The 133,126-nt window shown below is 46.3% G+C and overlaps 1 protein-coding gene across 7 annotated transcripts; it reads right to left on the bottom strand.

Moving 5' to 3' along the window:
* Positions 1-8,347: 8,347 nt before the first annotated feature.
* APLP2 (amyloid beta precursor like protein 2) lies at positions 8,348-74,380 on the bottom strand. Of its 7 annotated transcripts, XM_056543714.1 has the most exons (18): positions 74,224-74,380; positions 41,936-42,109; positions 41,723-41,852; positions 37,839-37,951; positions 35,868-36,064; positions 35,574-35,782; positions 33,932-34,099; positions 28,681-28,811; positions 28,178-28,252; positions 27,847-28,005; positions 27,130-27,258; positions 21,274-21,373; positions 21,019-21,192; positions 17,602-17,637; positions 15,952-16,028; positions 15,686-15,760; positions 13,544-13,699; positions 8,348-9,908 (listed from the first exon to the last, which is right to left on the bottom strand). In XM_056543714.1, the coding sequence occupies exons 1-18, from the start codon at positions 74,293-74,295 to the stop codon at positions 9,807-9,809; spliced, it is 2,277 nt and encodes a 758-aa protein (XP_056399689.1). In that variant the 5' UTR covers positions 74,296-74,380; the 3' UTR covers positions 8,348-9,806. The 7 variants fall into 7 exon arrangements, with proteins under 7 accessions (XP_056399689.1, XP_056399693.1, XP_056399690.1 ...); XM_056543718.1 differs by lacking the exon at positions 33,932-34,099; XM_056543715.1 differs by lacking the exon at positions 17,602-17,637.
* Positions 74,381-133,126: the final 58,746 nt, after the last annotated feature.

Genomic DNA, 133,126 nt, shown 5'->3' on the forward strand with positions numbered 1-133,126 from the left:
GGGAGCGCTGCACTGTCATGGCCGTCGGGGATGCGATTCGCACAGCGGGACGCGCCCGCTCGCGAATCGCATCCCAGGTCACTTACCCGTTCCCGTCCCCTGCTGTCATATGCTGGCGCGCGCGGCTCCGCTCTCTAGGGCGCGCGCCAGCTCCCTGAGACTTAAAGGGCCAGTGCACCAATGATTGGTGCCTGGCCCAATTAGCTTAATTGGCTTCCATCTGCTCCCTGCCTTTATCTGACCTCCTCCCATGCACTCCCTGGCCGGATCTTGTTGCCTTGTGCCAGTGAAAGCGTTTTGTGTGTCCTAAGCCTGTGTACCAGTACTTCTGCTATCCACCCTGACTACGAACCTTGCCGCCTGCCCCCGACCTTCTGCTACGTCCGACCTTGCTTCTGTCTACTCCCTTGTACCGCGCCTATCTTCAGCAGCCAGAGAGGTTGAGCCGTTGCTAGTGGATACGACCTGGTCACTACCGCCGCAGCAAGTCCATCCCGCTTTGCGGCGGGCTCTGGTGAAAACCAGTAGTGACTTAGAACCGGTCCACTAGCACGGTCCACGCCAATCCCTCTCTGGCACAGAGGATCCACCTCCTGCCAGCCGGCATCGTGACACACCTCTGGACAGTTCCTGACATGGACAGAGGTGTCAGCAAATAGCACTGTGGTCAGACTGGAAAGAACTACACAACTTCCTGTGGAGCATACACCAGCTTATAAGTACTGTAAGTATTAAGATTTTAAATAGAAGTAATTTAAAAATCTGTTTAACTTTCTGGCACCAGTTGATATAAAAGTAAATGTTTTCCAGTGGAGTACCCCTTTAAGTAATTCTGGGAGCTGTATATTTCAATGGTGAAAACTTCTTTAACACTTTCCCATTCTGTGGCAACTGGTATATCTGATTATTATACTGGAATTTCTCACAATGCGCTACAACAGTGGTGTCTGTCACAACAGGCTAAAAACTTACTGGGGGGAGGGGGTACGTATGGGGGTGACACCATTTTCTACCGCACCGGGTGACACCAACTCTAGCAACGCCACTGTTTACATAGTTGAATGTGCTGACAACAAAATCACACAAAAATTATCAATGGAAATCAAATTTATGAACCCATGGAGGTCTGGATATGGAGTCACACTCAAAATCACAGTGGAAAACCCCACTACAGGCTGATCCACCTTTATGTAATGTCCTTAAAACAAGTCACAATGAGGCTCAGTAGTGTGTGTGGCCTCCACGTGCCGTATGACCTCCCTACAACGCCTGGGCATGTTCCTGATGAGGTGGCGGATGGTCTCCTGAGGGATGTCCTCCCAGACCTGGACTAAAGCATCCGCCAACTCCTGGACAGTCTGTGGTGCAATGGGGCGTTGGTGGATGGAGTGAGACATGATGTCCCAGATGTGCTCAATCGGATTCAGGTCTGGGGAACGGGCGGCCAGTCCATAGCATCAATGCCTTCCTCTTACAGGAACTGCTGACACACTCCAGCCACATGAGGTCTAGCATTGTCTTGCATTAGGAGGAACCCAGGGCCAACCGCACCAGCATATGGTCTCACAAGGGGTCTGATGATCTCATCTCAGTACCTAATGGCAGTCAGACTACCTCTGGCAAGCACATGGAGGGCTGTGCGGCCCCCCCAAAGAAATGCCACCCCACACCATTACTGACCCACCGCCAAACTGGTCATGCCGGAGGATGTTGCAGGCAGCAGAATGTTCTCCACAGCGTCTCCAGACTTTGTCACGTCTGTCACATGTGCTCAGTGTAAACCTGCTTTTATCTGTGAAGAGCACAGGGTGCCAGTGGCGAATTTGCCAATCTAGGTGTTCTCTGGCAAATGCCAAACGTCCTGCATGGTGTTGGGCTGTAATCACAACCCCCACCTGTGGACATCGGGCCCTCATACCACCCTCAAGGAGTCTGTTTCTGACCGTTTGAGTGGACACATGCACACTGGAGGTCATTTTGCAGTCCTCTTCCTGCTCCTCCTTGCACAAAGGCGGAGGTAGCGGTCCTGCTGCCGGGTTGTTTCCCTCCTACGACCTCCTCTTCATCTCCTGATGTACTGACCTGTCTCCTGGTGGTGCCTCCATGCTCTGGACACTACGTTGACAGACACCGCAAACCTTCTTGCCACAGCTCGCATTGATGTGCCATCCTGGATGAGCTGCACTACCTGAGCCACTTGTGTGGGTTGTAGACTCCGTCTCATGCTACCACTAGAGTGAAAGCACCGCCAGCATTCAAAAGTGACCAAAACATCAGCCAGGAAGCATAAATAATGAGAAGTGGTCTGTGGTCACCATCTGCAGAACCGCTCCTTTATTGGGGGTGTCTTGCTAATCTCCTATAATTTCTACCTGTTGTCTGTTCCATTTGCACAACAGCATGTGAAATTGATTGCCAGTCAGTGTTGCTTCCTGAGTGGACAGTGTGATTTCACAGAAGTGTCATTGACTTGGAGTTACATTGTGTTGTTTATGTGTTCCCTTTATGTTTTTTTGAGCAGTGTAGAAAGGCAACAGTAACTCAAATAACCACTCACTACAACCAAGGTCTGCACACACAACCAGTTCAACCTTGAAGCAGATGGGCTACAGCAGCAGAAGACAACTCCGGGTGCCACAACAGGAAATTGAGGCTGAAATTCACTCAGGTCACCAAAGTGGAAGACTGGAAGAACATTGCTTGGTCTGATTGGTCTTGATTCCAGCTTTGACATTCGTCTCCCCATGGAATCCAATGATCAGTACTTTATATGCAGATCGGGTAGTCGGATATGGCCCTTATTATTTTGTCTGCTGGGTTTGTTTTATTGAGGGGGTGGACACAGCAGATCCAAGCAGCATGGATGTAAAAATGCTGGCGTTGTGAAGTTCTGCCCATCCATTCCGACTCCACTGTTTATATGTAGTGATGTCGCCATCTGCTGGTGAAAGTCAGTATCTCTCATGTAATGTTCTACTTTCACCAGCAGATGGCAGGCAGTAAATGTGGATGAGTAGCAGGCAGAGAGCAGTCCTTTTTAATACCCCCTCTCCCTCTGCCCTGTTCACTGATCGGCCAGTACTGCCATAAATGCTTAGGGTTGGGGTACACCTTTATGTCAAGCATTTATAAATGAGGAAATATCATTGGGCAGGATGAGGAATGTGCCATCTCCCCTCTGTGACCTCCCAGACTATAAAACAGTGTTTCTCAACCAGGGTGCCTCAGGCAGTTGCAAAACTACAATTTCCAGCATGCCCGGACAGCCTCTGGCTGTCCGGGCATGCTGAAAGTTGTGGTTTTGCAACAGCTGGAGGCACCCTGATTTGGAAGCACTGCTATAAAGGGAGCTAAGAGGGGTCACATGACTCACTTCTTTGTGATCCCCATATTAGTACCTTGCGGGTATTTACTGGGTATAATTGTGCCCTCTTGGAGAGATGCCATGATATGAAGGGTTAGATCCTGGTGTGTGTAGCCTCCCTGACCATGTATAATGTTCTCCCGGTTCCTGGAGATGTTGGGAGTTGTAGTCTCGCACCATCTGGAGGCTTTGTGTAGCGAGTGCTTTACGTAATCAATAATACCATGTTGCACAGATGCTGCACACATGTCAGACAGAGACGGCGCTCTGATCTCCAGTCCAGAACGCTGCGTAACTTCGTATCAACAACTGGAAAAAATGTGAAGTCAACGCCAAGAACAGATCTGTAGAGCGAGGGCGACGTGCATCACTAACACACGGGATCCGAGAGGGGGGGGGGGGGGGGGAACGATTGTAAAGATATCATACTGAATTGTTACACCTGTGCCACCCTATATGATGCTTTTGGAATATAATTGGAACAGTTTTATACAGAGGGGGGTGAAAATAGCACATGCAAGCTCCATGTAGATGTGGCCCCTGAGGAATGTCTACTTTAGGAGCCCACAGCTGCATAGTGAAGCAGGGACATAACTAGAGGGAATGCAGAGGTAGCAACAGGGGCCTGTGACTGAGAGGGCCCTAAGGTACCTTTGCCCCTGTGGTGTCCCGGTACTGGACTTGGTCCCGTACCTTTGTTGTAAGTCCCCACAGTCAGAGTTCCTCCATGCTGGTAGGGCTTTCCTGGTGGGTTAACCCCCTAGTCGCCTCCTAATGTCATTAGAAATGTATTTAATAAATCTTAGTATAGTGTAAATACATGTACAGGACCTTAGGTCATGTGATTGTTAATAATTGTGTTATGCTAAGGTTCAAGGACCTTTAGGTCATGTGATGTAACCATAATGCCTTGGTTTAGGACTGACAGGTTTGGGGACCAAGAAGCTTTGATCCTGCCCCTTCTGTATATAAGGGCTCTTCATCCAATAATCTCGCTCTTAGTTCCGGACCACCAAACTGAGCAGATCTGTGATCACAGCCACAAGACAAGCTAGGCCTGAAGCCTTACACTTCTAAATCGTGAGTTAATCTAACTCCATCCTACGTGACCACTGAACCTAACCATACCCATAAATTCTGTGGAACAGCGTACAGCAAAAATCAAAGCTTATTTTACCACAAAGTCCCAGCCAACCTGTGAGGAGCCTAAGTCCCGGTCCTCTGTAAAGACTGGTTGTTATTCATCCTGCATAAAATCTGCAGTAAAGTTATTTCAAGTTTATTACAATTCCGGCTGTGGACAATCCTTTATTCCTCCCTATGGTTCTTGGGACTGGTGGCGGTAGGATATATCTAGAGGAAGCCCGCACCCTGGCATCACAACAATCAGGGGTTAACGCTATACCCTGCAACACCCCTGTTCACCCTACAACCCCCACACACCACAGCCCCATAAGACACCACCAGTAGTATAAATGACACAAGGTAGACATGGGGCCCTGTTACAGATTCTGCATTGGGGTCCATAAGCTACAAGTTACACCTCTGTAGTGAAGTGTTGATCATTGAGCCGCATGTCCTGTGATTGGCGTCTACAATGGCGGCACTGCGATCATATTGCAGATGTGGTGGGATCTGTCTGATTTCTCAACTCTGATAAGAGGTTCTGGATATAAGAATTAGCACTATGTGGATTTTCCTGCAGAAAACAAATGAAAAAAATATATAACATTTTCAAATCAACTGGTGCCAGAAAGTTATACAGATTTGTAAATTACATCTATTTAAAAATCTTAATCCTTTCAGTACTTATCAGCTGCTGTATGCTCCAGTTGTGTAGTTATTTTCTGTCGCGTGGCGTGACGACACAAGCACCGCCTTCCGTACTCAGCGTTCTGAAAATCATATTCAGAATGGCGGAACCCTTGCGATGAGACATCTTATCCCCTATTCTTTATCTAGGGGATAAGAGGTCTAGCAACGTAGTACCCCTTTAAGGCCAAAATGGGCTGTCTTTTTAAAGGGGTACTCCAGTGGAAAACATTATTTTATTTTTTTTAATCAACTGGTGCCAGAAAGTCAAACATATTTGTAAATTACTTCAATAAAACAAAATCTTAATCCTTCCAGTACTTAGCTGCTGTAGGCTCCACAGGAAGTTATTTTCTTTTTGAATTTCCTTTCTGTCTGACCACAGTGCTCTCTGCTGACACCTCTGTCCATTTTAGGAACTGTCCAGAGTAGGAGAAAATCCCAATAGCAAACCTATGCTGCTCTGGACAGTTCCTAAAATGGACAAAGGTGTCAGCAGAGAGCACTGTGGTCAGACTGAAGAGAAATTCAAAAAGAAAAAAGTACTTCCAGTGAAGAATACAGCAGCTGATAAGTACTGGAAGGATTAAGATCTTTAAATAGAAGTAATTTACAAATATGTTTAACTTTCTGGCACCAGCTTACTTTTAAAAAATTATTTTCCTTCGGAGTACCCCTTTAAGGGGTTAAAAAAAGTAAACCCTTCACGAGTTCACAAATGAGCAGGAGTAGACAGTTTGCTTGTCTCTAAATCGATGTTAAGCTTAAGAGACCTGATGCCCCCTTTATCTCAGCACCAGATTCCTTAGATAAATAAATAAATCCCATATTCATCCCAAGGACCATAAATCTTTGGAATAGGCTCAGTCATGTTTTTAGTGTCAAAGATTGTCATACATTTGCATTCCCAGACCCTTCTGTCTTTCTGCGGTTACAAAATTGCCTTTTAACGTAACTTTCATGTGTCTCTTATTCCTGTGCTACAAAAATAACAATTATTCACATGTGATGGGATCTCATCTAGGCTTCCAGTCTCCAACATAAAGACCCCTGATGGGACATTTAATGTATAAAACCTGATGCACAACATAAGATGTAGCGCAAGTGACTTTCCGCGGTTCCTTATAGTCCAGTTGTGTCCAGTCTGAATTCTGTAATTTGCTAAAACTTTATGTAATTATCATTATGTGTATTATATGTATATCTGTAATATACATTTGTTAAAAAATCGGTATATTTCTGGGCATAAAATGTTGTCTTTTTCCTGCAGCTATTGCCTTAGTGTCTTCACGGAGACAAAATACAGGAAGTGAGGGCGGAACAAACAGGGCTCTCTGCAGACTCCCGGCTTTTCAATCAGCCTACTATGGGAGCCGGGAGAGTGCCGCAGAGCCCTGCCTGTCCTCGGTGCCCAGAGCCCCGCCTGTCCTCGGTGCCCAGAGCCCCGCCTGTCCTCGGCGCCCAGAGCCCCGCCTGTCCTCGGCGCCCAGAGCCCCGCCTGTCCTCGGCGCCCAGAGCCCCGCCTGTCCTCCCACACTAACTGTATTTTGTCCCTAATACAAAGATATAGAAAGATGGAGCGCTCAACCGGTCTTTGATAGAGAAAATCTTGGCGTTCTCATGAAGTGCGGGAGAGCGTACAAGAGCAGGGAGGGTGCGGGAGCGAGTTGGGCGACGGTCCGTATCGCGCAAACTGAGCTTCGTCAGGCCCCTCGGGCCTGACGAAGCACAGTTTGCGCGATACGGACCGTCGCCCAACCCACTCGCCCCGCTCTCCCGCACTTCATGAGAGCGCCAAGATTTTCTTGATGCAATAAAGAAGCTTTTCTCTATCAAAGACCGGCTGAGTGCTCCATCTTTCTATATCTTTGTATTGGATCTATATCTTGTTTCATATGTGAGCACTGAGACGGTCTGACGGCTGTAGGAGTTACATGAATATTCCCATATGTGATGTAACAGGATAAGTAATGTAATGTATGTACACAGTGACCCCACCAGCAGAATAGTGAGTACAGCTCTGGAGTATAATAGAGGATATAACTCAGGACCAGTACAGGATAAGTAATGTAATGTATGTACACAGTGACCTCACCAGCAGAATAGTGAGTACAGGTCTGGGGTATAATATAGGATATAACTCAGGATCAGTACAGGATAAGTAACGTAATATATGTACACAGTGACCTCACCAGCAGAATAGTGAGTACAGCTCTGGAGTATAATACAGGATATAACTCAGGATCAGTACAGGATAAGTAATGTAATGTATGTACACAGTGACCTCACCAGCAGAATAGTGAGTACAGCTCTGGAGTATAATACAGGATATAACTCAGGATCAGTACAGGATAAGTAATGTAATGTATGTACACAGTGACCTCACCAGCAGAATAGTGAGTACAGCTCTGGAGTATAATACAGGATATAACTCAGGATCAGTACAGGATAAGTAATGTAATGTATGTACACAGTGACCTCACCAGCAGAATAGTGAGTACAGCTCTGGAGTATAATACAGGATATAACTCAGGATCAGTACAGGATAAGTAATGTAATGTATGTACACAGTGACCTCACCAGCAGAATAGTGAGTACAGCTCTGGAGTATAATACAGGATATAACTCAGGATCAGTACAGGATAAGTAATGTATGTACACAGTGACCTCACCAGCAGAATAGTGAGTGCAGCTCTGGAGTATAATACAGGCTGTAATTCAGGATTGGTACATAAGAATTGTAATGTATGTACACAGTGGCACAAAAGCGTGCTCGCCTATTCAGACCCCCCCCCCACCCCGCTATACCTTTGTCCTACTGTCCCCGCTGTAGTTTCTTCACAATAATAAAGAAGTTGAACACATCTACTGGTGAGTGCAGCATTTCATTTTTTGCTATGGATATGTACACTGACTCCACCAGCAGAACAGTAAGTGCAACTCTAGGGCAGTGTTTCCCAACCAGGGTGCCTCCAGCTGTTGCAAAACTACAACTCCCAGCATCCCTGGACAGCCTTCGGCTGTCCAGGCATGCTGGGAGTTGTAGTTTTGCAACAGCTAGAGGCACCCTGGTTGGGAAACACTGCTGTAGAGTATGATATAGGAAAATAAGTAATGTATGCACATGGTATCGCAGATGCAGCATTCATACAGACCACTCAGAGGCGCTCGCTTTATGGAAGTTAGTGTTTATTGACGTGTTTTCTCCAATTTTTACATTCCCCACAGAACACACAAGGGATCTTGCAGGTTAAAGTTGAATCTGTGCATAGTGCGATTTAAATGAAGAATTTAGGGAGGTGGGGGAATAAAAAAAAAAAAAATAGATAAAAAAAAAATAAAATAAAAAAAAACACGGTAAAACAAGAGCGCGGGGTAAAAAGACACAACCACAGGTTACCAGAACCTTAGACTCTGAGATGATGCGCTGAATACAAGCCAAACAGACATGGGGTGGAGGAGGAGCTACGGCGCAGGGCAAGAGGCGAGGAGGAGCTGCCGGTCGCCCCGCTCGGACACACAGTGAATTATCGACTCTGGACCCAAAACCACAAGGCGGGATCTAATGTTCACCGCCATCTTGTTCTCATTACCAGTAAAGTTTATTTTTTATTTTTACATAGGAAAGGGGGTGGAGTCAGTAAAGTGCAGCAATTCCAATGTGGTTAGCGATCTCAAACAGAACCCCCCAGGGAATGAATCAATCAACTTTATTAGTAATGGGAACAAGAAGCAAAATTGTGCGGTCACCGCGGGCGCGACACAGCAGCCCAGAACATACATCAGTAGTACAAAGTCTGCAGGATCTCATCATCCTCCAGACTGGAACATTAAGAGCGGGAAGCGGGGGCCACAATGCTCAGAAAGAACTGACCCCCCCCCCATTCCCCACCGCCTCGCTTATTTTCGCCTCCACAAAACATGGGGTTTCGTACTTTGGCGTCACGTAAGCGGTTTTAATACAAGAATCAGCATGGATTTCCAGCACAGGCTGGGAGTTGTAGTCCCACTTCTGCCATAACAGCACAGATTACCACTGCCTGCCATCACGTAATAAAATGCCATCCGTCCAGGAATAAAATTTACAGCGACATCCACCGTTACCATTCTAATAACGATTCTTCGCATCTTAAATGATTTTTTTTTTTTTTTTTTACACTTTGAAGATATTTTTTTTATTTATTTATTTCTTAAATATGCGAATAGAAAGAGGCGACAAGCGTCCTACCGAGACTCGCGGAAACAACCAGTCCCGTCCATATATATATATATATTTATATCTATGTATATTGTATGCAAGAGACTCACACAGTGATGGCATCTGATTCGTAAAAAACAAAATACGACAAAAAGATAAAATATTCAGTGAAGACTCTGTATTAACCCTATCCTGTCACCCGTTTAAAAAGAATGGAAAAAAAAAAAAATCTCTGAAGTGATCAAAGAGTCCACAAGCGCCCGGGGTAATGGACAATCTCTATTCAAAACCATTGGACATAAGTGAAACCCCGATCAATGCCCACCTGATGCCCAATCTTTGGCCCCATTTCCAACCACAGACCCCACGTAGGCTTATGTAGAATCCCTCCCCCCTCCCCCCCCCCCCATAACCCCCTTTTTCCCACAGCATTTAGATCTGCATCTGCTCCAGGTATTTGTAGGTGGGGTTCTCATAGCCATGATTCTGCATCTTGTTCAGGTGACGCTCCTCGGGGGTTAACATGGGATCCACCTATAACAAAGAAAGAGAAAGGTGTGAGCACAGAACCCAGGAATCCGTCTGGAGTAGTGTTCTCCAACCTGTGACCCTACTAACTGTTGCAAAAACTACAATTCCCATCATGCCCTGATAGCTGGAGAATATAGGAGCAAAGCATGGAGCAGTGAAGGCGTACACCATTGTGGTTATTATAGCTAACAAGCGTGAAGTTCAAACTGAGCATTAGAATGAGGAAGAAAGGAGATTTAAGTGACTTTGAATGTTTTGTTGTTGGTACCAGAAGGACCGGTCTGACAACCATCTCTAGGGTTTACAGAGAATAGCCTGAATAAGAGAAAATATCCATTGAGCGGCAGTTGTGTGGATCAAAATGCCTTGTTGATGTCAGAAGAGAATGGGCAGACTGGTTCATGATAATAGAAAGGCAACAGTAACACAAATAACCAAGTTATAACATCTCTGAGCGCACAACACATCCAATCTTGAAGCAGATAGGCTACAGCTTTAGAAGACCACCCTGGGCGCCACTTCTTTCAGCTAAGAAGAGGAAACTGAGGCTACAATTCACATAGGTCACAAATATTGGACAATGAAAAACCAGTTCAGGCTGGTGTTATGTTGTGGGGTACATTTTCTTGGCACACTTTGGCCCCTTAGTACCAATTTAAACAATGCTCAACACTACAGCCTACCCAAGTATTGTTGGTGACCATGTCCATCCCTTTATGATCGCAGTGGACCCCTCTTCTCTATCTGCAGCAGGATAATGCCCCATGTCACATGATCACATCATCTCATACATGACAATAAGGTCACTGGACCCCAATGGCCTCCAGTGTCACCAGAACTCCATCCAAAAGATCACCTTTGTGCGCAGTCACGTCCCCTCCCATAGACTTGAATGGAGGGGGAGTGACATCACGAGGGGATATGGTGTTACGTCAAGGCCATGGCCACCCGAACCCAGCGTTCTGAACATAATGTGTACTGAGATTGTGGAGAGTATTCGTGGCGGGACCCCCACAATCAGACATCTTATCCCCTATCTTTTAGATAGGGAATAAGATGTCTAGAGGTGGAGTACCCCTTTAATGTGCAGCTGACAAATCTGCAGCAACTGTGTGATGTCATCATGTCTATATAGAGGAACTGTGTGATGTCATCATGTCCATATGGAGGAACTGTGTGATGTCATCATGTCCATATGGAGGAACTGTGTGATGTCATCATGTCCATATGGAGGAACTGTGTGATGTCATGTCCATATGGAGGAACTGTGTGATGTCATCATGTCCATATGGGGGAACTGTGTGATGTCATCATGTCCATATGGAGGAACTGTGTGATGTCATGTCCATATGGAGGAACTGTGTGATGTCATCATGTCCATATGGTGGAACTGTGTGATGTCATCATGTCCATATGGAGGAACTGTGTGATGTCATCATGTCCATATGGAGGAACTGTGTGATGTCATCATGTCCATATGGAGGAAATGTGTGATGTCATCATGTCCATATGGAGGAACTGTGTGATGTCATCATGTCCATATGGAGGAACTGTGTGATGTCATCATGTCTATATGGAGGAACTGTGTGATGTCATCATGTCCATATGGAGGAACTGTGTGATGTCATCATGTCTATATGGAGGAACTGTGTGATGTCATGTCCATATGGAGGAACTGTGTGATGTCATCATGTCCATATGGAGGAACTGTGATGTCATCATGTCCATATGGGGGAACTGTGTGATGTCATCATGTCCATATGGAGGAACTGTGTGATGTAATGTCCATATGGTGGAACTGTGTGATGTCATGTCCATATGGAGGAACTGTGTGATGTCATGTCCATATGGAGGAACTGTGTGATGTCATCATGTCAATATGGAGGAACTGTGTGATGTCATGTCTATATGGAGGAACTGTGTGATGTCATCATGTCCATATGGAGGAACTGTGTGATGTCATCATGTCCATATGGAGGAACTGTGTGATGTCATCATGTCCATATGGAGGAACTGTGTGATGTCATCATGTCCATATGGAGGAACTGTGTGATGTCATCATGTCCATATGGAGGAACTGTGTGATGTCATCATGTCCATATGGAGGAACTGTGTGATGTCATCATGTCCATATGGAGGAACTGTGTGATGTCATCATGTCCATATGGAGGAACTGTGTGATGTCATCATGTCCATATGGAGGAACTGTGTGATGTCATCATGTCAATATGGAGGAACTGTGTGATGTCATGTCCATATGGAGGAACTGTGTGATGTCATCATGTCAATATGGAGGAACTGTGTGATGTCATGTCCATATGGAGGAACTGTGTGATGTCATCATGTCCATATGGAGGAACTGTGATGTCATCATGTCCATATGGGGGAACTGTGTGATGTCATCATGTCCATATGGAGGAACTGTGTGATGTAATGTCCATATGGTGGAACTGTGTGATGTCATGTCCATATGGAGGAACTGTGTGATGTCATGTCCATATGGAGGAACTGTGTGATGTCATCATGTCAATATGGAGGAACTGTGTGATGTCATCATGTCTATATGGAGGAACTGTGTGATGTCATCATGTCCATATGGAGGAACTGTGTGATGTCATCATGTCCATATGGAGGAACTGTGTGATGTCATCATGTCCATATGGAGGAACTGTGTGATGTCATCATGTCCATATGGAGGAACTGTGTGATGTCATCATGTCCATATGGAGGAACTGTGTGATGTCATCATGTCCATATGGAGGAACTGTGTGATGTCATCATGTCCATATGGAGGAACTGTGTGATGTCATCATGTCCATATGGAGGAACTGTGTGATGTCATCATGTCCATATGGAGGAACTGTGTGATGTCATCATGTCAATATGGAGGAACTGTGTGATGTCATCATGTCAATATGGAGGAACTGTGTGATGTCATCATGTCTATATGGAGGAACTGTGTGATGTCATCATGTCCATATGGAGGAACTATGTGATGTCATCATGTCCATATGGAGGAACTGTGTGATGTCATCATGTCCATATGGAGGAACTGTGTGATGTCATCATGTCCATATGGAGGAACTGTGTGATGTCATCATGTCAATATGGAGGAACTGTGTGATGTCATCATGTCTATATGGAGGAACTGTGTGATGTCATCATGTCCATATGGAGGAACTGTGTGATGTCATCATGTCCATATGGAGGAACTGTGTGATGTCATGTCTATAAGGAGCAAAATCTCTGAAGAATGTTTCCAGCACCTTGTAGAAAGTACGCCACAAAGAATGAAGGCAGTTTTGGAGGCAAAAGGGAGTCCAACCCGTTACTAGCAGTTTGTACCTAATGAAAAGTGCCCAGTAAGTCTATAGACAAGTCCAAAGGACAAGATGTCTGATCGCGGGGGTCCTGCAGCTTGGACCCCCACGATCTCTGTGCAGCACCCGGTGTTCATCTAGAACGCTGGGTGTGGCCGCCACACCCCCTCCCATAGACTTGCATTGAGGGGTCGTGGCGGCGTGAGGAGAGTGGCCGTGACGTCACGACCCCCGTCGCCCGCTCCAAGCATTTGGAACAAAATGTTCCGAACACTGGGGCAGCGGAGTACCCCTTTAAATGTAGCTCCCTCCTCTTACCTCCACAATCCCATGACTGATTGTGCCGTATTGCCTCTTCCTCAGCAGGACCAGGCTGATGACAATGATGGTGGCGATGGCTACAGCGATGACCAGGAGGCCGATTAATGTGCCGCTGCTGAAGCTGAAATCACTGCGGAGAGATCCATCTGTGTCCTGGAGGAGAACAGTAAAGCAAGAAGATTAAGACCCTGGCGGAATATGGAGACAACTTCTGCTGTGAGGTACAAGAGCCGCCACCTGGGCACCAATAAGAGGAGCGGGCGGCTGGCACCACAACTTAAAGGGACCGTGTCCTACCTAAACCTGCACTGCCCAACAACCCCAATCATTCCTATAAAGTAACTGGGGTAACAGCCTTATCCTTGGGAATCTATAGTAAAGAAAAAACTAAAGTATATTACAATATCTTGTACAGATCCACAGAAACATCATGTCACACACACAGTCACCTCAGGAGCTGCAATCACTATTCTACTCTTACATCATATCTTATTCTCCAGAGCTGCACTCACTATTCTGCTGTTACATCGTGTCTTTTACTCCCTTCACCTCCAGAGCTGCAATCACTATTCTACTCTTACATCATATCTTATTCTACAGAGCTGCACTCACTATTCTGCTGTTACATTGTGTCTTATTCTCCAAAGCTGCAGTCACTATTCTGCTGTTACATCGTGTCTTTTACTCCCTTCACCTCCAGAGCTACACTCACTATTCTGCTGTTACATTGTGTCTTTCTTCAAAGCTGCAGTCACTATTCTGCTGTTACATCGTGTCTTTTACTCCCTTCACCTCCAGAGCTACACTCACTATTCTGCTGTTACATCGCGTCTTATTCTCCAAAGCTGCAGTCACTATTCTGCTGTTACATCGTGTCTTTTACTCCCCTCACCTCCAGAGCTGCACCCACTATTCTGCTGTCATGTAACTTCCAGAGCTGCAATAACTATTTGGTTACATCATATCTTATTCTCCAGAGCTGCACTCACTATTCTGCTGTTACATCGTGTCTTTTACTCCCTTCACCTCCAGAGCTGCAATCACTATTCTACTCTTACATCATATCTTATTCTACAGAGCTGCACTCACTATTCTGCTGTTACATTGTGTCTTATTCTCCAAAGCTGCAGTCACTATTCTGCTGTTACATCGTGTCTTTTACTCCCTTCACCTCCAGAGCTACACTCACTATTCTGCTGTTACATTGTGTCTTTCTTCAAAGCTGCAGTCACTATTCTGCTGTTACATCGTGTCTTTTACTCCCTTCACCTCCAGAGCTACACTCACTATTCTGCTGTTACATCGCGTCTTATTCTCCAAAGCTGCAGTCACTATTCTGCTGTTACATCGTGTCTTTTACTCCCCTCACCTCCAGAGCTGCACCCACTATTCTGCTGTCATGTAACTTCCAGAGCTGCAATAACTATTTGGTTACATCATATCTTCTTCTCCAGAGCTGCAGTCACTATTCTGCTGTTACATTGTGTCTTTTACTCCAGTAACTACCAGAGCTGCACTCACTACTTGGTTACATCACGTCTTATACTCCAGTCACCTCCAAAGCTGCAGTCACTATTCTACTTTACATATCTTATCCATACAAATCCGTATTCCAGTCACATCCAGAGCTGCATTTACAATCCAGGATCAGTACAAGATATTTAAAGCAAAGTATTTAGAGCATTTTTATATGACAGGGTGGGAGGTTGAGCTGTAAAAGGATGAAGTACTCCATAAGGCAGTGTTTCCCAACCAGGGTGCCTCCAGCTGTTGCAAAACTACAACTCCCAGCATGCCCGGACAGCCTTTGGCTGTCCGGGCATGCTGGGAGTTTTAGTTTTGTAACAGCTGGAGGCACCCTGGTTGGGAAACACTGCCATAAGGTGATCATCGTTACATCACAATCCCACACACATCAGGCAGGACGAGAAGAGACAGATCCGTTACAATGTATCAACGCAGATAACCTGCACGTCACACACCAGACAGCCGGGGGGGTTGGGTGCAATACTTTATTAGGGAGCTGTGGTGCTGCTCTAGGGTAAATCATGGACAATGGAGGGAAGGGGACAACACGGGAAAGACGCACAACATACATGAAGCCTCCGGCGGCCGTGGTGACATCTCGCACATACATACCGGCTCATCCACAAGTCCACTGACTCTTTCTGCATTGAAAATCATTTCCTTCACATCCAGGGTCTCATCAATGACCTGGAAACAGTCATGAGATTAACAAAAAAAAATATAAAACGAAAAAAACACAAAAGTATGGAGAAATGATGGAACAGGCGCAAAGTGGGAGGAGTCCGGGGCAGGACCTGTATACCAGTATATAGGAACCATCCCCACTGGAGCTACATGGGGGACCCCGCAGGCACTAAGAATGCACAAGACGTTCTCACCACTTTCTTATCGGCTTTGCCGTTCAGGATCTTCTCCTCTGCCCCGATGAGTGGTTTGTTGTCAGCCATGCCTGAGCCTGGACAGAGAAGAGACAGCGTTACCTGGGCAGGCGAGAGTCATTGACATGAAGCTGCCGCCATGTGAAGGTCGAGAACACAGCGCTTCCACCAGGAACTATGAGCTATGGCGGTGTTCCCCAAATCTGGGGCCCTCTAATGGCCGCAAAATTACAACAACTATCATGCCCGGAGAGCCTTAGGCTGGTTGGAGTTGTAGTTATGCAACAGATAGAAAGCCACAGGTTGGGGGAACAATGAGATATGGGCTAGGGCCCAGTGTTTCCCAACCAGGGTGCCTCCAGCTGTTGCAAAACTACAACTCCCAGCATGCTGGAAGTTGTAGTTTTGCAACAGCTGGAGGCACACTGGTTGGGAAACACCGGGCTAGGCTCTCTGACTTTGCGTCACAGCAGCACGTGATGCGACAAGAGGAGAGGCTTAGATACGCCTTGTATCCACCAATGCCAGCAGATACATGACTATCATTACGTACCCGTCCCCACGGCAGCACAGCATCCGATGTGAGGTCGGTAAACGCCACATTGTGACGCAGTGCGGCTGCGATAAAGACGCGTTGGGACTGAACAGGAACATTACTGCTTCATGTAACATTAAGCCTTATCACCGTACAATGAGAACTACTACAAAGTTCAAGAAGACTTATTTATTATATTTAATTTTTTGCCAATTTCAAGATCTCTTCCTGCTGTCAGTGAGTGGAAACAGAATGGGAAAGCAGAAAATCTGTATAATAAAAAAAAAAATATATATATATAAATAAAATATATATTGAAAAAAAATAAAAAAAAAATAAAAAAAAATTATATATATATCGATATAAAATATAATTAAATTTTTTTTTGGGGGGGGGGGGTGAAGAATTGTCAGGTGGATACAAAAAAAAATATATAATTAAAATATCTTTCTCCAGTTGTGAGGGTTCGTTACAATGTATCACACAATGTAAACAAGTGCATCAGCAAGACTGGTTCAGGATTATGGTCACAAGACCATGACAGCAAGCAGAGATCTTGACAATAATAGGGAATTTAAGCATGTTGTAGGACTTCTGATTATACGGCTGTAAGGCTTCATCTACACTAGTGGTCTCCAAACTGTGGCTCTTCAGCTGTTGCAAAACTACAACTCCCAGCATGCCCGGACAGCCGTTGGCTGTCCGGGCATGCTGGGAGTTGTAGTTTTGCAACAGCTGTAGGGTCAACAGTTTGGAGACCACTGGTATAATGTATCAGACCAGCTCAGCAGTCAGTGACTTGCAGAAGCCCCAGGGTTTTAGCTCGTTCTCGCCCCGCCACAAGGCGGCAGCAGTGAGTACACACCGACAACCGCCACCTTTCATTCCTACCCCTCACCAATTACGTTAAAAGTGCATGAACACCGACAGAATAGGAGTTGTAGTGATGCCCGTTCACCAGGAGGAAGGCAGCAAGTCACCCAAGAGGCACAGAGAAAATAAGCGTTTTACGATTCTAGCACCGGATGGGATTTGCTGTCTTCAGCAGGCGAGGAATTAAATGTAAAGAGACAGAAACAGAGATGGGATGGGAGCGGTGCGAGTGCACAACCAACCTTTTCTCACTGGAAAGAAGGAGTCCCGTGACGATTCTACGCAGGAGGGGAGGTGCGGGGAGGGAGGGAGGGGAGGAGAAGGAAAAACAAAAAGATAGAAAAAGCAGAAGATATTAAAAATAACTGAAAGGTTCCGTGAAGCTTCAGGACTGACAAATGACATCACAACAGAGCGCTGGTCACAAAACCCGTCTAGAGGCGCGTGCAGGGGGGTGGTTAACAGGCAATAAGGAGTTGTGACCTCTCGGGTGCATTCTGGGAACGTGGACACGTGCGACATGCTGAGGAGCGTGAAGGCTGCACCAAGCCGATGACAGATACAACCACATCATGTATTACATCCTTACTGATCCGCAATCACAGTCTGGATCAGCGTCCCCCAACTACATCGACCATGATGTTGTAGGGCATGAGAGTCACACTGGTCCGGATTTATACTCCTGAGCTGCACTTACTAGGAGGGAACTGAAGTACGTTGTAGGACTTCTGATTATACGACTGTAAGGCTTCATTTACACTAGTGATCTCCAAACTGTGGCCCTTCAGCTGTTGCAAAACTACAACTCCCAGCATGCCCGGACAGCCGAAGGCTGTCCGGGCATGCTGGGAGTTGTAGTTTTGCAACAGCTGTAGGGTCAACAGTTTGGACACCACTGGTATAATGCATCAGACCAGCTCGGCAGTCAGTAACTTGCAGAAGTCCCAAGGTTTCAGCTCGTTCTCTCCCCGCCAAAAGGTGGCAGCAGTGAGTACACACCGACAACCGCCAGTACTAGAGATGAGCGAACTTACAGTAAATTTGATTCGTCACGAGCTTCTCGGCTCGGCAGTTGATGACTTTTCCTGCATAAATTAGTTCAGCTTTCAGGTGCTCCCGTGGGCTGGAAAAGGTGGATACAGTCCTAGGAGACTCTTTCCTAGGAATGTATCCAACTTTTCCAGCCCACCGGAGCACCTGAAGGCTGAACTAATTTACGCAGGCAAAGTCATCAACTGCCGAGCCGAGAAGTTCGTGACGAATCGAATTTACTGTAAGTTCGCTCATCTCTAGCCAGTACCTACCCCTCTGGATTATAGGAGCTCAGCTAAGCCGGGGATATGGCTGTAAGCTTGTTGTTTCCCAGTAAGATGTAGTGCAGCGCTGGAGTCTAATACATGTTACTCAGGATCAGCGAACATAATACAAATGTAACATAATAATATATATATAACCTGTAATATCAGCAGAAAGTTAAAACCATTACATTTAAAATAATTAAGTGAAGAAAAGCTGGGGAGTTGAAGTTTTGCAACATCTGGAGGGCCACAGTTTGAGACCACTGATTTAAGTGATTTTGCTCAACTGAGCAGTTGGGATGGGGGGGGGGGGGCAATTACTTTTTCCATATAGGGCCAACTGTATCTAATAATAATAGTATCTGGCAAATAAGTATAATATAGGAAAAAAAAATTGGAAAGGGGGCGAATAGTTTTCTCTAGTGGTCTTCCATGACAGCACCATAGAAAGGGGTCTTAGGTGAGCTACGATGGATTATCAACAATAAGAAATGGGATCTCCTTCCGTCTCAGGAAAAAAGATTTTTAGGGTTCCTCCTGAATTCCAGAACACTGATGTCTTTTCTCCCAGAGGAAAAAAAAATGAAGTTCTCTTTGGAAAAACATTTGCTGCTTGTTCTGGAATTGAGAGGAACCCCAAGAAATCTTATTTCTGTTGGTTGATAATCCATTCTAGATCCCTCAAGTCGCCCTCTTATTGTGCAGTCAGGGAAAGACTATGAGAATCCAAATTACCCATAAGAATTTAAATCTGTTTTTCGCAGCACTGTAGGCCATGAATGGATCACCCAGGAGGTGCCGTTTTCCGCCTGTACACTGGAACATCTACATGAAGATACCTGGACAACGCTAGGTGAATACCTGCAGACTGGTGTAGTGCCCTGAAGATAAGGACCAAAAACAAAAAAGAAATCGAAAAAATCTGCCCCAACATAATACCAGGAGCCTCCAGGTGATGTTCTATAGGTGGTGAAACCAGATCATCTGTGGACGATGCTGCCGCTCAAAGAAAACCTGAGGGAACAATGTTCTAACCCATCAGCGTCATCCCAAATACCAGGCTGGCACACGAATCACTGGGAGGTGCAGGTTCACTGGACTTGGGGAACATGGTGATCTGGTGACACATTCTGTGCCTATAAAGCGGAAAGCGGGGCAAATAGGGGTCTATAGTGATGGTTACCTAAGGACTATGGGGGAGATTTATCAAAACCTGTGCAGCGGAAGAGTGGAGCAGTTGCCCATAGCAACTAATCAGATTGCTTCATAAAAAAAAATAAAAAATAAAAAATTTAAGTAGTAACTCTACCCCTAAATATGCAGATACCGCTCGGCTGTACACAATGCATTTGGAAAGTCTTCAGACTCTTCACTTTGTTTTGTTGTGGTCTAGAGCTAAAATAAGGGTCCCCCCCTCTAAATCAATCATTTTGCACTCAATACCCCATAACTGGTTCTCAGTAAAAAGACATTAAAGCCCACAGGAGTTTGCAATAAAGAATCTAATGTACCCTCCGACTGTGGGAGACAATTTCTGGTCTGATAAAACCAAGATTGAACTTTTTGGCCTCCAGTCAGTGTCATGTCTGAAGGAAACCGGGCACTGCCCATCACCTGTCCAATACCATCCTTACAGTGAAGCATGTTGGGGGCAGCATCATGTCTGAAGGAAACCGGGCACTGTCCGATGCCATCCTTACAGTGAAGCATGGTGGGGGCAGCATCATGCTGTCGGGACAGGGAGATTGGTCAGGGCAAGTTGAAAGGAGCAAAGTACCGAGATATTATCAGTGAAAACCTGATCCAACAAAACAACCACCCAAAGCACACAGCCAAGACAACACAGGAGGGGTTTAGGGAATGTCTGAATGGTCTGAATGTCCTAGAGTGACAGTCGGAGCCCCAACTTAATTTCAACCTAAAATCTCTAAAATCCTGAAAAGTTCTTTCTCCAATTGCACCCATATGTACGGTACAGAGGATCTACAAAGAATGGCAGTAAACCCCCAAATCCAGGTGTGTAAACCTTGTGACCTCATCCCCAAGAAGACTGGAGGCTGGAATCACTGCCAAAGGGGCTTTCACTAAGTTAGGGGAGCTGAATACTTTAGTTTAAGCCCCTTTAGTTTGTCTTTTTCAATAAATGAGCAAAGATATAAAACATTCTGTTTTCACTTTATCATTGAGTGCAGAATGAAGGTATTATTATTATTATTATTATTTCAGCACAAGTCCGCAACATAAAATGACAAAATGTGACTAAAGGGAAAGGGTCTTAAGACTTTGCGAATGCATTGCACATATGATGGCTACTTGCAGTGAATGCTCCTCAGGCCAATGCACAGGACAGGAATAAATTACCTTCAGACTCTGTGATTGCTGGGAAAGTCTTGACCTGCACAGGCCGGAAGGGTTTGCCCTCTCTTATGGGAGTCTCCTCGCTTTCCTCTGAGCTCACCCGCACATCTCCCTGGGACTCAGAGAAGGACGAAGTGAACTGGTCCATGTCCCAGCGCTGTTCCTGGAATAATTCGTCTGTACAGAAGGAAGAATAGGAGTGAGATCCCCGACTATACCGGACAGCCTTCCCAAGACCGGCTGCTCACATATCCTTACCTATCTCATCCTGGATCTGGTCAGCCACATAGGGGACTTTGTACAGGAGGGACAGGCTCTGGTTCATGCGTTCCTCGATCACACGGAGATGGGTCATCACCTGCAGAGACAATAACCAAGGGTACACGGGGTTTATATACAAGAGATCAGAGGATACTAGTGGTACTAAAAGGAATACTCTACAACCTGTGGCTCTCCAGTGGTGGCAAAACTACAACTTCCATTATGCCCCGACAGCCTTTGATTGAGGAGCCACAGGTAGGAACCCCTGCACTAGAGTATGAATCATTAAAGGGGTACTCCACTGGCCAGCGTTTGGAACATTTAGTTCTGAACACTGTGCGCGTTGTGTGTTTCGGCCACGCCCCTTCAATGCAAGTCTATGGGAGGGGGCGTGGCGGCCGCCACGCCCCCTCCCATAGACTTGCATTGAAGGGGCAGGGTGTGACGTCACGAAGGATGTGACCGACCCCCGCAGCGTGCACACAGCGTTCGGAACTAATTGCTCTGAATGCTGGCCAGTGGAAAACCCCCTTTAACATCTGATTCGATGCTGCGCCCAGTAATTTTTGGAGGTCTTTAAAAGGGGTACTCCGGTGAAAAACTTTTTTTTATTTATTTATTTATTTTTAGATCAACTGGTGCCAGAAAGTTAAACAGATTTGTAAATTACTTTTATTTTATTTAAAAATCTTTACCCTTCCAGTACTTTTTAGCAGCTGTATGCTACAGAGAAAATTGAATTCGAGTAGAATACAGACATAGCGCACATCTACAATCTTGTATAATGATCTGATTGCTTCTCAGCATAATATCAAAAACTAACAGGTTGTTAGTATACATTTTTGATCAAAAAGTACAAGCCCACTCGCCACGTCAAGGCCACCTATTCAGAGTGGGTCCCTAACGTCCCTAGCATAAAATGGCGCAGCACCAGGCGGCGACCACCACCGCCGCGACACAGGTGCCCACGGGGGGGGGGGGGAGCGACCCACTGGCAGAGCGGCCCCAATGCCTCTCAAACCAGTCTATAGGCCGCACCCGCCCGCAGACACAGCACCACGGCAGCAACAGACGCCGCCCCGCACCACACCAGTGTGAACAAGGTGTAATGGCTCACTTACCTTGCTCTCCCAGTCAGACTGGGAGGCTGCTAGGAGTGAAATGGCCCTGTTGTGGTTAATTACCACCTATATAGGTTTAGGCTGTGGGGGGTGGGGAAGAGTGCAGCACATGTTCAAAAAAACAAAAAAAAGGGGGAAGAAAGAAATCACAATATGAATTCGAGTAGAATACAGACATAGCGCACATCTACAATCTTGTATAATGATCTGATTGCTTCTCAGCATTGGTGAAAGCAGTAGTTAGCTGCACATGGGCCATTTCTTTCCTAGCTGCCTCCCAGTCTGACTGGGAGAGTATGGTAAGTGAGCTATTACATCCCTGTTCACACTGGTGTGGTGCTGTGCGGTGTCCGTTGCTGCCGTGGCGCCGTGTCTGCGGGGGGTGCGGCTCATAGACTGGTTTGAGTGGCATTGGGGCTGCTCTGCCAGTGGGTCGTTCCCCCCTGTGGGCATTGGCGTCGCGGCGGTGGTGGTCGCCGCTCGGTGCTGCGCCATTTTATGCTAGGGACGTTAGGGACCCACTCTGGATAGGTGGCCTTGACGTGGCGAGTGGGCTTGTACTTTTTGATCAAAAATGTATAATAACAACCTGTTAGTTTTTGATATTATGCTGAGAAGCAATCAGATCATTATACAAGATTGTAGATGTGCACCATGTCTGCTTTTCTACCCGAATTCCTACAGAGAAAATTATTTTCTTTTCTTTTTGAATTTCTTTTTTGTCTTGTCCACAGTGCTCTCTGCTGACACCTGATGCCCGTATCAGATATTGTCCAGAGTAGCATAGGTTTTCTATGGGGATTTTCTCCTGCTCTGGACAGTTCCTGATACGGGCATCAGGTGTCGGCAGAGAGCACTGTGGACAAGACAAAAAAGAAATTCAAAAAGAAAAGAATTTCCTCTGCAGCATACAGCTGCTAAAAAGTACTGGAAGGGTAAAGATTTTTTTAATAGAAGTCATTTACAAATCTGTTTAACTTTCTGGCACCAGTTCATTAAAAAATAAATAAATAAATAAATAAATAAAAAAATTGTTTTCCACGAGTTCTCCTTTAAGGTCTACTCTGGTACACTGTGGCCTGCATTACACTTTGTGATTTTTAATTTTCTTTTTTTTTTATTATTTTTTGGGGGGTGTCATAAAATACTGCACACATTTTATGGTGCAGATGATGGAAAAATAACATCCAGAGGATCAGTCATGCAGCCACTTCTGACCACCAGGGGGTGCCGCTGATCTACAGAGTCAGAGCACAAAGCCAATATGGACGATAAAACAGTGGCTCAGTCCTTTCATTCTGTTTTCACAGAATCAAAAGATCTTTCCACCAGAGAAGCCGACACCTTCTTTGCATCTATGAGAGACAGAGGATGCAGATGCAGGGAAGCATTCACTGACAGGTGGGGGATTTACATAATGAAGTAACACCAGTCTTCCGTACAGACAACAAGCCTCCTGTAGGATGACCTTGGATGACAGCGCTGCAGATGAGAGCGGCCCCTGGGGTGGACACGGGGGGCTGTCAAATCAGAGCACAGCAAATTCGTGATGAAGGGGACGATGCTACATGACAACAGAGGCGACCACGGGGCACACGAGCCCCCGGACCGAGGAGGAGACTGCACATTATTTAGTGCATTACAGGAAAAAAACTGTGCAATAGTCTGCAGGAATGTGGACGACTCCCCTCCACCGCAGTACTGCGTAACCCATCATTATCTCCATTGTAATTATCGGACATTTCCCACCCATCTCCTGTGCGCAGCAAAAGAACCCAGGAAACTCTATCCGTATCCTACACAAAGCTCCAGACAGAGCCATTATACTGACACAAAGGAACGCTCCATAAAGATTGGGTGCAGTAAACATGTGACTAAGGTTGTAATTTTATATCCACTGCAAAACACAGTATACAGGTCATATATAGAGCGAACTTACAGTAAATTCGATTTGTCACGAACTTCTCGGCTCGGCAGTTGATGACTTGGGCTGGGTTCACACTACGATTTGAACTACGGTTCCCGTATGCGGCTGGGAGGAGGGGGCGGGGCTTAATCGCAGCGCCCGCACTCAGCCATATTCGGGAAGTGTAGTTAATGTATGTCTATGAGCCGACCGGAGTGAACCGCAGCCTCCGGCCGGCTGCTTTTTCGTCCGTATGCTGTTTCCCGACCGCAGGCAAAAACTTAGTCGACCACGTTTTTGCCTGCGGTTGGGAAACCGCATACGGACGAAAAAGCAGACGAGTATATGCAATGATAAATACCCCCCCCCCCCCCATGTGTGGAGCGCTTCTAAAAAGACCTGCAATCAGCAAGTGCTGATGTCTCAAAGAAAACAGTAAGTAATGCGCTCCGCCACCATGGTGTATACACACTGAACACGCAAGACTCCATTGTGAATATAAAACATGAAGCGCGGTTAAAGTTTGCTGCACAACATTTGGTAAAGCCAGTAAAATACTGGGAGAATATAGGGGGGAGATGTATCAAAACCTGAGCACAGGTAAAGTTGCCCAGAACAACCAATCAGATCGCTTCTTTCATTTTTCACCGGCCTTATTAAGAATGGAAGAAGCGAGCTGATTGGTTGCTATGGGCAACTTGGAATCTACACAGGTTTTGATAAATCTCGCCCATAGTGCGGTCAAATGAGAGCAAAATGGAACCATAATGGATGCCATAATATGCACCATGTTTGGAGGAGAAATAGCGCTGCACATCACCCTAAAAACACCAGAACAACAATGAAGTCCGGAGGTGGGAACATCATGGTGTGAGGCGGCTTTACACCAAATGGTACCGACAAACGTCATAACTGAAGGAAGGATGAATGGGCAAATATACCGACACATTGTGACAAAAAATCTGCTGCCATCTACCAGGATGATGAAGATGAACAGAGGGCGGACATATTGTCAAGACAACTTTCCTCTGCACAGGTTTTGATAAATCTCCCTCAATGATCCCAAACACACAGCCAAGGAAACTCTCAAATGGTTTCATTGAAATAAAATAAAGCTTCTAGAATGGCCCAGACAATCCCCTGACTAATATCCCATTAAAAAGGTTTATGTGGAAGACTGAACCAATGTCCCCCCAGAGCAATGCACGTGACTAGTTTCTCCATTCAGGGGGTGTTTTGAAGCTGTCATTACCAACAAAGGCTTTTGTACCAAGTATAAAATAAATATCAGTAATCGTGTTCAATACTTATGTCATTTCACATTGTTACATATAACTTCATTCCTGAGCTAGTTTTGGTTTCTTCGTATGTATGTTTTAGGCCGGGTTCACACCCCGTTTTTGCAATACAGTTCCCGTAGGCGTTTTTTTTTTATGAAAAAAAACCTGATTCCTCAAAACCTGACTAATCTGTGTACAAAACGTGCGTACCAATTTAAATCCTTATACGGTTTGAAAAATTATGTCTGGTTGAATCCGTTTTTTTAAGAAAAAAAAAAATATACCGTATTTATCGGGGTATACCACGCACCAGCCTACAACACGCACCCTCATTTTACCAAGGATATTTGGGTAAAAAAAGTTTTTTACCCAAATATCCTTGGTAAAATGAGGGTGCGTGTGTGTGCATGCGTATACCCCGATACACCACCAGGAAAGGCAGGGGGAGAGAGGCCGTCGCTGCCCGCTTCTCTCCCCCTGCCTTTCCTGGGGTCTAGAGCCCTGCTGCTGCCGCCGCTTCTCTCCCGCTGGCTATCGGCGCCGCTGCCCGTTCTCTCCCCCTGACTATCGGCGCCGGCAATGGGGCGCCGACCCCCATAGTCAAGGGGAGAGAACGGCCAGCGGCGCCGATAGCCAGGGGGAGAGAAGGGCCGGCAGCAGGGCTCTAGACCCCAGGAAAGGCAGGGGGAGAGAAACCGGCAGCGCTGGCGGTCGCTGCAGTTCATCGATTTAAAGCACCTGCTTTAAATCATTGAACTGCAGTGGCTTATCGGCGTATAACACGCAGGTGAAAAAAATTTTAGTCTAAAAAGTGCGTGTTATACGCCGATAAATACGGTATACGTTTTTAACTTTTCATTCCATTATGAATAAAGTTTCACTTGTTTGATTGAAATTCCAAGAAAACAAACTGCAAACTCAAAAAACGTACGGCAAAAACCGGATGGAACCGTACGCACATACGGTTCCCATCGACTCCCATGTTAAAAAAAATAAGTATACCTTTTAATACGGTTTTTCACCCGGACCAAAAACCGTGGTAGGCTACGGTTTTGGGTATGGAAAAAAAAACGACAAAACCTTACAGGATGCAAAACTGACACAACCTGATGCATCTTTGGGCATACAGTTTTCAATGGAGAGTCAATGCATACGGTTTTCAACATGGTTCCATACGGTTTTCAAATTGAAAACGTATAAAGGAACTGTATTGCAAAAACGTGGTGTTAACCCAGCCTTACTTGGGTTGTTACCAAAATCTGGTGAACATTTAATGTCAATAAGGACCTTTGGAAATATATTCAGTGAGAAATATGGTGGCGTGTTCAATACTTATTTCACATGTGTGACTTGTATACTGGTGTGGACATTACAGATGTGGATAAATAACCTATCAATACCGTCCCCAGAGCACATACACTCCTCTTCTATGTCCCCTTTAGAGTAATTGAGAGTTTCTCAAATTTCCCAGTGAACACTGCGCTCACTTTGGGTCACACAAAACATATGTAGCAGAGCCCTTATAGCGGGTGACAGTCACTCTCACCTGGGATTTCATCTGTGCTGCTTTTTCAGGGTCCACGGTCAGGACGTGCTGATAATGGCGGATGGTGTGCAGCCTGTCCTTGTTTTCTGCCCGCACATATCTCTTCAGTGCTTGAAGAATACGATGAGGCTGGAAGTGAACAAAAAGACAAATCACCTGATCAAAAACCATAAAATGCAGCAGCCATTAAAGGGGTACTCTGCCCCTAGACATCTTATCCCCTATCCAAAAGATAGGGGATAAGATGTCTGATCGCGGGGGGTCCTGCTGCTGGGGACCCCGGTGATCTGCCTGCTGCACCCCGGCATTTGTTTACAGCATTCTGTGCACGCCGGAGGCTCGTGATGCCATGGCCACGCCCCCTCAATGCAAGTCTATGGGTGAAATCACGCCCCCTCCCATAGACTTGCATTGAGGGGGAAGGGCCATGACGTCACGAGCAAAGTTCGGACGTCTAGGGTGCCACAGCCAAGAGAGGGTCTCCAGCGGCAGGACCCCTGCAATCACATCTTATCCTCTATTTTCTGGATAGGGGACAAGATGTCTAGGGGTGGAGTACCTCTAAAAATAATGGTGGGACCAAAAGTCAAACCCCATCCATGGCAGGTTAAATCCATTAAGACATATAGATGAAGCAGGCCCTCGAAATAGACAGTGCGAAGGTCTGTGTGCACAATAATTGGGAGATTGACTATTCAGACAGATCTGTTCACTCACGCGAGGGGAGTCGGCCTGCAGGGCTGACAGGTAGTTCTCCAGAGCAACGCGGCGCTTGTCATTCAGCATGGCCTCCACGCGCTCCAGGTGAGTCTCCACCAGCTGCTGCTTCTCATGGGCGGCCTCCTTCTCCAGAGCCTTGACTGTGGCCTGATAATGCTGCAAGACAAGGAGGAAATTATCCTCATACTACAAGATCAGGGTGCCCCCCCCCCCCCTCTTATTACGTCCCATTTATAAAGTTAGCAGTTCTTTTAGGACTGGCCTGTAAGCGATTCTCTTCTACATACACAATCTATAGATAACATACATAGAGTCTGTATTGCGTTACCTGCATCAGTGTCTGCTTCTCAGCCTTGGGCAGGTTCTTTGCCTGGCGCTCCGCATCCTCCCATTCCTTTTTGGCCTGAATAGAACAAAGCACAACAAAGCCATAAATCATAAAAGGCCCTGATGTACTAAGAGTGGAGTTTCTTTTCCTTACCCCTATGTTTTGCTTTATTTTTAATTTTTTTACTTTTAAACCGCTCTGAGCTGTAGGGTTTCCAGAGCTCAAATCCACCACATTTAATGTGGGAACATTAGTAAATATGTTGGGATTTTTTTTTTTTTTTATGTCGGGGACAAGACCCCTTTTCAAGGTTTTCTGAGTAAAATGGAGAGTTGGTCGGATTTTTATGGCCGCAAATTCTGGCGCACAAAGCATATAACACAATTTGGGCGCAGAACCTTAGAAAAACGTGTCAGGATTACATTAGTTAATGACCCCCAAAGTGTCTGCTCCTCCAGCAGTCACAACTTGTAAGAACCTCGCCACAACCACTGCTTACTCACCCGGTCCATGCGGTTGCGGTGTCGGACCTCCAGTTGCTCTTTAGCTTTCTGGAAGCGTGCGTGCTCATTGTCATCTGCTGGGGTCTCCAGATAGATGTCCACATCGTCCACCGGGGCGGGGGTGCTGGGAACTGAAGGAGGAACAAGACTCCCTATTATTGTCAACTAGGAGGCCTCAACATCTGGACATAGGGAGAGGAGTGCGATGGAGAAAACAGCAAAGCAGCTGTGAACGAGTATACAGCACAGTGTAACCGCCATGATACAGACCGCCATTAATGGTGCAACTCTATGTACTAACTATAAAACAAAAATAGAGAAAAAGAAACATGGCCGCACATCCACAATTTGTGTTTTGATCTAATTGCTTCTCAGCATAAATTAAAAAACGAACAGGTTGTTAGTATAGATTTTGATCAAAAAGTACAAGCCCACTCGCCACGTCAAGGCCACCTATTAAGAGTGGGTCACCAACCGCCAGGCTGCGGCCACCACCACCGCAACACCATACCCTCAGGGGGAGCTACCCAGTGGCCAGGCAGCCCAACTGCTGCCTGACCAATCCCCTGGCTCCGGGTCACACCACTCCACAGACAAAGGATCACAGAAACAATGGCCGCCACAGTGCAACCACACTTATGTGAATACCTACCAAGTGCTCCCTGCCAGACAGCTGGGAGAATGCTAGGAAGAAACCCTTATGGAGTCTAGTGCCCGGCGCTACGCCAGTGTTAAGTTAGGGACCCACTGACTAGGTGGCCTTGACGTGGCGAGTGGGCTTGTACCTTTTTGATCAAAATGTATAACAACAACCTGTTAGTTTTTGAAATTATGCCGAGAAGCAATCAGATCATTATACAAATGGTGGATGTGCGGCTGAGTTTCTCTATTTTTGTTATGTATGTACTAACGATCTTCTGCTTAATTGTGTTCTGGTCCAGAGATCCATTATGTCTCACAGAGCTACAATCCCTATTCTGCTGCTATACACAATGTTTTGTAACAGCAGAATAGTGACTGCAGCCCTGGAGGTGAGACACGATGTAACTCTGGATCAGTCCGTGTTAAGATGTTTTCTTTGAGACATTCTCTATCTAGAACCTGCGCTCTGTGCAGACTGTGGGGGCGGCTGCACACCTAGTAACCGTAGATATTGTTTTCCCAGCGTCTGGTACAGACCGAGCTGTCTGCTCCGCCGCCCACTAAGACAGGAGGAGATCGCCTGGTATCGACCATGTTCATCATAAACATACGGGGGGAGATTTATCAAAACCTGTGCAGAGGAAGAGTGGTGCAGTTGCCCATAGCAACCAATCAGATTGCTTCTTTCATTTTCCACAGGCCTCTTTAGAGGCCTGTGGAAAATGAAAGCAGCAATCTGATTGGTTGCTATGGGCAACTGCACCACTCTTCCTCTGCACAGGTTTTGATAAATCTCCCCCACGGTGCCCATCAAATTAACAGAATGCGGCAGACAAAAGCTCAAATCCTCTCAGCCAGTCAGCAGAACTAACAGTGGTCACATGACACACAACTTGAAGTGTGCCTCTGATGTGTCTAGGCGGCAGGATAACGGTTTACATTTTGAGGCAACCGCATAGCTTAAAGGGGTGCTCCGATGGAATTTTATTATTATTTTTTTTTTAAATCAACTGGTGCCAGAAAGTTAAAAACAGATTTGTAAATGACTTCTATAAAAAAATCTTAATCCTTCCAGTACTTATTAGCTGCTGAATACTACAGAGGAAATTCTTTTCTTTTTGGAACACAGAACTCTCTGCTGACATCATGACCACAGTGCTCTCTGCTGACATCTCTGTCCATTTTAGGTACTGTCCAGAGTAGGAGAAAATCCCCATAGAAAACGTGTGCTGCTCTGGACAGTTCCTAAAATGGACAGTAGATGTCAGCAGAGAGCACTGTGGTCATGATGTCAGCAGAGAGCTCTTTGGTCCAAAAAGAAAAGAATTTCCTCTGTAGTATTCAGCAGCTAATAAGTACTGGAAGGATTAAAAAATTTTAATAGAAGTAATTTACAAATCTGTTTAACTTTCTGGCACCAGTTGAGTGAGATAGATAGAGAGAGATAATAAATATATATATATATATATATATATATATATATATATATATATATATATATATATATATATATATATATATATATATATAAAAATTATATATATTATATATAAAAAAAATATATATATATATATATATATATATATATATATATATATATATACATATATATATAAAAATATATATAAAAAATAAATTATATAATATATATATATATATAAAAAAAATATATAAAAATATATATATGAAAATATATATATATATAAAAAAAAATAATACATTACCCCTTTAAGCCAGTGCTTCCGAAACAGTGTGCCTCTAGCTGTTGCAAAACTACAACTCCCAGCATGCCTGGACAGCCGAAGGCTGTCCAGGCATGCTGGGAGTTGTAGTTTTGCAACAGCTGGAGGTACCCTGGTTGGGAAGCACTGGCTTAAGACTTGCCCCGAGACAAATGCGATCAGTAGACTTCAGAAGTTCCTTGTAAGTCTATAGGACTTCTGGCAAAACAGTCTCCTGATCATGTTAGTCATGGACTATATGCAGTTGCCACAGAAATTAAACAGATATCCTGCTACTGGGACTATTTTTGTAGGTACTCTAACACAAAAGGGCAGGGCTCAGCCCTCATGAGGTCATGGGTTAACTGCTAAGATCACCGACACATCACAATATGGCTGCCTTACTGCAGGGGCGCTGTCAGTGTACTGTATACTCATCCCTTTATACACAGGTTAGAGCCGCACAGTCATGGAGGTTACAGGGAATAACTGATCATTCCCACACACTGGGGGTAGTAGTCCTTTTTAGACAATGCAGGCAATAGATAAAAAGCTTTAAAAAAGGAAGGAAAATAGCAAACATTGTGAACATGAAGTAGCGTCAGACACACAAATAACCAGAAATAGTATCATCCATCCAGGCTACATAATTACCTGATACTGAGGAGAAACTGGACGTCCTGAGAATGGTCACAGCACAGCGCCCCCCACCATAAGCTGGCCATATACATGAGCCAATAGGTATACACGAGCCAATAGGTAAACACTCATCCAAGACCCCCCCCCCCCCCATTCATATACACTCTGGGCTCCAGTGTATTATGTTCTAATTGGGGAACGGGGAATAACCTGCAGCCAGACCCCCCCCCCCCCCCCCCCAATCCACTCTCCAAACTACCTGAGCCAATAGAAACACAAATTCGTCTTCCCCCATCATCTGCCATCAGGGGAGAGCTCAGGCTCCCCCATAAACATTAGATGGTGGGATGGGTCCATCATCAGGTTTGGCCGACATTCATCTGTGTATAACCAGCCCTGACTAGAGAGGAACACGGTCGGCAGGGGAGGAAAACTCAACATGGAGACCAGAGGCTCCTCTACAGCGTACAAAGGGGATCGGGCAACAAGAGCAGCATAGTCGAATCTCCAGTGATCAGCGCTGCCCCTGCCCCCTCTATTATGTATAAATATCTATTCTCTGCACCTCAGAGCATCAGTGCACTAAACCCAGACACATCGGACCTGTAATAATGCTACGTTCCTCCTCAGTTTTATCATGTGAAAGCCGGACAGTCTAATGTGCATCTCCATCTCTGAGCAGCAATGTAATGTCTCTTCTCTACATGTTCTGACTAAAAGCTTTTATTCTACGCCAAAGCCATACTATTCTGCTGGTGGGGTTACTGTGTACATACATTACATTACTTATCCTGTACTGATCCCGAGTTATATCCTGTATTATACTCCAGAGCTGTACTCACTATTCTGCTGGTGGGGTTACTGTGTACATACATTACATTACTTATCCTGTACTGATCCTGAGTTATATCCTGTATTATACTCCAGAGCTCCACTCACTATTCTGCTGGTGGGGTCACTGTGTACATACATTACATTACTTATCCTGTACTGATCCTGAGTTATATCCTGTATTATACTCCAGAGCTCCACTCACTATTCTGCTGGTGAGGTCACTGTGTATATACATTACACTACTTATCCTGTACTGATCCTGAGTTATATCCTGTATTATACTCCAGAGCTGTACTCACTATTCTGCTGGTGAGGTCACTGTGTACATACATTACATTACTTATCCTGTACTGATCCTGAGTTATATCCTGTATTATACTCCAGAGCTGTACTCACTATTCTGCTGGTGAGTCCACTGTGTACATACATTACATTACTTATCCTGTACTGATCCTGAGTTATATCCTGTATTATACTCCAGAGCTGTACTCACTATTCTGCTGGTGGGGTTACTGTGTACATACATTACATTACTTATCCTGTACTGATCCTGAGTTATATCCTGTATTATACTCCAGAGTTGTACTCACTATTCTGCTGGTGAGGTCACTGTGTACATACATTACATTACTTATCCTGTACTGATCCTGAGTTATATCCTGTATTATACTCCAGAGCTGCACTCACTATTCTGCTGGTGGAGTCACTGTGTACATACATTACATTACTTATCCTGTACTGATCCTGAGTTATATCCTGTATTATACTCCAGAGCTGCACTCACTATTCTGCTGGTGAGGTCACTGTGTACATACATTACATTACTTATCCTGTACTGATCCTGAGTTATATCCTGTATTAAACTCCAGAGCTGTACTCACTATTCTGCTGGTGAGATCACTGTGTACATACATTACATTACTTATCCTGTACTGATCCCATGTTATATCCTGTATTATACTCCAGAGCTGCACTCACTATTCTGCTGGTGAGGTCACTGTGTACATACATTACATTACTTATCCTGTACTGATCCCATGTTATATCCTGTATTATACTCCAGAGCTGCGCACTCTATTCTGCTGGTTCACCTGCACGTAGACCTTTAACCACAGACCCTTATACTTGTAATTCAGAATACAACAGATACTGGATTATGCGGAGGTTGAGGCATGGACAGATGCGGCGCAACAAGCAGACGGGGAAGAGCAGCAACCTCCACAAAACTGCAGACATGGGGCTACACATTAACCCTTTGATTTAAGGGTGAAGCGCTAGTTACGTTATTTGCTATGCAAGCTCAAAAGGTGCTTAGTGCATTGATTAGTGATTGCAATCATCTCTGCCATATAAAGGGTGAACAGACTGGCAGTGGCTGCACCACAATCGCCCTGGTGAGCACCGGCCCCACTTACTGATCACTTTACACACGGCCATGCAATACGTCTCAGACTGAAAATTGTTCCTGTTGCCGCCACAGCCGCCATAAACAAACCGGACACACTTTTTCTGCTTGATGTCGAAGTACCAGCGAGGGAACATGGCACGGCACGGACCAGTGACGGCCTCTTGGGAGCAGACAGCTGTGAGAAGATGGGTGACAAAGAGCTGAGCGAGGGAGGAGGGGAGACTGATCTCATTGGTCACAAGTCTCCCCCTCCTCCCACATGTTCACATGTTCTGCACTGGCACATCACCGCTGTCCTCTCCAGGTCACATACCTGCACTGCGTTTGTATGGGGAAGGGGAAAACACATTCAAATGATCAAGCACTAAAGGGGTACTCCGGCCCTAAGACATCTTATCCCCTATCCAAAGGATAGGGGATAAAATGTCTGACCGCTGGGGACGCCCGCAATCTTGCATTCGGCACCCGCCTCTTTGAGCTGCACGCCACGGTGCCAGCTCACAAACTGACGGGTGCCGACCACGGGGCCGGAGTATTGTGAATTCACGACTCCACCCATGTACGACGTCACCCCTGCCCCCGTTATGCAAGTCTATGGGAGGGGGCGTGACGGTCGTCACGCCCCCTCCCATAGACTTGCATAACAGGGGCAGGGGTGACATCATACAGGGGCGGCGGCACGTCACGATACTCTGGCCCCACGGTCGGCATCCGGCAGTTTGTGAGCTGGCAGCCCGGCCTGCAGCTCAAAGAGGCGGGTGCCGAATGCAAGATTGCGGGGGTCCCCAGCGGTCAGACATCTTATCCACTATCCTTTGGATAGGGGATAAGATGCCTTAGGGCCGGAGTACCCCTTTAAAAACTACAACCACCATTAGTTTTGTGATGGGTTCTGAATGTCAGATCACTATGGGAGTTGTAGTTTGGAAACAGCTGGAGAGCCACAGGATGGGGAAACTGTTCTGCAACAGGTCCATGTTTCAGCCCCTGTCTATATATGATAATTTCCATTCATAGACCTTGTCTAGTTCACACAGCTTAATAGTTGTTATAATACATGAGGGAAAAAGCCATCAGCCTTGTGTTAAGGACAATAGAGATTAACTTTAAAAGGGGTTATCCAGGAAAAAAAACTTTTTTATAAATATATATCTATCAACAGGCTCCAGAAAGTTAAACAGATTTATAAATTACTTCTATTAAAAAAATCTTAATCATTTCAGTACTTATGAGCTGCTGAAGTTGAGTTCTTTTGTAAGTGCTCTCTGATGACACCTGTTTCGGGAACTGTCCAGAGTAGAAGCAAATCCCCATAGCAAACCTCTTCTACTCTCTGCTGTTCCCCAGACAAGCAGAAATGTCAGCAGAGAGCATTGTTGCTAGACGGAAAAGAACAACTCAACTTCAGCAGCTGATAATTATTGGAAGGATTAAGATTTTTTAAATAGAAGTACTTTACAAATCTGTTTAACTTTCTGGGGCCAGTTGATCATGGTAGAAAAAAAATAAAAAATACAAATGTTTTCCATGAATACCCCTTTAAACCTAGCAGCAGCACAAGTACGGATATACAACCTCTCAGCTATGTGAACAGGACCAGGTCATGAGTATTTGGAGTTGGCACCGGTGGACACTTCTCTGGGCCTTACCTTTCACATCCGTGATGATCTCCTTGTCGGAGAGAGTCTTGCCCTTGGTGGGCTGTGCAGACGGCTCTGTGGTTGTCTCATCGTTGTAGTCCTCATAGTTATCGTAATAATTGTGGGCTCCCACCACATAGTCTTCATCTTCCACCTCCTCTTCCTCATCCTCCGCTGCAGCTGTGAAGTCCTCCACGTCGGCCTCGGTTGGGAACTCGCTGTAGAGCAAAGGGAAAAAGCTTGAATTGGAACAAGAACAAAAGACGGGGGAAAAAAGCGCGAACGCAGCTGCGAAGTACCCACCTCTTATAAGAATCGTAATCATCTTCCTCTTCTTCCTCCTCCTCCTCATCATCGTCCTCTTCATCCTCCTTGGACAGTGGTTCTTCTATCCTCTTAGCCTGCGGGCAGCAGACGTATTCTGTGCCACGGAACTGGTCGACGGCACATGGGAGCAGCATCCCATAACTGTGGAGGACCATGACCTCCGTCATACAAGCCTGTAAGGGTAAAATCCCAGACGTCAACGGATGTCCGATCAACAATGCAGGATAGGCTGTTACCATCAGTGCAACATTCTCATACACTATCTGTTTTCAAGATCTCTGCTTGCTGTCTAAATGTTAAGTGTCTTTAGTGCTTTCAACGGATTAAAAGTGTTCCTGCTACTGTGATCCCTACAATAATCATGAGATCGCACTGATACACTGCTACCAGCTGTGAGACAGGATCAGGGGTTCTAAAGCATTACTGTCACTTGAAAAAAACTAACATACGAAATGTCTTTTAAAGTGGTACTCCGGCTCCATGACATCTTATACCCTATCCAAAGGAAAGGGGAGAACATGTCTGATCGTGGGGGGTCCCGCTGCTGGGGACCCCCGCAATCTAGCATGCCGCACCCACCTGTAAGTACTGCCGGAAGCGCTAGAGGTTCGCTGTCTTTTTCCTCCCGACCACAGGGACAGATTATTGTGACATCATGACTCCGCCCCCTCGTGACGTCACACCCTGCCCCCTCAATGCAAGTCTATGGGAGGGGGCGTGACGGCCGTCAGACATCTTATCCCCTATCCTTTGGATAGGGGATAAGAGGTCTTGGGGCCGGTGTACCCCTTTAAGGACATTTTATTTCTGTGGTAAGTTATTGATTATGAGGGTCTGGATGTCCTTGAGGGTCCCTAGCCTTAGGCATTGGTATAATTTGGTAGACAAAATTATGAAATATTAAAATATTATCCTGTAGAGGTAATAAGAAACAAGAATTAAGGCTAAATAAGATCTGGGATGGGTGGAAGAGAGAGTAGAGAGAACTAAATACATAAAACATCCTGAAAAATGTAAGTATTAAAAAAAAATATATATATATATAAATTTTATTATATATATATATATATATATATATATATATATATATATATATATATATATATATATATATATATATTTATTTATTATTTTTTATTTTAGTTTTTTGTACCCCCCCCCCCACCTCCCGCCCGGGTGTCGGACGTTGTGTGGGGTAGGAAAGTGGGATGAATATTGTGATCTATAAGAATATTCTGTGGCTTTTTTTCATATACATGAACAATGGAAAATAATAAAGATTTATAAAAAAAAAAATGAGAAAAAAAATAATTTAAAAATTACGACGTTGTCCAGACATGTCAAAAGTTTAGATGGTACCAGGTCTCCGAGTCCTCAGATCCGCTGTGATCGCAAGTAACCTGACTCTTTCAATGCATTGGCAGTGTTACTATGGCAGTGTTTTCCAACCAGTGTGCCTCCAGCTATTGCAAAACTACAACTCCCAGCATGCCCGGAGGGCCAAAGCTGGGAGTTGTAGTTTTGCAATAACTGGTTGCACCCTGGTTGGGAAACACTGATCTATGGAGTGAAGAGGCAGGCCGGAGATTGAAGCACACTTCAAAGGGTTATAACTCATGATCTAAACTTTTGGGATGTCTGGACACAATAGCAAAAAAGTTTATTCTGTTGACAGAAAGCAGAGATCTCAGAATTACAAAGGTCCACATTTACCAATCTGCCAAGGAAAAAAAAAAAGGCTAAATTGGCCATAGCAACCAATCACTGATCAGCTTTCATTTCTCAGCTTTCTCTGGTGAAATGAAAGCCGAGCTGGGATTGGATGTTATGGGCAAATCAAACTGGCAAAAGGTAATGCTGCAGAACTGGTTATCGTGCAGCGAGTAAGTTGTAACCCTTTCAGCACTGTATCTGGTGACTTCACAGGTAAATCTGGTAAGAGTTTACCTCACGGGCAACATTCTGCCAGTGCTGGTGGCTCTCGCACATGTCCATCCGCTCCTTATGGAAGAACTTGCATTTCTCAGGAACCAGGAGAACATCGCTGACAAAATCCCCCACTGAAAATACAAAAAAATAATTCAAAATTAAAATAAAGTGAAGGTGAATAAAGATAGGGGAATACAAACTCCAGCTCCGGGGGGGGGTCTTACACCCCACCCCCTCACCACATCTGCACATGGAAAAATCACAACAATGTGACTATTTGAAGAAAACATACGAAGTCATACAGCGGTGCCTCGTGTAGCCCCAAATTCACTGTTCAGGAGATCAGAAAAGCTGGATACTTTCGGAGATGTGACACACTATTACTTTCCCTTCCTTGTACCTGCACCACCAGAGCTACGATCCCCTGTCCGGCACTTTCGGGTTTGAGGACATAAATCACATGCCAGCTCAACCAAAACAGCAGCCGTAAGGGTGTCATGCCTAAGCCAGTGATTTCCTGAGCGGATTTGTGAGGATCAGTCACCAAACCCGGTAGCGCCAGACGGAGGAGCGGAGCGCAGTTACACTGGTGTCATCATGAGAGTGAGGAAGGTAAATTTTGTTGTTGTTGGTAAAATTTATTTTTATAAAATTTTTTTTTTTTTACTTAAAGTAAAACTGTCAGCTTTCTCCCCCCACACTAACCAGCGGTACTGGCTGGTAGTGCGGGGGACGCTGACCAGTTTGATGCTTACCATGCCCAAATCCACCGTGCCGTTCGGCCATGATCTTCTATTTTCAGTATATGCTAATTAAGTGCTAACTGGCACCAGCCGGGCTAACTGGCACTCTGAGATCAGCGCCGCCCAGCTCATCAATATTCCTCCCCTCTCTCTTCATTACAGAGTGGGGAGAAGAGGGAGAGGCGGAGGGAGGGGAGGAATATTGATGCACTGGGCAGAGCTGCGGCCTGGCGGCACCGACGTCACAGGGCCAGTTAGCACTTCATTAGCATATCTGGAAAATAGAAGATTAGGGCCGAACGGTGGGGTGGATCCAGGCACGGGTAAGCATCAAGTTGATCAGCGTCCCCCGCACTACCAGCCAGTAACACTGGTTAGTGCGGGGGAGAAAGATGACAGTTTTCCTTTAACCCATCCCTGACCAGTTTTTGGGTGCGTTCACACGTTATTTGTTCTCGCGGGTTTTCCGCTGCGTATTTGAAAGTGGGTGGGCTCTTCTCGGCTGTCCGTAGCAGATTTTCCGCGGCGGAATTTACGCTGCAGAAAATCCGCCGCAGTCCCTACTGACTTTAATGGGGCTAGCGGCGGATTTTCAGCAGCATAAATTCCTACGTGGAAAATCTGCTGCGGCCAGCCAAGAAGCCCCCGCCCACTTTCAAATACACAGCGGAAAACCCGCAAAGACAAATAGCGTGTAAACTCACCCTTTAAAAAGAAAACTTGTTGGCTGGACAAACGCCTTTAGGGTGTATTCACACGTACAGTATTCTGCACAGATTTGATGCGCTTTGTTCAGTCATTCCGTTTGCAATGAAATCTGCAGCAGAATACTGTACGTGTGAATAAACCATTAATAGAATAATTGCATCCATATCCAATTGCTCCTCAGCCGGAAGAGGTGTCCGCAGGTGACGTGAAACTAGTCGCCTCTCATTGGCGTGCCCCGTGTCTGAGAGCTTGCCAACTCTTGCTCCCCGCTACGGAACTTTGTTTTATCCGTTTCACTGCTAAGGAATTAAAGTCTCTGAGACGCTGCAGAAACATTGGGGCGAGTGCGACTTCATTCATTTCCTCTTATGGTTACTAATTATACAGATTATAGCGTCCTATCGGAACCGCATGGTTCTACAGTTATACTTTATATTCTAACTCATTATTCTATTACATTATCACTGCGATGATCTTACACGTCATGTTAGTGGTTGTGGTCAGTGGTTCCCATTACCGCTAATTGAGGAATTGTACCTTAAAACAATAGCAAGTCCAATCGGCGCTAACTCGTGAGAGCGCGCCACAACCACTAATGTAAGAGCCGTCTCATATAGTTATTATATAATTATTATAATGTTACATAGTTATGTCATTACGTTATTATTTTACATCATCGGTATTATATGGTTACATCCTTCTATTACATCAGTATATCATCATTACATTTATCTACATCAGTGTTTCCCATCCAGGGTGCCTCCAGCTGTTGCAAAACTACAACTCCCAGCATGCCCGGACAGCCTTTGGCTGTCCGGGCATGCTGGGAGTAGTAGTTATGCAACAGCTGGAGGCACCCTGGATGGGAACACTGATGTACATAGTTAGAATACTACACCCTTTTCTGCTTGTGCTGTTATATCATATGGTTCTATCGTTCTATTGTTACATCGGCCCCTGAACAGCCGCGTCATGAATAATCAATTCTTTCCTATTCTCCATCCTGTTTTCACCGGACACACCGATCCAGCAGAAGAGGTTGTCTGTAAATGACTACAGGCATAAGAAGATACCTGTGGACTATTAAACAGCTCTCCCCTCCACCTTCCGACCTTGGCAGAGGCTCTGACCACATAAATTGTGGTGCGGCTCCTGGCAGTACAACGTATGTAAATCCTACAGAGGGGGTTCTGCAACCTCCAGACGTGATTGACAGGCGCACTGCAATATGTGCGCTAAGCGAGAGTTTACAAAAAAAAAAAAAAACAGACCGCTCATTTCTCTAGGTGAGGGAGGGCATGATCTAGAGGATTCGCTGAATATAACCTATCTGAAGACCTCCAGATGTTGCAAAACTACAACTCCCAGCATGCCCGGACAGCCTTTGGCTGTCCGGGCATGCTGGGAGTTGTAGTTTTGCAACATCTGGAGGTCCGCAGGTTGAAGACCACTGCTCCGTTGCTGCCGTGGCGCAGTGTCTGCGGGGAGGTGCGACCCATAGACTGGTTTGAGTGGCATTGGGGCTGCTCTGCCAGTGGGTCGTTCCCCCAGTGGGCACTTGTGTCGCGGCGGTGGTGGTCGCCGCCCAGTGCTACGCCATTTTATGCTAGGGACATTAGGGACCCACTCTAAATAGGTGGCCTTGACGTGGCGAGTGGGCTTGTACTTTTTGATCAAAAATGTGTACTAACAACCTGTTAGTTTTTGATATTATGCTGAGAAGCAATTAGATCATTATACAAGATTGTAGATGTGCGACCATGTCTGTTTTCTACCTGAATTCCCACTGCTCTATATCGTGCCTAGATGTTATTATAGAGGAGGATCCTTGGGCTGTGTACTATAAGGCAATTCAAGTGTGACTTACCCACCAATCACAGCAGAATCCCCCCCATCTCTACCTGTTGCAGAACCCCTGCTTGTCCAAACTATAAAAAATAAACAAACACACTTCAAGTGCCATGAACCTATTCCTGTCTTCAACCAGTCATGTGATCCTTTTAAAGCAGATAATTGGCTGTGCAGGGGCCTTAAAATCCTGAACTATAAGGCTAGGTTCACACTGCGGAATCTCCGGGCAGAAAGTTTCCGCCCGGAGATTTCGAGAGCGGCCAGCACCGACTGAATCAGTCGGTGCTAGGACCGTGCGGACACTGCAGTCTCCAATAGACTGCAATGTGTTCCGCGAGGATTTCTGCCTGAAGAATGAGCAACGCCATTCTTCAGGTGGAAATTTCCAAGCGGATTTTCCGTTCACAAGTTCCAAAGTGTGAATTTGTGAACGGAAACCCATTCATTACACTATACATTTTAGCAAGCGGAATTTCTGCCTGCAATTTCAAAGTGGAATTGCAGGCGAAAATTCCATAGTCTGAACCTAGCCTAAGAGTAAATCACAGGAAGAGTCTGAGAGCAAATGACTACTGTCCTGGCAGTACGGGAGAAACTAACCCAGACACTTGTAGGGCAGGACGATGTGGCTGTGTCCCTTGCAGTTCTTCTTGCCCTTCTTGCACCAGTTGTCGATGCTCACTGGCTGGTTGGCCTCCACCACATTTGTGATCTGAAATTCGGGGTACACCTGGATTTGGGAGCAGAAGAGAAAGCCATGAATTGTGCTCTCCAGACCGAGTCCCTCCCCGACCCATAACAGACCCCACTCACCTCCTGGCAGTACTGCAGGATCTCCTCCTTTGTCTGAAAGCAGCTCTTGCTTCCTGAAGGATCTGGCTCCCATTTTCCGGTCTGAGCATTGACATGCATGTTTAGTTTACCGCAGAACATTGCGACTTGTGGCTCGGACACTGCGAACCCAGCAGCGGCATTGGCAGCCAGGGCCTGTAGGGAGAAAAACCATGAGATATTTAGGATGAGTGCTAAATAATAATGGATGATTGATGGGCAGTGCAATACAGCCCGTTTTATATACCAAAGCTGCATTCTCAATTCTGCATCTAAAATCTCCCAGCACTCCCTGCTCGCTTATTGGTATGGAGCTTCGTCTAATTATTTGCATTTTAGGAAATGTCGTATTTAAAACAGAGAGAGGAAAAAAAAAAAAAAAAAAAAAACACCAACAAGCACCAACCAAACACCACCAACAACCAAACACCACCAACCACCAAACACAACCACCACCACACTAAAAAAAAAGGGGACATTCGCACTACAGAATCTCCACCTGGAGATATGTCTGCCGAAGCGCACGAAAATGAATGCACTGTCTTCATAAACGGCAATGCATTTCTAAGGGGATTACGACGAAAGAATGAACATGTCCATTCTTTCGCCAGAGTTAAAGGAGAACTCCGGTATGGGTGGGAAAAAACAACTTATCCCCTATCCTAAGCATAGGGGATAAGTGTTAGATCGCGGGGGTCCGACAACTGGGGCCCCCCACGATCTCCTGTACGGGGACCCGGCTCGCTCCTGCTCAATGCAGGAGCCAAGCGTTTTCGACCACAGCCGAAGCTGCGGCCGACACGCCCCCTCCATTCACTCCTATTGCAGGGCCGGAGATTGCCGAAGGCAGAACTCAAGCCCTGCCATAGAAGTGTCTGGAGGGGGCGTGTCGGCCGCAGCTTCGACTGTGGTCGAAAACACTCGGCTCTTGCATTGAGCAGGAGCGAGCCGGGTCCCCGGACAAGAGATCGCGGGGGTCCGACAACTGGGGCTAACACTTATCTCCTATGCTTAGGATAGGGGATAAGTTGTTTTTTCCCACCCATACTGGAGTTCTATTTTAAGCAGTCCAGAATTAGTTTCACCGCGGAAATTCCGTAGTGTAAAAACAATGGGAGGCTGCTGCACAGTATCTTCCAAACCTCAGTCCACTGCTCAGAAAATACGTAGTGTGACCTGACTGACCCAGCTTCAAATATCAACTAGCAGAATTGTGAGTGCAGCTCTGGAGTTTGACCACTCACTAAACTCAATATACATTAAATAAGCACTGTCAGATCCATAAAACTTTTCATACGTTGTTACTAATAAAACTAAAGACATTTTGTAATATGATTGTTGAAATGATTTTGAATATTTAATAAAGAAAATGGCTCCTGAAAATCCCACGACTAGGGGATCCCATACCTACTGGGACACTAACCAGTCCTGCAGCAGCCTCAGGCTTGTCCATGAGTCATAGACTAGAGATGACTCATGGACAAGGCTGCATGAGCAGAGGCACCAATCACCGCCCACCACCACAAGGGCCCCCTTCCCCCAAGAGGATTTCTAACACTGTAAGCTAATGAGGTATTTTTTTATCATAAATAAAAGGGGCTATAGGCATAAAAAAATATAGATGGTACATGGTCAGGATTCGGTACATTCGGTACAAGTTAAAAAAAAAAAATTGTGGGATCTGACAGGTACGCTTTGCAGCCTCCGCCATCAGCAAATCCACTACTCATCCTGAATTACATTACGTCATCTACTCTAATCAGATCCAAAGCTGCATTCACGGCTTTCATGGCAGTCCCTGGAGACGTATGGCATATTATCTATCACAACTCTGCTCCCACAATGCAATGCTCTATATTGGAAAGCAGCAGAATTATGACCATAGCTCTGAAGGGACTGCAGTACAATACTTGGTTTGGTGGTGCTCTTTGTGCCTCAGTAACCTATAAACCTTTAATGTTCGAATAAGCCGCGTGCAGTTTCTCCATCCGGCCCCCTGAGTTGCAGAGAATTCTGGGAAATGGTGGTGATCGGTTCTGATGTTCTTCACACCTCTACACATGCAAAGTGATGAATAGGACTGGGGCACCACAGCGGCTGTCATGGTGGCAGTATTGGACCGCAGAGAAGACGCTAGAACCATTAGATTTTCATTTTCTGCCTTTTGAGGCAGGATCGGATTTGTTGCTTTAACTCTCTGCCAGAACGAAAATCTTTTTCGGCTCATGACCTAAATTGTAATCGTCCCCTTCATGTTGGCAAATGCTTTGTAAGCTGATCACATGGGACGCCACGGCCGCGGGGACGGCCTAACACCCTAATCCCTGGCTCACAAGACTAAGTGCTCTGCGCTGATCAGAACACAACAGCTTGTGGAAAACCAGGGACCCCGTGGTGGTGGGGGGCCGGCAAACAAGGGGTCATTGTGTCCATTAGGTGACATGTAGCGGAGGCACCAGAGGTGAAAAGATCATCCTAAAATGCTGTCACCTCACCAGGTGTCACAAAGGGGCAACTGTACACGGCCCGGGAAAATCTGCTCCATATACAGTGGGCCCCAGCATTCTGCACAACTGGTGCCAAAATTGAGGCCAGGGGCTAGTCATGTGACAGTTTGCTAATTACAAAGGCGAATATTCAGACATTTTTCCATTCCCGCTGCATCATAATTCATGCTCTATAGACCAAGCACTCAAAGAAGTACTCCACTGGCCAGCGTTCCGAACGCTGTTTTTGCGCTGTGGGGTGATTTTTGCGCTCGTGATGTCATGGTCACGCCCTCTCAATGCAAGTCTATGGGAGGGCGCCATCCCATAGACTTGCATTGAGGGGGCGTGACCATGATGTCATGGGGGCGTGGTCAACCCCTGCAGCGCAAAAAACAGCGTTCGGAACGCTGGCCAGTGGTACCCTTTAAAAGAGCACTCCTATAAAAATATTCTCTGACCAAAGGGACCCGCACATCCTTTAGAATGGGCCCCATCTCTCCCTGTGCATGGAGTAGCGTGTCAGGAGCGCTGTACTCTGGTATCTCCAGTGACCGTACATGTAGCACGTGCAGACATGCCGCTCAATACACGGAGAGACGGGGCCAGTTCTGGTAATCGTGGAGGGCCCCAGAGGTTGGATAGGGGATAAGTTTTAAGATAGTGGAGGACCCCTTTAATTGCTTGACCTGGTGAGTTGGGGAGAGTTTCATGGCAGCCGCTCTATATAAAAGAAGAAGCGTGTGTTATGTAAATCCCTGGGGACCCCTCAGGTGCTGCTGCGCCCCACCTATAGATGCAGCAGCCAAAGCCCACTCTCCTTCCCATTCACACAATGCATTACAATAACCTTGTCACAGATCCGGGATGTGCGGATCAATAGTTGATTATGCAGCAGAGGCAAGGAAGGGGGATGGGCAGCTGGGCTCGCAGTCTATCCCTGCACACAATATATCAGGGCCCACTAATCGCCCCAAGTCTGGACCCCAAAGCAGCGGTCACCCAGCTCTACAGTAATCCCGAATGGCATTTATCTGTATTATGTGGCCACACCCCCTGCAGCAGAGCAACATCCAGAGTAGAAAACACCAAAAAGAACCGCCAAATAAATGTGTGCCCCAGCTAGGAGGGAGCAGTGTGTTCATTCCATCTCCCACAATTCCATTCACCCAACCTATACCACAGACATGGAGCCAGGGTCAAGAGGCCAACAATAAATGTAATGTAGAAAAGTCTGTATCCCCAATATCTGCCTAGACTGCTGCCCAATCATTCCAAGGATCAATAGTCTATATGTAAGGCTATGATGTATGTGATGCACCAGCAGAATTGTGATCAAAGCTCTGGAGGTGACTGGAGCATAAGACCTCATGTAACCGCTCTGGAGGTGACTGGAGCATAAGACCTGATATAACAGCTCTGGAGGTGACTGGAGCATAAGACCTGATGTAACAGCTCTGGAGGTGACTGGAGCATAAGACCTCATGTAACAGCTCTGGAGGTGACTGGAGTAGATTTCCTGCATCTTGATATCTCCGTGCCGTTACATAAGACTCTTGTGAGCACTTGAGAGTCTGACACAAACAATCCGCAGATCTCTATACACAAACCACAAGATCCCACTTGAGCTGCAGCCGCACGTTACGACACAACCCAGTAAATCTTATTATAGATGCCAGACGTCCAGTCACATACAGAATGGCCCACCATAGGCCGGACATCACCCAACATCCCGCAACTAAGGGGGAGGGTGGTAAACCAAAACTTCATGGAAGAACGAGGACTGAAAAACACCTTATAGGGACCTTTAAAGGGGTACTCCGGTTAAAAGCTTTTTTTTTTTTTTTTTTTTTTTTTTAAATCAACTGGTGCCAGAAAGTTAAAACAGATTTGTAAATGACTTCTATTAAAAAATCTTAATCCTTCCTGTACTTATTAGCTGCTGAATACTACAGTGGAAATTCTTTTCCGTTTGAAACACAGAGCTCTCTGCTGACATCATGAGCACAGTGCTCTCTGCTGACATCTCTGTCCATTTTAGGTACTGTCCAGAGTAAAAGGAAATCCCCATAGCAAACATATGCTGTTCTGGACAGTTCCAAAATGGACAGAGGTGTCAGCAGAGAGCACTGTGGTCATGATGTCAGCAGAGAGCTCTGTGTTTCAAAAAGAAAAGGATTTCCGCTGTAGTATTCAGCAGCTAATAAGTACAGGAAGGATTAAGATTTTTTAATAGAAGTAATTTACAAATCTAAAGAAATCTGATGTGTGCAGCTCACAACCCACGTCCGAGGTATATGTGGTTAAAAAGATCAGTCCCCACTGATCGACAAGGATATGAAATAGTAATAATGTATTAACCACACCTCAAGGACGATGCACAGTGAACAAAAATTATAGACAGTTATACAATGTTGTTCACAAAATAAAATCAGTTTAAAAATTAAATTCATAAAACATCACTAGACTGATGAGCAATAGTGTATATGATATTTTACCATTGGGCCCTAATGGTGTATATATAGGTAAGAATAGCACTGCTGTTAGGTTATCGGCCGATTATCCGGCATAAACTGTTAGTCCGGCAATAATGTGAAACAGTCTTTGGTTAACAGACTAAGCTGTTCAAGAATATTAAGGGATTAGTTGTCCCTCACCCTGTCCGCTGGTCTCCGTACTGCGATGGGCCAAAGATGGTAAAGTTGATGTGGTAGACGTTGATTGAAATGAGTCTATTGGCGGGGCTCTGGCATGGAGCTCCCATGACGGAGGTCCGTAGCGGCGGCGTGCGGCTGTGTTGGTATCGGACCTCAAACAAAGGTCCGATACCAACGCACGCCGCCGCTTCGGACCTCCGTCATGGGAGCTCCATGCCAGAGCCCCGCCAATAGACTCATTTCAATCAACGTCGACCACATCAACTTTACCATCTTTGGCCCATCGCAGTACGGAGACCAGCGGACAGGGTGAGGGACAACTAATCCCTTAATATTCTTGAACAGCTTAGTCTGTTAACCAAAGACTGTTTCACATTATTGCCGGACTAACAGTTTATGCCGGATAACCGGACGATAACCTATCAACAGCTTAACAGCAGTGCTATTCTTACCTATATATACCATTAGGGCCCAATGGTAAAATATCATATACACTATTGCTATATCAGTCTAGTGATGTTTTATTAATTTAATTTTTAAACTGATTTTATATTGTGAACAACATTGTATAATAAAGTTTTGCATTTCTATCAATCAAATTGTCTATAATTTTTGTTCACTGTGTATCGTCCTTGAGGTGTGGTTAATACATTATTACTAATTTACAAATCTGTTTAACTTTCTGGCACCAGTAGATTTATTCCGGCCTTAGACATCTTTTCCACTATCCAAAAGGATAAGGGGGTAAAAGATTCTTATCGCAGGGGTCCCACCGCTGGGATCCCCAAGATCTCGGTGCAGCCCCCGGCTTTCTGTGCCAGACGCTGCCTCCAAGACGTGACGTCACGCCCCCTCCATTCATGTCTATGGGAGGGGGCTTCACGCCCCCTCCCATAGACATGAATGGAGGGGGCGTGGCGTGACATCACGAATCTGAGGCAGCGCCCGGCACAGGATGCCGGAGGCTGCACCAAGATCGTAGGGGGACCCCTGCGATCAGACATCTTACGTAAGATGTATAAGGACGGAATACCCCTTTAATGCTGATAATCTAGCCAAACAGGTGGCAACATGGGGAGGAAAGGAGCAGGAATATTAGGAGAAGGAGGCACGATTGCCAAATGACTGTATTTGCAAAAATATTTTACTTGACATGCCCTGCATGTTTTCCTGCATGAATTGAGATGAAAATACCCCTTTAAATTAATATAAGCAGCTCCACTAAACTGATAAAGAGACAGATCAGCCTCCATCCGCTGCACATGTTCCTTTAACATATCAGCATGACACAGCAAGGGTTAAATCATCCACACAAGGGAGAATGTCAATCCTGCAGGATTACAGTGGAACCAGTCGGACAGGTTCATGGGCCAACACGCACCCATCTCCCGCCAAAATGGATGACACATTAATGAGAATTCACACAAAAGTATGTAAGGTCATTGTGAGAGTCTCTCAATGTTCTCAAAAGGTGGTATCACCCAGCTTTCCACACCCCCTGAATGGTACAGAAGTAATTATGCACACCCTTCTCATTCCCATTGCAGCGCTTGTGTCAGTATTTAATGAAGTTCTGTGATTCTATTCATGAACCAGGAAGCTCAGGATAAACAGAACTAAGAGCTAATGTACTAAAATAGAGAAGAGAATTGTGGGAGGACAAACGAGAAAGAAAAAAAATATGTCACCCCCATCCACCAGAGATGAGGGGCTGCCCGAGCCGATAAGCGTCCAGTCCACATCTCCACCAAGGGAAGGGGGGCCACAATGACAGAGCTTCTGGAGGATCCAGGCCTCAGAGGGAAGATATTTAGAGCGGACAGATCCAGATCACCAGGAGAGAGCTTCCGGGGCCAAGATGACATTAACCTAATAACCCAGAAATGAGAACCTAAGGTACAAGGAGATTCTTCTTGTAGAAACCTCCCATTGATGTTATTAGAATTCTGCTGCTTAGTTCAGGCGTCGAAAGTTCTGTAGCAAAACTTCCAAAGTGGAATTGGACAAGGCATGAATCCGCACGGAAAAGCCCAATATCAATATATTGAATTTTGGCGCTTTACCACCGCCCCCCCCCCCTCCCCCTCCACGGCCCCCTTTTTAAAGTGTACCTGTCGTCAACAAAAACTTTATATAATGTACCGTAGATAACATTATATGTATATTTGTAAGATACATAGGTTAAAATATGGGTATATTTATGGGTGGAAAAAATGCTGTCCCTGCAGCTATTGCCTGTGTGTCTCTATGAGGAGTCCAAATACAGGAAGTGAGGGCAGGACAAGCAGGGCTCTGTGCAGGCTCCTGGATTGTCAATCATTCTGATGTGCTAGTCCGTAACATGTCACAGAGCCCCGGCTTGTCCTCAGTGCACAGAGCCCCGGCTTGTCCTCAGTGCACAGAGCCCCGGCTTGTCCCCCCTCACTTCCTGTATTTGGACTCCTCATAGAGACACACAGACAATAGCTGCAGGGACAAAAATATACACATTTTTTAACCATTGTATATTACAAATATACATATAATGGTATTATCTACATTATATAAAGTTTTTGCTGACAGGTCCACTTTAATTCTACGGGAAATAAGAACAGAAAACTGAGCAATTGGTGAATGGATGAGGACACAGAAAAGTGTAAACAATGAATGGGACGGAAGAATTCACTGGAGGCGACAATTCTCATATGATGGAAATACTGCGATCAGCTCCGCACCCAGGTAACCGCTCCATGGAAACAGGAGAATATCACAGCCACAATCCTGACTGGTCACATGACATCACAGATCCTGCCATTGAGCAGGTAAGCTGTCACCACAAGCTGCGGCAGGTGAGGGCGCAGACAGAGGTATTGTTTACATAGACTGACACCCAGTAATAGGAGCGCCAGGTGCGGGGAGGGGCCAGAGGTGGCAGGAAACCAGGAGCCGCACCTGAACCAACACTGCAGTCACACAAAGACACACAACAAAGCAACGCAGCGTATATACACATCATATACAGCACATACATACTAAAAAAATACATTTTATTTTTCATTAAATATACACACATATATATATATATACACACATATATATATATATATATATATATATACACATATATATTAGAGATCAGCAAACTTTCAGTAAATTCGATTCGTCACAAACTTCTCGGCTCGGCAGTTGATGACTTTTCCTGCATAAATTAGTTCAGCTTTCAGGTGCTCCGGTGGGCTGGAAAAGGTGGATACAGTCCTAGGAGTGAGTCTCCTAGGAATGTATCCACCTTTTCCAGCCCACCGGAGCACCTGAAAGCTGAACTAATTTATGCAGGATAAAGTCAGCAACTGCCGAGCTGAGAAGTTTGTGACGAATCAAATTTACTGTAACTTCGCTCATCTCTAATATAAATATATATATATATATATATATATATATATATATATATTTTTTTTTTTAAATATATTTATTTATTTTTTTAACACACATTTATATTATACAAACACATACTAGAGGAGTATGTTGTTACTGGTGTTCTTTAATGGTGTGAATAGACCATTAAAGAACTGCACAGAATACTGTACGTGTGACTAGACCCTAAAGGGATGACCACCACTATATGCACAAACTCTGGTCAGCCATAATATTAAAATATTAAACAGTCTCCCTTGTGTTGTGACCCCGCAGCCATGACTCTATAGACCTGTGATGTGTCCTGTGGTACGAGCAGATCCAGTAAGGCAGTGTTTCCCAACCAGGGTGCCTCCAGCTGTTGCAAAACTACAACTCCCAGCATGCCCGGACAGCCAAAGGCTGTCCGGGCATGCTGGGAGTTGTAGTTTTGCAACAGCTGGAGGCACTCCGGTTGGGAAACACTGCTGTAAGGCTAGGTTGACACGCCCGTTTGCATCCGACCTGTTTTGGGTCCAATCGGCTCTGTGAACGAGGCCTAAGTTGTGAGGTGCGGCCTCCATGGATCATCCTGGTCTCTCCAGCACATCCTACAGATAACTGATCAGATTGAGATCTGGGAAACCAAGAAGCCGGATCACTACCTTGATATCTGTCATGCATCTCATCATTCCTAAACAATGTCTGCAGTGTGACCTGGGTCAGTACCCTGTTAAAGAAGGCCTCTGTCATTAGGGGATTCTGCTAACTTGGACAGACAACTTGGTTAGAGAGCGCCCGGTACCAGAAGAGCTTCGGTCACATGGATGACCATAAGTAAGCGCTAACGCGTAAAATGCGTCAGTGTTTCTATGTCCTATCGCACGCATGTAGTTTTATGAAGATTTTCCAAAAAAAGCTGATCTATTTGCTGTATTCTTCTGGTGCCGGATGCTTTCTCTTCTTGTGTTCATTATGTGCAGCCAGAGACATTGGTGGTCCGCTGCACAGAGGGTCAACAGAAGAGATGATCTGTGATCTCCTACAACATGGTTAGGTAGGTGGTACGTGTAACATCCAAAGGTTCACCCCCACAATCATCAACGATCTGTAGATCTATAGGTACTAACCTCAACTACACTGCTCAAAAAATAAAGGGAACACTAAGATAACACATCCTAGATCCTAGATCTTATGAAATACTTTTGTCTTTATATAGTTGAATGCGCTGACAACAGAATCACACAAAAATTATCAATGGAAATCAAATGTATCAACCCATGGAGGTCTGGATATGGAGTCACACTCAAAATCAAAGTGGAAAACCCCACTACAGGCTGATCCAACTTTATGTAATGTCCTTAAAACAAGTCATAATGAGGCTCAGTAGTGTGTGTGGCCTCCATGTGCCCGTATGACCTCCCTACAATGCCTGGGCATGATCCTGATGAGGTGGTGGATGGTCTCCTGAGGGATGTCCTCCCAGACCTGGACTAAAGCATCCGCCAACTCCTGGACAGTCTGTGGTGCAATGTGGCGTTGGTGGATGGAGCAAGACATGATGTCCAAGATGTGCTCAATCGGATTCAGGTCTGGGGAATGGGCGGGCCAGTCCATAGCATCAATGCCTTCCTCTTGCAGGAACTGCTGACACACTCCAGCCACATGAGGTCTAGCATTGTCTTGCATTAGGAGGAACCCAGGGCCAACCACACCAGCATATGGTCTCACAAGGGGTCTGAGGATCTCATCTCAGTACCTAATGGCAGTCTGGCTACCTCTGGCAAACACTGAGGGCTGTGCGGCCCCCAAAGAAATGACACCCCACACCATTACTGACCCACCGCCAAACCGATCATGCTGGAGGATGTTGCAGGCAGCAGAACGTTCTCAACGGCATCTCCAGATTCTGTCCCATCTGCCACATGTGCTCAGTGTGATCCTGCTTTCATCTGTGAAGAGCACAGGGCACCAGTGGCAAATTTGCCAATCTTGGTGTTCTCTGGCAAATGCCAAACGTCCTGCACGGTGTTGGGCTGTAAGCACAACCCTCACCTGTGGACATCGGGCCCTCATACTACCCTCATGGAGTCTGTTTCTGACCATTTGAGTGGACACATGCACATTTGCGGCCTGCTGGAGGTCATTGTGTTGGGCTCTGGCGATGCTCCTCCTTTTCCTCCTTGCACAAAGGTGGATGTAGCGGTCCTCCTGCTGGGTTCTTGCCCTCCTACGGCCTCCTCCACATCTCCTGATGTACTGACCTGTCTCCTGGTAGCGCCTCCATGCTCTGGACACTACGCTGACAGACACAGCAAACCTTCTTGCCACAGCTCGCACTACCTGAGCCACTTGTGTGGGTTGTAGACTCCATCTCATGCTACCACTAGAGTGAAAGCACCGGCAGCATTCAAAAGTGACCAAATCATCAGCCAGGAAGCATAGGAACTGAGAAGTGGTCTGTGGTCAACACCTGCAGAACCACTCCTTTATTGGGGGTGTCTTATTGCCTTATAGGCTAATTGCCTATAATTTCCACCTGTTGTCTGTTCCATTTGCACAACAGCATGTGAAATTGATTGTCAATCAGTGTTGCTTCCTGAGTGGACAGTGGGATTTCACAGAAGTGTCATTGACTTGGAGTTACATTGTGTTGTTTAAGTGTTCCCTTTATGTTTTTGAGCAGTGTATATACTGGGTCCTCTCTCAAATTCTTTGATGGCGTCTCAGACATTACTATTCGGCCGTATTTACTGTCATTCTGGTCCTTACACTTGATGTTTTTCAAGCAGGAAAAATGGTCAACTTCTAGAACCAGACCTTCAAGCCATCATAGGCCAGAACACTACAGACCGTACCCTACCAACAGCCAGAAATGTCTGACAACAGGGATTATATTGGCCTACACATTAAAGGGGTACTCCAGTGGAAACAAGTAGAACACAAATGTTTTCAAATCAACTGGTGCCTGAAAGTTTAAAACATTTAAATTTGTAAATCACTTCTATAAAAAAAAATCTTAATCCAGTACTTATTAGCTGCTGTATAAAACAGAGAAATTTGAGAATTGTTCTGTTTGACCACAGTGCTCTCTGCTGACACCTCTTTCCATGTCAGGAACTGTCCAGATTAGAAGCATATCTCCATAGGAAACCTCTCCTGCTCTGGACAGTTCCTGACATGGACAGAGGTGTCAGTAGAGAGCACTGTTGTCAGACAGAAAAGAACTTACCACATTTCTCTGTAGTATACAGCAGCTGATAAGTACTAGACGGGTTAAGATTTTTAAATAGAAGTGATTTACACATCTGTTTAACTTTTGTGCACCAGTTGATTTAAAAAAAAATATTTTTCCACCGGAGTTCCCCTTTAAGCCTCTAACCACTGATGATGTGGCTGATGCCACAAAACACGTAGGGGAGGGTACCAATGCTTGGTATTTTAAATCAGGTTTTTTTAAGCCACATATAGAGAACACACAAAAGGTAGAATTTTTAGAGCATACCAATAGAATTTAATAATTAAAGGGGTATTCCAGGAATTTTTTTTATTTGACTATGCTACAGGGGCTGTAAAGTTAGTGTAGTTCATAATATAGTGTCTGTACCTGTGTGTGATGGTTTTCTCACAATTCTTCTGTGATTTTCACCCCAATATTTATTTTTATCAGCATTCAAAATGACTGCTGTCTCAGATTTTTCCCAGGTTGCAATGCTGCCGAGACCTGACTCACTAGTCAGCTGATGACAGGGAGCCTGTCTGCTTCAATGGGTGGAGGGATCGCTTGGTGGGAGAGAGATCAATCTGCAACTAATGCAACAGCTGTAGGCACCCTGATTGAAAACCACAGGCCTTTTGAATGGATGCGGCTCATTTATATTTCAATGGGTGGGGTGGCTGATGTGTGGGAGAGAGGAACATAGATTTATGGGATTTGTAGGCAAAAAGAAAACTCAAACAGTGTTATGGTAATCTCACAACATAGCCATTTAGTCCGTAGACAAGCGAAGATCCTTCCTAAGCATGTCCATTACTGTCTGCCAGGTACGTACTAAAAATCAACTATGGTGGATAACCCCTTTAAAACAAAAGAAAACCCCTTTTTATAAAAGGGGGTGGGGTATAGTAAAAGGGGTTTTAAGTTGACCTACACAGTAAAAAGACTGGAGGGTGCCGTGTTGCCCAACCAAGCTGCCTCCAGCTGTTGCAAAACTACAACTCCCAGCATGCCCGGACAGCCTTCGGCTGTCCGGGCGTGCTGGGAGTTGTAGTTTTGCAACAGCTGGAGGCACCCTGGTTGGGAAACACTGCTTTAACATTTGGATGAGGACGCTATGTAGAAGAGGAACCACAACCCAGCGGTAGCGCCCTGTCCATCGCCCGCACTGTGGCGCACACACACAGGATCAGAACTGACCACTTTCCTATGACAACCTCCCAAGCTCTTAGTCACCCGATGACAGAGAGACAACTTTCCCCCCGGAGACTGCACCTCCTGTCTCCACAGCAACGAGAAACCTGAACGTCACATTATAAGTTATTACCGTTCCACTGTACATCAGGAAAACCGTGCAATAGAAGCGTGGCGGCATCACCCACGGCAACAGCCCCAATCACATCATCCATTACCAGCCCTTGTCCTCGTTATACAGGACAAGGGCCCACAGCGCCTCCCAGCTGTATGTGGGGATTTTCAGCATTTGTAAAGACGTATGACTGGTCGGTGGGAAAACTTAATTAGTTCAGTAATTTGTCCTCAATAAAAGGCAGTAGCGTAGCGCAGAGGGGGGGTGGGGAGAGCTCTAATCTCCTATAATCTTCAGGAACTGGCCGCCGACCGCCTGTGCAAAATAGGGAGAATGGGGGCGAGAGGCGAGGGCACTTCCACCCTGACAAGGAGGCGATGATAATATTGAGGTGCATGGTGTTATCTGCCGTTTCAGCACCTCTCTCGTTATGTTCCCACGCTTAATTAAAGACTCCATACTGCGGCGTTACTGTCCCTTTAAGACCTTGTTGAATGCGAGTCCCCTATGACAGGGCAAGAGAGGAGTCGGGCTCTCAGAGTCTTCCCATTTAGGGGGCCACTCTGCTGCTGTGGTCGTGAACCCCAGGAATCGACTCCCGCTCCAGAGAGAATGGCGCGGTGCCCGCTCTGAACATCTGGGTGATTAGACTTCCTGGCAGCGACATTAGCGCAGGAGCGAGAACGCAGACAATGATTAATTCTACACTGCGCAAACATAGGAACAGGTTGAAGTATTTGGCCCAAATTCCCTCGTCCTAGAATTTCTCTGTCTCCATGGAAACCAGTTATGTGAGCAATGCAAATAGGGCCGGATAATGGCTGATCGGTGCGAAGCCCCGGGCCCCCGAGCAATCTACCTCCTCCTGATTCCACCTCGGGATACGGTGTAATGATCTTACAAGATCTCCGCTTGTCATCAATGAATAGGAACATCCATTCTACATCCTATAAACATCAGTGGTGTAGATCAGTGTAGATCTTGTAGAACCATGGAGCTCCTGCTGTTGTAAAACTACAACTCCCAGCATGCCCCGACAGCCAACGGCTGTCGGGGCATGCTGGGAGTTGTAGTTTTGCAACATCTGGAGGTCCATTGCATCAATCTGTCTGAGACAAAAACTGGATGATTTCCCCATAGCAACCAACCAATCTCTGCTCCGCTTTCATATCTTAAAGAGAATCTGTCACCCAGGAATTAGCTAGCAAACTGCCGAGATGTGCATTACTTGCATTTAAAGCAACAGTACCTGTATGTAGCATCTCTGTGGGTGCTATGATGTGGTAAACATCATTTATTTACAGCCAGGAGTCAAGGAGGCGTGGCCAGGGCACTGTGGTGCCACTCTTCATCCGCCATCTGGATGTGCAGCGCATGCGCAGAATTTTGTTAGGGCTAAGGGAACAGAGAGGGTCAGGAACAGAGAGGGTCAGGAACAGAGAGGGTCAGGAACAGAGAGGGTCAGGAACAGAGAGGGTCAGGAACAGAGAGGGTCAGGAACAGAGAGGGTCAGGAACAGAGAGGGTCAGGAACAGAGAGGGTCAGGAACAGAGAGGGTCAGGAACAGAGAGGGTCAGGAACAGAGAGGGTCAGGAACAGAGAGGGTCAGGAACAGAGAGGGTCAGGAACAGAGAGGGTCAGGAACAGAGAGGGTCAGGAACAGAGAGGGTCAGGAACAGAGAGGGTCAGGAACAGAGAGGGTCAGGAACAGAGAGGGTCAGGAACAGAGAGGGTCAGGGGCAACAATATGCTTTATTACCTCATAGGGGTCAGTAATAGACATTACGACGGAATCACATTATGATGCAGAACTATGCTGCTGATCGTCGGCTGTGCGACCCGTGTTGCTACCAAGTCGCCATGTAGTCCTATGGCCATATAGTTTCAGAAGTCTATCCTGGAATCTATTGTTACACTGCAGAACTTCCCATACACAGCTGTATTTACACGAGATTGCGCCACTTCTTCCATTCACTCCGATGCAGACATTTCTAAAGTTGATGAGATTTTCTGTGTATTACATATCACAGTGAATTTTAATTTAAATAAATAATTAGACAGCTGAAATTTTCTAGTGACGCTGCTGAGCGGTCACCTCGCTGTACAGACAACAACGGCAACACATCACCCCGCCATTTATATAGAAACACAAGAAAAAAATAGCAGCCATCTTCACATCCAGGACAAGACGGGGTGTGAATCCGAAAGCTCAGAACTTTATCAGCTCGATCTCAGGTGAGTGTATAACGCAGGAGCGAGATCTAGGAGCGGGGCGCGGCGCTGAATGTAGGTCACTCAGTGAGGGATTACAGAGGCTCCGAGCCACAATCACTGCAGCTTCGGGAAACTGACAAGATCTGCTGAACGCCAACATCTCCGGCAACGCAACACAGCGGAGGGCATCCCCTCCAATCACGTTTTAGGACGGATCTGTGATGTATCTTGTATCGTTAGATTCACTCGATTATCGCGATTTTTCATTTGGCGATACAACATAGATTCTAAATATTTTTGAATCAATCTTTTTAGGGATGTGGAATTCGTATCTCAACAGGCAGGTGAATTTTTCCGGCTCGTGCAAGCAGGGTCGGACCTGACAAGTGCGGCGGCGCTCTGGGTGTATGGAGCGGGCTCACGACTGGTGACCGCTCCGTACTCTGCGACCCCCCCGCTGATTTCAATAGCCAAGGGCCGCCGCTAATAGCCAGCATGCGGCGAGTGCCACAGCTGGCTATTAACCCTTTAGATTGCCGCTGTCAAAGCTTCAAAGCTGACAGCGGCATCTAAAGAGACCTGTGAATACTCCCTGGTGGGCTAGTGGGGTGGATCGTCGCCCCCACCCCCGCAGAGCGATCGAAAGGCGGCCGATCCACTATGGAGGTAGCCGGAGGGCTTACCTCTGCTTCCTGATGTCCCGTGGCTCTGTCATTGATAGATCCTGGCTGGACCAGGCTCTATCAATGGATCACAGAGCAATGGAGTTCAATAGAACTCTATTCATCTGTCTGAGGAATATAATGATTCATCCTAAAAGTCTAACAGAGTGTATAAAAAAAAAATAATTCTTATAAAAAAGTTTAAAAGACACATTAACCCCTTCCATATTAGAAGTTCAAATCACCCCCTATTCCTATATAAAAACATGTAAACATAATAAAAATAAACATATTTGGTATCACTGCGTGAGTGAAAGTCGCGAAACATGTTTTTTTGAGACAGAATCGGGATATATCGTGATATATCGTATTGTCATATGTGTATCGCGATACGTATCGTCAGATTCTTGCCAATTCACACCCCTAGTATATACTGTGGTATGGTTAGGAGCTGTAGGGTATATACTGAGGTATGGTTAGGAGATGTAGGGTATATACTTTTTTGATGTCTTAAAGTAAAACAAGCTAACATAATCCACCCCAGGAGATAACATAGCATTACAGCTGAAATATAAGGGAGGGGTCTGTCCGCAGAGTGCAGGTGAATGGAGTATAAAACATGAGGAAATAGGAATCCTCCAGTCACTTCTCATCCTAACCTCCCATACCTGTATGACCAGCAAGCCTTAAATCAGTGTTGCAGCCTTTGGCTGTCTGGGCATGCTGGGAGTTGTAGTTCTGCAACAGCTGGAGGTACACTTGTTTGAAAACACTGACTTAAAGGGGTACCCCACTCCTAGGCATCTTATCCCCTATCCAAAAGATGTCTGATTGCGGGGGGTCCCGCTGCTGGGAACCCCCACAATCTCTCCTGCAGCACCCTGTGTCAGCTTGTGCATGGAGCGAAGTTTGCTCCATGCCTGATGACGGGGGATACAGGGGCGGAGTATCGTGATGTCACGGCGCCCCCCCCCCTCAATGCAAGTCTATGGGAGGAGGCGTGGCATCCATCACACCCCCTCCCATATACTTGAAAGGGTGCGGCATGACATCACGATCCTCCGGCCCCTGCATCGCCAGTCATCAGGCAGGGAGCGAAGCTGCTCCGTGCACCAGATGACAGGGGGTGTTGCAGGAGAGATCACGGGAGTTCCCAGCAGCGGGGTCCCCCCCCCCGCGATCAGACCTCTTATCCCTTATCCTTTGTATAGGGGATAAGATGCCTAGGGGCCGAGTACCCCTTTAAATGGACAGCGCACTCCCATACAGAGCAAGGAAAGGAAAGATCTCTGGTGCCGATGATCAGGCCTGAGAACCGCCACTGATCTTTATAGAAACAACCTCCACTTCCAGCACGTCAGAGCCTGCGCATCACCAGCTGGAGCCCGATATATACCCACACAGAGGCAGGGGATATGGGGCAGAGATCCAGGGATGACACAGCCTCAATATGCTGTTAGGGTGCATTCACACGTACGTATTTTCTGCTGCAGATTTGCTTCAGCAGATTTTGCCATCCATTGAAGTCAATGGGCAGAAAAATCTGCAGCAACAAATCTGCAGCAAAAATACGCACATGTGAACGTACCCTTAAGAAGCCAAAATCCTTAGCAAGACGCAGCAGGGCCTACAGTTGACCTGGGAGCTACATACCAGAGCAGATCGCATGTCTGACTGCATCTGCAGCTACACCCAGCTTTCCCAGAATCCACAATACAATAGAGCAGCGAGTTACATAGCAGGATGCCAGGAGCAGGTAACGGTGACCATATTAGTTGTCACCCAGCTTTCACAGGAACAGATTAAATTAGGGCCCTCTATTACAGCTTATTGACCCCCAGATTTGTGGTGAAAAATCCCCCCAACCCCCCCTTAGTGTGCCGGATTCTGATTTGTTACTATAAAGAGCAGGTGACCTATGACTTGTGTCATTCTGTGTTGCTAACTGGATGACGGATTTTATGGCTCCATCAGAGACCTTTAACCTATTGACCTAACGTGAATGGAAGGAATGGGAGGCGGCCATTACCAGGACAATGGAGCTGGCCCTTTTAAAGAGCCTCAGAACAATGAGCTGCCAACAGTGAAGATGACTATTAACCCCCTGTGGATGGGCACTACACCTCCCTTGCCATCATCATCGGGGGTTATTTCCTGTCACGTCTTCAGCCCCTTCCCTCCATATTGGTGGAAACCCAGCTTTTCCAGGAACAGATCCAGCTGAGGTCCAGAGTAGATATTTACAGAGAGTGACAGTGTAGAGCAGTGGTCTTCAACCTATGGACCTCCAGATGTTGCAAAACTACAACTCCCAGCATGCCCGGACAGCCGTTGGCTGTCCGGGCATGCTGGGAGTTGTAGTTTTGCAACATCTGGAGGTCTGCAGGTTGAAGACCACTGGTGTAGAGGATGCAGGACAGCAGAACGTAGTGCAGCACAGGAAGAGACCTTCAGTATTTATATAAAGTCTGGGTCAGAATACGCTCCAGGACTTACATAAGCTTATCTGGGCCCCACAGCACCCGTCACAGAAGGGCAACCGAAAACGTCCGCAGCACGAGGCCATCAACAATGGCAGCCATTACAGTGACAAGAAGGGCAGTCACCCAGCTTTCTTTAGACACTGACATATCTGCATTGTAGTTATGTAGCATTATTCTCTCTTCTGGGGCTCTGTGTTAGTCTTTATTGTAATCCTGGAATTATATTCATGAACCAGGAATGAACAAAGCGACAATTCCTCCGGTTGCAGAGAGGTTGTCGTCTTCTGCTTACGGCGACTGACCGGGTCCTCCGTGAGTCAGTGCAATATGAAGTTACCGAATCATCACATGGACCGCGACATGGAACGGCACATGTTACTTCTAGTCACTGCGGTACCTACGGAAGTTCTAAAATGAAAGGTGTTGATTCTAAGCGTCCCGTGAGAGGAAGATGAGGCGTCGGCGGCAGCAAGCGCTCTGTAATTTCATGCTTATTAGCGCTCAACACATTCTGTGCAGCGGAAAAGTGCGATGCATAAAATACCAACTCTACAATTATACCACAAAGAAACCTGGCAGAGGGGGGCGCATTACCAATGCTGCAAGGTGCCCATCGCCCCCACAGCCACAGGTGAAGGAGAATATGGGACAGGTCTCCAGCAGCTTTATAAACAGCCTTTACATGCTTCAACCTCTGGGGCGACACGAACGATGGCTGGATCATTTGTGCCGCACGTTGTGCCCATCAGCTCTTGCTCCTCTCTCGCCTGATCACTGCTCTTGTTACACAGGGCCCCATCTGACTGTTTGGTCGATAACCACCCTATGTAATAGGGCCCCAAGTCTGAGATGTGGCCTCCATGGATCAGACATCCCACAGAGTGAAGTTTGCCCATTATACTGTCCCCATCAGCTTTTCTTCCCATAGTGTATCCTGGTGCCTTCTCTTCTCCTGGTAAGTACCGGGCACACACCCCAGCTTTCCACAGGATGGAAAAGGTGACCAGACCTCCAGTTCTGATGCTCATGTGCCCATTATAGACATTTCAGGAGTCGCCATGGGTGCTTTAAAGGGGTACTCCACCCCTAGACATCTTATCCCCAATCGAAAGGATAGGGGATAAGATGTCAGATCGTAGGGGTCCCCCCGGGATCTCGGCTGCAGGACCCACCTGTTGCGGCTTCCAGCAGCGATGGAGGCTCTCATCCTAACGCCTCACGACCACGGTGACGTGAGATCGTGACGTCATGACCAGCCCCCCTGAATGCAAGTCTATGGGAGGGGGCGTGGCAGCCATCATGCCCCCTCCCATAGACTTGCATTGAGGGGCGGGGCGTGACGTCACCGTGGTCGGGAGCCGAAGCCTCCAGCGTTTACGGAAACTGCAACAGGTGGGTCCTGCAACCAAGATCCCGGGGGTCCCCAGCGGCGGGACCCCTGCGATCTGACCTCATATCCCCTATCCTTTGGATAGGGGATATGATGTCTAGCGGCAGAGTACCCCTTTAGTTGGTCTGTGGGCCCCATACAGAGCAAGCTGCAATACCCTGTATGATCTGATACCTATCACAGCCAGCAGGAACTTTTTCAGTAGTTTGCGCTACAGTAGCTCTTCTGTGGGATCGGACAAGACCCTCATGCACATTAATGAGTCTTGAGCGCCCATGACACTGTCCCGGTTGCTGACTAACGACACCCCAAAAGACCGGCTCTTCCTTGAGATGCTCAGGCCCAGTCAAGACATCACCATTTGGGGCTGGTTGCTAGATAATACATGATATTCATTTGTCAATGGCTTGCTGATGGCAGCGGGTCAGAAATCTACCATTACTGCGCCAATCTATCTAATGCCCATTATGACCCACACCGAGAGCACCTACTAATTGTACCACGTTTACCATTAACACTGCATCGCCCACAATGTACTACAGTGGAGCATGTTTTTGTACAGACACAGATTCTTCAAGACGTCCTGCAGCCTGGGCCCCGAGGTCGACGGTGATGCCCCGTCTCCTCCTCATCCCCATACAGTTCTATGGGGGACGCGGGGAGGCACGAATGCTGCCTCCCTGCCTCTCCCATAGAGATGTATGGAGGAGGCGTGCCGGCCGCAACGTCATGCTACGGCTGGCACGCCCCCTGCACGGGAGAGCTGCGGCCCCGTAAAGGAGATCGCCGGGGGCCCCAGCGTTCTGAACCCTGGCAATCAAATACTTATCCCCTATCTTGAGCATAGGGGATAAGTGTTTGTACCGCTGCAGATGTCCTTTAAAAGGAGGGAATATACACTGCTCAAAAAAAATAATGGGAAAACTAAGATAACACATCCTAGATCTGAATGAATGAACTAATCATATGAAATACTTTCGTCTTTACATAGTTGAATGCGCTGACAACAAAATCACACGAAAATTATAAATGGAAATCAAATTTATCAACCCATGGAGGTCTGGATATGGAGTCACACTCAAAATCACAGTGGAAAACCACACTACAGGCTGATCCAACTTTATCTAATGTCCTTAAAACAAGTCACAATGAGGCTCAGTAGTGTGTGTGGCCTCCACGTGCCCATATGACCTCCCTACAACCCCTGGGCATGCTCCTGATGAGGTGGAGGATGGTCTCCTGAGGGATGTCTTCCCAGACCTGGACTAAAGCATCCGCCAACTCCTGGACAGTCTGTGGTGCAATGTCCCAGGCGTGCTCAATCGGATTCAGGTCTGGGGAACGGGTGGGCCAGTCCATAGCATCAATGCCTTCCTCTTGCAGGAACTGCTGACACACTCCAGCCACATGAGGTCTAGCATTGTCTTGCATTAGGAGGAACCCAGGGACAACCACACCAGCATATGGTCTCACAAGGGGTTTGAGGATCTCATCTCGGTACCTAATGGCAGTCAGGCTACCTCTGGCAAGCACATGGAGGGCTGTGCGGCCCCCAAAGAAATGCCACCCCACACCATTACTGACCCACAGCCAAACCAGTCATGCTGGAGGATGTTGCAGGCCGCAGAGCATTCTCCATGGCGTCTCCAGACTGTCACATGTGCCTAGTGTGAACCTGCTTTCATCTGTGAAGAGCACAGGGTGCCAGTGGCGAATTTGCAAGTCTTGATGTTCTCTGGCAAATGCCAAACGCCCTGCACGGTGTTGGGCTGTAAGCACAACCCCCACCTGTGGACGTTGGGCCCTCATACCCCCCTCATGGAGTCTGTTTCTGACCGTTTGAGTGGACACATGCACATTTGTGGCCTGCTGGAGGTCATTTGGCAGGGCTCTAGCAGTGTTCCTCCTGCTCCTCCTTGCACAAAGGCGGACGTAGCGGTCCTGCTGCTGGGTTGTTGCCCTCCTACGGCCTCCTCCACGTCTCCTGATGTACAGGCCTGTCTCCTGGTAGCGCCTCCATGCTCTGCACACTACGCTGACAGACACAGCAAACCTTCTTGCCACAACTCGCATTAATGTGCCATCCTGGATGAGCTGCACTACCTGAGCCACTTGTGTGGGTTGTAGACTCAGTCTCATGCTCCCACTAGAGTGAAAGCACCGCCAGCATTAAATAAATGACCAAAACATCAGTCAGGAAGCATAGGGACTGAGAAGTGGTCTGTGGTCACCACCTGCAGAACCACTCCTTTATGGGTGGTGTGTTGCTAATTGCCTATAATTTCCACCTGTTGTCTGTTCCATTTACACAACAGCATGATTGACTTGGAGTTACACTGTGTTGTGTTCCCTTTATTTTTTTGAATAGTCTATTTAAGAAGTGCAATAGGCCACTCACTGCCCCTTCCCTTGTGGTCAGAGCCTGGCACAGGGCGTGTAATCTTCTTATAATCATGGCCCGAGGCGCACAGGTGATCGCCACAGATTACACCCAGTCTCCAAGGTGACTCCTCGGCCGCTGCAATAACCGGCGACGAATCACCAGGACCAGAAATAATTGAATCAATCTGAGTGTTATCAGAACCTCCCTGTATCTATGACGACTGCGAAAACGAGATAGCGACACATAATCCCGCTCGTCTCCATTACACACTCACACGACGCTTAATAACACTAATACAGATTCATTAGCAGCACAATCCGAGAAGAGCAAGAAAGACGAGGAGAAGAGTTTTTACAAAGGGACCTGGGCTACAAGTATGACGTTTCGGAACCATTAATGGCTGCAGAGGCTGTAAACACACACTGGCCCAGCTGGGTGAGGAGGCTACTCGGGCCTGGTATACGATGAGCATTGTCGCTGTCTGCAGCCTCCGGGGGGGCGGGTTGGACTATGTGTTCCCTCCTGTGAAAAGAAACGCTGAGCCGGCTTATTCTGTGAAAAACAGAGCGAGGATATGACAAGTAAATAGGCACCGTGAATGACCGGTGCAAAAACCACCGGCTACAAACTTGTGTAACCACAAAATGGACGGCCGAGGTCAGAACAACCACAGGAAATGTCAGTGGACAGCGCAGACACCGACCTGCCGGTAACTTCTATACTTTCATTAGTTATGTCACCCAACTTTCCCAGACCCCTCATATCCAACACTGCTTTGTGTACCGTGATGCTTTCCCACCCCACACTTCGACACAGCAGCGGTGTCACGCTTATGGTCCCCCAGCTTTCCCAGATCTTCTTTGAGATACTTTACGCACTTTGCCGAATCTGCCACAGGTAGTGTCTCCTTGCTCAAGCCCCCCAGAAAACTATAAGGGAAGGTGAGGAAAAGTTGACCAGTTGCTCATAGCAACAAATCAGACTGCTTCTTTAATTTTTCAGAAGACTTAAAAAGGTCTTATTGGTTGCTATGGGCAACTGATCAACTTTTCCTCTCCCTTTATGTTCCAGGTTATTTCGGAAAAAAAAAAAAAGGATCAGGATAAGCCCCATTTATTAGGCAGCGATATCATCATAAGGAATGGAGGATGAAATAGTCAACGAGCCGGGTTATCGCTGCAACACAATAGTCATCGATGACAACAGCAACAAGAGGCAGGACAAAGATCACATTCCTGCGAGTAATACGTTTACGCCGGACTCTGACCGCAGGACAATTCGCTACAGAACACTGAACATAAACCATTACAGAGAGAAATGCTTTTTTTTTTATTATATTTTTTTTTAAACCCTGATGTCTCAGTTCTTCACCATTTTCAAGATCTCTGCTTGCTGTTAGTGAATGGGATGAAAAACCTTTACACAGATAAGGGTCTGATACAAATCTATGCCCTGATAATGGATATGTCCCACTTATACAGGGGGAGTTTTGTTGCAATGTATCAGCATTGATAAGATCAGGACAGACTTTCCGTCCTTGTTACTAGTATAACCTGGAGGATAAGGGTGGCTGGCCCATAAATAACCGCGTCATGCTGTCATCGGGCCACACGTGGTTTTTCCCCACATGTAATTCTGGTTCCCTTTTTATAAAAATAACTGGGGGAAGTTTCGGTAGAGAAGTTGCCAGTTAGTCACCAACTCAATTTTGTAGCTGCTAACCAGACAGTCTGTCACATACTTATGGTCCATGTTCGTTATAATGGGCAGCCATTTTGGTTGTCACCCAGCTTTCCCAGAAAACACATAATTAAGAGTAAACAGACCATCCAATCCCCTATACAATGTAAAGTCACAAAGGTGTAAATGTGGAGGAGGTGACATCAATACAACCCTCACCCCAGGGCACAGGAAATGGCACCCAATACATTCATTCACCTGAGGATCAGCGGTGCTTACATCTTTAACAATGCGACCAGAGGAAAATCCCCAGAATGTAAATCAACAGGTCACCTGAGACCTACACATCCGCCTGACATAATCCCAGCTAGTCCTATAACCAGCAGACAGATAAACACAAAAAACCCTCTGTGCTGCTGTGAGAGCAGGGGCCAAACGATTCCTGGTACAACGCAACAACAATTCCACCATCTTAAAGCAGTGTCCCTCCATCTTGGGCTTTGTTCACCTCACGATTTGTACCTCAGGCCCAATTCATTTCAATGGCCTGAATGTAGTCAGCAAGTCACGATATAGGGGGGAGATTTATCAAAACCTGTGCAGAGAAAATTGGCCCAGTTGCCCATAGCAACCAATCAGCGCCTTTTCTCATTTTTAACAAGGCCTCTGCAAAAATGAAAGTAGTGATCTGATTGGTTGCTATGGGCAACTGGATACATTTTCCTTTGCACAGGTTTTGATAAATCTCCCCCTAAATACGGGTGATTTTCAGAGCGTATTCAAGTTTTGGTTCGGACAGGGAATTGTAGCTTCCGGCACTTATCAATCTGAGACAAATCTTGTAAACGTTTGGAAAATGACCAGAACGTAGTCACTAGCTGACTACACTCAGGCCATTGAAATGAATGGGGCCTGTGCCTGTCCAAGCGCCGATATGTCAACATGTCATTTTGATGCATCCGTGCCTCAGAGCAGGGCTCAAGTCCTGCAGGAACGCATGGGAACTGAGTTCCTGCAACTTTTTTCACAGCAGGAACACCATTCCCATTATCAGAAGTCCCATGCCCTTGGCTGAGTTCCCTCACTTATTTTTTTTTTCAGGACTTGACCCCTGCCTCAGAGGCACAATTTGTGGTGTATGCCTAGCTTTCAAGCATGGGCCTTTTCAGCTGTTGTAAAACTACAAATGCCAGCATGCCCTGACAGCTGAAGGCTACAACCGCTGGAAAGCCAAAGGCTGTCGGGGCATGCTGAAAAAAGGGGGAAAAAAAAAAAACACAACCACCACTAAGGAGTCAAATGGGCGGTGCTAATCATTGATAATCCAGTGGTCTCTATATTGCTATATCTGCCAGTCACAGATTAACCCCGCCTACATGACTCCTTAGCCCAGAATGAGCAGATATTTAGATAAATACATGACCAATCATGATGGAACTTTTCCCACAAACTATATATTTATCTGCTCAGCTCACCCTGCTCTGTAACATGGAGTCTACTGACTGGACTACATCTTCAAGGTGACCGGTTCCCTTTAACATGCCCCTTTGCCCATTAGACGGCGACGCTCCCCCTTTGTCCAGAGACACAACATGATTGAGCCGCTTCCTTTCTAGGATGTTCCTAAATGATAAAGAAAACTATGACGTATTTATCTCGGATGATTCTAACGTGGGAGACAAAGCGCTGAAGTCAACATGGCAGACGCTCCAACGTTCACGTTATTTGGAACCGAAGTGCAACAGGCAAGTCATGGGGAGGAGGGGGGGGGGGGGGTGACAAGAATTGCTCACAGCACGACACTGGCAGCTCAGTTAGAGTTTTGGATACAAAAGTGTATCTAAGACAGTTTCTCAAAAAGTGAGTCTCCGTATGTCACAAAACTACAACTCCCAGCATGCCCGAACAGCCTTTGGCTGTTCGGGCATGCTGGGAGATGTAGTTTTGCCACAGTTGGAGGTGCACTGGTTGGGAAACACCCCGCTCCAGTATCCCCAGTCACACATCTTCCCCTACAGATTATCGCACCTAGTAGCCCAGGATACGGAGCGCGGCAGCAGAGTATCATAATGTCAGGACGCAGGTGGAGGATTATAAGGTGTCACTGACACTTCAGAGGATGAGCTTTACCCAGAGCGTGTGATCTAACTACAGACAACACCGCTCCTGTGAGCTGAGATACACATCCGAGGGCCGCGCTGCTTACCACCTGGCTGTCCCAGGATCCTGAGCGACGAAGCGGTGTGACGCCATTTGCATAAATAGCAATTCATAGTCTAGAACAGTTTTTCCCAATCAGTATACCTCCAGCATGCTGGGAGTTGTGGTTTTCCAACAGCTAGAGGCCCACTGATTGGGAAACGCTGTCCTGGAAAAAGCAAAGTAATAGTCGGTATGGCTGGCAAAACAAACACTAGGGTTACCACCCAGCTTTAGGCTGCATTCACATCTCGTTTTTGCAATACGGATCCTGTATCAGTTTTTTTGTAAAACAAAAACGTATGTCTCCAAACCGAACCGTATAGACCGCTGTACAGTTATAAACCGTATACGGTTTGAAGACGGATGTCTGGTTGCATACGGTTTAATACGTTTTTGGAAAAGAAAAAAAAACTGATACAGTTTTATGTTTGTCCTTAAAGGGGTACTACGCCCCTAGCATCTTATCCCCTATCCAAAAGGATAGGGGATAAGATGTCGGATTGCCGGGGTCCCACTGCTGGGGACCCCCGGGATCTCCGCTGCAGCACCCCGCTATCATTACTGCACTGAGCAAACTCACTCTGTGCGTAATGACGGGCAATACAGGGGCCGGAGCATCGTTACGTCACGAGGGGGTGGAGCCGTGACGTAACTGCCCGCCCCCCTCAATACAAGTCTATGGGAGGTGGCATGCGGCCATCACGCCCCCTCCCATAGACTGGCATTAAGGGGGCGGGCCGTGACGTAACGGTGCTCCGGCCCCTGTATCGCTGGTCATTACGCACGGAGCGAGTCTGCTCTGTGCAGTAATGATAGCGGGGTGCCGCAACGGAGATCCAGGGGGTCCGCAGCGATCTAACATCTTATCCCCTATCCTTTGGATAGGGGATAAGATGTCTAGGGGCGGAGTACCCCTTTAATTAAATAAAGTTCTTCTTGTTGTATTTGTGGGAAGAACTTTCGGCGTGCACTGCGAATGTGCAAACTGCAAAACCGTACGCACATACGGTTCTGTACGGTTCCCATTGACCACCATTTAAAAAAAAATAATGTATACGGGTTGTATCCGGTTTTTCACCCGGACATAAAACTGTAGTAGACTACGGTTTTGAGTACAGGAAAAAATAAAATAAAAACGGATAAAACCATAAATTATGCAAAATGTACACAACCGGATGCTACGTTTGGTATACGGTTTTCTATGACATGTCTATACATACGGTTTTCTATGAAATGTCTATACATACGGTTTTCTATGAAATGTCTATACATACGGTTTTCTATGACATGTCTATACATACGGTTTTCTATGACATGTCTATACATACGGTTTTCTATGACATGTCTATGCATACGGTTTTCTATGACATGTCTATGCATACGGTTTTCTATGACATGTCTATACATACGGTTTTCTATGAAATGTCTATACATACGGTTTTCTATGAAATGTCTATACATACGGTTTTCTATGACATGTCTATACATACGGTTTTCTATGAAATGTCTATACATACGGTTTTCTATGAAATGTCTATACATACGGTTTTCTATGACATGTCTATACATACGGTTTTCTATGACATGTCTATACATACGGTTTTCTATGACATGTCTATGCATACGGTTTTCTATGACATGTCTATGCATACGGTTTTCTATGACATGTCTATACATACGGTTTTCTATGAAATGTCTATACATACGGTTTTCTATGAAATGTCTATACATACGGTTTTCTATGACATGTCTATACATACGGTTTTCTATGAAATGTCTATACATATGGTTTGCAATATGGTTCCATACGGTTTTTATACTGAAACTGGATACAGGAACCATATTGCAAAACGAGATGTGAATGCAGCCTTACTAAGATCGGATATCACTAGGACGGCAGAATATGAACCTTTTTAGCTTAGGTTTGTTCCAAAAAAGATGGATTATTGCACGTGTGATGTATTTTGCCATGAACGCAGAGTGACTGCAATGTGTGCGCCTAATACATGTGCCGTCCTGCCACCCCTGTGCAAATAGCAGCAGCTCCCACCCAGCTTTCTCAGAGTTTGCAACATTACATAACATGTTCCCCACCTTGGCAAAAAAAGCACCGAGCATTACCACCCAACTTTCCCAGAGTTCTTAAAGGCACAAGTCACATTTCCCCTACTGGACTGACAGACAGACATACAGAACAGCAGACCGGGATTTGCAGGCAGAGAAGGATTGACATTCCTGGGGAGTTTTTCAAGGTTTTTCCCTATAATTTTTAGGGGAATGTGTTTTTTTCCCACCTCCTGTGGTTTCCCCCGATCCTGGACACCTTCAAAGCGAAGGCGCAGAAGACACAAGGGCCCATTCCAGGTGCAGGCAGCACCCCGGGGCTGATCTCCCAAACACACCTGGAACATACAGCAACACGAGCAGGAATTCCAGCAATGCACATCCCCCACCAGCCCAAAGTGTGCAGCTCCAGCCCTGTGCCCACTCTGTGCCCAGGCACTCGCAGGCCCTCCAGGCTGGGTGTTAGCTGGGGCTGCATCAAATATGCAAAGGAAAAACAAACATCCAAGAGCGAGACCCCCACCTAAGCAAACAACTGGGGTCGAGCAGGTGGAGGGGACACCGTGCCAGACCACACGCAGGACAGGAATGCCCAGCCAGGCTCTGAGGGGGCCCCAGGCGGACATGAGGGCATGCAGGGCAGCCTCTGATGTGTCGCTTACTGCAGACAGGTGACCTTGGGCGAATATCCACAGGAGAATATCAATTATTAAAACAGATTCAATAGAATCAGAGGGGGGAGGGGATATCCTGCAGAATGACATAGGCCAACGGTGAGGAGATGTCAAACACTGAGGGGTTAATGAACCCATCCCCCCCACCGGCATCACTTAGCACCCTGCAGGCTGAGACTTGTGGTTCCACATAGCGTCCGTGTCTATGAGTCATCTGGTGCTATAAATAAAAGCAGGAGGATGAGAGTGGCAGTGCCAGGCCTACAGCAGCATCCCAGCACAAGGGCACACTGAGGGGGCCCCACCAGCCATCCCAGCACAAGGGCACACTGAGGGGGCCCCACCAGCCATCCCAGCACAAGGGCACACTGAGGGGGCCCCACCAGCCATCCCAGCACAAGGGCACACTGAGGGGGCCCCGCCAGCCATCCCAGCACAAGGGCACACTGAGGGGGCCCCGCCAGCCATCCCAGCACAAGGGCACACTGAGGGGGCCCCACCAGCCATCCCAGCACAAGGGCACACTGAGGGGGCCCCACCAGCCATCCCAGCACAAGGGCACACTGAGGGGGCCCCACCAGCCATCCCAGCACAAGGGCACACTGAGGGGGCCCCACCAGATATCCCAGCACAAGGGCACACTGAGGGGGCCCCACCAGCCATCCCAGCACAAGGGCACACTGAGGGGGCCCCACCAGATCACAGATAATCCTGCACAGGCCCCATCCATCTCCCAGAAGCCGGGTGGAGCACACCAGTATCCTAAGGATATCCTGACACAGGAGGGTGGGGAGCCAATGGATTAACCCCTTCACTTCTCACCAACACCGGATGACAAAGGGTTACAGCAGCCACAACAGGGCCCAAAACAGCGTCCACTACATGTGTGCGTTCAAAAGAGGAAAAGGTTAACGTCCCAGTATAACAACTGGACCCATCATCTGTAATGCTGAAGAGCACCTGCCCAATACATCTCAGTATAACATCTGTAATACTGGAGAGCACCGGCCCCATACATCTCAGTATAACATCTGTAATGCTGGAGAGCACCTGCCCCATACATCTCAGTATAACATCTGTACTGCTGGAGAGCACCGGCCCCATACATCTCAGTATAACATCTGTAATGCTGGAGAGCACCGGCCCCATACATCTCAGTATAACATCTCTAATGCTGGAGAGCACCTGCACTACACACCCCAAGACCACATCTGTAATACTGGATAGCACCTGCCCAATAGTACATCTCAGTATAACATCTGTAATGCTGGAGAGCACCTGCACTACACACACACACACACCAAGACCACATCTGTAATACTGGAGAGCACCTGCCCAATACATCTCAGTATAACATCTTTAATGCTGGAGAGCACCTGCCCAATACATCTCAGTATAACATCTGTAATGCTGGAGAGCACCTGCCCAATACATCGCAGTATAACATCTGTAATGCTGGAGAGCACCGGCCGAATACATCTCAGTATAACATCTGTAATGCTGGAAAGCACCTGCCGAATACATCTCAGTATAACATCTGTAATGCTGGAGAGCACCTGCACTACACACACCAAGACCACATCTGTAATACTGGAGAGCACCTGCCCCATACATCTCAGTATAACATCTGTAATGCTGGAGAGCACCTGCACTACACACACCAAGACCACATCTGTAATACTGGAGAGCACCTGCCCCATACATCTCAGTATAACATCTGTAATGCTGGAGAGCACCTGCCCAATACATCTCAGTATAACATCTGTAATGCTGGAGAGCACCTGCCCAATACATCTCAGTATAACATCTGTAATAATGGAGAGCACCTGCACTACACACCCCAAGACCACATCTGTAATACTGGAGAGCACCTGCCCCATACATCTCAGTATAACATCTGTAATGCTGGAGAGCACCTGCACTACACACACCAAGACCACATCTCTAATACTGGAGAGCACCTGCCCCATACATCTCAGTATAACATGTGTAATGCTGGAGAGCACCTGCCCCATACATCTCAGTATAACATCTGTAATGCTGGAGAGCACCTGCCCAATACATCTCAGTATAACATCTGTAATGCTGGAGAGCACCTGCCCAATACATCTCAGTATAACATCTGTAATACTGGAGAGCACCTGGCCAATACATCCCAGTATAACATCTAATGCAGGAGAGCACCTGCCCCATACATCTCAGTATAACATCTGTAATGCTGGAGAGCACCTGCCCCTTTACACACCAGTATACAGCACCTACACCACATATTACTTGTAATACTAAGAGCACCTGCCCCCTAAACAACATCTAATGCTGGAGAGAACTCACTCTATATACAGAAGTATACGACCTGTAATGCTGGGGATCACCTGCTCTATATACACCAGTATACGACCTGTAATGCTGGGGATCACCTGCCCTATATACACCAGTATATGACCTGTAATGCTGAGGATCACCTGCCCTATATACACCAGTATATGACCTGTAATGCTGGGGATCACCTGCCCTATATACACCAGTATACGACCTGTAATGCTGAGGATCACCTGCCCTATATACACCAGTATATGCCCTGTAATGCTGGGGATCACCTGCCCTATATACACCAGTATATGCCCTGTAATGCTGGGGATCACCTGCCCTATATACACCAGTATATGCCCTGTAATGCTGAGGATCACCTGCCCTATATACATCAGTATACGACCTGTAATGCTGGGGATCACCTGCCCTATATACACCAGTATATGCCCTGTAATGCTGGGGATCACCTGCCCTATATACACCAGTATATGACCTGTAATGCTGGGGATCACCTGCCCTATATACACCAGTATATGACCTGTAATGCTGGGGATCACCTGCCCTATATACACCAGTATATGCCCTGTAATGCTGGGGATCACCTGCCCTATATACACCAGTATACTACCTGTAATACTGGGGATCACCTGCCCTATATACACCAGTATATGACCTGTAATGCTGGGGATCACCTGCCCTATATACACCAGTATACTACCTGTAATGCTGGGGATCACCTGCCCTATATACACCAGTATATGCCCTGTAATGCTGGGGATCACCTGCCCTATATACACCAGTATATGCCCTGTAATGCTGGGGATCACCTGCCCTATATACACCAGTATATGACATGCCCCTTTACCAGTGTTTCCCAACCAGCGTGCCTCCAGCTGTTGCAAAACACTGCCCTATACACAGATCACCCGTTCGCAGAACTAATACTCCCAACATCTGCTCCACATCCAGGAGTCTCCCCCACCTGCATACACAGCCCTGTACACCGCATTACATAACCGCACAGGAGCCGCGGAAATAACGCATCAGCACAGCGCAGGGAGGGGGCAGATCCTTAGCTACAATGTATCAGTAGCCCCGCGGGGAGGGGCAGTCCGGGCTCTGGCGGGGCCCCAGGACCTCCCTCGCCTCCCGTCAGGGGGTTCGTACCTCGATATATCCAGCAAAATTGGGGACGATGACCGCGGCCAATATAGCGCAGAGCGCGGACAGCGGAGCCATGGTGTAAGCTCCTCTCTTCTCAACCTCAAGCTCCGGACTAACGAAATGTTCAGCCCGCAACCGCTGAGCCAGCCCAACCGGATCTGACGACACGATGCCCCGCCCACATCGTGCCCGCCTACCGACCGCAGATCCAATCAAAGCGCTTCAAACGGGTCAGCCCCGCCCAGCACAGGTAAAAGCGCTCCGTAACCCATCCCCTTCAGCTGCGGATCTCCAGTAGACCTGATGAAACCACGCCCCTCCCAGAGCAGTGAACACGCCCACCAAGGATGCGCTGCAGAAGATGCTGCGTTCAGTGTGCGTTATATTCTGTAATAATCTCCGCCATAGACTAATGCCCTGTAATATATCATCCAGTGCTGACTGAGATAATGGCCGTCATCCAGTGCTGTCCTGTAATCATCTCCATCATCCAGTGCTGTCCTGTAATCATCTCCATCATCCAGTGCTGTCCTGTAATCATCTCCATCATCCAGTGCTGTCCTGTAATCATCTCCATCATCCAGTGCTGTCCTGTAATCATCTCCATCATCCAGTGCTGTCCTGTAATCATCTCCATCATCCAGTGCTGTCCTGTAATCATCTCCATCTTCCAGTGCTGTCCTGTAATCATCTCCATCATCCAGTGCTGTCCTGTAATCATCTCCATCATCCAGTGCTGTCCTGTAATCATCTCCATCATCCAGTGCTGTCCTGTAATCATCTCCATCATCCAGTGCTGTCCTGTAATCATCTCCATCATCCAGTGCTGTCCTGTAATCATCTCCATCATCCAGTGCTGTCCTGTAATCATCTCCATCATCCAGTGCTGTCCTGTATTCATCTCCATCATCCAGTGCTGTCCTGTAATCATCTCCATCATCCAGTGCTGTCCTGTAATCATCTCCATCATCCAGTGCTGTCCTATAATCATCTCCATCATCCAGTGCTGTCCTGTAATCATCTCCACCATCCAGTGCTGTCCTGTAATCATCTCCATCATCCAGTGCTGTCCTGTAATCATCTCCATCATCCAGTGCTGTCCTGTAATCATCTCCATCATCCAGTGCTGTCCTGTAATCATCTCCATCATCCAGTGCTGTCCTGTAATCATCTCCATCATCCAGTGCTGTCCTGTATTCATCTCCATCATCCAGTGCTGTCCTGTAATCATCTCCATCATCCAGTGCTGTCCTGTAATCATCTCCACCATCCAGTGCTGTCCTGTAATCATCTCCATCATCCAGTGCTGTCCTCTAATCATCTCCATCATCCAGTGCTGTCCTGTAATCATCTCCATCATCCAGTGCTGTCCTGTAATCATCTCCATCATCCAGTGCTGTCCTGTAATCATCTCCATCATCCAGTGCTGTCCTGTATTCATCTCCATCATCCAGTGCTGTCCTGTAATCATCTCCATCATCCAGTGCTGTCCTGTAATCATCTCCATCATCCAGTGCTGTCCTCTAATCATCTCCATCATCTAGTGCTGTCCTCTAATCATCTCCATCATCCAGTGCTTCCTGTAATCATCTCCATCATCCAGTGCTTCCTGTAATCATCTCCATCATACAGTGCTGTCCTGTAATCATCTCCATCATCCAGTGCTGTCCTGTATTCATCTCCATCATCCAGTGCTGTCCTGTAATCATCTCCATCATCCAGTGCTGTCCTGTAATCATCTCCATCATCCAGTGCTGTCCTGTAATCATCTCCATCATCCAGTGCTTCCTGTAATCATCTCCATCATCCAGTGCTGTCCTGTAATCATCTCCATCATCCAGTGCTGTCCTATAATCATCTCCATCATCCAGTGCTGTCCTGTAATCATCTCCATCATCCAGTGCTGTCCTGTATTCATCTCCATCATCCAGTGCTGTCCTGTAATCATCTCCATCTTCCAGTGCTGTCCTGTAATCATCTCCATCATCCAGTGCTGTCCTGTAATCATCTCCATCATCCAGTGCTGTCCTGTAATCATCTCCATCATCCAGTGCTGTCCTGTAATCATCTCCATCATCCAGTGCTGTCCTGTAATCATCTCCATCTTCCAGTGCTGTCCTGTAATCATCTCCATCATCCAGTGCTGTCCTGTAATCATCTCCATCATCCAGTGCTGTCCTGTATTCATCTCCATCATCCAGTGCTGTCCTGTAATCATCTCCATCTTCCAGTGCTGTCCTGTAATCATCTCCACCATCCAGTGCTGTCCTGTAATCATCTCTATCATCCAGTGCTGTCCTGTAATCATCTCCATCATCCAGTGCTGTCCTGTAATTATCTCCATCATCCAGTGCTGTCCTGTAATTATCTCCATCATCCAGTGCTGTCCTGTAATTATCTCCACCATTCAGTGCTGTCCTGTAATCATCTCCATCATCCAGTGCTGTCCTGTAATCATCTCCATCATCCAGTGCTGTCCTGTATTCATCTCCATCATCCAGTGCTGTCCTGTATTCATCTCCATCATCCAGTGCTGTCCTGTATTCATTTCCATCATCCAGTGCTGTCCTGTAATCATCTCCATCATCCAGTGCTGTCCTGTATTCATCTCCATCATCCAGTGCTGTCCTGTAATCATCTCCATCATCCAGTGCTGTCCTGTAATCATCTCCATCATCCAGTGCTGTCCTGTAATCATCTCCATCATCCAGTGCTGTCCTGTAATCATCTCCATCATCCAGTGCTGTCCTGTAATCATCTCCATCATCCAGTGCTGTCCTGTATTCATCTCCATCATCCAGTGCTGTCCTGTAATCATCTCCATCATCCAGTGCTGTCCTGTAATCATCTCCATCATCCAGTGCTGTCCTCTAATCATCTCCATCATCCAGTGCTGTCCTCTAATCATCTCCATCATCCAGTGCTTCCTGTAATCATCTCCATCATCCAGTGCTTCCTGTAATCATCTCCATCATACAGTGCTGTCCTGTAATCATCTCCATCATACAGTGCTGTCCTGTATTCATCTCCATCATCCAGTGCTGTCCTGTAATCATCTCCATCATCCAGTGCTGTCCTGTAATCATCTCCATCATCCAGTGCTGTCCTGTAATCATCTCCATCATCCAGTGCTTCCTGTAATCATCTCCATCATCCAGTGCTGTCCTGTAATCATCTCCATCATCCAGTGCTGTCCTATAATCATCTCCATCATCCAGTGCTGTCCTGTAATCATCTCCATCATCCAGTGCTGTCCTGTATTCATCTCCATCATCCAGTGCTGTCCTGTAATCATCTCCATCTTCCAGTGCTGTCCTGTAATCATCTCCATCATCCAGTGCTGTCCTGTAATCATCTCCATCATCCAGTGCTGTCCTGTAATCATCTCCATCATCCAGTGCTGTCCTGTAATCATCTCCATCATCCAGTGCTGTCCTGTAATCATCTCCATCTTCCAGTGCTGTCCTGTAATCATCTCCATCATCCAGTGCTGTCCTGTAATCATCTCCATCATCCAGTGCTGTCCTGTATTCATCTCCATCATCCAGTGCTGTCCTGTAATCATCTCCATCTTCCAGTGCTGTCCTGTAATCATCTCCACCATCCAGTGCTGTCCTGTAATCATCTCTATCATCCAGTGCTGTCCTGTAATCATCTCCATCATCCAGTGCTGTCCTGTAATTATCTCCATCATCCAGTGCTGTCCTGTAATTATCTCCATCATCCAGTGCTGTCCTGTAATTATCTCCACCATTCAGTGCTGTCCTGTAATCATCTCCATCATCCAGTGCTGTCCTGTAATCATCTCCATCATCCAGTGCTGTCCTGTATTCATCTCCATCATCCAGTGCTGTCCTGTATTCATCTCCATCATCCAGTGCTGTCCTGTATTCATTTCCATCATCCAGTGCTGTCCTGTAATCATCTCCATCATCCAGTGCTGTCCTGTATTCATCTCCATCATCCAGTGCTGTCCTGTAATCATCTCCATCATCCAGTGCTGTCCTGTAATCATCTCCATCATCCAGTGCTGTCCTGTAATCATCTCCATCATCCAGTGCTGTCCTGTAATCATCTCCATCATCCAGTGCTGTCCTGTATTCATCTCCATCATCCAGTGCTGTCCTGTAATCATCTCCATCATCCAGTGCTGTCCTGTAATCATCTCCATCATCCAGTGCTGTCCTCTAATCATCTCCATCATCCAGTGCTGTCCTCTAATCATCTCCATCATCCAGTGCTTCCTGTAATCATCTCCATCATCCAGTGCTTCCTGTAATCATCTCCATCATACAGTGCTGTCCTGTAATCATCTCCATCATACAGTGCTGTCCTGTATTCATCTCCATCATCCAGTGCTGTCCTGTAATCATCTCCATCATCCAGTGCTGTCCTGTAATCATCTCCATCATCCAGTGCTGTCCTGTAATCATCTCCATCATCCAGTGCTTCCTGTAATCATCTCCATCATCCAGTGCTGTCCTGTAATCATCTCCATCATCCAGTGCTGTCCTATAATCATCTCCATCATCCAGTGCTGTCCTGTAATCATCTCCATCATCCAGTGCTGTCCTGTATTCATCTCCATCATCCAGTGCTGTCCTGTAATCATCTCCATCTTCCAGTGCTGTCCTGTAATCATCTCCATCATCCAGTGCTGTCCTGTAATCATCTCCATCATCCAGTGCTGTCCTGTAATCATCTCCATCATCCAGTGCTGTCCTGTAATCATCTCCATCATCCAGTGCTGTCCTGTAATCATCTCCATCTTCCAGTGCTGTCCTGTAATCATCTCCATCATCCAGTGCTGTCCTGTAATCATCTCCATCATCCAGTGCTGTCCTGTATTCATCTCCATCATCCAGTGCTGTCCTGTAATCATCTCCATCTTCCAGTGCTGTCCTGTAATCATCTCCACCATCCAGTGCTGTCCTGTAATCATCTCTATCATCCAGTGCTGTCCTGTAATCATCTCCATCATCCAGTGCTGTCCTGTAATTATCTCCATCATCCAGTGCTGTCCTGTAATTATCTCCATCATCCAGTGCTGTCCTGTAATTATCTCCACCATTCAGTGCTGTCCTGTAATCATCTCCATCATCCAGTGCTGTCCTGTAATCATCTCCATCATCCAGTGCTGTCCTGTATTCATCTCCATCATCCAGTGCTGTCCTGTATTCATCTCCATCATCCAGTGCTGTCCTGTATTCATTTCCATCATCCAGTGCTGTCCTGTAATCATCTCCATCATCCAGTGCTGTCCTGTATTCATCTCCATCATCCAGTGCTGTCCTGTAATCATCTCCATCATCCAGTGCTGTCCTGTAATCATCTCCATCATCCAGTGCTGTCCTGTAATCATCTCCATCATCCAGTGCTTCCTGTAATCATCTCCATCATACAGTGCTGTCCTGTATTCATCTCCATCATCCAGTGCTGTCCTGTAATCATCTCCATCATCCAGTGCTGTCCTGTAATCATCTCCATCTTTCAGTGCTGTCCTGTAATCATCTCCATCATCCAGTGCTGTCCTGTAATAATGTCCATTATCCTGCGATCTCCTGTGATCATCTCCATCATCCAGTGCTGTCCTGTAATCATCTCCATCATCCAGTGCTGTCTTATATCTATCTTCCAGTACTAAACCTGTAATAATATCCATCATCCAATACTAAACTGTAATAATCTCCATCATCCAATACTAAACTGTAATAATCTCCATCACCCAGTACTAAACTGTAATATTCTCCATCATCCAATACTAAACTGTAATAATCTCCATCATCCAATACTAAACTGTAATAATCTCCATCATCCAATACTAAACTGTAATAATCTCCATCATCCAATACTAAACTGTAATATTCTCCATCATCCAATACTAAACTGTAATAATATCCATCATCCAATACTAAACTGTAATACTCTCCATCACCCAGTACTAAACTGTAATACTCTCCATCACCCAGTACTAAACTGTAATAATCTCCATTATCCAGTACTAAACTGTAATAATCTCCATCACCCAGTACTAAACTGTAATAATCTCCATCACCCAATACTAAACTGTAATAATCTCCATCACCCAATACTAAACTGTAATAATCTCCATCATCCAATACTAAACTGTAATAATCTCCATCATCCAGTACTAAACTGTAATACTCTCCATCACCCAGTACTAAACTGTAATAATCTCCATCATCCAATACTAAACTGTAATAATCTCCATCATCCAGTACTAAACTGTAATATTCTCCATCACCCAGTACTAAACTGTAATAATCTCCATCATCCAATACTAAACTGTAATAATCTCCATCATCCAATACTAAACTGTAATAATCTCCATCATCCAGTACTAAACTGTAATATTCTCCATCACCCAGTACTAAACTGTAATAATCTCCATCATCCAGTACTAAACTGTAATAATCTCCATCATCCAGTACTAAACTGTAATAATCTCCATCACCCAATACTAAACTGTAATAATCTCCATCATCCAATACTAAACCTGTAATATTCTCCATCATCCAATACTAAACTGTAATAATCTCCATCATCCAATACTAAACCTGTAATATTCTCCATCATCCAATACTAAACCTGTAATATTCTCCATCATCCAGTACTAAACTGTAATAATCTCCATCACCCAGTACTAAACTGTAATAATCTCCATCACCCAATACTAAACTGTAATAATCTCCATCACCCAATACTAAACTGTAATAATCTCCATCATCCAATACTAAACTGTAATAATCTCCATCATCCAGTACTAAACTGTAATACTCTCCATCACCCAGTACTAAACTGTAATAATCTCCATCATCCAATACTAAACTGTAATAATCTCCATCATCCAGTACTAAACTGTAATATTCTCCATCACCCAGTACTAAACTGTAATAATCTCCATCATCCAATACTAAACTGTAATAATCTCCATCATCCAATACTAAACTGTAATAATCTCCATCATCCAGTACTAAACTGTAATATTCTCCATCACCCAGTACTAAACTGTAATAATCTCCATCATCCAGTACTAAACTGTAATAATCTCCATCATCCAGTACTAAACTGTAATAATCTCCATCACCCAATACTAAACTGTAATAATCTCCATCATCCAATACTAAACCTGTAATATTCTCCATCATCCAATACTAAACTGTAATAATCTCCATCATCCAATACTAAACCTGTAATATTCTCCATCATCCAATACTAAACCTGTAATATTCTCCATCATCCAATACTAAACCTGTAATATTCTCCATCATCCAGTACTAAACTAAACATTTTACCCCACAAAAAGTGTAAAAAAAAATAAAAGAAAATAAACATATATGCGTAAATGTCCGATCTATTAAAATATAATGTTAATTATACCATATGGTGAACGGCGAAAACGTAAAAAAAAAGGCAAAAATTAAATTTTTTTTGTCACATTTTTCCAATTTTTTTTTTATTAATTGTTATTAAAAAGTAAAATATAAGCAAACGTGGTACCGATGAAAAGTACAGATCACAGCACAAAAAATGAGCCCTCATACCGCCCCGTATACGGGAAATTGAGAAAGTTATAGGTGGTCAAATTTGGGCAATTTCAAACATACTAATTTTGTTAAAATAATCTGAGATTTTTTTTTTTTTTTTTTAAAGCGGTACAATTATAGAAAAGCATATAATCATGGGTATCATTTTAATGGTATTGACCCACAGAATACAGAAATCATGTCATTTTTACCGTGTGTGTACAGCGTGAAAACAAAACCTTCCAAAATTCGCTAAATTGCGGTTTTCATTTTAATTTCCCCACATAAAGAATATTTTTTTTTTTTGTTGCGCCCTACATTTTATGATATAATGAGTTATGTCATTACAAAGTAAAATTGGTCACGCAAAAAACAAGCCCTCATAGGGGTCTGTGGATGAAAAATTAAAGAGTTGTGATTTTTAGAAGGTGAGGAGGAAAAAACAAAAAATGCAAAAATAAAATTGGACTGAACATATGAACGCACCCTACAGATGCTCATTGAGATTTCAGCACTTTTTTGAGGGGCATCACATCTCATGTATGCAGTGTGAGGATGTGCTACACTGTATCCAACCCAAACAATCCTCTGTGACAGTGTTTTCCAACCAGGGTGCCTCCAGCTGTTGCAAAACTACAACTCGGCTGTCTGGGCATGCTGGGAGTTGTTGTTTTGCAACAGCTGGAGGCACCCTGCTTGAGAAACACTGCTCTGTGAGACCAATACCTGCTGAAAAGTGCACATTTGCCTTTTGCGCAAACTTGGGGCATTTTTCAAAGCACTTTTTTTCTGCCTCGTGAATTTCTTTGCCACCCATAGTGTGGAGTCATATTAAGTAATGAAGTGATTTAAAAAAATAAATAAATAAACGCATTTCAAAATATGAAGACACTCCGGAAATGTCCGCCGCTGAAATTCCGCAGTGCGAACGGGTCTTGCGGAAACCCATTCACACTGATGTTTATGTTCACAGCACTTAAAGGGGTACTCCACCCCTAGACATCTTATCCCCTATTCAAAGGATAGGGCAGTGGTTTTCAAACTGTGGCCCTCCAGATGTTGCAAAACTACAATTCCCAGCATGCCCGGACAGCCAACGGCTGTCCGGGCATGCTGGGAGTTGTAGTTTTGCAACATCTGGAGGGCCACAGTTTGAAGACCACTGGGATAGGGGATAAGATGTCTGATCACGGGGGTCCCGCCGTTTCTTGTCCGGAAGCGCTGGAGGGTCGTCACGCCCCCTCCCATAGACTTGCATTGAGGGGACGGGGCGTGACGTCACACGGGGGGGCGGAGTCGTGACATCACTGACTTCCATTCCGGTGGTCGGTACCCAGACCCTCAAGCGCTTCTGGACAAGAAACAGGTGGGTGCCGCATGCTATATTGCGGGGGTCCCCAGCGGCGGGACCCCCGCGATCAGACATCTTATCCCCTATCCTTTGGATAGGTGATAAGATGTCGAGGGGTGGAGTACCCCTTTAATTCCGTTGGCAGAATTCCGCTACGTAGTGTGAACATACCCTAAAACTCGTAATTAATGTGGTGCAAGACAATTATGGCAGTTTTCTTTATAAGTTCTTATAAATATTTTCCTCATATTTGGCTTAAAAACTGCACTGGCATTTATCCCGAAAAACTGCGGAGTGAAAACGCAGCCTAAATAGGTGTTGTTGTTTCTTCCATTACTGTGTCCTGTATCACCCTCCCGGACCACCTGTGCCCACTGACCAGAAGGAAGCGGATTATCACTATTGCTGTATCTCTCCGTCTCGCTGCCATCACTACTCCTCTTCCTCAGTAATCATCCGGTGCCCCAGGGCTCGCCACAGTCTCTGGGGGGCTCCAACACCTGTGACAATCCATCCCCTGCTGAGCACTGGGATATTTATAACCTATTGTTGGGAGCTTCTGGTGGTGACTACACTGAGCACAATGCGGTGGTGGAGGGGCACTGGGCACTTACCATTAAAGGGGTACACCAGTGGAAACCTTTTTTTAATTTATTTTTTTAAATCAACTGGTGCCAGAAAGTTAAAGGACATCTGCAGCGTTACAAACACTTATCCCCTATCCTCAAGATAGGGGATAAGTGTTTGATCGTGGGGGGGGGGGGGTCCGAACGCTGGGGCCCCCGGGGATCTCCTGTACGGGGCCACGGCTCTCCCGTGCAGGGGGCGTGCCAGCCGCAGCATGACGTTGCAGCCGGCATGCCTCCTCCATACATCTCTATGGGAGAGGCGGGGAGGCAGCATTCGTGCCTCCCCGCATCCCCATAGAACTGTATGGGGACGGGGAGGAGACGGGGCATCACCGTCGACCTCTAGGTCAACGCTACGCGCCTTAGCTCACCATGAGCGCTTATGGCGGCGCCCCGTTAGGGAGATCGGGGGGGGGGGGTCCCAGCGGTCGGACCCCCCCGCGATCAAACACTTATCCCCTATCCTGTGGATAGGGGATAAGTGTAATGCCGCTGCAGTTGTCCTTTAAACAGATTTGTAAATTACCTCTATTAAAAAAATCTTAATCCTTCCAGTACTTATTAGCTGCTGAATACTACATAGGAAATTCTTTTCTTTTTGGAACACAGTGCTCTCTGCTGACATCATGACCACAGTTGTCACGATGCCGGCTGGCAGGTAGTGGATCCTCTGTGTCAGAGAGGGATAGCGAGGACCGTGCTAGTGGACCGGTTCTAAGTCACTACTGGTTTTCACCAGAGCCCGCCGCAAAGCGGGATGGTCTTGCTGCGGCGGTAGTGACCAGGTCGTATCCACTAGCAACGGCTCACCTCTCTGACTGCTGAAGATAGGCGAGGTACAAGGGAGTAGGCAGAAGCAAAGTCGGACGTAGCAGAAGGTCGGGGGCAGGCGGCAAGGTTCGTAGTCAGGGGAGATAGCAGAAGTTCTGGTACACAGGCTTTAAACTCACAAAACGCTTTCACTAGGCACAAGGGCAACAAGATCCGGCAAGGGAGTGCAAGGGAGGAGACTAGATATAGCCAGGGAACAGGTGGGGGCCAATTAAGCTAATTGGGCCAGGCACCAATCATTGGTGCACTGGCCCTTTAAGTCTCAGGGAGCTGGCGCGCGCGCGCCCTAGAGAGCGGAGCCGCGCGCGCCAGCACATGACAGCAGGGGACGGGAACGGGTAAGTGACCTGGGATGCGATTCGCGAGCGGGCGCGTCCCGCTGTGCGAATCGCATCCCCAACGGCCATGACAGAGCAGCGCTCCCGGTCAGCGGGACTGACCGGGGAGCTGCAGGGAGAAAGACGCCGTGAGCGCTCCGGGGAGGAGCGGGGGTCCGAAGCGCTAGGCGTAACAACAGTGCTCTCTGCTGACATCTCTGTCCAACAGTTGTGTGTCGTAACGTCATCACCTCATAGGTCACTTAGGTGCGGTGGAGGGATCACACCGAGTCGATATACGCTACAAGGGAGCGCCCCTTGTCTCTCTCTCTTTTTTTTATCTCTCCCATCCTCGTCAAAATAGGAATAAGTCATCTACTGTCCATGGGCACTGTAAAGAGCATTGTGCCCTAGTATTAAAGTTTCTTTTCCCATTGGGTGCTATAGTAGCAGCCATTCTGGTTGTCACCCAGTTTTACCAGGAACAGATATAACAGCTGAATAGAATTCTTTTTCAGTTTGGTTGTGGGGGGGTCAATATTTAGGAGGGGACTGATGTTTTTTGGGGGGTACAGAGGCTGGATGCTCAGTTGCTGGGGCTCCGCTGTCTGTGCTCCTGTGTATGTGTGGCGTCTCCTGGATGTGATGAGGCGTACTGCGGCTCGTGACTCGGGATAAAATGCTTTTGTTTTCCTGCATTCCTGGCAGCGACAACTCTTCATACTGTGCTCAGCGATGGGGAAAATGGGAAATCATTGTAGAACATCGCAGAGCGGTAGAGGCGCATCCTCTGCTGCCGGCAGAATCCAACATGATCAGAGTGGGGCCCAGGATAACCCTGCATACACAGCGCACAGTATCACCCTACCTACACAGTATCATCCTGCATATACAGTACCCAGTGTCACCCTGCATACACAGCGCACAGTATCACCCTGCATACACAGCGCACAGTATCACCCTACCTACACAGTATCATCCTGCATATACAGTACCCAGTGTCACCCTGCATACACAGCGCACAGTGTCACCCTGCATACACAGCGCACAGTATCACCCTACCTACACAGTATCATCCTGCATATACAGTGCCCAGTGTCACCCTGCATACACAGCGCACAGTATCAACCTACCTACACAGTATCACCCTGCATATACAGTGCCCAGTGTCACCCTGCATACACAGCGCACAGTATCACCCTGCATATACAGTGCCCAGTGTCACCCTGCATACACAGCGCACAGTATCACCCTGCATATACAGTGCCCAGTGTCACCCTGCATACACAGCGCACAGTATCACCCTACCTACACAGTATCACCCTGCATATACAGTGCCCAGTGTCACCCTGCATACACAGCGCACAGTATCACCCTACCTACACAGTATCACCCTGCATATACAGTGCCCAGTGTCACCCTGCATACACAGCGCACAGTATCACCCTGCATACACAGTATCACTCTGCATATGCAGTGCCCAGTGTCACCCTGCATACACAGTGCACAATATCACCCTGCATACACAGCGCACAGTATCACCCTACCTACACAGTATCACTCTGCATATACAATGCACAGTATCACCCTACCTACACAGTATCACCCTGCATATACAGTGCCCAGTGTCACCCTGCATACACAGCACATAGTATCACCCTACCTACACAGTATCACCCTTCATACACAGCGCACAGTATCACCCTGCATACACAGCGCACAGTATCACCCTACCTACACAGTATCACCCTTCATACACAGCGCACAGTATCACCGTGCATACACAGCGCACAGTATCACCCTACCTACACAGTATCACTCTGCATATACAATGCACAGTATCACCCTACCTACACAGTATCACCCTGCATATACAGTGCCCAGTGTCACCCTGCATACACAGCACACAGTATCACCCTACCTACACAGTATCACCCTTCATACACAGCGCACAGTATCACCCTGCATACACAGCGCACATTATCACCCTACCTACACAGTATCACTCTGCATATGCAGTGCCCAGTGTCACCCTGCATACACAGCGCACAGTATCACCCTGCATACACAGCGCACAGTATCACCCTGCATACACAGCGCACAGTATCACCCTACCTACACAGTATCACTCTGCATATACAGTGCACAGTATCACCCTACCTACATAGTATCACTCTGCATACACAATGCACAGTATCACCCTACCTACACAGTATAACTCTGCATATACAGTGCACAGTGTCACCCTGCGTACACAGTACATTGTATCATACACTGGATACACAGTGCACAGTATGACCCTGCGTACACAGTGCACAGTATGACCCTGCGTACACAGTGCACAGTATCACCCTGCATATACAGTGCACAGCGTCACCCTGCATACACAGTGCACAGTATCATCCTTAATACAAAGTGCACAGTATCATCCTTAATACAAAGTGCACAGTATCACGCTCCATAAACAGCACACAGTATCATGTCCCACACATAGCACACAGTATCACACAGCAGGGGTGTAGCTATAGAGGTAGCAGTCGCACTGGGGTCCTGGTGCCTAAGGGGGCCCCAAAGCACATCTGCCCCATAAGAGAGCAGTACAATAATGGCATATGGGGCCCTGTTGCAGATTTTGCATTGGGGCCCCGAAGCTACAAGCCACGCCTCCGTCACACTACATACACAGCACACAGTATCACACTGCATACGCAGCACACAGTATCACACTGCATACACAGCACATAGTATCACCCTGCATACACAGCACACAGTATCACCCTGCATACACAGCACACAGTATCACCCTGCATACACAGCACACAGTATCACCCTGCATACACAGCACACAGTATCACCCTGCATACACAGCACACAGTATCACACTGCATACACAACACACAGTATCACACTGCATACACAGCACACAGTATCACACTGCATACACAACACACAGTATCACACTACATACACAGCACACAGTATCACACTACATACACAGCACACAGTATCACACTGCATACACAACACACAGTATCACACTACATACACAGCACACAGTATCACACTGCATACACAACACACAGTATCACACTGCATACACAGCACACAGTATCACCCTGCATACACAACACACAGTATCACACTACATACACAGCACACAGTATCACACTACATACACAGCACACAGTATCACACTACATACACAGCACACAGTATCACACTGCATACACAACACACAGTATCACACTACATACACAGCACACAGTATCACACTACATACACAGCACACAGTATCACACTGCATACACAAAACACAGTATCACACTGCATACACAAAACACAGTATCACCCTGCATACACAGCACACAGTATCACACTGCGTACACAGCACACAGTATCACACTGCATGTATCACACTGCGTACACAGCACACAGTATCACACTGCATACACAACACACAGTATCACACTGCATACACAGCACACAGTATCACACTGCATACACAACACACAGTATCACACTGCATACACAACACACAGTATCACACTGCATACACAACACACAGTATCACACTGCATACACAACACACAGTATCACACTGCATACACAGCACACAGTATCACACTGCATACACAACACACAGTATCACACTGCATACACAACACACAGTATCACACTGCATACACAGCACACAGTATCACACTGCATACACAACACACAGTATCACACTGCATACACAGCACACAGTATCACACTGCATACACAGCACACAGTATCACACTGCATACACAACACACAGTATCACACTGCATACACAACACACAGTATCACACTGCATACACAACACACAGTATCACACTGCATACACAACACACAGTATCACACTGCATACACAACACACAGTATCACCCTGCATACACAGCACACAGTATCACCCTGCATACACAGCACACAGTATCACACTGCATACACAACACACAGTATCACACTGCATACACAGCACACAGTATCACACTGCATATGCAGCACACAGTATCACACTGCATACACAACACACAGTATCACACTGCATACACAACACACAGTATCACACTGCATCCGCAGCACACAGTATCACACTGCATACACAGCACACAGTATCACACTGCATACACAGCACACAGTATCACACTGCATATGCAGCACACAGTATCACACTGCATACACAACACACAGTATCACACTGCATACACAACACACAGTATCACACTGCATATGCAGCACACAGTATCACACTGCATACACAGCACACAGTATCACACTGCATACACAGCACACAGTATCACACTGCATACACAGCACACAGTATCACCCTGCATACACAGCACACAGTATCACCCTGCATACACAGCACACAGTATCACCCTGCATACACAGCACACAGTATCACCCTGCATACACAACACACAGTATCACCCTGCATACACAGCACACAGTATCACCCTGCATACACAGCACACAGTATCACCCTGCATACACAGCACACAGTATCACACTGCATACACAGCACACAGTATCACACTGCATACACAGCACACAGTATCACCCTGCATACACAACACACAGTATCACACTGCATACACAGCACACAGTATCACACTGCATACACAACACACAGTATCACCCTGCATACACAGCACACAGTATCACCCTGCATACACAACACACAGTATCACCCTGCATACACAACACACAGTATCACACTGCATACACAGCACACAGTATCACCCTGCATACACAGCACACAATATCACACTGCATACACAGCACACAGTATCACTCTGCTTATACAGTTGTGGTGTCCCGGTACCGTATTGCATCCGGTACCTAGTGTACAGGTCCCCAAAGTCAGAGTAACTAAGTTCAGGTAGGGTTCCTCAGGTGGGACAGCCCTTAGTCGCCTCTCCTTAAGTCTAACTTTAATATTAATAAATGTATATATTAATAATTATAGCTATATTATATAGGAATGTATAGTACTTATCTTGTTCAGCGTCGCAGGACCTTCGGTCATGTGACCATGCTAGTAACCTCTATGGTATGTTGCAGGACCTTAGGAGGTCCTTGGGTCACGTGTTACCCACAAATCTCTGTAATGGTGATTGACATCAGTTTGGACCAATTAGCGTTAGTCCAGCCCCTGCCCAATTATCGCTCTCTTGGGTTGCTGCTCTCGTGGATGCCGGAATAACAGGACGGTGCTACGCAACTTTCAAAGACACGCTAGGCCTCAAAATCAGCAGAACCAAAAATCGTGAGTTTTACCCTAATTCCTGCTAATGCTAGCATGACTACTGGACCACAACTAATTCCCCTAAATCCAGTGGAACAGCCCAATATCTTAAAAGACTCTTAATGCTAAAGTCCCAACCATTGTCAATCTCCAAAGGAAAGCTGTTGTTATGCTAAGAGACTGTTATGTTAATGAAGTGTACAGAAAATCTTCAGTAAAAGTTAACGCTATTTACAGAAGCTTTCCGGTTGTGGACAATCCATTATTATTATCTACCTCAAACCTATTATCATCTACCTCCCTATCGTTCCTGGGAAGGGCGACGGTAGGAAAAGCTTTATAGAGGAGCCCTCACCTTGGCGTCACGAATAGCAAGGGTTAACAAGCACCCTTTGATTATCGCACAGCTACACTCCCCATACCCTACAACCCTCAGGCTATCACACAGTGCACAGTATCACACTGCATACACAGCACACAGTATCACTCTGCTTATACAGTGCACAGTATCACACTGCATACACAGCACACAGCATCACCCTGCTTAAACAGTGCACAGTATCACACTGCATACACAGCACACAGTATCACTCTGCTTATACAGTGCACAGTATCATCCTGCATACACAGCGCACAGTATCACCCTGCTTATACAGTGCACAGTATCACACTACATACACAGTGCACAGTATCACCCTGCTTATACAGTGCACAGTATCACACTACATACACAGCGCACAGTATCACCCTGCATACACAGCACACAGTATCACTCTGCTTATACAGTGCACAGTATCACACTGCGTACACAGTAAATTGTGTCATACACTGCATACACATTGCACACTATCACGCTCCATACAACAGCGCACAGTACCACCTTGCATACACAGTATCACCCTGCATACACAGTGCACAGTATCAGCTTGACTACACACTACACCTTTGTAATATAATGTCTTCAGAATGAATAGGAACATTATAGTTGAAAACGGATTCTTAACTACAACTGAGACGTCAGTTCTAGACAATACTCGCTCTGTCTTCACCTCAGACTGATCCATTTTACCTGCATTGGTAACAAAGTCCCAGAACAGGACAGACATTTGTGCTGCTGTTGTCTTTAATACAACATTGACCCTCATTTACTAAGAAAATCGGGTTGTAAGTCTATGTTGCTTTCTTACCCGACTGCTTTTTCCCCTGGTATTTATTATTATGTCGCATCCTGTTTGTCGCACGTGGGTTTTGTTGGTTTTGGTTTCCAACTCCTCTGAGCTGTCGGGAAAAAATCCACAACAATTCAACAAATTCAGGTTGGAAACCTTTATAAATACGTGGGAAAGCTCAGAAATGTCGGGTTGCGCCCCTTTTTCGGGTTTGGGAGAATCCACATCGGGTCCGTTGGGAAAAAATGTTGCATCGTGTCGCAGACTGGCGCACGATGTCTGCGACATGGCGCAGACAAAGATGCGCCAAAAAAACCCGACAAAAGAGGTCAGGTTTAGAATAGTAAATGAGGGCCATTGTAATAAACCTGCGGCTGTACATTATGTTTTGAAACTTTCTATTTTAAAATGTTTTAGGTTTCTTTACATATAACCCCTGTAACAAAAGCCTGTCCTCTGCTATTTTAGGTGTACAGAGGGTGTTGTTGTTTCTGAGAAGAGCAGAGACATTACATGCAGACAGTTCTTTTCTATAGAGCCCCTTATCTGGAGTCACTGCTGCAGTCCTCCTGCTAGTCCCCTGCTCTTATCGGTCACCAACACAATACTGTGAATTAGTTATGTACTGACCAGGGGTGTAGCTATTAGGGATCGACTGATATCATTTTTTTAGGGCCGATACCGATACTCTGTGGATAACTTATACCGATATTCCCCCCCGGCGACATCACTGCAGATCATTGATTTAAAGCGGGCGCTTAAAATCAATGAACTGCAGCGGCTTTTGCGGTGCCAGAGACCACCGCCGCCACCCGCTTCTCTCCCCCTGCCTGTCCTGGGGTCCTGAGTCTTACCAACGCCACAGCCCCCCCACCACCAGCACCGCTCCGCCCAGGCCAGAGACCGCCGCCGCCGCATTGCCTCCCCCATTCTCGGTTTTATAATTACCTGTACCTGGAGGCCGGGTCTGCGCTACTTCTAGCTCTGTCCTCCTGAGCTGTCACTGTGTGCACTGACAGTGACGTCACGTTGAGGACGTCACTCGTCATTGCGCTGCGCAGAGCACAGCGTAACACAGGATGCCGCAGGAGCCAGAAATAGCGCGGACCCCGGTAATTATAAAACCGGGGATGGGGGAGGCAATGGGGCAGCGGCGGCCTCTGGCCGGTGCGGTGTGGTGGGGGGTGCGGCGCGGTGGGTGCGGTGTGGTGGGGGGGGGGGCACGGTGGGGGAGGTGCGGGGGCCGGGGCATTATCGGCAAGGTAATTGCCGATACCGAAAACGTCCAAAATCGTGAATATCGGACGATAATATCGGCCAAACCGATAATCGGTCGATCCCTAGTAGCTATATGGGGTGAAGAGGTAGCAGTCAGTTGTAACTATAAGGGATGCAGAGGTAGTAGTTATGGGGGTAGTTATGGGGGTAGCTATAGGGGGTACTGAGGTACAAGTCAGGGGTGTAACTATAGGGGTACAGAGGTAGCAGTCAGGGGTGTAGCTATAGGGGTACAGAGGTAGCAGTCAGGGGTGTAGCTATAGGAAGTACAGGAGTAGTAGTCAGGGATGTAGCAATAAGGGGTACAGAGGTAACACTGAGGGATCTAGCTATAGGGGAGTGAGAAGGGAACAGTTGGGGTCTAACTATAGGGGGTGAAGAGGTAGCAGTTATGGTCTAGCTATAGGGGGTGAAGAGGTAGCAGTTGGAGTCTAGCTATAGGGGGTGAAGAGGTAGCAGTTGGGGTCTAGCCATAGAGGGTTAAGAGTCCGCAGTCAGGGGTGTAGCTATAGAGGTGCAGAGGACAGAATAAGGGCTGTAATGCAGTTAAGGCAAAATTATGAAAAACAGAAAGATGACTAAACACTACCACTGTCCACTATGAACTGTAGACCAGAGGACCCTCCACTTAACTGTACACTGGGGGACCCTCCATTGTCTGCTGTACTTTAAAGAACCTTGGGGAGATCTAAATAATTGTGATAAATGGAAACACTTGTAATGCTCTTCACTGTACTATAAAGAAGCTCCAATTACTTGGTATGGTAAGGTAATGGTCTTTTTGCTGATGACACAAAGATATGTAACATGGTTGATGTTCCTGGAGGGATATGCCAAATGGAAAAGGATTTGGGTAAACTAGAAGAATGGTCAGAACTCTGGCAACTGAAATTTAATGTGGATAAGTGCAAGATAATGCACCTGGGGCGTAAAAACCCTCGGGCAGAATATAGAATATTTGACACAGCCCTGACCTCAGTATCTGAGGAGAGGGATTTAGGAGTAATTATTTCAGAAGACTTAAAGGTAGGAAGACAATGTAATAGAGCAACAGGAAACACTAGCAGAATGCTTGGATGTATAGGGAGAGGTATAAGCAGTATAGAGAAGTGCTCATGCCGCTGTACAGAACACTGGTGAGACCTCACTTGAAGTATTGTGCGCAGTACTGGAGGCCGTATCTCCAGAAGGATATAGATACTCTAGAGAGAGTTCAGAGAAGATACTAAACTAGTACAGGGATTGCAGGATAAAACTTACCAGGAAAGGTTACTGGACCTTAACATGTATAGGAGAAAGAAGAGACAGAGGGGATATGATAGAGACTTTTAAATACATAAAGGGAATCAACATGGTAAAGGAGGAGAGGAGATTTAAAAGAAGAAAAACTACCACAAGAGGACATAGTTTTAATTTAGAGGTGAAAGGTTTCTTCAGTAATATCAGGAAGTATTACTTTACTGAGAGAGTAGTGGATGCATGGAATAGCCTTCCTGCAGAAGTGGTCGCTGCAAATACAGTGAAGGAGTTTAAACATGCATGGGATAAGCATAAGGCTATCCTTCATATAAGATAGGGCCAGGGACTATTGATAGAAACATAGGTGTCGGCAGATAAGATCCATTCGACCCATCTAGTCTGCCCAATATCCTAAATCCTATGTTTGTTACAAGAGACCCTTATCTGTTAGGTGTTCCCCTCCATGGTCATTATTTATCATTCACCTTCTTTTAATCTTTGGGGATATTACTCAACACGTATGTGATTTATGGGCCCATGTACATATATAAACATGCAGAATGTGATGAGACGTCCTGAGCTGTGTGACTGTTCAGGATGTTGTATTTCCTGTGACACCTTAGGATCTGTGACGTTGCAGGTGACTTCACTGACACTCCCAGTATCTGAGTCTTACAGGTATAAAGCATACTTGAGTCACCTCCCTGTAAACACGAACACGTCTGCAGACCAAAGGTCCTCTGCCAGGAGTGTCACCGCCCTCGGTGTCATGCCCGTCTCCTCCTTCTAAAAATCTCATGGCCTCAGGGAAGGTGAATGGACTATTTACCTTCTGCAGCTGAGGCATCACATATAAGTGTTATGGAACTCAGCAGTGACGTTGAGTGTTGCTACACGCCAAACCATTTTGGAAGAATGTTAGCAGGTACTGGGACTTGTTGCTATGGGTTTTTTCAACAGTTACCTTTGATAAAAGTCCCAATATTGTGGATAAGGCATACACTATTCTCCTCACTTAAAAGGGTATTCCAGGGAAAAACTTTTTTTTCTTATATCAACCGGCTCCAGAAAGTTAAACAGATTTGTAAATTACTTCTATTAAATAATCCTTTCAATAATTATCAGCTGGTGAAGTTGAGTTGTTGTTTTGTGTCTGGCAACAGTGCTCTCTGCTGACATCTCTGCTTGTCTCGGGAACTGCACAGAGTAGAAGTGGTTTGCTATGGGGATTTCCTTCTAAACTGGGCGCTTCCCAAGACACGTGTCATCAGAGAGCACTTAGATAGAAAAGAAGAACTCAACTTCAGCAGCTCATAAGTACTGAAAGGATTAAGAGTTTTTAATAGAAGTAATTTATAAATCTGTTTAACTTTCTGGAGCCACAAGAAGCTGATGTGAGGTGAGGGGTGCATATACATTCACATACGTGTGTAGCACTGGCAAGTGGCATTCAGGTGCATGGCCAGAGGCAACAGTCTTGTCACTGGGATCGGCCCCTTTAGTCACATGAGCTTCACTTTTATTAGGGTGTTCTAGTAGATGCATTGAACTGTGAAGCAGTTCTTAAGGGGGCACTCGGCAAATAAACCTTAGTCTACAGTTTTTTTTTATTTTGTACGAATTCCTTACTTTTGAAGATCTCTGCTTGACATAACGCAATGGAAACCTTTATTGTTAACTTCCTTGACTCACTAAAATTACAGTATGCTTTGTAAATCTACAGCACACTACACATATAAATTTGTTTAAAGAGGAACTCCGCTACCCCATCGTTTGGAACATTTTGTCCCGAACGCTTGGAGTGAGCGGCGGGGGTCATGATGTCACGACCACACCCCTCGTAACGTCACACCACGCCCTCTCAATGCAAGTCTATGGGAGGGGGCGTGGCCACGCCCCCTCCCATAGACTTGCATTGAGGGGGCATGGTGTGACATCACGAGGGGCGTGGTCGTGGCGTCACGAACCACGCCACCTGCACCCAGCGTTCTAAACGAGAACAGAGTACCCAGCTGTGGAACCCCCGCGATCAGACATCTTATCCCCTATCTTTTTGGATAGGGAATAAGATGTCTAGGGGGCAGAGTATCCCTTTAACCCCTTAAGGACTCAGCCCATTTTGGCCTTAAGGACTCAGACAATTTAATTTTTACGTTTTCATTTTTTCCTCCTCGCCTTCTAAAAATCATAACTCTTTTATATTTTCATCCACAGACTAGTATGAGGGCTTGTTTTTTGTGCGACCAGTTGTCCTTTGTAATGACATCACTCATTATATCATAAAATGTATGGCGCAACAAAAAAACACTATTTTTGTGGGGAAATTAAAACGAAAAACGCAATTTTGTTAATTTTGGAAGGTTTTGTTTTCACGCCGTACAATTTCTGGTAAAAATGACGTGTGTTCTTTATTCTGAGGGTCAATACGATTAAAATGATACCCATTATTATATACTTTTATATTATTGTTGCGCTTAAAAAAAATCACAAACTTTTTAACCAAATTAGTACGTTTATAATCCCTTTATTTTGATGACCTATAACTTTTTATTTTTCCGTATAAGCGGCGGTATGGGGGCTCATTTTTTGCGCCATGATCTGTACTTTTTTTTGATACCACATTTGCATATAAAAAACTTTTAATACATTTTTTATAATTTTTTTTTAATAAAATGTATTAAAAAAGTAGGAATTTTGGACTTTTTAATTTTTTTTCGTTCACGCCGTTCACCGTACGGGATCATTAACATTTTATTTTAATAGTTCGGACATTTACGCACGCGGCGATACCAAATATGTCTATAAAAAATGTTTTTTACGCTTTTTGGTGGTAAAATAGGAAAAAACGGACGTTTTACTTTTTTATTGGGGGAGGGGATTTTTCACTTTTTTTTTACTTTTACTTTTACATTTTTTTACATTTTTTTTTACACTTGAATAGTCCCCATAGGGGACTATTCATAGCAATACCATGATTGCTAATACTGATCTGTTCTATGTATAGGACATAGAACAGATCAGTATTATCGGTCATCTCCTGCTCTGGTCTGCTCGATCACAGACCAGAGCAGGAGACGCCGGGAGCAGGACGGAGGAAGGTGAGGGGACCTCCGTGCGGCGTTATGAATGATCGGATCCCCGCAGCAGCGCTGCGGGCGATCCGATCGTTCATTTTAATCGCGAACTGCCGCAGATGCCGGGATCTGTATTGATCCCGGCACCTGAGGGGTTAATGGCGGACGCCCGCGAGATCGCGGGCGTCGGCCATTGCCGGCGGGTCTCTGGCTGCGATCAGCAGCCGGGATCAGCCGCGCATGACACGGGCATCGCTCCGATGCCCGCGGTTATGCTTAGGACGTAAATGTACGTCCTGGTGCGTTAAGTACCACCTCACCAGGACGTACATTTACGTCCTGCGTCCTTAAGGGGTTAAAAGAATATTTTTAGTATTTTCACAATGTAGAAATGAATCAAATGTAATCAATCGGAAATATCGCAAATACATTTCAATAAGGTTATCCAAACTATTACATTAATTATCCAGACAATGGAAAAGGATAATCTAGCCATGAGGTGCAGAGTACGATGTTTTGGTCGTGATGTGACCTTTGTCAAGCACAACCGACTACAGGGGACCACGGGGATTGTGCATGTTGTGGTGCACAATTTTAGTAGAATTATCAGAGTTGTCCTGAACACTATATAAGGTCCCCCAACCTACACCCCTTGTAAATTTTATATCTGAATTAGAATGACTAACTATTGAGATGGAGACTGTTGACAGGACTACAAAACAACAAAAGATATATTGATCTAGCCAGCAGAATCTCTTAAAAGAAAACTGTCATCAGTGTCATCTGCACTAACCTGTCAGTACAGACAGGAAATGTAGGTGAAATTGATGACGATACTTACCTGGTCCCGCAATCTTCCAATCTGGGCCCAACTTAAATCATGGGCGAAGCTCAATGACGTTACTAAGCTTCACCCATGCTGCAAGTCGGGCCCAAAATGGGACCAGGTAAGCATTGTTTGTCATCAGTGCCACCTGCACTACTTGTCAGTACCGACAGGTTAGTGTTGGTGACACTGATGACAGATTTCTTTTGAGGCCCCTATACTCATTAGAAAGAAGATGACCGGACCCACCCATCTTACCCCCCCCCCCCCACCAGCAGATGATGTCAGGGGAGAAAAGGATGGGGCATGTTGGATTTCAAAAGCTCTCTGAGAGGAACTGAAGATATAGGGGGATATTTATCAAAACCTGTGCAGAGGAAAACATGCCCAGTTGCCCAGACCAACCAATCAGCTTGCTGCTTTCAATTTTATGAAGGCCTATGAAAAATGAAAGAAGCAATCTGATTGGTTGCTATGGGCAACTGGGCAAGTTTTCCTCTGCCCAGGTTTTTAAAAATCTCCCCCAGAGTCTTTCGGCAGCAGCTTACCCATCTACTTTCAATTCAGAAGCATTCTTCCCAATCGCGCCAAACGTACATGTGTATTGGGGGATTGGAAGAGACAGCTGTCAGCAGAACAGATGTTAGGTTGATGACATGTGTACAGCCAGCTTTAGAGAGGGACCTGCCCTTCTAAAAGGACCCTACAGAAAACTGATCTCTTACAACTATAAGGCTATATTCATACCTCAGATGTTCCATGCGGAATTCTGCAGCAAAGTTCTGTTGAATTTAACAGAAGAATAGCCTTCTGGTGTCCGCAGAAAGAATGAACATGTCCATTCTTCCTGTGGACTCTGCATGGAATGCATTGCTGTCTATGAGATGGCGCATTCCAGTGCGGCATGTTATGCTGGCGCCCGCAGTCTGCGAAATTTCTGCACAGAGATTTTGGTAACAGATAATTCATATTTTAGAAGGTTTTCGATAACTTTTTTTGTGGATGGTAGAAATACACTATTTTATTCCTATGCTCTTAGTCCTAGAAAGGTAGAAGCAGAGAGATCACATCATCTTAACAGAATCTACTGAGAATTATCTTCAGTTGTGCTGATGGGCTGGAGAACTGTAAAAAAGATCAGCTGATAAATACAGAAACCTTTGGGGTAAAAAAAGCCATCTAAGTTACTGAATAGTCCACAGTTCGAAACATATTTGATCTGGAATATAAAGGGGTACTCCAGCTTTTAAAAACATATTCCTTACCCAGAACATTCCCTGAATCTCCTCGCTGCATGGAGCACGGGGTCGGCACGCTGTATTCGGTAATTTTTGGCGCTCCCATAGATACTGCATAGAGTGTGTGCTGACCCTGCTCTTTATTTAGCCAGGAGATTCAAGGCCCCGTTCTTGATCCTGGAGGGCCCAATACATTTTTTTTTACACTGGAGGTATCGATACACGTTCGGTAGCTGTCAGTCAACAGCTCTCTCTCCTGATCCCATCATAAATATGACTGTTTTGTTCAACTGAGCACCATGTCTAAACCTTATCAGAGAAAATCATGGGAGAGTCAGGCCCCAATAATCCTTATAGATGATCTCAGTTTGCTGCAGTTTGGACGATTTTCTTGTAATGTGTATGGGGGGGGGGGGGGGGGGGCCTTTATTTGTTCTCATGGTTTAGATTTGGTGATTTTCTCCAAGGGCTCATAGGGCAGACCACATAGTTTTTTTTTAGTTTTTTTTTAAAGACAGTGGCCCGACTAGATGCCTTCTACTATCCTCAAACCGTTTGTGTTGAATTGGGCAACGTACCCACTTAGTGACCTGTATGCCTTATACTGCAGCTTTTGTTTTGCCTTTAACTTTTTGTTTCCTTACTGGGGACTATCTTTGTCTTCAGGTACCAAGCTGCAGTGCCATATTTAGCCATATTTACCTCTGTCACTTGGATAATCTGCATTGCAAGTCTATGGACATTGTTTGTCATGTGCTACATCCAGGAGATTGGACTTGCCCCTTTTTCTCTTTCCTTGCCATACAACATGTGGGTTGTGTTATATTATTTCTCCTACCGTTTTTATTGATATGCAAATCTGTTATGGTGCTGTGCCTAGCACCCTATTCTATTTATTTTTTATTTGTTTTCATATGACAAAATTCTAATAAAATATGTTGTAAAAAATAAAGACAGTGGATTATCCTACCAGAGGGACAGGTTGGCCGAGTAACAGGGAATTCTATATGAAGTGAATAATGCAGCCATCTGGTCTTGAACAGTAGAAGGACAAGGAACTTTCTCATATCTATGTTACAAGGGGTTGTCAAAACTTTTATAGGAGAATTCGCTTACGCGATCACTGTCTCTTGGGTTAGATGGGCTCATAGCACAAAGGTCAGTGCAGTGCAGACGTTTCTGGTATATACTGGCCTCACCTAGTTTTATTTGCATCTCAGTGTAAATTCAATTCCACAGTACAAAAAATTAAGAAATTATTCACTAGGGCTGTCACACGAGATTTAAAATCCCTCATTTACCCCAAGGCTAGGAGCAACCTTTCCCCAGGTGAGCAGAGAGTGCTAAAGTGGCTTACTTCCAGAACTGATCTAAAAATAGTGAAGGCCGACAAAGGTGGCAGCACTGTTGTTATGACCACAGAGGCATATGACACTGAGAAATGACACCTACTGGGTGACACAGTCACTTATAAGCATCTCTCTTCTAACCCAACTGAAAGAACCATGAATCAACTCAGGTCTTTTCTCTACATCAGCCAGGAAAAGGGAGTTATCTCCTGCAAGACTGCAGAGAAATTACTCCACATTCCTCCTCGTCACCCTAAATGGCACAAGTCGCAGAGCCGACCCCCTGGACACCTGTTACGCCGAGCGCTCCGGGTCCCTCTCCCCGCGGCAGCGCTCCGGTCACGTCCTCTGACCCGGGGCGCTGCGATTCCGCTGCCAGCCGGGATGCGATTCGCGATGCGGGTAGCGCCCGCTCGCGATGCGCACCCCGGCTCCCCTACCTGTCTCGCTCTCCGTCTGTTCTGTCCCGGCGCGCGCGGCCCCGCTCCCTAGGGCGCGCGCGCGCCGGGTCTCTGCGATTTAAAGGGCCACTGCGCCGCTGATTGGCGCAGTGGTTCCAATCAGTGTGTTCACCTGTGCACTTCCCTATATCACCTCACTTCCCCTGCACTCCCTTGCCGGATCTTGTTGCCTTAGTGCCAGTGAAAGCGTTCCTTGTGTGTTCCTTGCCTGTGTTTCCAGACCTTCTGCCGTTGCCCCTGACTACGATCCTTGCTGCCTGCCCCGACCTACTGCTACGTCCGACCTTGCTTTTGCCTACTCCCTTGTACCGCGCCTATCTTCAGCAGCCAGAGAGGTGAGCCGTTGCTAGTGGATACGACCTGGTCACTACCGCCGCAGCAAGACCATCCCGCTTTGCGGCGGGCTCTGGTGAAAACCAGTAGTGGCTTAGAACCGGTCCACTAGCACGGTCCACGCCAATCCCTCTCTGGCACAGAGGATCCACTACCTGCCAGCCGGCATCGTGACAGTAGATCCGGCCATGGATCCCGCTGAAGTTCCTCTGCCAGTTGTCGCTGACCTCACCACGGTGGTCGCCCAGCAGTCACAACAGATAGCGCAACAAGGCCAACAGCTGTCTCAACTGACCGTTATGCTACAACAGTTACTACCACAGCTTCAGCAGTCATCTCCTCCGCCAGCTCCTGCACCACCTCCGCAGCGAGTGGTCGCTCCTGGGATACGCTTATCCTTGCCGGATAAATTTGATGGGGACTCTAAGTTTTGCCGTGGCTTTCTTTCCCAATGTTCCCTGCATCTGGAGATGATGTCGGACCTGTTTCCCACTGAAAGGTCTAAGGTGGCTTTCGTAGTCAGCCTTCTGTCCGGAAAAGCCCTGTCATGGGCCACACCGCTCTGGGACCGCAATGACCCCGTCACTGCCTCTGTACACTCCTTCTTCTCGGAAATCCGAAGTGTCTTTGAGGAACCTGCCCGAGCCTCTTCTGCTGAGACTGCCCTGTTGAACCTGGTCCAGGGTAATTCTTCCGTTGGCGAGTATGCCGTACAATTCCGTACTCTTGCTTCAGAATTGTCCTGGAATAATGAGGCCCTCTGCGCGACCTTCAAAAAAGGCCTATCCAGCAACATTAAAGATGTTCTGGCCGCACGAGAAATTCCTGCTAATCTACATGAACTTATTCACCTAGCCACTCGCATTGACATGCGTTTTTCCGAAAGGCGTCAGGAACTCCGCCAAGATATGGACTCTGTTCGCACGAGGCGTTTCTTCTCCTCGGCTCCTCTCTCCTCTGGTCCCCTGCAATCTGTTCCTGTGCCTCCCGCCGTGGAGGCTATGCAGGTCGACCGGTCTCGCCTGACACCTCAAGAGAGGACACGACGCCGTATGGAGAACCTCTGCCTGTACTGTGCTAGTACCGAACACTTCCTGAGAGATTGTCCTATCCGTCCTCCCCGCCTGGAAAGACGTACGCCGACTCCGCACAAAGATGAGACAGTCCTTGATGTCTACTCTGCTTCTCCACGTCTTACTGTGCCTGTGCGGATGTCTGCCTCTGCCTTCTCCTTCTCTACAGTGGCCTTCTTGGACTCTGGATCTGCAGGAAATTTTATTTTGGCCTCTCTCGTCAACAGGTTCAACATCCCGGTGACCAGTCTCGCCAGACCCCTCTACATCAATTGTGTAAATAATGAAAGATTGGACTGTACCATACGTTTCCGCACGGAGCCCCTTCTTATGAGCATCGGATCTCATCATGAGAGGATTGAACTTTTGGTCCTCCCCAATTGCACCTCGGAAATTCTCCTTGGACTTCCCTGGCTTCAACTTCATTCCCCTACCCTGGATTGGTCCACTGGGGAGATCAAGAGTTGGGGGTCCTCTTGTTCCAAGAACTGTCTAAAACCGGTTCCCAGTAACCCTTGCCGTAACTCTGTGGTTCCTCCAGTAACCGGTCTCCCTAAGGCCTATATGGACTTCGCGGATGTTTTCTGCAAAAAACAAGCTGAGACTCTACCTCCTCACAGGCCTTATGATTGCCCTATCGACCTCCTCCCGGGCACTACTCCACCCCGGGGCAGAATTTATCCTCTCTCTGCCCCAGAGACTCTTGCCATGTCCGAATACGTCCAGGAGAATCTAAAAAAGGGCTTTATCCGTAAATCCTCCTCTCCTGCCGGAGCCGGATTTTTCTTTGTGTCCAAAAAAGATGGCTCCCTACGTCCATGCATTGACTACCGCGGTCTTAATAAAATCACGGTTAAGAACCGCTACCTCTTACCCCTCATCTCTGAACTCTTTGATCGCCTCCAAGGTGCCCACATCTTCACTAAATTGGACTTAAGAGGCGCCTATAACCTCATCCGCATCAGAGAGGGGGACGAGTGGAAAACGGCATTTAACACCAGAGATGGACACTTTGAGTATCTGGTCATGCCCTTTGGACTGTGCAACGCCCCTGCCGTCTTCCAAGACTTTGTCAATGAAATTTTTCGTGATCTGTTATACTCCTGTGTTGTTGTATATCTGGACGATATCCTAATTTTTTCTGCCAATCTAGAAGAACACCGCCAGCATGTCCGTATGGTTCTTCAGAGACTTCGTGACAACCAACTCTATGCCAAAATTGAGAAATGTCTGTTTGAATGCCAATCTCTTCCTTTTCTAGGATATTTGGTCTCTGGCCAGGGACTACAGATGGATCCAGACAAACTCTCTGCCGTCTTAGATTGGCCACGCCCCTCCGGACTCCGTGCTATCCAACGCTTTTTGGGGTTCGCCAATTATTACAGGCAATTTATTCCACATTTTTCTACCATTGTGGCTCCTATCGTGGCTTTAACCAAAAAAAATGCTGATCCCAAGTCCTGGCCCCCTCAAGCAGAAGACGCCTTTAAACGACTCAAGTCTGCCTTTTCTTCGGCTCCCGTCCTCTCCAGACCTGACCCTTCCAAACCCTTCCTATTGGAGGTTGATGCCTCCTCAGTGGGAGCTGGAGCTGTTCTTCTACAAAAAAATTCTTCCGGGCATGCTGTCACTTGTGGTTTTTTCTCTAGGACCTTCTCTCCAGCGGAGAGGAACTACTCCATCGGGGATCGAGAGCTTCTAGCCATTAAATTAGCACTTGAGGAATGGAGGCATCTGCTGGAGGGATCAAGTTCTCCTGTTATTATCTACACCGACCACAAGAACCTCTCCTACCTCCAGTCTGCCCAACGGCTGAATCCTCGCCAGGCCCGGTGGTCTCTGTTCTTTGCCCGATTTAATTTTGAGATTCACTTTCGTCCTGCCGATAAGAACATTAGGGCCGATGCTCTCTCTCGTTCCTCGGATGCCTCAGAAGTTGAACTCTTTCCGCAACACATCATTCCACCTGACTGCCTGATCTCCACTTCTCCTGCCTCCATCAGGCAGACTCCTCCAGGAAAGACCTTTGTTTCTCCTCGCCAACGCCTCGGAATCCTCAAATGGGGTCACTCCTCCCATCTCGCAGGTCATGCGGGTATCAAGAAATCTGTGCAACTCATCTCCCGCTTCTATTGGTGGCCGACTCTGGAGACGGATGTTGTGGACTTTGTGCGAGCCTGCACTATCTGTGCCCGGGATAAGACTCCTCGCCAGAAGCCCGCTGGTTTTCTTCATCCTCTGCCTGTCCCCGAACAGCCTTGGTCTCTGATTGGTATGGATTTTATTACTGATTTACCCCCTTCCCGTGGCAACACTGTTATTTGGGTGGTCGTTGATCGATTCTCCAAAATGGCACATTTCATCCCTCTTCCTGGTCTTCCTTCTGCGCCTCAGTTGGCTAAACAATTTTTTGTACACATTTTTCGTCTTCACGGGTTGCCTACGCAGATTGTCTCGGATAGAGGCGTCCAATTCGTGTCTAAATTCTGGAGGGCTCTCTGTAAACAACTCAAGATTAAATTAAATTTTTCTTCTGCATATCATCCCCAGTCCAATGGACAAGTAGAAAGGATTAACCAGATCTTGGGTGATTATTTGCGACATTTTGTTTCCTCCCGCCAGGATGACTGGGCGGATCTCCTCCCATGGGCCGAGTTCTCGTATAACTTCAGGGTCTCTGAGTCTTCCTCCAAATCCCCATTTTTCGTGGTGTACGGCCGTCACCCTCTTCCCCCCCCTCCCTACTCCCTTGCCCTCTGGTCTGCCCGCTGTGGATGAAATTTCTCGTGACCTTTCCATCATATGGAGAGAGACCCAAAATTCTCTCTTACAGGCTTCATCACGCATGAAGAAGTTCGCGGATAAGAAAAGAAGAGCTCCCCCCGTTTTTTCCCCTGGAGACAAGGTATGGCTCTCCGCTAAATATGTCCGCTTCCGTGTCCCTAGCTACAAGTTGGGACCACGCTATCTTGGTCCTTTCAAAATTTTGTGTCAAATTAATCCTGTCTCTTATAAACTTCTTCTTCCTCCCTCTCTTCGTATCCCTAATGCCTTTCACGTCTCTCTTCTCAAACCACTCATCCTCAACCGTTTTTCTCCCAAATCTGTTCCTCCCACTCCTGTTTCCGGCTCCTCGGACATCTTCTCGGTCAAAGAAATTTTAGCTGCCAAAAAGGTCAGAGGGAAAAATTTTTTTTTAGTGGACTGGGAGGGTTGTGGTCCTGAAGAGAGATCCTGGGAACCTGAGGACAACATCCTAGACAAAAGTCTGCTCCTCAGGTTCTCAGGCTCTAAGAAGAGGGGGAGACCCAAGGGGGGGGGTACTGTTACGCCGAGCGCTCCGGGTCCCCGCTCCTCCCCGGAGCGCTCGCTTCACTCTCCCCGCGGCAGCGCTCCGGTCACGTCCTCTGACCCGGGGCGCTGCGATTCCGCTGCCAGCCGGGATGCGATTCGCGATGCGGGTAGCGCCCGCTCGCGATGCGCACCCCGGCTCCCCTACCTGACTCGCTCTCCGTCTGTTCTGTCCCGGCGCGCGCGGCCCCGCTCCCTAGGGCGCGCGCGCGCCGGGTCTCTGCGATTTAAAGGGCCACTGCGCCGCTGATTGGCGCAGTGGTTCCAATCAGTGTGTTCACCTGTGCACTTCCCTATATCACCTCACTTCCCCTGCACTCCCTTGCCGGATCTTGTTGCCTTAGTGCCAGTGAAAGCGTTCCTTGTGTGTTCCTTGCCTGTGTTTCCAGACCTTCTGCCGTTGCCCCTGACTACGATCCTTGCTGCCTGCCCCGACCTACTGCTATGTCCGACCTTGCTTTTGCCTACTCCCTTGTACCGCGCCTATCTTCAGCAGCCAGAGAGGTGAGCCGTTGCTAGTGGATACGACCTGGTCACTACCGCCGCAGCAAGACCATCCCGCTTTGCGGCGGGCTCTGGTGAAAACCAGTAGTGGCTTAGAACCGGTCCACTAGCACGGTCCACGCCAATCCCTCTCTGGCACAGAGGATCCACTACCTGCCAGCCGGCATCGTGACAACACCCTATTCTGGTGGGGATCGGCTCTGCGACCGAGTACCTATCTCAGTTCATTACAGACTTGTCTCAGTGGGCGTTGAGAGCCTGTATACCCACATCCCCCACGGTGCGGGTGTACAGGCTTTCAGGGAAGTTTTACAGGAGACTTACAAGACAGAGGACTTTATCTCTTTTGTTTTTGAATTTCGCGATGGAGAGGATTGGTATCGGCAGGAGACCGGCACTGCTATGAGCACGCCCGTCTCCTGCACTTATGTTAATCTTTTCCTCTTCGAATGTCGGCATGTTTTCTTCACCACTAATCCTTTCCTGTGACATATTAATATCTTTTTGCATTATGTCAACGACATTTTGGTTTTTTGGGACAGTTCAGACTTCTTTTTTTGACTTTGTTAATTTTTTTGAATCAGACGAACCAGGAGAATATGCTCTTCCCGGCTGTGCTCGGGGGTGACAAGCTTGACTTCTTAGATGTCAAGTTGAAGGTGGTTGACCATGAGTTGGTTGCGCAAGGCTTTCGCAAAGCCACTTCCCGTAATGCCCTCCTTCACTATCACAGTTCTCAGTTAACAATTCTCAATTTTTAAGATTGAAGAGAATAAATAGCGACAAACGGACTTTTGAGAGACAAGCTCAAGAACTGAAGGAACGCCTCATTGCCAGACAGTATCCAGAGGACATTATTGACAAAGGACTGCAACTAGTTAGAAGACTGGACAGAACCACACTTTTAGAAAAGAAGACTAAGTGTATGACCTCTCCTAAAAGGTTTACTTTTTCCCTTGAAAATTTCAATATGGACCATGCAGTGACAAATGCCATAAGCCGTAATTGATTCATTTTGGATACAGGCCCTGATGTCCACGATGTCACTATATATCCTCCATTAGTGACATTCAGAAAGAATGTCACAATAGGAGATAAATTAAAAAGAACTACTGACTCCATAAACAACAATGCTTGTCCAAAATCAGGCTTGAATTGGTTAACATCACACACCCTGAGAGGTAACCACCTGTGCAGATCATGTTCTTTTTGCACCTACATGCTCACAGGGAGGAACATAAAGATAGAACCTGTTGAACACTGTGTAAATAACCTCATTATATGCCAGACATTTTTTCTTGTAAACGCCATGGTATGCCCTTGTGGCAGATTCTATGTGGGCAAGACTATTAGACAGCTCCAGGTCCGGTTTCGTGAACATCTGCGTTTTGTCTGGACTAGGAGCGGGGCTCCTAGATTCATTGCCGACATGAATCAAGTTAATGGCGGTAATTGTAAAGAGTTAAAGAAGATGACCGATAATGCTAATCAGTGCTGTGTTCTATACATAGCACTGAACAGTATTAGCAATTGAGTGATTGCTATAAATAGTCCCCTATGGGGACTATTAAAGTGTAAAAATAAAAGTAAAAAAAGTAAAAGTAAAAAAAATTTGAAAAACCCCCTCCCCCAATGAAAACGTAAATTGTCCAATTTTCCCTATTTCACCCCCAAAAAGTGTAAAAAAAATATTTTATATACATATTTGGTATCGCCGCGTGCATAAATATCTGAACTATTAAAATAAAATGTTAATGATACCGTACGGTGAACGGCGTGAACGTAAAAAAAAAAGTCCAAAATAGATGCTTTTTTTTATAACATTTTATTCCCCAAAACATTTATAAAAAATTGATTCAAAGTTCTATATAAGCAAATATGGTATCAATAAAAAGTACAGATCACGGCGCAAAAAAAAAAGAGCCCTCAATCCGCCGCTTATATGGAAAAATGAAAAAGTTATAGGTCTTCAAAATAGGGGGATTTTAAACGTACTAATTTGGTTAAAAAGTTTGCGATTTTTTTTAAGCGCAACAGTAATAGAAAAGTATGTTATCATGGGTATAATTTTATTGACCCAAAGAATAAAAAACACATGTCATTTTTACTGTAAATTGTACAGCGTGAAAACAAAACCTTCCAAAATTAGCACAATTGCTGTTTTCTTTTTAATTTCACCACACAAATAGTATTTTTTTTGTTGCGCCCTACATCTAATGGTAAAGTGAGTGATGGCATTACATCGGACAACTGGTCGCGCAAAAAACAAGCCCTCATACTAGTCTGTGGATGAAAATATAAAAGAATTATGATTTTTTGAAGGCGAGTAGGAAAAAACGAAAACGTAAAAATTAAATTGTCTGTGTCCTAAATGGGCTGTGTCCTTAAGGGGTTAAGGGTTTCAGTGAGAAGCTCTGGTGCTGTAGTTTGTATGTAGCTTTATCATATCCCCTATTATAAGGGCAGAAAGTTAAGCAATTATCTTAATTTCTTAAAGAATGGAAGACATGTAATGCAGATTTTTTTCTCCAGTCCAGTTGGGATTTGTCTATCATGCAATACTGTGGGTGGATTACTTCAGCAGATTAAACTGGCACTATCAGATTCAAAAACTTTTTATATGTTGTACATCTTGGGAAAACATTAACCTTACTAATATACTTCATTAGAAAATGTTTTTACTTGTCACGCACTGCCCTCCGGTCACAAGCTCCGGCCGTGAGCGCAGTGTCCCGGGGTCCCTGTCTGCCGGCGGGGCTTGGATTCGCACCGCGGGACCCGCCAGCATGCGAATCCCAGCCCGTCCCTTCCCCCGCTCTGCTGCTTCTGTAACTCAGCTCCGCCACGCTCGTCCCCGTCTCCTAGGGCGCGCGTGCGGCGGAGCTCTGAAATTTAACCCCTTAAGGACCCGGGCTTTTTCCGTTTTTTCATTTTCAATTTTTCCTCCTTAACTTTAAAAAATCATAACTCTTTCAAATTTTCACCTAAAATTCTATATGATGGCTTATTTTTTGCGTCACTAATTCTACTTTGTAATGACAGTCATTTTAAAAATCTACAGTGAAATGGGGAAAAAAATCAATGTGTGACAAAATTTATGAAAAAACACAATTTTGTAAGTTTTGGGGGCTTCCGTTTTTACGCAGTACATTTTTCGGCAAAAATGATACCTTATCTTTATTCTGTAGGTCCATATGGTTAAAATGATACCCTACTTATATAGGTTTGATTTTGTATCACTTCAGAAAAAAATCATAAATACATGCAGGAAAATTTATACGTTTAAAATGGTCATCTTCTGACCCCTATAACTTTTTTTTTTTCTGCGTTCAGGGTGCTATCAGGGCTATTTTTTTGCGCCGTGATCTGAGGTTTTTAGTGGTACCATCTTTGTTCTGATCAGACTTTTTGATCACTTTTTATTCACTTTTTTGTGGTATAAAAAGTGATCAAAAATGCGCTATTTTGGACTATGGAATTTTTTTGCGCATACGCCATTGAACGTGCGGTTTAAAAAATCGGTATATTTTTATAATTCGGACATTTCTGCACGCGGCAATACCACATATGTTTATTTTTATTTACACTGTGTTTTTTTTATTCTTGGAAATGCCGGGTGATTCAAACTTTTATTAGGGGAAGGGATAATTGAAAGGGTTAATGATTTTTTTACGCTTTTCTTATGCAATATTATAGCTCCTATAGGGGGCTATAACATTGCATTAACTGATCTTTTACACTGATTGATCCATCTCTATAGGAATGGATCAATCAGTGTTTTCGGCGATTGAATGCTCAAGCCTGGATCTCAGGCTTGAAGCATTCATTCGGCAATCGGACAGCGCAGGAGAAGGTAAGAAGACCATCTCCTGTGCTACAGCTGTTCGGGATGCCGCAATTATACCGCGGCGATCCCGAACAGCTCCCTGAGCTAGCCAGGCACTTTTACTTTCGTTTTTAGCCGAGCGGCTCAGCTTTGAGCGCGCGGCTAAAGGGTTAATAGCGTGCGGCACCGCGATCAGTGCCACGCGCTATTAGAGGCGGGTCCCGGCTTCACTATGACGCCGGGCCCGCCACGATATGATGCAGGGTCACCGTGTGACCCCGCGTTATATCGCAGGACCGGGACCCAGGACGTACCCATACGTCCTGGGTCCTTAAGAGGTTAAAGGGCCAGTGCACCCATAATTAGTGTTTGCACCTGACACCAAATTATAAGTCCCTGCACCTCCCACACTTCCCTGCCGGATCTTCAGTGCTCATTGCCTAAGAGAAAGCGTTCATATTGCCTGCTTTGCCTACCCGTGTTTCCTGACCTTCCTGCTACGTTTTTTGACTCCGAACCTTTGCAGCCTATCTAGACCTTCTGCTACGTTGTCTATGCCTCTGCTTCATCCTCTGGTACCTCGCTTTGCCCCGTTACCTGTGTGGTCGAGCCGTATTGGGGGTAGCGATCTGGATGTCGCCTGGGGAAGACCAGCGGCACCTTAGACTCCGCTCCCTGATACGGTCAGAGTCATCAGCCACACAGGTAGAGGATCCACATCCAGTTCCAGACCGCCTGCATTCAGGTGCATGACAGTAAGATCCGGCCATGGATCCAACTGGGGTTCCTCTGCCTGATTCGGATCTTGCATCTATCGTGGCGCTCCAGTCCCAGCAGTTGGCCCAGCAGCTTAACCAGCTATCTGCCATGATGCAGCAGTTGCTATCTGCTCAGCAGCACTCACCACAGCCTCCTCCAGCACAACCTCCCACTGCTGCAGTCTCTTACAGAAACAAACTCCGTTTGTCGCTTCCTGAAAAATATGTGGGGGATGCCAAGTCCTGTCGAGGTTTCGTGACCCAGTGCTCCATGCACATTGAGCTCATGGCAGACCAGTTCCTCACGGAACGTGCTAAGGTGGCTTTTGTCATCAGTCTCCTTTCGGTAAGGGCCTTGGCCTGGGCAACTCCACTGTGGGATCGCAGTGATGTCATCACTACCAATCTCCAAGCTTTCCAGACGGAATTTCACACTGTCTTCGAGGAACCTGCTCAAGCCTCCTCCGCTGAGACGGCTCTGCTGAGTCTTTCTCAGGGCAACTCCACTGTTGGCGAGTAAGCCATCCGGTTTCGAACCCTGGCGTCTGAGTTGGCCTGGAAAAATGAAGCTCTCTGCACTATCTTCAAGAAAGGATTATCGAGTCAAATTAAGGATGTCTTTGCTGCCCGGGAATTGCCATCTACCTTGAAGGAACTAATACAATTGGCATCCCAGATCGATATACATTTCTCCGAGCGACGAGAGGAGCTACGTCAAGAAAGGTACTCTGCACGACCTCAGCGCTTCCCTCGGTTGGCGCCAGTCTTCCAGCAACCACCGCAATCTTCTACTTTGCCTCCCGCAGTGGAGGCTATGCAAGTGGATCGGTCTCACCTGACCCTGCAGGAAAGGACTCGCCGAAGAACCGAAAATCTTTGTCTACACTGCGCCAGTGCAGACCACATCCTTAAGGACTGTCCTCTGCGTCCTCAGCCACAGGGAAACGCTCGCTCCTAGGGTTTGCTGGAGAGGCCTCCCTAGGTGTGAATTCCTCCTCTCCACACTTAAATATGACAGTTCAGCTTCTTCTTCCTTCCAAAGTGAACCTCTCAGTTTTGGCCTTCCTGGACTCTGGCTCCGCTAGTAACTTCATAGATGCCTCTCTAGTGCACAATCATCATCTGTCTGTTCTACGCCTCCTGAAACGGCTGTTCATCTCCACGGTCAATGGAGAAAAACTGGACTGTACCGTGCTATACTGCACAGAACCCCTGTTGAAGCAGGTCGGAGTCTTGTCCTTCTACGTGCTTCCACACTGTACTTCTCCTCTCTTGCTGGGTCTACCTTGGTTGCAGTTCCATGCCCCACAGCTGGATTGGAAAACTAGAGAAGTCCTACGCTGGGGTCCGCACTGCAACAATCACTGCATTCACGTACGTGTGACAGTGTTGGAACACCATCATCACGCCACTGCCCGGTTTGCCTTCCTTTCTTCAAGACTATACTGATGTTTTCAGTAAAAAGCAAGGCGAAGTGTTACCCCCACATCGCCCCTACGATTGTCCCATTGACTTGCTACCCGGCATCACACCTCCCAGGGGCAGAATCTACCCTTTATCTGTTCCCAAAACTCAGGCCATGTTTAATTATATTCAGGAGAATCTACAGAAGGGATTCATCATCAGGAAGTCCTCCTCCCCTGCCGGAGCTGGTTTCTTCTTCTTGATCACAGAGTTGTTTGATTGTCTGCTAGGGGCCAAAATCTTTTCTAAGTTGGATCTTCGTGTGGCCTATAATTTGATTCGTATACGAGAAGGGGGCGAATGGAAGACTGCATTTAATACTCGTGACAGACATTTTGAGTATCTGGTGATACCATTTGGACTCTGTAATGCTCCAGCGGTCTTCCAGGAGTTTGTCAATGACATTTTTTGTGATCTCTTATACTCCTGTGTTGTTGTCTACTTAGATGACATTCTCATCTACTCGCCCGACCTCCACACTCATCGTTCTTACCTCCGCCAAATTTTACAGCGCCTCCGAGACAATCATCTCTATGCAAAACTTGAAAAGTGTACTTTTGAGAAGACCAGCCTTCCGTTTCTGGGGTATATTGTTACCAGTCAAGGTCTGCAAATGGATCCTAACAAGTTGTCAGCAGTACTGGATTGGCCTTGACCTTCTGGCTTGAAAGCGATTCAGCGCTTCCTCGGCTTTGCCAGTTATCGTCAATTTATTCCGCACTATTCCACCTTGGTTGCCCCCATCGTCTCTCTTACAAAAAAAACTGCTAATCCGAAGGTCTGGACTCCATAGGCCGGAGAAGCCTTTAAACAGTTAAAATCTGCCTTTGCTTCCGCTCCCGTGTTGATCAAGACCAGATCCAGGCAAGCCATTTATTTTGGAAGTGGATTCTTCTTCTGTCGGTGCAGGTGCTATTTTGACACAAAAATCCTCCAAAGGAAAGATTGTAACCTGCGGTTTCTTCTCTAAAACTTTCTCTCCTGCGGAGAGAAACTATAGAATAGGAGATTGTGAGCTCTTGGCTATCAAGTTGGCCTTGGAAGAATGGCGTCATCTCTTGGAGGGCTCTGTACATCCACTTACCATTTATACTGACCACAAGAACCTGCTATATCTACAGACTGCCCATCGTCTCAACCCTCGACAAGCTCGCTGGAGTTTTTCTCCAGATTTGACTTTTTTTTTATAAATTTCCGTCCAGCAGAGAAGAATTGTCGGGCTGACGCTCTATCTAGATCCTCTGAGGTACAAGACCTATAATCACACCCTCCGCATATTATACCTCCTGATCATCTCATTTCTGCAGCACTAGCACTTTGTCAGCACCTGCCTCTTGGGAAGACCTACATTTCTCCCCGCCTAAGACTCCGAATCTTGAAATAGGGTCATTCCTCTCTTTTGGCCCGTTATGGTGATATACGTAAGTCCTTGCAACTCATTTCCCGACAGTATTGGTGGCCAACTCTAAGAAAAGATGTTGTTGACTTTGTCCGTTCCTGTTCGGTCTGTGCCTGGGACAAGACCCCTCATGCCAAGCCTGCTGGTCTATTACATCTTTTACCAGTTTAAGAGCTGCCCTGGACCAACATAGCAATGGATTTCATCACCGACCTTCCTTCCAGCGGCAATATGGTCATCTGGGTTGTTGTGGACCGGTTTTCTAAAATGGCTCATTTTGTGGCCTTGCCAGGTTTGCCATCTGCACCGCAGCTTGCCAAGCTATTCTTTGGTCATATCTTCCGTCTCCATGGATTGCTTACCCATATTGTCTCCGATCGGGGGGTCCAGTTCGCCTCCAAGTTCTGGAGGGCCCTCTGTTCTCGTCTCCAAGTTAAATTGGACTTCTCCTCGGCTTACCACCCTCGATCCAATGGTCAGGTCGAAAGGATGAATCAGGTCCTGGGGGACTATCTTCACAATTTTGTCTCCGCTCGTCAAGACGACTGGGACGATTTACTACCCTGGGCCGAATTTTCTTAGAACCATAGGGATTCTGAATCCACTGGAACTTTTCCCTTCTTTGTGGTCTTTTGCCTTCATCCTCGTCCACCTCTTCCCTTGTCTTCCTCCGGAGTACCTATGGCTGACGAACTGGTATGGAATTTGGCCTCCATCTGACACTCCCTTCTTCGTGCCACGAATCGTATGAAGTCACAAGTGGACAGGAAAAGAAGCCCTCCTCCCGAGTTCTCCCTTGGGGACAAGGTGTGGTTGTCCACCAAATACATCCGCTTTAAGGTACCCTCTTATAAACTAGGGCTATGTTTTTTGGGTCCCTATAAAGTAAAAAAACGACTTAATCCTGTGGCTTATTCCGTCCATCTGCCCTCCTCTCTCCAGATCCCGAATTCCTTCCATGTCTCCCTCTTGAAGCCTGTCATCCACAAGCGCTTTTCCCAAAAAGACATCCCGCCTTCCTCAATCTCTGGTACCTCTGATGTTTTTGCTGTAAAGGAAATTCTTGGTTCCAAGCTGGTCAGAGGAAAATGCTACTTCCTTGTGGATTGGGAAGGATACGGTCCTGAGGAGAGGTCTTGGGAACCTCAGGACAATATTTTGGACCAGGATCTTCTCAAAAGGTTTCTGAGCCTCAAGAGGAGGGGGAGACCAAAGGGCCGCAAGCTCTGGCCATGAGCGCAGTGTCCCGGGGTCCCCATCTGCCAGCGGGGCTATGATTCACATCGCGGGATGCGCCCGCATGCGAATCCCAGCTCGTCACTCACCCTGCTCCGCCGCGCTCGTCCCAGTCTCCTAGGGTGCGCGCAAAGCGGAGCTCTGAAATTTAAAGGGCCAGTGCGCCCATAAGTGTTTGCACCTGACACCTCATTATAAGTCCCTGCACCTCCCACACTTCCCTGCCGGATCTTCAGTGCTCATTGCCTAAGAGAAAGCGTTCCTATTGCCTGTTTTGCCTACCTGTGTTTCCAAACCTTCCTGCTACGTTTTTTGACTCCGAACCTTTGCCGCCTGCCTAGACCTTCTGCTACGTTGACTACACTTCTGCCTCATACTCTGGTACCTCGCTTTGCCCAGTTTCCTGTGTGGTCGAGCCGTATTGGGGGTAGCGACCTGGGTGTCGCCTGCCGCAGCAAATCCATCCTGCTTTGTGGCGGGCTCTGGTGAAGACCAGAGGCACCTTAGACTCCACTCCCCGACATGGTCCGAGTCATCAGCCACACAGGTAGAGGATCCACATCCAGTTCCAGACCGCCCGCATTCAGGTGCGTGACATTGCTTTTTATAGAAATCATGGCTTATAAAAAAAAAAAAGACCACAAGGGGTCCCTATATCAAACAAAACATAATCATCATCTTTGTCCAAGCTAAAGGACAGGCATGGTCCAGTAAGAAAGGGACTAGCACTGCTCTGTGCTCACTCCCGTCCTATCATTTGCTGCATGAAAACAGAGAGGAGGAGGTTACAGAGAAGTCTGAATGGGTGGATGAAGAGACAAACCACAGCACAACAGAGCAGACTTATGGAGGTAGCTGAGTCATGCAGAGTGAGGACATGACCCCTGCAAAGCACAGGATGATAAACTAAGCGAGCAGCAAAAAGAAGGTATTTGTGTGAGAAATATAGGTGCTAGACACATACAATTTATATATGCGTGATCAAGATTAGGTATTGAGTAACATATAACTTTTTGTGGGATATGAAAGGCGTGCTTTAAATAAGCACTATCAGATACAAAAACTTTTTATATGTTGTACATCTTGGCAAAACATTAACATTTCTTATATATTTCATAAGATATTGTTATTTCTATCTTATGGAAATCATGGCTTATAAAATCATGGCTTTGTCCAAACTGAAGCACAGGTATGGACAAAGTCCAGTAAGTGAGGATGGGCTAGCACTTCTATGTGCTCTCTCCTGTCTGAGAGAGCACAGAGGAGTACTATTAGACAGGAGAGAGCACCGAGGAGAACTATCAGACAGGAGAGAGCGCAGAGGAGTGCTATCAGACAGGATAGAGTGCAGAGGAGAGCTATCAGACAGTAGAGAGCACAGAGTAGTACCATCAGACAGGAGAGAGCACAGAAGAGTAATATCAGATAGGAGAGAGCACAGAGGAGTCTTATCAGACAGGAGAGAGCACAGAGGAGTCCTATCAGACAGGAGAGAGCACAGAGGAGTCCTATCAGACAGGAGAGAGCACAGAGGAGTGGTATCAGACAGGAGAAAGCACAGAGGAGTGCTATAAGACAGGAGGAGAGAGCACAGAGGAGTGCTATCAGACAGGAGGAGAGAGCACAGAGGAGTGCTAGCACACCCTCACTTTCTGGACCTTTTCCATGCTTGGGCTTCAGCTTGGACAAAGCAATGGATTTTATAAGCCATGATTTCTATAAAAAGGAAATAACCTTTCTAATATACTTGATAAGAATATTTTAACGTTTTGCAAAGATGTACAACATATAAAAAGTTTTTGTATCTGACATTCAGGGCCTCACTAGTCATGTTATACTTGAATAAGATTCTAACTAAACAGGTTCTAGATTGCTGTGGAATTACCCCTCCAGCAAAACTGGACCTTGGAATTCTGCATATGAGCTTAAAGATACTTTAATGGATGACAGGGCATTGTTGATTAATCTCTGGGATAGATATTGTAATGTGCTCTGAATCTACACTATATCACAGGTATTGGGTGATTGTTGAGTTATTAATTTCTCCAAGGTTAAAAACCAGCTTGGTCTCTCAAAAAAAAACTCAGATTTGGGAGGTAAATAACTCTGGAGAGTATCTTTTGACTTGGATTGCAATAGTGCCCCTTTTCTTAGAGGCTGGCAAGGGCAGCCACACCTACTCCAGCCCTGTCAACTTTTTTGTAATTCACACATCACCATCCTCTTAGAACATGTTTATAGTGTGTTTGTCATATTGGATGCTAATCTAATTTTAACCTGAATCAAAGCTACTGTTATAGTTGAGATCACAAACGACTAGAATTACTGATTTCTTTTAATGAAGACCAGTCTGTATAGATGGTTTGGCTATGGATACATTCACCATGTGGATATCAGTGAATTCCCTTCTCACATGTTCAGTGTACTCTGTTTAGTAGATGTCAGAGCTGAAATTATAACCCTCTTCTGTCCTGTAACCAGAGTGCTTCACGGAGCTTAGCTTTTTCTTTTGCATGTTCCCTAGAGACTTGTAATGCTCCTCATCTGTAACCTTCAGCTCCAACTCAGAGCCGTTTCTTGCCATTGATTTATTTTACAAGAGGAAGAAAAGGTGCTACCTACCAGGCAGTCTCTTGTTCCTCTGATTGGATTATCTAAATGATCTAAGATGTTTTATCAAAGCTGAAAAAAATATAATCCACTGTGAATGTCACTGGCCCTCTAAATGTCACACTGTCACTAGTCTTCTTGGCAGTCTCCTGGACCTCTGACCATACTACTTGAATGAACTCAAGGCTCAGGGCTGTTTTCCCTGTATTGAAGTTTAGCTTCTGACCACCCTCTTCTTCTGAAGACTATGTTTCTCATTAATAATGCTGAAATCCATCTCTGTGATGTCTCCTGCCAATGAACAGCAGTACTCTGTTTAGTTTAGACATTAAAGCTGAGGGGATCTTATTCATTGTGAAGGCTCTTGACCCCCTACAGGTGATGTCTCTAGTCTCACTCTAGGCGGTCTCTTGATCCTCCAGATTAACCAAATAAATTAAGCAATTTTCTGTGCATTAAAGAGATTTAGCTTTCGACCATCTTCTTCCTCTGAAGAGCAGTAATGCTCCACTTTACTAAGCTTACGATCTAACTCTGAAATGTATCTTGCACACAATTTATTTTATGAGGGGAGATAAAAAAAGTATTAAATCCGGCCAGTCTCTCCTCCTGGTACCTGTCAGGCAGGAAGATCTGGTGTTCTCAGGTTTACAGTTCCTGCAGTAAGGAAGGTCTTTGCCACCCCAACAGGTCATGTTTTCTGGATTTCCTTAGTCTTTCACAGGTGATATAATTATGGTCAGTGCATCAGACATTACCAGAGTTATATTACCTGTAAAAGACTAAGGAAATTGTCAGGCCCAAGGCCTGATTATTAAAATCCTATATGTGTATTATAAATTATAACTGTGTGTGATGGATCATCCAAGACAGGGGTGAGAGGTCATTCAGACTGTGGGTTTGTGTATTGCATTTTATTGGGGGTCTGGCTGTTTGTTTACATCTCCTTTAAAGTCCAAGGCTTTTTTGAAGTCATGCACTCTGGTCCCATCATATAATCAAACAGATAAGGGGCCAGGAAGAGAGAAGACCCCCTGGTGGGATCAGAGGGGAGGGGGGAATGAAGTCTTCCTTCCAAAAAGGCAGATATATAATATTTAACAATGCTAGACTCAGGTTGTTCAATGCTGTGCAACAAGCTGACAAGACCATCCTAAGAACAGCTGGACTCTCACTCTCATGGACTGATACCATCATGCTGTAAGAACTTCATCTCTTGTTTTCTGAACTTGCCTTGCTAAACTCTTTTATATATTGTTATATCTGTATGTCATTTACTTCTGTATTTTTATATATTTAGCACTGTGATACCTTTTATCAGATTAAATGTTTAATTAATCAGCTCTGGTCTTTGATCTCTAAATATAGGAGCTCACCTTTCTGAAGGCAGCTCTGGTGGAAACACGTTTATCTAAGGGTTAATTTGGTGACTTGCTGGGACTAGTAGTGGATACCCAGAGGTCTGGCGGCTTTAACCCTTGCCCCATTACACTCTCTCTAGCATCTTGGCTGGACCGATAGGGTGTGATCGTGACAGAAATCCTGAAAACATGACCTGTTGGGGGTCTTGAACACTGCACTTGAGAAACTCTGGAGTAGAGGGACCTAACAGTACTTACATGTTAAATTCCTACAATTCCGCTGAATATGGAAAAAGTAGCAATGCTAACCACTGTGCTATTGCAGAATTTCCAAGGTAAACCTTGTCTCTTTGGAATCCAAAATCATTTGGACTTCAAATATCAAAAACTATATAAACAATTATTCACGTAAAGAATTAGTATTTCGAAAAACTGTCCACGAGGTGGCAACAAAATAAATTCACTAACCGTCTCTAACCCTGGAATTTGTGAGGTGGTATTTGCTGCAGATCTTGCACTGTGATTCCACAACAAAGGTCTGCACATAACAGGCCCTCAGGGGGTCACAGTGCAGATCCTCCTACATTTAGCTGCTCACATTGTAAACATTGGGGTCTGAAGTAACCAGTACAGGATCTATCATTTTAACTGATAGTGGAACTTGAAAGGGATATTTCAGGACCTTTGGCTTAAAAATATGTTTTATATATATATTAAAGGAAATTACAGAAACCACAAACAGTGGTCATTTAGTGGAAAGTATCTAAAGAGCCATGAAAAATAATGGCCATCTAGAAAGCAACTTCAGCATATAACAGAGATCATATTATTATTGTAGATATACAATGTTATCAGACAGGTTAAAAAAAAGTTGTGTATTCCAAGACGTTATTTTACTGTCAGCCTATCATCCTCAGACTACAATAGAAGAACAATGCTGGGTCATGAGGGAAAGGTCTAACTTCTGTTATTCATAGCATTCAAAAATATAAAAACCATAATAATCCTGCAAAAACAACTAGCGCTGCGGAATCTGTAGGTGCTATATAAATAAATAAATAAGATTGTATTGTTCTTAGTCATCGTCCAAGATCTTTTGCAAAGAAAGACAATTTTAAAAAATATAATCTGTGGCAGAGAGTGAAATCATTTGCAGGTGTGGTGAACTGGTTTATCTTTGTATCCTCGGGATAGTCCATCAATATCTCAGCGGTGGGGGTCAAACACCCATTTGCCAGAGTGCTCGCAGAGTGAATAATGCCAAAAGCAGACAGCTTCATACAGTGTGTAGTGCTAGTGTGCTGAGCTGTGGAAAACCTCTTTATTGACTGTAGAATTAAATATTCAGCGACTGTCTGAAGACCCTTTTAGACGAGTAACAAGCTGCAGATAACAAGCCCCAATATCGGTGATCGGCACTTGTTTGCTGATCCTTCAGGCTGTGTTCACACATTCAGGTTTTATTTGCAATTAGTGGATACAAATCCAGCAATGGATTTGGAAAGAGCAGATGTATTTCCTTTTAAAATGTGTCCTCCTTATATGATCAATTTCAGGCTTTTTATTCAATAATTGCACTTAAAAACCTAAATGTGTGAACACACCCGCACAAGGCTCAATCAATCATGTTAACCATTATATGAATATTCAAGCACTAAAAAACGTATCCCCTATCCACAGAAGCATCTGATCACAGGGAGAGTGTCGATCTGGAGCCCTGGATCTCTCCTCTGAATGGAGCGGCATGCTCACGCACTGCATCATTTATCTGGGATAGTCGGGCTTCCACCTAGAGGTTGTGGGAGTCCCAAAGGTTGCACCCCTAGCAATCAGTTATCACCTATCCTGTTGACGATTAATCTTAACTGCACAGATATCTATTGTTCTAATATTTTGTTACAATGTATCAGAGGATTGTGTAGAATAAATACAGTTGTAACACGCCCTTAGCCGTGAGGTCCGAATGGATTTTCATCTAACTTAAACATATAAGTAAACTTAAACACACTATAAATCTCAAGTCTGTTTTAGGTTTGGAATACATATGAATGAATGAATGGTAAGTGCTCCGTTGTCTTTTCTTATATATGTTCAAGTTGTTCACCACTTAAGATTTAATCTCACTGAGAACCTCTAGTTGTTATATGAGCTACAGCTGGATTAGAACTATAGTTCACAAACTATCTTATTTAATAGCTAAAACAGCTAAGCTGAGTTTTTTCTATTATAATATGTTCCTATTCAAGGACATGGAGCAGCATAAGAGGCTGAAATGGGTGGATGTACGTTTTTTTAGCCTTAGACTATGAATAGTCCCTATGTCACTATGAATCTGTATTTTCAGAAATCCTTGGTTTTGGCGCTTTTCAATGGACATTGATAAATAGAATATTTTTTTCCCCTTTATACAGGGCCCGGGATAGTAAGAAGATTCTTAGTCATCTGGATTCCTGTGCATGCCTGTAAAATATGTTGCACCACTGATTCTTAGTTCACCCAACGTATATCTCACTGTCACAAATACTCCACTGTGTGTTATGGGTCTGTTGAAAGCTGCACAGAGACAACATGACTACAGGCAGGGGTTGAAGTTACCACATCTTGCGGCACAGGACCATAGGAGATGCCGACCTTACAAAAGATCTCTTGCATCTCTTTCCTTCCTATGGAAATTCATTTAAAAAATAATAATAAATATCATGACCCAAAAAAACTTTAAGGGTTTTCCCAGTCTCCTGTAAACAAAACTTGGTCATTATGTAAAGGAAACTAACACAACTTTCTAACACACATTGTAATTCAGTTATTCATACATTTTAAGGAACCAGGTTTGCTGTTAGAGAATAGAAAACACTTATTGTTTACCCTGCTGAGGGTTTGTTACAATTCAATCCTGCACTTAAAGCGCAACTGTCATGAACTTAGGGCTATATAACCTACACACAGCCTTTATACTGTGTGCAGATTGTGTCTACAGTAGTGTTTTTACCCCAGTTCTCTCTTCATTTATCACCCACAAAAAACCTTTTGATAGCAGCTGCACAGTCGATTAGGTGTAGCGCAAGGTTCGCTATGCCCCGCCGCCAACACGCCTATCCCCTGTACTTCATCGCTGACAGCGCATGCACATCTTAGCTTATAACCCGTGATTGACACAGGTCCCAGCGCATGCGCATCTTAGCTTATACCCCGTGATTGACAGACAGGTCCCAGCGCATGCACATCTTAGCTTAAACCCTGTGCGCGCCGCAGCATGTTATCCTGGTAAGCTCTCGCTCCCATAGCCAGCCTCCTCAGTGCGCATGCGCAGCGCTAGAGTCAGAGAGCGTGCTTTCTGCCTCTAGCACTGCGCAGGCGCACTGAGGAGGTAGGCGGTGGGAGCGAGTGCTTGCCAGGATAACATGCTGCGGCGCGCATGGGGTATAAGCTAAGATGCTCATGCGCTGGGACCTGTGTGTCAATCACACAGCGGTCCCAGCGCTGATGTACAGGGGATAGGCGTGTTGGCGGCGGGGCATAGCGAACCTTGCGCCACACCTATCAGACCTGTGTGCGGCTGCTATCAAAAACATTTTTTGGGGTGATAAAAGCAGAGAGAACTAAGGTAAAAACAGTACTGTAGACACAATCTGCGCACAGTACAAAGGCTGTGTGTAGGTTATATAGCCCCAAGTTCATGACAGTTGCGCTTTAATGTACAAAACACCTAAACTAACTACAGACTGACAACCATCAGCAAATACAACAAACAACTACCGCATGCAACTGGTATCTATTGCACAGTCATATAGCAGAGTTGAGAGGCTGCCTCCTGCAGGATGAACAAAGAGGGCAGACATATATTATACAGGAACTCTCTGCTGCCTTTATAAGCACTGTCACTGACCACTTTGTGACTTCAAGTCAGATTTCACGCACTGGGTTGGAATTTAGCACAGATATGATATTGAGGTCACACATTCACCATGTGAGGTGCCCTGGTAACAGGACACAGGCTGGAAAAGAAATCAGTAGGTGGCAGGAGGTGCTTCATGCCATGTAGACAATTTCAGACAGTGAGAGGGAGTGTCCCCCCATATATGTCCCTACTTTACCAAACACCACATTGCGTCTGCTGCCAAAACATCTCAGGAAATACAGCGTTACTTCCTGTTCCATTGTTATTTGAGGTCTCATCCCATATTCAGGGCATTGCTGCTGAGTAGGACAATACTAGTGAGGCTCAGGCTTCTATGAGAGTAGGACACCGGCCGTTCTGTCTGCCAGACATTCACTATGGGCCATTAACAGATGCATTAACCAACTTGGTGCTGGAATATTTTCCTACTAAAATCCACTCAATCTCTGCCCAACGTTTTATTACAGAGCCTGACAAATTTGCTTTAAATCCAGGAGCCAGCAAAAAAATAAATGCCCAACACGATTTTTCAGTTCTTGTACCATGAGCTGTAGTTATTACTGCTACCACTTTTGCGTAGTAAAAAGTTTGATCACTTTTTATTAAACCTTTTGGGAGATGATGCAACCTGACCAAAAACCTGCCATTTTGGCATTTGGAATTTACTTGAGTTTACGCTTTTGACAACTCTGCATGGGGTGATACCAAATATCTTTGTTTACTTTAAAAAAATGGGAAAAGAGGGCATGGCTAGCCATGGAGCTGTGAGGTTGCAAGCACTCAGAGCTCCGAGCCTAGCGCCCTGTATTGCCCTGATCCACCAGCTACTTCCATGAGGAACAAGCACAAAAAGGACCAGCAAGGGACTGGGACCCGTACCTCGTCCCCCCAGGCGGACATTACAGGGTATTTCACCCACTCACAGCCGCGGAGAAGTTCCTCCCTGCCTCCCTCCAAGATGGCAGCGGCTCCTGACTCCTCACCTTTACTGCAAGATGCGGAGCCGCTACCTGCGGGCGGGTCGCCTCCTCCTGCTGCCGGGCTGGTCCCATCCTGTGGTGCAGCTCCAGCGTCCTCTGGGGAGTCATTGGAACTGCCTGCCCCTGCTGCCCTGTCACCGCCGGGCCTCCGCTTCCTCCGTTGCAGCGGAGGGAAGACGCTGTGAAGCGCGGCGGGGGTGATTGGCCGGCTGGATTCTTCCTCTGGCTGCAGGGGGGGCCTGGGGAGGGTGGCGGAGGCCTCCTCTCCCCCACAAAGTCAGGGGGGGAGCTGTTACCTGCATCTCTTGAGGAGCAGGTGTCACTGTGGGGGCCTGCCATCCCCCCAGTGGTGGAGGGGGGCCATGTTCAGTACCTGGTCCGGTGCAACACCCCTGTGGGACCTATACTCACCCCTGTGGACTGGCCGCCTCTACCTCTTCCTGGCCCCTCGTCCATGATGGCCTTCTATACCTTACCCCCCACACTCCAGGGACCTCAGCCTGCAGGTGCACCATCTTCACAGTGGTCCTCGGGCTCCCCCTGGGGTCCCACAATGTTGCACGCTACCCCAATACCCAGCCCTGGAGCGGGGCCCCCCTCTCCTGCTCCACCCACACTAGCTGTTTGCCCTAGACAACGGGACCCCACACTCCTCTCTGAGAGGTCCCCCCCCCCAAGTCCCAGGGGACTCCGCTTGATCCGGACCCCTGTCCTGGACTGTCATTCTCATGTTTCATCTATGGGCTCCACTCAGGGATCTCCCAAGGAGGCACGGTCTCCTGCTGAGGACATTGATAGACCAATCACCCTAGCGGATCTTTGCTCCCTGCTCTCCTCTCTGCCCACTAAGAAGGACTTTTCCACTATGGCCAAACAATTGGTAGCTTAATGTAAGCAGGAGTTTGTACATCTTCGCTCTGAAGTGACTATCCGATCATCTAAAGTGTCAGAGATTGAGACTGTTCAGGACTCTACTGCCACTGCTGTTAAAAACTCTCCAAGACACGGTTCAGAGACAGTGAACAATTATTTGTACTTCAACAACATCTTGACAATGTCGAAAATCGCAATAGGCGCAATAACATCAGAGTTTCCGTGGTTTGCCTGAAAGGGTAGGCCCCGATGAACTGTATCCGGCACTGCTGTCGATATTCAATTACTTGCTGCACAGACCACTGGATGCTCATATTGAATTGGACAGGGCCCACAGAGCCCTGCGCCCATCAAACCCTGATGATAACCGTCCCAGGGATGTCATCTGTATAGTGCACTTCTATGCCATCAAGGAGGACATTCTCCGTTTGTACAAGGACGTTGAGATACAATTTTTCCCTGACCTCTCTCGCCATACATTGGCTCAACGTGCAGCCCTGAAGCCCCTTCTTGAGGTCCTTAGAGGAAAAGACCTCCCCTACCGCTGGGGGTTTCCCTTTGCCCTTTTGGTTCGCAAGGAGGGCAGGCTACACACTCTACGTTCGCCGGACGATCTACCCGGATTGCTGAAGGATTTGAACATTCCTCCTCTTTCTCTTCCGGACTGGCCCTCTCTGACACCCTCAGCGCCCAAGAGACAGTTGCCGTGGTCTCCTCAACAGTCCCCTAAACAGGCCCCCTCCAGGGGTCGCCGCCGTCAGAGATGGGTCACCCGCTGGGAATCAGTTCCCATATCCTCTAGAGCAGACCAAGCCCCTGATGGCTGACTAGAATGATTATTGCTGTGTATTTGTTTTGATTGCCTTGACTGTCTTTTCTCTCTCTTATATCTGCAGATCGATATGGGAAAGGACTGCCGCCTTTTCACTCCTGTTTAACCTCACGTTATCTTTACTTCTAGGTCCTGTTCTGCCCTTTCATCTTTTTCGTGCTTACTTGCTTCCTCTACACCTGCTCCCTTCATATATGCTGGTGTCGCTTTCATACTTCCTTTCTCTGCTGAGCTTCGTTCTGGGGGTGCTGGGCTCGGGCTCTCCCTCTTGCTTCTTTGCTACCCACTTTTCCCCCCGTAGGTTGGGGATCTCTCCGGGGGGTTTCTCCCGGACTGTGATCTTCCTTGGTTGAGTGCCACTTCTTGATTAGTTGGTGCCGCAGCAGTTTCACTGCTGCTACCCTTTTCTTTTCTCTGGTGAGCGGTTGTCTTTAGCTCTCTCATCTTGTTGGTTTTCTTTTCGAATTAGTTTTTCCTTCTTTCTTTGGAGACTGCTACCCAGCCTGTTTGCGGAGCCTGTAGCTTACGGAGTGTGGCGTTTGGGTGAGGAGACATCCTTTCCTCATGGCAACTCTTAATGTGGCATCGTTCAACGTAAAGGGGCTCAATGCGCCGGCGAAGAGAACCCAGATTCTTCACCATCTTCATAAACGTAAGATACAAAATGCTTGCTTTCAGGAAACCCACTTTAAGACAGGCCATGCGCCAGCGCTTACTAATAATAGACATTATCCACTCTGGTTCTATGCCAACAACTCAGAGGCGCGAGCTTAAAAGGTAGCCATAGCAATACATAGGTCCCTGGCCCATCAGGTCTTGGATGTTACACTTGACGCGCATGCTAGGTATGTTATCTTGTCCTTATCGCTTAATGGTAGACTCTTCACTGTCATCAATACATATGCTCCTAACCAGGGCCAAGTGGAGTTTTTGGTTAACCTAATAGATGTCGCGCTGCCCTTGATTCGGGGGACGGTGGTTCTGTGCGGGGATCTGAATTTGACTCTTGACCCTACTGTGGATAATTCCATGGGTCGCTCTAGCTTGTCCTATGCGGCCATCAAACACATGAAATGGACCTTGGCTCTATTGCAATTGGGTGACGTTTGGAGGTTGCAGCACCCCCTGGACAGAGATTATAGCTTCTTCTCTTCCCCGCATGGAACCTACTGTCGACTAGACTGTGTGCTCGTCCAACATGCTGCCCTTCCCTGGGTGGTCTCTTCTTCAACTGGCAACATTTTATGGTCCGATCATGCTCCTGTCTATTGCTCTCTCCATCTTCCTTTCCTGACTAAGTCGGCATGGTCGTGGAGATTGAATGAATCCTTATTACTGGACCCGCCTTGTTTGGCCGATCTGTCAGCGACTGTTGCCGGTTTTATAAGAGATCACGAGAGAGACTCTACCAATCCGTTTATGCAATGGGAGGCTCTTAAGTGTGTCCTCCGAGGGGTCCTCATTAAGCATGGGTCTCGCCTCAAATAAGGCAAGGCTCAGGCACTACATAAGGCTCTTTTCGTTGTTTCTTCCCTTGAAGTTCTACATAAACGCTTGCTTTCCCAGACGGTACTTCGGGACCTGCAGCTAGATAGGCTTGAGGTGAAAAGGCTTTTAGAAGAGTCTTTGGGGCGCTGGCTTCAGATGGGTCGCAGTAGGTTTTATGAGTATGGGAACAGGAGTGTCCGCATGCTTGCCAGGGCGCTGTGTTCCAAGATAGCTCAATCACATATCCCTTGCATTCGCACACCTTCTGGCCATGTAGCTCACTCCAATGATGATATTGCCTCCACCTTTAGGTCTTTTTTTTCTGATCTTTATAATCTTCCCTCTCCCACTGCCTCCCCACCCATTCCTGCCACCCCCCCCCATTTCCTTCCCTGCCCTCAGAAGTAGTAGAAGGGCTTGAGGCTCCTTTCTCTCCGGAGGAACTGGACCGTATTGTTTGGGACCTTTTGGGCGGGAAGAGCCCTGGTCCGCACAGCTACACGTCCAAATTTTATAAAACCCTTTCTGCTAGCTTATCTCCCCTCATGCTCAAGGCCTTTAACTCCGTTTCCCCTTTGATGCCCATCCCGGACTCTTCCTCCCTTGCCCACATTGTGGTGCTCCCGAAGCCTGGGAAGGACCCTCAGGTTTGTGGCAGTTACCGGCCCATTTCCCTCTTAAATGTAGATCTCAAGATTTACTCAAAATTGTTAGCCATTCGTTTGAATTCCATTCTTCCCAGATTGGTCCATTTAGACCAAGTGGGGTTTGTGCCGGGGAGAGAAGCCAGGGATAATACCATCAAGACTTTGGATATTATTCACCACGCCAAGTCTTCTAAACTGCCTCTAATGATTCTTTCTCTGGACGCCGAAAAGGCATGTGATCGAATCTCCTGGTCCTCCCTGGCACAGACCCTACGACATATTGGTTTAGGCCCAGTTTTCACAGCAAAAATTATGGCCCTCTACCGCTCCCAAGCGGCCCGACTCAAAATTAATGGCGCCATGTCCTCCTACTTCCAGATTAAAAACGGCACACGACAGGGATATCCCATCTATGTTCTGGTGATGGAGCATCTCTTGGCCTCTATCCGGTCAGACCCCAACATTCATAGTGTGGTGGTAGGTGGTCACGAATACAAGTGCTCGGCATTCGCCGATGACCTCTTGGTCTACTTGACGGACCCCATAGTGTCCCTGCCAAACTTTATGCACAAGCTCACCGAGTTTGGCTCCTGGTCAAATTTTACAATTAACTTCTCTAAATCGGAGGCTTTGAATGTTTTATTACCGGGGCATGTGGAGGCTTCCCTTCACTCCGCATTTCCTTTTACCTGGCCGTCTAGGGGGATTTCGTACCTGGGAACTAGGATTTCATCCGACCTTTCTCAACTGTTCTCCCTTAACTTTTCTCCACTGCTGGCCCGTTTCCACTCGGACCTGTCGGTCTGGAATAGGAGGGAATTTTCTTGGTTTGGTCGAATGAACATCTTGAAAATGACACTTATGCCTCGTTTATTGTATCTCCTGCAGACCTTACCCATCCATATACCTACTTCTTTTTGGCGCTCGGTACGTAAATGTTTCGGCTTGTTCGTCTGGTCCTCGACACATCCTCGCCTGAATCGCACCCTTCTCTCCAGACCCAAGTTGTCAGGAGGAACTGGATTGCCTGACTGCTGCCTGTACTATTTGGCATGTGTACATGCTCGTGTCCTGGACTGGTCGCATAACCTGGAAACTAAATTGTGGGTTCGCCTGGCCCGGGATCTTTCTCCAAGGACTTTAGCTACCTTGCCATGGACGTGGTCCCCCGCCCGACAAGACACGTTCCCCTCCTCGTTCACCACATGCCACACTCTAGCCTCCCTACATGCGATAGGTGGTGAGGAGAGCCTGATAGACAGATTAGGCCCACTTCTCCCGGTGTCGAGTAACCCGTCCTTCCCACCCGGAGACCCCGCGGGAGGTGACTTCTTTGGGGCCACGCTAACACATCCTCTTGGGCTCTGGGATATAGTGAAGGATGGGAGACTTAAAACTCTGGAGGAGTTGCTCGCTGATAGGCCCCCATCTAGACATGCCCCGTTCGCTTATCTTCAATTGCGTCATTTCTTTTCCTCGCTCCCCCATCAGGCTAGGGTGCACCGCCCACTGTCACCCCTTGAGCAACTCTGCCTTGCCTTCTCTTACCCTCGGCATGCCATCTCTTTAATGTATGATCTTTTAATATCACCCAGATCTCGCTCCCTTCCGGCCTATTGTCAGGCTTGGGAAACTGAATTAGGCAAATCATTTTCTGATGAAGAATGGGCAAAATGCTTTTACCTAACACATAAAGCAGTTATTGCCTCTAAATCCCAAGAAACCTGCTACAAAGTCCTATCTAGATGGTACCGAGTGCCGTCGATGTTACATCGCTGGTACCCTTCTGTGCCCAGTGTATGTTGGAGATGTGGTACTACTGAGGGTACGATGACTCATATTTGGTGGGCGTGTCCGGTGCTGAACAGATTTTGGGACTCTGTACTCCGGGTTGTTGGGGAGGTCACGGGCATTAAGGTACCTCATACCCCAGAAGCTGCGCTTCTCTTCATGTTCCCCATGGCTCAAGCGAAATATAAACGTTCCTTAGTCAGACACCTTCTGCAGGCTGCCAAATCAGTCATCCCTCGGAAGTGGAAATCCCCGGACCCTCCCACCATAGAGGAATGGATGGCTGAAGTGGCGCAGACACGTCGTATGGAGGAGTTACTAGCTGTCCTCCCGAACGGCATTACGAGAATAGGTGCCACCTGGCTACCTTGGGGCGAATTCTGTTCCTCTGGAAGGTATAGTTCGATGTTGTAGAGTAGGCCTGATTCATCCCTTGCTTTTATGCGCTTCTTTACCCGTATGCTACCTGCCCCCCGCAGTGGGCTCTTGTTCGGTGACCCATGGGTCCACACTCTCCCTTAGTTCTCTGGTTAGCGGTCTCTGCCTACAGGATCTCTTGTCCTTCTTTTACGTGTTCTGTTTCTATATACTTCCTCAGTCTCTCTTCCTTAACCCCTTTCCCCTTGTGTATTTGTGTGTCTGTGAGTGTGCTGTCTATTCTCTTCTTGCTAATAGTTCTGTCTTTCCGTTGTATCTCTGCTACTTACATCTTGTGCATCTAACGAGTCATTGTTATATATACTCCCCGAGCAGGATCTAATTGCACCCTACACAGTATATGCTTCTTGCGTTCTGCTCATTGTTTTGATGCACTTGTACTCCAATGTTAGTATGTATCAGTTTGACTTTATGCCCCTTGTATTTTTGGTCTCTCAAGGCCGATGGGATCGACTGTTGTTGATACGTTCTTATGTACACATGTTACTCCTTTGCTAATAAAATCACTTTTGAATTTGAAAAAAAAAATGGGAAAAAATTTTTTATAGGGGAGAGTTATTTTAATATTTTTTAAAACATTAAGTTTGCTTTTCAATTTTTCATTGTTTCAATAATCTATGAGAGTAGCGCTCTATTGCTACAGCCTGTCTGAGGCAGACTGTATTATTATCGACTCACAGCCTGCACTAAGAAGTAGTACAAGCCTCTGACTTGCCTGAAATCGATAATTGTGTGCAGGAGGGTGGCTGGACAATCGGTCCACTGGGACTCCAGGTATGCACGCCATAACTGTTTAAATGTTGCAGCATTTAAAAGGGGTACTCCGCTGCTCAGCGTTTGGAACAAACTGTTCCGATCGCTGGAGCTCGTGACGTCATAGCCCCGCCCCCTCATATCACAACTCGCCACCTCAATGCAAGTCTGTGGGAGTCACGGCGGTCACGCCCCCTCCCATAGACTTGCATTGAGGTGGCGGGGTGTGATGGCATGAGGGGGCGGGGCTATGGCATCACAATCTCCCGGTGCCGGCTCCAGAAGTTTGTTCCAAAGGCTGAGCAGCGGAGTACCCCTTTAAACAGTTAAATCATGGGCAGGTGTCATATGCAAATAGCAGACTGTACTGCTACCAGCTCCTGGGCACGCGTCATACCCCTCACCCAATCCATGACATAAATGTATGGCATGGGTTAGCAAGAGGTTAATAAAATAGCCAAAAATAAAACAAACAGTCATGTAGGTATGGTATTTCATATTTACCTATTGACTGTGAGATAACATATGGGCGCAGAATTTTTGGCCCCAAAAAGTAGTTTGTTCTCTCAGTGTGTTTGTTTCTATCTTAAAGGCAACACAACCTTGGACCTATCATTAAGGGCCCCTGTGCAGCAGCAAATGTAACATTGCTACCACTGCGAGTATCTTCTGTGTCTTGATGGCTCTGTAGTCACACAGAACCTTAAAATAGTCCACAAAATACAATTGCAGTTAATTTTAGCTCCTCACAGGCACGAGGTGACGGATCTGCTGCTCAGCAATCAGGCGTACATTGTCCTCAGCACTTTCTGCCGAGGACAATGGGATCAACATTGACTTACTTCCAGTGAAAATCACCATCCAGCAAGAGATCTTGGAACGTGTGAGCCAAAGTTACAAGCCCTGGATGTTCAGAGCAGCGTCATCAGCATAAATACGCATTCTATCTGAAAATACCAAAAGTGATTAACCCCTTAGTGACAAAGTGATTTTTAATTTATGCACTTTCTATAGCCAAAACACTTTCAATTTTTCCGCCTACAGACCCACGAGGGCTTGCTTTTGTTTTTTTGCGTCTAGCGTTTCTACTCGTGAAAACTGGTTACTCAGACCTTATACCCTATTTTAACTGGACTCAAATGCACAGTCTGCTGGGTTGTCCAGTCTGTTTGAAATAGCGTATATGGCCTGAACTTAGTCATTATGTGGCTTTGTTCAAGCCATTGAAATAAAGCGAACCTCCTGATCTCCACTACAGTATATGTCAGCATCCTGTTTTCATTGGGGTGCCGACAGATACCTGTGACAGGGTCAATCAAAAGATTTATCAAAACCTGTGTGAAGGAAGAGAGTGGTGCCGTTGCCCATGGCAACCAATCAGATTGCTTCTTTCATTTTTTACACCCGGTCTCGGTGTTTAAAACGGGGTCACGCCGTGACGCTGCATCACACCGGGTCGGTCCCGGCTGCTAATGATAGCCGGGACCCTGGGCTAATAGCACGCGGCACAGATCGTTGTGCCGCACGCTATTAACCCTTCAGACGCGGCGATCAAATTTGATCGCCGTGTCCAAAACGAAAGTAAAAGCTTCCCGGCAGCTCAGTCAGGCTGATCGGGACTATCGCAATAAAATTGCAATGTCCTGATCAGCCAGGACGCGAGCGGAGGCCCCCTTACCTTGCACCGTCGCGTCCGATTGGCGTTTGATTGCTCCAAGCCTGAGATACAGGCTTGAACAATCAACCCCCTATTACGCTGATCCATGCAAAGCTATGGCTTTGCAGGGAGCAGGGTAAAAGATCAGTGTGTGCAGTGTTATAGCCCCTTATGGGAGCTAGAACACTGCAAAAAAAAGTGAAAAAAAGAAAGAAAAAGTTAATAAAGGTCATTTAACTCCTTCCCTAAAAAAGTTTGAAATCACCCCTTTTCCCATAAAAAAAAAATAAAATGTAAATTAAAATAAACATGTGGTATCGCTGCGTGTGTAAATGTCCGAACTATAAAAATATATCATTAATTAAACTGCACGGTAAATGGCGTACGTGCAAAAAAATAGCGTATCTTTGGTCACTTTTTATATCATGAAAAAAGGAATAAAAAGCGATCAAAAAGTCCGATCAAAACAACAATGGTACTGATAAAAACTTCAGAACACGGCGCAAAAAAATGAGCCCTCATACCGCCCCATACACGGAAAAATTTAAAAGTTATAGGGGTCAGAAGATGAGAATTTTAAACATATAAATTTTCCTGCTTTTTGTAGTTATGATTTTTTTCAGAAGTATGACAAAATCAAACCTATATAAGTAGGGTATCATTTAAACCATATGGACCTACAGAATAAAGATAAGGTTTCATTTTTACCGAAAAATGCACTGCATAGAATCGGAAGCCCCCAAAATTTACCAAATTACATTTTTTCTTCAATTTTCTTCAATGAACTTTTTTTCCATTTCACCATGGATTTTTTGATAAAATGACTAATGTCACTGCAAAGTAGAATTGGTGGCGCAAAAAAAGAACCCATTATATGGAATTTTAGGTGCAAAAGTGTTATGATTTTTAGAATGTGATGAGGAAAAAATGAAAATGCAAAAACGGAAAAACGCTGTGTCCTCAAGGGGTTAAAAAATGAAAAAACAAAAAATCTGATAGGTTGCTATGGGCAACTGCACCGCTTTTCCTCTGCACATTATTTGATAAATTTCC

Source organism: Hyla sarda, chromosome 10 (genome assembly GCF_029499605.1).
Source record: "Hyla sarda isolate aHylSar1 chromosome 10, aHylSar1.hap1, whole genome shotgun sequence".
Classification (NCBI taxonomy): Eukaryota; Metazoa; Chordata; class Amphibia; order Anura; family Hylidae; genus Hyla; species Hyla sarda.

Excerpts from the sequence above, each read along its gene's own strand:
- APLP2 (XM_056543714.1), bottom strand. The coding sequence starts at position 74,295 with ATGGCTCCGCTGTCCGCGCTCTGCGCTATATTGGCCGCGGTCATCGTC. Across the intron at positions 27,259-27,846 it reads TGCAGGCCGACTCCCCTCGC|CCTCATCGTATTCTTCAAGC; the intron begins GTGAGTGAACAG and ends GTTCACTTCCAG. Across the intron at positions 17,638-21,018 it reads AGCAATCACAGAGTCTGAAG|AATCGTCACGGGACTCCTTC; the intron begins GTAATTTATTCC and ends CCTCCTGCGTAG.